Genomic DNA, 144,179 nt, shown 5'->3' with positions numbered 1-144,179 from the left:
TGAAAGTAATCTTTGGGCTAAAATTTCAACTAATCAAAACAGATTTGAATAACTAAAAACTTTTAAAACTGCCTTATTTTTTAAGATAAAATCACAGAATCTTTTTGATCAACTCTAAAAAAAAATTTGTCATCTTCAAAATGTCATGTTTTATTTTTATTTTTCTAAAAGAACAATCACTTTGAAATTCTGCCAGGCATAAAAGAAAAAAAGAAAATAAGCACCTTGTTTTGGAACAATGAGTTTTGTTCATCAAACTCAAGACCACTATGAAATGTATTTCAGACTTGAAGAAAATATACTTTGCGGACCTCTTGTTCAGTTAAGGAGCCACAGAATTTTTTTCTCAGAAAAATTATGCCGTTAAAACCTATAATTAGAAAAGAGTTAAACTATTTGGTAGGGGAAACATTTTTTTTTTTTTGAAAGTCCCATATAGATTCTTTTTGTTTCAGCCTGCAAAACCAGAATTTTGTTAATAGGTGACAAAACCAGGAAAACTTTCCATGTATTCAAGAGTACTAGAAATATTTATAAAATGTTAAAGAACACAGCTTTGTCCTGAAAGTCATCTTCATCTATCTGAATTTTGCTGAAACAGATTTTATTTTTCCTCATTGGCTTATTTGGTGTTTCGACAATAAATGCTTACATATATTTCTGCGTAAATCAGAAAGGAGAGATAGATACGTTACTTATGTTTATAGGAACATACAACTATGCAAGAACAGCTTGATAGCTCAGTAGCACATTGTTACAGACTATCAAAAATGTAATGGAAATGGAGTTTTTCAGATAGTTTTGGGGAAAGAGAGCTGTGGTTCCTAACATACTTTACACCCATATATCAAGAAGAAGAAACATTCATTGATATTGCTGGTATTACATATGGCCCAGTATCTCATAACTCCACTTAAACTAAGCAGCAGGCAGAAGAACAAATGAGACATTTTGTATTTATGAATACCTTTTCATACTCTTAAGAGAAATTGACCAACATATTTCAGGTATCACCCAGGAGTAAAAAAGAAAAAAAAAATTAAAAAAAGGAACACAACACCCCCTGCCAACATGAGTGTCCAAATTCTAACCTGATTTTTTTGCTAGAGTCTTGCCTATTTTGAAAATCCTTTGAAGGAGGCTCTTTTTGTTAACAATATGTATCTAGGCCACAAATTGTTCAAAGCACAATATCATGTAAAAGATTTTCCCAAAATGTTAAGACTACAAAAGATTTCATCGGGTCTGAACAGTACATTCATATATAAAATAAAGATTTTTGTCAGGTAGGGACAAATGCAGTGTCTTCTAGGCATTGCAGGTGAGAATATATTTTGGAAGAGAAATGGTTAGTCACCACTTCCTAAAGAGTGTTTCCTTCCCAAATCTATTATTTTAAGTAATCATTTATACTAAACCACTGTATAAAAGAACAATGGAAGTTACAATAAATACAGCATTAAGGGCACTAACTTCGAATTTCTGATGTAACATCTAAAGCACTTCTGAACAACAGTTGTTTTAGACCCCCTTACAAAATTTAAAAAATTTATTTAACTGCTGTTTGGGTAAACAGTAGATCAACTTACTTACAATTTACTTTTGGATCAAGACTAGGTCTAATGGAGAGTGGTATGAATACTAATTGAATCTCAGCAATTACGATAGCAAAATGGAAATACATTATAACAACCTCAGTAGATTTCTTAACATAGTTTGTGTGATCAAATAATTGTCATGAACAATTTGAAAGTCTTATACAAAGGCCCCAGTGCCTTTTTGAAAAAAAAAAAACAAAAAACACAAACCAAAACCCAAAAACAATCTTATAATGTTTCTTTTGGGAACATTAAAAATGATACGTTGTTATGTATATTCGTCCACCATGTATACTTACCACTTACTTTGACACATACAGGTCAGCCCTGTCCTGACCACTGATAAGCGCATATCGTTTTAAACAAACAGGTGTGAATTACTCTTTTCCAAGAAAATTTCTCAGTATGAATCAAGCAGTTTTGAAAAGAGTTGTTTGTTGTACCTAATTCAGGTGTTTTGTATGTGGATAAGACTACTTAGAACTAAAGCTCAAAATTGCATAACCATGCCTCCAAAAATGTTACATGTGCAGATATTGGTTGTTATAAAAATAATCACACATTTTTAGTTGAGTTTATAAACAGATATAATTATTGCCTATTACAATTCTTCTTGTACTTAGGAAACCTTCTTGCACTTAGGAAACAGTGACAGCAAAGACAGTGCCAAAGAAGACAGGTTACTGATGCTATAACATTCAATATTTCTGTATCTCTGTAATTCATCACATACTTACGCATTTTAGGAATGCAATGATCATACATTTTAACATTAAAAGTCTTGTTCTCTTACCACAGAAGTCACAGAAGCTCATATAAAGAACTCTTAGTACACTGTAAAACTGACTACTACAAAAACATTAATGTTATATTACATACTACCTTATTAAAGGTAGACTTTTCTGTCTTTCAGAATCATTATTTATGGATTATGTCTAATCCCATTAACTTCAACAGACAATACATCAGATCCATACAGATTCACATAAAGATTTATTTCCAGGTTAGTGTTCTTATGTTCTCAAAACACACTGTGACATAAAAAACACATACAGTATATAAAATTCATTCACTAAGAATCTCTAACAAGCCCAAGTACAGATAAGTCATATACTATACTGCAAGGAAAGACTTCAGATACATTTCAGAAATCGTGTTATTTCTTTCTACAGAACATGAAGCATAAAGTGTCCAAAATACCAGATTGTCTTTAGCAATTAAAGAATGCTAAGGAAGTCATCCTGCATCATTTCACTGACATCTCCCAAGTTACAAGCTAAAAAAACCTAAAAAACCCAGCGGAATTCCAGCTCATGTTTATTTGGATAGATATATTTCCAAGGGAAAAAAAAAAGTTTATTATCCATATAAAGCAAATGGAAGTAAATTAAGAATTTCTACTGCAGTGGAGGATATGATGAGTATTGCAGCATTAATCCATCGTTAGTCTTTGAGTCAGAATTTCGTTACTGTTTGATGGTGTTCTCTAAAACTAATAACATGGAAAAGCCTATAAACAAACACAGTAATGAAATAAAATGGGTTTACAAATGGATGATTTAAACATTTCAGTGTTTGGAGAAAGATTAAGAGCTAAACAATTTTCCCTGCTAAAACTAAACAGTAAAACTAATATACTTTGTTTTTTTTAATAACCTCTTTCAACTACAAGTCTTGATGTATGTCAGAAAGATAGATGTTAAATGTAAAGCTAGTCAGTATACTGAACTTTAGAGAACAAACAGCAGAACATTGTGCACTGAGCCGTTTTATTCACAGCCATCATTACTCAGCTTATTCCATTAGCTGAGTTTTCTTATTTGAGGACTAACGTTATTTTTAAGCAACAAAATATACACTGTGGAAGCTCAGATACTTAAGGTCCCACTGGTCATATGCCTACTGGCAATACTGATGAGAGACGCAAGAGTTTTAATAATGAGTTAACTTCCTACATCAGTAGAACTACAAAATTTGCAATATTTGTTATTTGTCTCATCTGGAAAAGAAATATTGGAAAGTTACATATTGTTCCATTACATATTGTTCCAGGTAAATACAGGGAGCTTATCTTTCTGGGAAGGAAAGAAAAGTAAACAAACATTAAGGAACCAAAATCTGAAAAACATTTAAACACCTTTAACTCTCCTGAGCAATATTTTTTTTTTTTTAATTGCTGATTAATAGTGCCAATTAACCATATTTATATTTTTCCCTTAAATAAAATAGAAACCTAGCCAGTCAAGAACTAAAGGAATGCAAGAGCGAATAAACCATTTTCTGTTTTCACTATAATTTTACCAGATGGCTGCAATTTTCTTTCTTCTGTTGTATATGTTGTTGATGCGGGAGCACAAACTGACATGAATATGTCTAGTAGTATAAAATTGGCATAAAATCCTCTCTTACTTCTATGTTTTAGCCATGTTGTATGTCAGCATTGCAAAGACTCATTTTAGAGACTATCCATTTTGGAGAAAGGATGATAGGATTAATATCACAGAAACTGGGCAAACAATTCCCAATGATTAATCTTCTCCCTTCTTTCTTCCATTATTTTAACTTCTTTATCTTCAGTTTAGCAACCTGTGGATCTGCATTAAATTTTTCTGGCTGTTTACTCAGTACTGTTTCTGTTTGAGGATAAGAAAAATTCAGGATGAGTGTTTGCAGAGTTTACTGGATTTTTGATTCTTTTAAGAGGCGTAAGATTAAGAATTTTAAGAAGGCATTTCAGATCGTCAGAGGTGTAATTTCCAAATTTCCAAGTCATTGGTTTGTTTTCAATCAAAATTTATTTTTTTCTAGTTTCAAAAGGCTTTTGTTTCTTAATTCTCTCTGTCCAAGGTCACAAGCAGAGAAAAATTCATATTAGGCATAAAGTTGTCACGCTTTAATATTTTGTTACGCACTGCCTCCCAGCCTGTGAGTTGGAGCTTCCCAGACTAGAGCAAAAACCAGGAATAGGGCATAGTAAGAATTTACTGTTATCTAGATTGCCAGCCACATTTAAGAAAAGCTTTTAAAAAGCCTTAAGTAATTAGACAGTTAAAAAAAAAAAAGTGAAACTAATAGTATCTGCACTAAAAAAATAACCCTCAAATCAAAGATGTCAACATATTTCAGCATCTGATATCTGTAAGTCTTAAATACCGTAGCAATGGCTAGAGTCCATTGACTCAATAGATGGATCTGAGGTTGTAGAAATTAAACTTATGTGGTATATTTTCTTCTACTCCATCCTGGGAGTTGTTGTTAACATTAATTGGAGCTGTGTGCACAGATCACAGTGAGAAGATACCCCTTGCTACAGATAATAAAATGTTCAGACATGAAGGGGAGGAAAAGAAAATCCCTTCCAATAACATTAGGAGCCCCTCACTACAAATTGGAAATTACAGACCAGATGTTTTTAATTGATTTTCCAGACTGGGTGTAAACTCAGAACAGCAGTAGCATTCACACAAGCAAAGATACAGATTATAAAATGTTATCACTGTTTTCTCAAGCAGTGGTCTGAATGCCATCATAGAAAAGAACAAGGAGTCCAATGTTTAGATATAGCCCTTAATTCCAGATAATTCTTTAGGGTTTTCGTTGTTTCTTTTTTTATTTGACAATGGTTTTTGAGGGGGGAGGGAGAAGAGTTTTTTATCACTTTTCTCCACCTTCTTTGCCTTGTTAATGCAGGAGAGAAAGGGATATGCTAGAGCTCTCAGCGCCTGTTGCTTTGCTTTTCTGCACAGCTACATCCTTTCCCTTCCTCTATGTCACACCCTTCACTTTCAATTCCGCCAACATCCTCTAATTTCTTATATCCTCAGTTATTTTTTGATCTGTTTCCTTACAAAAGCAGACAGACATGTGTCGATGAGAAAACAGAATTAATTTAATCTCTGTTTTCTTAGCAACAACAGTGAGTGGGTATAAGGTAAGGATGATAACTTTTGCCTTAAGCTTTCCCTTTTTGTGTTCCAGAGGCCATTATGCATTTACTTTCCTCTCTTTCTTTAAGTACACTGAGAACCAATCCTTCAGAACTCTTTCTTTCCAAAAAGCAAAATCTGCAAATGGGATGACAACAAAACACACCAAAACATGGGCTTTGATTGAGCCAAATGATATAGAGCAACACAAACTGCTTTTCATTGACAGAAACTATTAAAACATCTGGTCCTTCAAAGAATCAAAGTGTATTATTGTATATGTTTGTAATGAAACAGTCTTTCTATCAATACCTGAGAGAAGAAGCAGCACTGTAATTGTCCACAAATAAATGCCTTGTCTCTGAACTCATAATTTCAACTTGCTTCTACCGTGGTCTAATGTCTCCCCCAGAAAGTCATCAGAGGAAAGGAGAAACAATGCTTTTAAACACTTAGAGCTCCCTGACAGCTATGACAGGTATCCTGAAGTGTCTTGGGCTGGTCCCTAACTGCTAATGCCTGTGCTGTATTCATGGGCAATATATGAAGGGCTAGTGTAGCAGAGCTCATATCCTTTGGTAAAGTCCGGGGATAAAACAGAATTACTGTATAAATATTCACACTTCTTCCTACATGGCAGTAACCTGTCATTGCAAATAAAAATGAGTTTAAATTATCTACTACCTTTAGCACACAAATTCATCTTTCTTTTCCAGGCAGACGTGATAAAGACCATCATCAAAGAGACATTATTCTTCTCTATACCAATTATGACTACTACTTAAAAGAATAAGTAAACCACAATCTGTGTAGGAATATGCTAATGTAATGAACAACAGAAAGTGCATGGAGTTCACTCTCCTTGTGAAAATATTATGGACGTCAATGGAATTGTTACTCCAGCTAACCATCAAGACTGAGAGGGTAATTCTTCCTCAGAAATTCAAAGTTACTTTGCAATGATTTTCTGGAAGCATCACCCAGGCTGTAATATTAATTACATGCATTTGATTGTTTAATTAGGGTTAATTACTTGTACCTAAATGTTAGCAATTGTGATATCCTTTTGAATTTTAAAATTACCTGTCCTGTTTTACCACACCATTTAATCACTGTAAGAAGATATAATCCAAATATAAAGCAAGAGAGATCAGAAAGATACTTTATTTAAAAAATGCTACTTTTTTCTATATAGTTTTCTCTCTTCTTTCTTTTTTTTTTTTTTTTTTTAAATGTTACATACTTTATTATAAAGGTCCACTTTAACGGTAAATGGAAGCACCATAATACATGCTACTTATGCCCTCTTTATTTTGGAAAGACATCTTTGTGACATTGACAGTGGGATTGAGAGCACCCTCAGCAAGTTTGCCAATGACTCCAATCTGTCTGATATGGTCACCACGCTGGAGGGAAGGGAGGCCATCCAGAGGTACCTTGACAGGCTGGAGAGGAGGGCTTGTGCAAACCTCATGAAGTTCAACAAGGCCAAGTGCAAGGTCCTGCACCTGGGTTGGGGCAATCCCAAGCACAAACACAGGCTGGGTGATGAGTGGATTGAGAATAGCCCTGGGGAGAAGGACTTGGGGGTCCTGGTTGATGAGAAGCTCAACATGACCTGGCAATGTACATTTGCGGCCCAGAAAGCCAAGCCTGGGCTGTATCAAAAGTGTGACAGGCAGGTCGAGGGAAGTGATTCTGCCCCTCTACTCCATTCTGATGAGACCCTACCTGGAGTACTGCACCCAGCTCTGGGGTCCTCAGCACAGGAAAGACATGGATGTGTTGGAGTGAGTCCAGAGGAGGGCTATGAAGACACAGACATCTGCTGGCAGGACACCTCAGCAGTTCACCTGCCATCCATCAAGTTCCTGGAATGCCTAGAGGACTCCTTCCTCATACAAATGTTAGATGTACCAACCAGGAATGGGGCACTGCTGGACTTGCTGCTCACTAACCAGGAAAACATGCTCTGTAATATCTCTATTAGTCACAGTCTTGGCTGCAGTGATCACAATATTGTGGATTTTGGGATAAAGCTGAGTATGCTGAAGGTTAGTTCCAAGACAAAGGTTTTTGACTTCAGAAGAATAAACTTCAGCTTGCTCAGGGCTCAGTTGGAAGAGATCCTGTGGGAAGCTTCTGTGAAGGATAAAGGAGCTAGTTAGTGCCGGGAGTTTTTCAAGAACACCCTCTTAGATGAAAAAAAAACAGTTCATCCCCTCTAAAGGCAAGGGAAGTAGGTGGAGTAAGAGACCACCTTGGCTTAAATGTGAGCTTCCGGTTCTGCTCAGAACCAAAAGGGCATTGCCAGAGTATGCAGAGATGCAGTTAGGAAAGCAAAAGCTCAGCTTGAACTGAAATTGGACAGAGATGTCAGAAACTTCAAGAAAGGGTTCTTCAGATACGTTAACAAGCAGAAACAGAAGGAGACTGTTGGCCCACTATTAAACAGGAAAGGTTAAGTAGTCACCAAAAATGCTGGTAAGGCAGAAGTCCTCAACACCTTCTTCACCTCTGTCTTTACCAGCGCTGCTGGATCCCAGGCCACAGGAACAAAAATCCAGATTGATGCAGACACAGACCCGCTGTCAGTGAAGGAAGAGCTGGTGTGTCAACCGCTACAGGAGCTTGACCCGTATAAATCGAAGGGCCCGGATGCCATCCACTCAAGGGTGTTAAGAGAGCTGGCTGATGTTGTTGTGAGGCCACTCTCCATAATCTTTGAGAAGTCATGGAGATCGGGAGGTGTGCCTGAAGACTGGAAAAGGCTAATGTCAACCCTATCTACAAGAAGGATTCCAAGGAGGACCGAAGTAATTATAGACCCATTAGCCTCACACCAGTCCCTAGGAAAGTTACGGAGCAAATCCTCCTGGGGACTATCACAAGTAAACTGAAGCATGTGTTTGGGAAAAGCCAACATGGATTCACCAGGGGCAAATCATGCTTAACAAACCTGATTGCTTGCTACGACAAAATAACCCACTTGGTTGATGCAGGGCAAACAGTAGACGTTGTCTACCTGGACTTCTCCAAGACTTTTGACATGGTCCACCACAGCTTCCTCCTTGAAAAACTGACATGTTACTACCTAGACAAGTGGTCCAAGAGGTGGATGGGGAACTGGCTGACAGGCCGTACTTAGAAAGTGACAGTAAATAGTTTGTTCTCAAACTGGCAACCAGTCACAAGTGGGGTCCCCCAGGGATCGGTATTGGGCCCAGTGCCGTTTAATATCTTCGTAAGTGATTTGGATGTTGGGATCAGAGAATCACAGAATCATGGAATGTTAGGGGTTGGAAGGGACTTCAGAAAATCATCTAGTCCAACCCCCCTGCCAGAGCACCCTGAGGAAGTTTGCAGATGACACCAAAATGAGTGGGGTAGTTGACACTCCAGAAGGGAAAGTCATCCTCCAGGAAGACCTGGACAGGCTGGAGGAGTGGGCTAGCAGGAACCTCATGAAGTTTAATGAGGACAAGTGTAAGGTCTTGCAGCTGGGAATACATAACCCAGGAATGAAGCTCAGGCTGAGACCCACCTGTCTGGAGGGCAGCCCTGTGGAAAGGGACCTGGGGGTCTTGGTGAACGACAAGCTCAACATGAGTGAACAGTGTGCTGCAGCAGCAAAAAAAGCCAACAGGATGCTGGGTTGCATTAGCAAGGGCATCACCAGCAGAGATAAAGAAGTCATTATCTCACTTTACTCAGTGCTGTTCAGACCACACCTTGAGTACCGCATTCGGTTTCGGTCCCCACTGTACAAAAAAAGATGTGGACAAGCTGGGAAGGGTCCAGAGAAGGGCCATGAAGAAGATCAGAGGGCTTGAAGACCTGCCATATGAAGAAAGTCTGAGAAAACTGGGTTTGTTCAGCCTTGAGAAAAGAAGGCTTAGGGGAGACCTTATTACCAGGTACCAGTACATAAAGAGTGGCTACCAAGAAAATGAAGACTCCCTTTTACGAGGAGTCATATGGAAAAGACAAGGAGTAATGGATAGAAGTTACACCTGGGGAGATTCTAATTGGACTCCAGAAGAAACTTCTTCACCATGAGGACAATTAGACGTTGGAATAATCTCCCAAGGGAAGCAGTGGATTTCCCTACTTTGGACAGTTTTAAGACTCAGCTTGACAGGGTGCAGAGTCATATCATTTAAACTATATTTTTACCTTGAAAGGCTGGACTAGATGATCCTTGAGGTCCCTTCAACACCAGTATTCTATGAGTCTATGATTCTATGAGTCTATGATTCTATGAAGAAAGTTAGAGGGCTGGAGCATCTCTCCTATGAAGACAGGCTGAGGGAGTTGGGGTTGTTCAGCCTGAAGAAGAGAAGGCTCCAGGGAGACCTTATAGTGACCTTCCAGTACTTAAAGGGGGCCTACAGGAAAGATGGGCAGGGACTCTTTATCAGGGAGTACAGCGATAGGACAAGCAGTAATGATTTCAAACTGAAGGAGGTAGAAGTAGGTTAGATATAAGGAAGAAATTCTTCACTGTGAGGGTGGTGAGGCACTGGAACAGGTCTTTCAGAGAGGTTATGGATGCCCCATCCCTGGAAGTATTCAAGGACAGGTTGGATGGGGCTTCAAGCAACCTGGTCTACTGGAAGGTTTACCTGCCCATGGCAGGGAGGGTTGGAACTAGATGACCTTTAAGGTCCTTTCCAACCCAAACCATTCTGTGATTCCATGGAAGATCATTAATAGAGAAGGTTCAACAGATACAGTATTGTAATTTTAGTGTTATGTTTTGAGAAGAATTTGTCACTGTATTGACCTTTAACATTTATTCCTGTCCTGTTATGCTCTGTTCTAGATAAAGCTGGCCTGCTGCCAACCTCATGAATGCTGGCAGAGACAGAAGAATTTTAAGAATGGAAAATAAGGAGGTCAGGACACCAGCGAGTTACCTTCATTAGTTTTCACACAGTTGAAGAATTTATCACTTTCAAAAAATTTTGAATTTGCACCTCAGCATCCAGGAGAAACCATGAGCAGCATACAGTCTCACATACATACACCTTTGAGTCTGGGAAGCATTGTCTACTCTACTCCAAGGGTATCTGAGCAAACCCAGGTTACATGCTCAGCATCTCCTTGCACTCTATTGACTCTCTGCTGACTACATGGTAACTCAGAGTCCTAAAATAAATACCTGGAAAACCCTTCCTGCTTTGTAATAAAGGAAAATATTTTGGATAAGTATAATTGTCTAAACGGGACTTTTCACAGAGCAAATCTTCCATTCAATTTTGCCTGCACAAGAGAATACCCATTTTTGGACATTATTGGCCAAAATTCATGATGACAATCTTCTGTTTAGACACTCATCTCACTTCTCGTATATCTAGAATTATTTTTCATAAAGGTTTTCTTTCTGTTAAATGACTGTGTGGAGATTCATCTTCTCTCAGCATTGTGTCAAAATAGCTATATGCAAACACAGGGCAGGAATAGCTTACAGTTGATGTTTCCCTCCTCTTCCTATTAAAAATATTATTTTAAAAAAAGCTTTCTCTCCGCAAATAAATAAATAAACAAATAAGCAAACAGAAACCCAAATTAACTAACTCTTGTAAATTAGAAGATATATGCAGCATCAAAATGCAACATTCATAAATTTGACATGCAGAAGAACAGCAAGAACAGAGCAAGCTGATATTATACTTCCTCTGAGTGCTCTCTCAAGCCCCACCAGTTTTCAGCTCAGTATTTTCCGCCTACATGTGTTTCTGTGTCTATTTATACACTCCAGATAGATCTGTCTTCTGAAAGTGTCCAGTTTTCCTTGAAAGCCATGTAAATTCTCTGTATCCACTGCATCCTGTGATAAGGAGTTCTACATGTGGAAGACCTATTGTGTGAGGTAGATTTGGTTTTAAGAAAGTTCTACCTGTTAATTTCATACGATGCTCTTAGATCTTGCACTCAAAGTCAATGTATGGTTTCACACACAATCCCTGTCTACCCTCTCAGGGTCAATAACATTTTTGCAGTGTTATAACATACCTTTAGTAAACCAACTCTTTTTCAAAACTTCCTTATACAGAAGTTTTTCTGTGAATTTGAGCGTCTTTCTCACCCTTTTCTGCACCCCACTCTGTTCTACTGTATCTTCTTAAGAACCAGAAATCTATGCTGTTTTTAAGGTGCAAATCAAATATAGGTTTATACAGAAATATGTTTCACGGTTTGGGTTTTGGTTTTGTTTGTTGGTTCTTTTTTGGTTTGGTGTCAGTGTTTCTTTTTATTTTCTTCCTATTCTTTTCAATTTTACATTCTATGAAGCTAATAAACCATTCTTTGTCTGCATGCAGAGAAACAGACATCATAAACATGTGGAGAAGAGCTTCATTGATCCCCGGCATACATGGCAGACATATTATTCCTCTTTGGTATGGTAAAATACTGAAGAAAAAAGGAAAATTTATAAAGTGTTTAGCACCTTTTTTCCTTTTTAGTCAATCCCGTCTTGTTGAATAAGCATGAAATCATCTCTGGTTTCGTAATACTTTTCACTAAAACTAAACTCTAATCTGCTGTGCTATCGACACAGACACACATACACTGGAAAAGGTCTGTAAACTATTTAAAAATCTATATTAAATGTTATACCTGTGGACTTCTAGAGTGATGAAAGGGCTACTTAAGGTAATGTATATTACCGTATGTTTCATCAGAAAAGTGACGAGCGCACCCTGGAGAGGCCCATGTCAATCTTCGCCATCCAATATTTGATAAAAGCAGCTGGAATCTAAATGTGTATTTTTATAAAGTTGCCATGCATTTCCTGAGCACGGTACATATCAACAAAGGGTAATATTACACAGATTGTCTACACAAATGAACTGGAAACAAAGTTGGTAATGAAAGCTTCCTATTTTTCTTATAAACAGAAAAATCCTAATGTGATAGAGGGAAGATATAACTGACATGAAAGACTGAACGTTTACCTTTGTGTAGAATTGAAGCTAATTCGCAGTACACAAATACTAAAAATGATTCAAAAGCTAACAGAAAATACAGAAAATACACATTGGAACATATACTGAAATGTATATTAATTGAATATATGTATTTACAGCTTAATTTTTCTCTTTCAAATACACAAGGTACCCTGAGATTCTTGTTTTAAAAAAAGAAGCCAAGAAAAAAAAAAGACCAAAGGACAGTGAACAAATTGGGAGACTAAAGGTCTCATTTATCTTATTCTACAATTAAAATAATGTGCAACTGATAAACTGCTTAAATTTTTATTTTTTTAAAGAATGCTACCATCACAGGCCCACATCTTTGTGGTTTCAAATGGGCTAAGTTAACTTTTCCCACTAGAAAGTGTGACTGACTTCTACATGGAGAAGACGCTTTATTTATGTATTTACCCTGGGAAGCTTCAATGTATGTGACTAAAAAGCTTCAGTCATGCATACCTTAAAAAGGCGAATTGTTATGAATTTCTCTTGTTTTGTACCAGCACAACCTACGATCAGTGAGATAATAGAGCTACATAGTGAATTCTAAACACATTCTCTCTCCTTCTTTTATTTTACTTGGCCCTCCTCCCCCATTTTATCAGAATGACAGTCAAATTGTAACATATTTTTTAACAGATTTTATTTCTCTATAAGTTTAAAAATAGATATGTATTTGAAAAGCATTGTCCAAGATACATGCAACACAATGCATCAATAGGCTATTCAAAATATATGTAAAACATGGAAGTAAATTTACATTAATAGGAATAAAAGTGAAGTATTTTTGGACACAAATATACTGAGAGTTTCAATCCCTGTCTAGTACCGAGTAAAATAATAAAATAAAAGTCTTTTCCTTGGTCCTCAAAATCATGACTGAGAAAAAGGAATGGTTGGTTAGTAACAAAGTTAGACCCTTAGTAAATTTTTACTTAAACCTAAAAATACTAAACCTTTATTACTCAATCCATATGATGTTCCACATGTAACTGATCTCTCAAAGCACAAAAATTTTCTGGACTTGTGTGTGTGTAGAACAACTTTGGCAAAGAGAGGCTGCTTTCAAAATATCTTCTTTAACTAAGTTTCTTGTGAGAATATAAAATTCACCGAAGTTCTATGAGAAGAAACTAAGATATTTAAAATGATATTTTTTGTATAATTCTAGAACTTTAAGAAAAAAGCATGATGTTTATAGAACATTAGCATCTATACATTTTTTTAAAAAAGTTTTTGCTATCAATTAATGAGGTTTACACACTGAAAAACCTTCTTCCACTGTTTCCCTAATACGCGATGACCTGATGATCTCAGACATCTTTCCCAACCTAATGATTCTATGATTCGATGATAAAACAGAACGGCTGGTCTGATATCTCGTAATATGTATTCAAGTACAGAAAACAAGTCTACTTTTAAAGTATTAGCTGAGAAAGTTACACAGTCTGTACATACAAAATGGAATCCCTTTTATATGTAGATCCTGTCTAGATTACTTGATCTGAGAAAACCATGTATGCTGAGAAATCTTTATATTGCAGCATATTTTCACATTGCATGTATCATGCTAGATGTTTGAAACTAGTAGCTAATATGATGAAAAAATTGAGCATGACTGTCTCAATATCAAAACAATCCTTAACTCTGTATCAAGCATGTGCTGCATGATATTTGTTTTTTCTTCCATTCTTTCAGAGAAAATTTTTCACCTTGTGTCTCAACTATTTTAATTTTTTACTTTAAAGAAATGCTAAAATACGATTTTCTCATCATATTCTAATATCTTGACTTCAGGAGAAATCATTTGACTCTCATAATATCTAGCAGTAAAGAATGTAGTGAAGTGATACCATTCAGAACATGTTTTTGTAGGATAAAAAGAAGAATGGCTGTATTAGGACAGTGGCTTGCAAGTGAAAAACAGAGCTGGAATTAATCTCCTGGTAGAGTTCTAACAGGCTCATTTATTCTATATTCATTATATTTGAAAACAAGCCCTGACCTAGCAAAATGCGTAAGTCTCCGAAAATCACTGATGATTTCACAAAAAAAAAAAAAAACAAAACACTTACAAAACCCATTTTTAGTCACTTACACAACCCATTTTTAGTCACTTACACTCAGTCCTCACAGAATCACAGAATCCCAGAACACTAGACATTCGAAGAGACCTCTGAAGATCATCTGATCAGCCTCCCCTGCTAAAGCAGGTTCACGTCCAGCAGGTTGCACAGGACTGCATCCAGGAGGGTTTTGAATATCTCCAAAGAAGGAGAATCCACAACCTCTCTGGGCAGCCTGTTCCAGTGCTCTGTCACCCTTAATGTAAAGAAACTTTTCCTCATGTTGAGCTAGAAATTCTTGTGCTCCAGTTTGTGCCCATTGACCCTTGTCCTGTCACTGGACACCGCTGAATAGAGCCTGGCCCCATCCTCTTGACACCCACCCTTTACATATTTATAAGTGTTGATAAGGTCCCCTCTCAGTCTTCTCCAGACTAAAGATCCCCAGGTCTCTCAGCTTTTCCTCGTAGGAGAGATGCTCCAGTTCCCTCATCATCTTAGTAGCCCTCTGCTGGACTCTTTCCAATAGTACCCTGTCCCTCTTGAACTGGGGAGCCCAGAACTGGACACAGTACTCCAGATGTGGCCTCACCGGGGCAGAGTAGAGGAAAATAACCTCCCTCGACCTGCTGGCCACACTCTTTTTAATACATCCCAGGATTTGATTGGTCTTCTTGGCCACAAGGGCACATTGACAGCTTATGGTTGACTTTCTGTCCACCAGCACTCCCAGGTCCTTCTCCACAGAGCTACTCTCCAGCAGATTGACTCCCAGCTTGTACTGGTGCATGGGGCTATTCCTCCCCAAGTTCAGGACCCTACACTTGCCCTTCTTGAACCTCATCATATTCCTCTCTGTCCAGCTCTCCAGCATGTCCAGACCTTGCTGAATGGCAGCACAGCCTTCTGGCATCGCAGCCTCTCCTCCCAGTTTTGTGTCATCAGTAATCTTGCTGAGGGTGCACTCTGTCCCTTCATCCAGGTTATTGATGATTATGTTGAATAAGACTGGACCCAGTACCAAACCCTGGGGAACACTGCTAGTCACAGGCCTCCAACTAGACTCAGCACCACTGATCACAATCCTCTGAGCTCTGTCCTTCAGCCGGTTCTTAATCCACCTCACTATCCACTCATCTATCCCACAATTCTTGAGCTTACCTAAGAGGATGTTGTGGGAGACACTGTCAAAAGCTTTGCTAAAGTCAAGGTAAACAACATCCGCTGTTTTCCCCTCATCTACCCAGCCAGTCATGCCACCATAGAAGGCTACCATGTTGGTCAGACATGACTTCCACTTGGGGAATCCATACAGACTACTCCTGATAATCTTCTTTTCCTCCACCTGTTTAGAGATAACAGCAAGAATGAGCAGTTCCATCACCTTTCCAGGGATGGAGGTGAGGCTGACTGGTCTGTAGCTACCCAGATCCTCCTTCTTGCCCTTTTTGAAGACTGGAGTGACCTTGGCTTTCCTCCGTTCCTCAGGTACTTCTCCTGTCCTCCATGACCTACCAAAGATGATGCAGAGTGGCTTAGCAGTAACATCTGCCAGCTCCCTCAGCTCTCATGGGTGCATCTCATCAAGCCCATGGCCTTGTGAGTGTCCAGGCTGGCTAAGTGATCCCTAACCCAATCCTCCTCGACCAAGGGGCAGTCTTCCTTCCTTCAGATTTCCTTTCCTACCTCCAGGGTCTGGAATTCCTCAGGACCAGCCTTAGCAGTAAAGACTGAGGTGAAAGCAGCATTCAGTAACTGCCTTCTCCATATCCTCCATCACCAGGGCACCTGCCTCCTTTAGCAGGGGCCCACATTTTCCCTGGTCCTCCTTTTGCTAGTGATTTATTCCTCTGCAGATGTTCTGTAGGACAAATGGTCTTTGCCATGCAGAAAAGAAACCTAGTTAAAACATTTAGCTTCTTGTCAAATACTGTGAATGCTTCTATGAAGCAACACCAACTGATCTTGGCATGCTCATTTAGCTCAGGAAGATCACAAAGTGCAAGGTAACATCAGAGAAGTGGACCTAGTCATGAAGAAGAATTACAGTCTTTATCGTCCCAGAGAATATTTTTCATTGACCGTTAAGCCCTCCTCCAGCTTTTAGCCTTGTTTATTTGCTGAATTGGAATCCTAGAAGCTCTGATATTTTTGTTGCAACTATTTTATTTTTACAAAAGGTTTTCCTACCTGAATGCAGTGCTTCACCTGAAGGTATCTCAGCAGTTGAACAAAATTCTTAAGAAATGGAACTCTGCCAAGGAGTGCACTAGAGTGACAGAAGTGCGACTGCAGCATATCTCCATTTTATACTTTACTGTATGCTGAATAATGTTAAAACTGGATAAACAGAATAGCTACAAGTTCTACCAAATAAATATAGCAAAAATTAGTAACGCTTAAAACAGAACTAACATTTATGAAGAAAGTGTTAACATAAACGAATACATATAAGAACATATTGAAATACATATGCTCTTATGGAGAAAGTGCTGAAGACTACATTAAGAAACCTCAGAGGTCTGTTCATGATAACTAAGCAGTTAAAGAATATAGTCAAGATAAGGAAACACTGATCAAGTAGTTATAGGGAAAGAATTTGTATGGATTATCTTTGATCTATTTGTCTGCTCTGAATCGAGATTATTTTGAAGGTCTGACTTGAATTTAGAAAAAAGGAAGAAAAGGTTTGTGTGAAATGTACTCTCCTGTTTTTAGGATTTATTCCTCTCAAAGACCAGCCTGCATTCAGGGTACATTAGTTCTAATTTGAGAGGAAAAGGAAAAAAAAAAAAAAAAAAAAAAAAGAAGGAAAAATAAAAAATAAAAAATATGCCTGAAGGGAGTTAAAAGTATAAAAATTTTTTTTGAGTCATGTGTCTCCTGCTCTTACCACCCTCAGACAATTTACTTTACTTGTATTCTAGAATAAGATATGAAAAAGAAAGTGCATTTCTGATATGTTACTGCATTATTTGCAGCGGAAGTGATCTGAAGATCCTGTAAACTCAGTCAGAGTAAGTGTAGTGGTTAAAATTTGACCAAACTTTATAAAACAAAACTATGCACTCCTTGTCTGCCATTATGTTACCATTCTGCCCCTAGTAATCCTATTAAATTTGTTACATTACATAGTAGAGCAAGTATGCTATTCCTGCCACACACACAAAACACCTAGACTTCACACTTCAAGGTAAACTATGAGTTTATACATACTCATAACAGTGCAAAGGGACAGAAGAGATTTGTTCATAGATTACATCTTGCAGACAAAGACAGACAGAGGTCAATTACATGTTTGCAAATGTACAGTCTCTGATTTAGGTATACTTGCAGGTTTTTCTGCTTTTTTTTCTTAGTGAGAGGCACAGAGGTGAAATATTATAATTAACAATGAATGAAGTGAACACAATCTGATTTTATTCTGGCACTGACCTTGATCTGGTTATTGTATACTATAAAACACATAAGGGATAATCAGTCTGTGATAATCACTATACAGAGAATGAGATAGTGTAATGTCACTCACTACAGAGGGGTTCACATCACAGAAGGCTTATACCTCCTGCAAAATTAGAAGTCTGTCTGACTGCCAAACGCTGTTGCAGGTGCATTGCCTGGCATAGAGATTGCTTTCATAACTCAGCAATGCACAAAGACTGTGATCTTTGTGAAAAACTGTCCACTTGGCCTGACCACAACTGCGTAATGGAAATTTACGCACACCCCGAACTTTAGTAGATACTACATATTATAGGCACAGGAGCAATAGATCTCCATATTGTAAAACATACTATATGCATTACAGAGATTCTGTTAAAGTTCCTTTTTTTTTTTTCCTATTTGCAATTAATTAAATTAAATAACAACTGTGTCATGTAGCATTTATCATTATCTCAACACTAGAATTGTGAATGTTGAGAAAGCTGATTACTAATCTATCCGAAGTATGTCCATACAATAGTATATCATTTGAAGTACAAATAAAAAAAAAAAAAAATCCAAAAAGGTAGAAAAACATAAACTGAAAAGAAAACATAAACATGGCTATTGTCTAATTCCTAATCTCTTGAACAACCTGCTCAAAGATGGACTAAAAATATTACATTTATTATACTACTACTGTTTAAAGTACATGTTATTCAAACAGCTCTACTGATTTCACTTCATGACATTATAAATATTGCTCACACTAGAGTTTGCAAGAACATTTTTTCAGTAACTTCCACATATTCCTTCAGGTCCCACAGTGGCAGACAAACGTTATCTCCCACAGAGTTACATGGTCTCTATTTCTGAATAAATGTTGTTTTTCTTTTACCTGTGCATAAATGTCTAATTCCTTGTTTTCCCACAGGGTTATGTTAACCAAATATGAAACTGGGTCAGCTTAAAATAATTCTGTGTGGTGATGCAGGGGTGGAGATAGTTTGATTCTTTTTTTTTTTACAAAAGCAAGAACAATGTTTCTTATAGATTGCTGGCATTTGTGTGCAGCTCAACTGTTCAAAGGACTTAATCATGTAGTCTTCACTGACTCTGATACTGGCAAATATTTTTAGGCACAATTGTAGGTAGAAAAGGAAATTAAAGTGGGGGCATATATCAGCAGTCATTGCTTGTGACAATGAGCTAAACTGCTGAAGTTCTACAAGAACTGATTATTCCAGTTTGCTCCAATCACCACTGCTAAACTGTTAACCAGTACCCTGCCTATCAGTATTTGCACTTAGTAATTGTAAAGACATAAAATTTATTCTGATATTTCTGACACAAATTTTAGCGATACCACCAATGTCATACTATTGGCAATTGGAACACTGTCCAAACAAGAATCAAAACTGAAAATCTTACAGCTGTTAATCCTCGCCACATAGTAAGAGGACATCAGCCTTATATGATGACATAATATATGTTGCATATATATATATACATTGTATACATTGTATAATATGCATCATACCTCAAATAAACATCAACAACTTTTGATTCTTTTTGACTGTATGAATATTTGTAGTCAACAAATACTGTCTCATTAATTTAGTATTTCTTAGGATAAAACATTAACTAAAGGGAACTTCACTTAATGTAAAGAATTATTATTGGTCATTATGAATTCTACTCTAGTTGTTCTTTTATATATTTCAATAAATGCGTAGAATCAAATAATGGAAAAATTGTTTAGCAATATTTAGATCACTACATGTATTTATATGACTTTTCATGCAGCACCAGAATTAAAAGCCCTTGGAAGGTGAAAATTAAGATCTACTGAAAATGTAAAATGTAATTTCATAGCTGCTAGGAGTTTTGAAAATTAAAAAAAACAAACAAACAAACACATTCTCAGGGCCTTTGACCGTTTTCCCTAATTTAATCCAAACCCTTAATTTTTGATGCTTTCCCTGTTTCAGTCTCAGTAATGTTTGAAATGAAGAACATTCAAAGATGTGTGAAAGTGTCTATATCTTTTTGCTGAGTCCCAGCCGTGTTCAGCCATGAAGTTACAATATCAACAGTATCAAAATAATAAACACACATATGATGGTATCTGCTCACAACTATATTCCATAATAACTGTTTTCATAAAACAATGAAATGAACACCTGATGACTAAAAGGGGGAGGGGAGTGGTGGGGGGAGATAACACACAGTAAGTATTAATAGAAAAAAAACACAAACACACATGTATACACTTTGAACAAATCTTATTTCAAACTGTAGTTAACATACAGTGCCTCTTAATATGGGAAAAAAAAAGATGTGTAAATTTTGGGATTAAATGGAAATCCTAGAACAAAAATTAAGGAGAAGACAAGAGATATGGACTGAAATTTTATTTTTCCTGCACCCAAGGATGAACCTTAAAATAACCAGCTGTCTATAAATGCAAAGAACAATAACAGAGATTAAGAGAAACAAGCAGGCAAAAATCATAGAAATCATTCAAAATGAACAGCTCTTTCTTGGTAAGAGGAAAAAGATGATGAGTTGAAAAATTATAATTATTAAAAATCTTCTTGTGCAATTATGAATTATTTAAAAATTTTAAACCCACCTAGTGAATCAGAAGTGGGCAATTACCTAGAAGATAAAATCTGTAGAGATGTAGCTACTTTTTCCACTGACTTCTATGAAAGTAAATTTGTTGCCCTAAATCTTAGTTTCAACAGCACAAAAAAATGGAAAAATTTAACCAGAATAAATTAATCTATATATTGTAGATGTTACATTAAAAGTCCCCAAAAAAAAGAATTGCTGAAATTGCAATGTCAAGTACTTTGAAAATAATGCTGGATAAGAAATAGCTCTCTGCTGCTCAACAAGCTTTAATGATGAGTTACCGACAGTTTTAGTGAAAACAAAAAAAACCTTAAGGATATTCTAAAATAAACACCTAGGAAAATTCATGAGGATTACAGAGAATGAAATGAAAGCCTCAGACATGCTTAAACTCTAGAATATCTCATCTACTGATCTTGAGATAATTTGGCTACAGGGACTTCCCACGTCTGCTGGGTTCAGGTAACAAATTTAAACCTGACTGACATTTTGGGTTTTCAGTTACTAGCATATTACACGAGGTGTCCTTGCATGCTTGCACACAGCTTCTTACTCTTCAACGCTCAGTCTTCACTGTTTCCCTTTCTGTTTTATAAATGGGGGCTCAACAAAATAGGAATAACAGCCTGCTCCTGAATATCTAGGTTGAAATACACTTGTCTTGACTGGTTGTTCATAAATTAGTTGCTACATAGCAATAAACTTCTATTAAGAAATTTTAGGTTTATTTATATTAAGGATTGCTATTTTTTTATTTGGCAAGAAGTATTACAACACTGTAAGAACATTCTTTGATTAATTTTTTCCCCTAAGCTAATAGTGTTAAGTAAATTACTTACTTTTTATTGTGAACTTGAAAAAACAGTGGTGATTCAAACATGTGACATGGATGACTCTGTCCAGGCTGTTTAAACCTCATGAAGCTTTAGCATAGCTATAAATAACAGAGAGTGTCACACACAGTCTTATCAATATAAGCCAGAACTGCTCAACTGTCTACAAGTTGGTAGATAAAATCTGACCATGCTACAAAAAAAGAAGCCAAACCGAAACAAAACCAGACAACCAAAGTGGGAGAATAGAACACAGGAATAAAAATATTGATAAGCTAAAACAAAAAATGTAGAAAAGATGTGAATGAGACAGAAATACACAAATAACTAATCACAGAGTTATAAAAACCATCTTTTTGAAGTGTAAAAAAACCAATTTTCATCATGAAAGAAAACTCATAATGTACAGAAAAGGTGTCTCAAGAGTTTCCTCCCCCTGAAATGTTCTGCATATTGTCAGACAAAGAAATAAAGATAGGCTTTCTGTAGTAAGAATAACCAGACTACTTATCTTCTAGTATCTTCTTACTTTATACAGTTTTGCTAACTGGGACCCTCTTGAGATAAAAAGAGTCATTAGTTGTATAAATTATACAGTATCTGCTATTTTAGAAGGTGTTACTAAGAGGAAAAGCTCTTGAGAAACTTCTTAACATAATTCTTAAGTTCAACAGAAGTCATAAAAGGTGGTAGAGTGGTAAAATATGTTCAAATAATTCTCACAAAAAGCATCCTTAAGGCTAATCACTTTTTATATGGCTAAGACATTTGTAAGCCATCTGTTAAGTGCAAGAGTAATAGCCTGCTTTTCCAGTTTGTAGCAGCAGTAACTGTAAGAGCCTAAATAGAAAAAACACAAGGAAACCTCACGAAATGCTAAAACTGCATAAAATATAACTGCTTGTAACATAGCAGCGTCCCTTGTGCTGTACCCACCACAGTTTTAGTAGAAAACCTTTCATTCCATCATCTACTGAAGAAAATGGGCAAATGAAATATGAAATCTATAATACCCTCACTTTGACTGTTAAGACATATGCAGCTCATAAGATGAGCCCAGCAGGAACAGCATACCTTAAAATATTTCTGCAGAAATGTTGGGAATAAGAGTAAAGAATCTGAACTAAGTTTAGCAAACACATTATGTTCTTGCTGAAAGAAATAAGAAGTAGTTAAATTGTGATTGACTCCTTCGGGAATGCAAAACTGGTTTGGAGAGCAGTAAGCAAAAATAACCCTTCTACAGATCAATTTCACATTTCCTCTCTTTTAGGCAAAAAAAAAAAAAAAATCAAAACAAACAAGAAAAGATGGGAATTGACTCAGTCTTGGTGTGTACATTTAAATCTCAACAGTCCCTCATTCTTTGGGAGCAGGAAATACAGACTCTTCTAGTGACTCCCAGGGAAAAGATTTAAGTGTCTCTTCCAGTGTTGCATATATATTCATCTTCAGAAAAAGACAAAAGTGATCTGAGGAAGGTACATAATCTACATATAATCACAATTATTATTCCATGACTGCATAGTGGGACTGCCTCACAGCTCTGCTATTGATTAGCCACAATTGGTTAAATTTTGTTGTCTAGGATAGGTATATAAAAGTAATGCCTCCATTCTATATGACAGAAAAATCTGTTCTTCGACTAGGTAGGACACCTGTGATGGTGTAAAGAATAAGCAATGGAAAGCAGAGCAAAGCATTGCTTTATGCTCTTCTGATAGCTGAAATCTTATAGTTCTTTGTATTACAGCTTGCATGATAATACTATTCGCCCTTTTAAAGATCTTGAATTCAGGGATGCACTTACCTGATGGCACAAGAAAAGATCGTAAGCGTTTTCTTTCTGTATTTCTCTAATTATCTGCTTGCATTTCAAGATTTCCTCAGTAAAGTGCTGGTTTTTTCTGCCTCTCTTTCTCCAGCAGAATAATAGAAAAGGAAACTCAGAAATCTGAATCCTGTTAAGTGCCCTAACCTTTATGCAAGTTCTTTTAGAACTGGGCTGTTAAGCATCATTTTCAGGAGCAAAAATATGCACTGTTATCCAAATGAATTAACTCAGCTGTGTTAGTTCTCACTTGGTTGTAGTGCAACCAGATGACAAGGTTTCAAATGTGTTAACTTGTGTCATAAAAAGTGTTGAAGAGATTTTCAGTCCCAAACGAGCTAACAAAACTACTCCTTTTGCCAACATTTTGCCCAAAATATGGACCTTAACAATACAAAATGTCCCAGTATATTAATATTTGTCTGAACAAGGGCTCTATACATGCAGACTAACCTGGGAACATTCTCTGCAAGTGCTCAAAATCTAGTCAGGGGAATTGCTCACAGGTTTCTCATTGTGAAAAGACTGGTGAAAATTATAGAATACACTAATATATGCAAATATCAGGTTGTAAAAGCCTATTTTTGCAAGCTACAGTCCCACTTTTCATTTTTTATAAAACAAATAAGCATATTCCAGAGTTATTTTCTTAAGTGATGAGTGAAATACAAGAGGTAATGTAGGGGACAGTTTAAGCTGTTGGAAATATTATCATAAATTGAAGCCAAAAGTCTTTGTAATCCCTGTGTATGCAAGATCTCATCATCAACAAACGAACACAGAATCAGTATTAAAATATGCTCAGAGAAGGTAACAGGTAAAACCTAACCAGTTATTTTGAAATGTGAAAAAATGACAAATAAATTACTAACCCAGTTTCCTTTGTTTCAGAAAAAAACAGTTCTGACTCTTCTCAAGGGTACAAGTACTTATTGTTCATAACAATGTATTTAGCAGGTTAGTTATTTTATCCTCTATATTTCAGTAATAGCTCAACATTGTTTGCAAAAGAAAAAAAAAAGTTGATGTCAAAGTTGTAAATACACTTTCAGATTTAGTAAAGAAGTTCTTTCTGAAACCAGTAAATAAGGGCTTTCATCTCCAATACTCTTTTCATACTGTTACTCAAGTCATGAGAAAGCCTGAATGCATGATTATATGCATTACTATTCATGGTATCCCCATTCATTAGATAATTTAGAGTCCTAATTTTTCACTATTAAATTTCGAACAATCCATTTGGATAAAGGGCAATAAAGAGAGAGTATATATTTTTTGTGTAAATTGTTAGAAAAGACCCAAAACTAAAGAATGATCACCAGTGGCCAAACTTGGACAAATGAGTCTTTTCTCTTTTTTTTTTTTTTTTTGTGGTACTGGCCATAGAAAGACAAATATATTAATCTAAAACAAAAATAATTGTCTGAGGTATCTTTCAAAGGTAGAAATAGATTATGGTGCTTACATTTCCATTAAAGACAGAATGGGAACAATGTGATGTATTTTAAGTTCTGAACATACATAGCTGACTTAAAGTTGTGAGTTGCAACTGAGGCAAATGCAATTCCTGAGGCTGTATTTCAAAACACAAATCTAAGGAGAATAAAATTAATCTCAATACATGTGTTTAGTTTGCTGTTATTTGCCAGTAAGTGTAGGAAAATTGAAAAGGAAATATGAAAATTGAACAAGGAAATTCACTTACATGAAACACAGTCTACTGTTTGATCTTAAATTCATTGGGAAACAACTATCATATACTTTGAATTGACTGTGTACTGCTCATATATTTTCACATAAACACAAAATAACCTACTTTTTCATAAATATATAATAAAATGCTTCACTTTCAAGCAAAAAAAAAAAAATAAAAAGGTGGTTTAAAAATTGTTTTCCCAATACTGAAGTCCAGTGGAACTGGCTGGCTTCTGTGCCTTCAGACAAGATCACCCCCCTCAGTCTTCAGCTGAAAATTCCTAATTAGACTAATGTATGATATAGGGAGTGATTTTTTTTTACTAATTTTATGAAGCAGTACAAATCAACTATAGAATAAGTAAGAATTAGGCCAACATCTATTTATAGGTAGTTTTCTTTGGGAGTCTGCTTTTTATCCTTTCAGCATCTCCTTCACACCGTTTCAATTTCAGCCAAACAGCTAAAAATCTGTGATTTTTTTTTTTCTTCAAGTTTATATATTTTATTCTTGTGACATTTGCAAGAATTAATTGCTGATGACACCTTTCTCATCTCTTGGCATAACAAAACTATCAAGAAAGAATGTTTCAACTTACAGGTACTATAATATTAGCAAGAACAGGAGAAAACAGACTTGTTTTCATCACTAGTTACTGGAATATACTTTTGTCTATGGCTACATTTTTAAAAAACAGAAAGTAGTTCTTCATTTGACAGCTGGACAGCAATAAAGGTTAACAATTACATTCCAAACATGAATTATCCTACCTCTGTTTACTAATCTCTGTGAAATTTACCTTCATTCTGTTGGCTAAACAACACATTACATTTTGTAAAGAAACTCACAAAGTGGGCTTATATTTCTGTTCCATGAAAATATGTACTCTTTTATTTCACTGTCTTGGTTAAAAAAAAAAAAAAAAAAAAAGAAAGAAAGAAAAAAAAAAATTCTAAAAACTCCAAAATGTTCGTAGAACTTGAGTAGAATTTGATGTGCATATTACTAAGAAAAAAAAAAAAGAAAGAAAGAAAAAAAGAGGGGGAAAATTAAGAGGAAAAAAGCTGTTCTAGAAAGCCTGTTTAAGGATAACATTCAGAAATTTTCTCTAGAGATTATATTTGTTGTAGAAGCAATTTCAGCTGTAAGTGATCGTCCCAGAACTACAGATCAATGCAGAATGCAATCTGCGAATTTTAATGAGGGTCCTATAAAAACATTCTAAATCCGGACTTCTTCAAGGGAGCATGGTATCTTATGCCAAAGCTTTCTCCTGAAGTTGTTCATTCTCAGAGCAAAAGTTCTATTTATCAAAAAATGTAGATGGAAATATTCACATGCTACAAAGGTGATCCTGTGTTCTACGAGCGCTGAGTCATTGATTTGACACGTAGAAGGCCAAAACTGCAAATTTAAAATATAAAGGATAACTAAAACCTGCAAAAGATTGCCTAAAGGCAATCAGGACTTGCATTAACATGAATGCTATGTCTACATTTCAAATGTTCATTTTAAGGTCAAAATAAAGCTGTTTATGTAAATGTAAAAAGTGAAATATTGTAACTGTTCTATATAAACCCTCCAACAGAAATCTTTGTCATTTTTACTGCCTTGGCTCTTACAGGTCTTTAGACCCTAAGGTAGGAAAAACATTTGCGTGGTTTATAACAAGGCAAAAAAAAGAGAAAGCCAATTTTCTCAAGAATAAACACAACAACTGTTGGAAATTATGGTTAATTTTACCGGTCTGGAAGAAAAGAAAAGAAAAGCAAAAAGAAAAAGGAAATTATGAGAATTCAGTGGAGAAATAACACCAGCAAATTAGGCAAAGTAGTCAGCTTCCCATTCCAATAATTATTTGACATTCTCATGATTAACAATTGCATGCTGATGTATGTAATTTCAGAATCTGATGTGAAGCTCATACACTCTTGGAAGACATTCCACAGCAAAGTTTATATGGCTTCAGATATGTGCAATTTCACCATCACTTTAAACACTGAAAACATAAAAAAAAAATTTTTTAAAAAATGGATGAAATAGATTTACTCCTGTGTTTTAGAGCACCGTACCAAATAAGGAGAAGCTTTTACATGTCATTGATAAAAGGTACTGTAAAAAATGCTTAAATTAACAGGACATGTGATACCAGCTATGTAAGATCTTGAACAATATAGCTCCTAATCTCCAGGATTTTGTGAGGTCACTTACTATTATTTCTACATAAAATTCAATACTTATCTTAAGATACTTCAACAATTCAAAACCTTGCATGTCAATGAATAGACCTCTGCAAATTAAAAAATAATTCAGTCTCCAAAAATTTACCCAAATTTGTCAGTGCTATCTCCCTATTTGTCTAGAAAAGAAAACATTAATTTATTCAAGATTTCATTTGCAATAAATTTCTAGAGACATTTTCAGGATGTGTTACTAATTAAGTTTTGTGCTTGGGCATTCAAGGTGTGGTGAAGGTGGATGAGAAGAAACATTTTGCAGAGGCTTTGAAAAAACCTCTCAGACTATATTTTGGTGTCATGTAATTTCTTTTGGACAAGGCTAATGGATTCTCTCATACCAAGTCAGGCATGCCAATATTTCCCTTGGCATATACAGTTTACTGCTGATCAGATTATAGCTTTTAAAGGATCAAAAGCTGTCAGATGGCACAGATGAATATTTCATCAAAAGCAGCTGTTCTGGAAAACCTGATGGAGGTAGAGTGATTCAAAATTTAAAAGATGCACACTGCTCCAACTACCATGCTCTAGTGGTGTAGAATGCAACAAAACCATAAATCAGAAAATATTTCTTTTTCAGGTTTTCACTATTTTGTTTCACCTGGAGTATCAATGAACAAACTTATCATTGCTGAATTCTTTCACCTTGTAGAGCAGCCCTGACACTGCAGGCAGTGAAATTCTATAATCTGTTGCCATAAGAAGTTGTGTATGCAGATAGTACAAGCACGTTTAAAAAGATGGGAAAATCATGTACAAGATGTCTGCAAACAGATCTTAAATGGAATAGGCAGAGATATCCCTTTAGCAACTCTAACAAAATCCTGTGGCTGTTGTGGCATTACAAGGTGGATGGGCTGCAGATATTGATCAGGTGTTATTTGAGGAGCATCTCCTTTTGCCACTGTCAGACATAGAGCTTGTTCAGATACAGAGGTGGGTCAGACATAGTAGAACTTTTACTGAGGTTATTATAAGACAAAATCTGTCCCAAAATATCAAATTGAATATTTTATTGTGATAATATCACTTCCAATACTAAAAGACACAGAGCAGATGGCAAGTAACATCAGGGTCCACTCTTGTACACAGAAAGAAAAAGTATGGGAGGGAGAGCCTAAGGAAGGGAAGAATATGTCAGAGAGCACTTGCAAAAGTGGAGATGTACCTTTCTCTTCTGAGTTGGGGTTGACTGATCCAGCTGATTAGCTCTGTCAACCATGTTACCACCTTGCATATGTTTGTTTTCTTTTCCTTTTCAGTTGTCCTGGCCTTCCTACCTTCTGTCGTGATTAAGCAATCTAACAAACTGGATTTGATCAGCTACATATAAGGAATCAGGAAGTTTTCCTTTTGGACTAAAGAAGTCCTGTGGGTGTCTTACAAGTGACAGTTTCAGCTAGGTAAAGTTATTTCCTTTTTACTAAAGTTTAGTACTGACCTATGGGATTATAAATGGCATTGTTGCAGTTTATGGCTAGAGTTCAATGCAGATGAAAGAATGAGAAGATCAGCTCCCAGAGATATGGACTCCTCTGAACCATTAGCTTCTGTAGAAGATGAGAGCAAAAGGTCTGCAAAAATAACACTTTTTTGTCTTTAACCCTTTCTGGCTCCAATTCACAGAGGAAAAGAAATAGTGAGGGATGAAGGACTAAGCCAAAAGCCTTGTCTGTAAACTGCACACTTTAGAACTGTCACTGGAGCAAGTTCAAAAGCCTGTTGTAAACGAATGCTGATTCTCTTTAGTATTTCCATAAGTGAAATCGCTCCCTCTTTTTGAAAACTGACTTTGGGCTAGACAGCAACATATATAACAAACACTCACATACGTCCAGATCTTACTTGGGATATGAGCTCTAGGCATTGATATTTAACAGAGTGATATTCTCAGTGTTGCAGATCGTTTCCATGTACTCATTTCCACATGCTATTTTTGCTGACCTTCCACTTTTTTTTTTCTTTTTTTAATTTATTACCTTATTTTTTTCTTTTCTTCCTGACTGAATTAGGACAACCACTAAATAGAGGTTTGGGGTTGGTTCTTTTGTTGTTGTTGTTGTTTTTGTGGGTTTTTTCCCCAGATTTTTTTATGCATTGGAAACTATTGCAATAGTTTTGTAAGACTTGTAATTGTAATTTGTAAGACTTTTCACATTTAAGGTTAATGCAACTACTTACACCTAAAGGCACAAAATAATTTTATATATGTCGTAATAATGCCATTTGAATAAAATACATTTTCTGAAAAAAACCTGTTTTATTCTAAATTATACTGCTTAGCTGTTGCCAAAATATCAGAAAATGAAAGGGAACAGATTCTTATTTTTATTTGATGAAATTTGCTAATATAGAAAGAAGCTTTCTTCCTTGCACAAAGTTTTTATGCTCAGAAATAACTAGCAAATATTCATAAAGTCAAAAAAAATCTTCAAAATTTTTAAAATTTTGAGGATCTAATAAAACAACGCTGATTCATTCTACTGAGGTCACATGGGCACAATTGAATCCATTGGTTCAAAACAATGTCATCATTTTTGTCAAATTTAATGAATGACACTATTTGCGGCATGTTATAGGAATTAAATACCATGGCTTAGTTACTGTAAACTGCAGTTTAGTAAAAAGTAGGACACTGAGAAAAAATAGCTTTAAAGGAGGAGTAGAGAGATGAAATTTCTTAAAAAGCATTTTATTTAACATGCACTTACAATAGTTGAAGGGTAAATCTGATGTAATCCCAACTGTATTTTAGACTTCACAAATTGACAAAATTTAGTTTCAGCTACTCATAAGCCATACGTATGCAACAAGCTTTCTTTTTATATTTTTATGGTGCTGTCCTTTCATGACATTGTGCGTTAAAATGACCGCAGTTGTCACAGGAAAACCAAGCTCACTTAAATCTTAAAAAACATGTTCAGCAATAGACGAAAACCACAGCGGCACTTTCAGGAAAATTCAGATAGAAAAATAATGAATTTTTTTTCTCTTAACATGATGAATGGACTAAATCTTTTAATCAAGAATCATGGTGTTTGAATGCTTTGTCCTGTATTTTCATAAGGTGACCATTTTATTCTGTGGTCAAAATAAAAATAGGAAGACTTATTAGATGCTTAAATCCTTTTTGAAATAGAGATTTGTTCTCTACACTTTATTTACAAGCATTTTATCAAGTGTAGCATTAAATGAAGCTATTCCTACATCCTCAGTGAGGAGATTTTCCTACCTCCAATAGATTTTGCCAACAGAAAAATATTGCAAATATTGAGCTTAAATTTTTCATTTGTGGTATTGAATCATGTTACTAGTAATTAAAATTTAAGTAATTGCAAAACTCTCCACACTCCTCTCCTCACTCCTTAATCACCATGCCTTGAAATGCTTGAAAAATGACATCACCTTTCACTCAGTAGTCTTCCAACTAAACCACATTAGTTTCCAATCTTACCAGAAAGTAGTTTAGCACTTCCTCCCCATACTTTGTCACTATATTAATTTCCTCTTCTGTTTTGACATAATTCTATGCTGTTTCAGATTAAAAAAAAATAAAAAAACCCACCCTCTGACAAAATTTGCACAACCTTCTTGTAGGCTGCTCTTTTCCTGTAAGTTACTCTCACAGTGAGACAGAGTTCTTTATGCAGTGTTTGGCACTTCTCTTTTCATTTAATCTGGTTCCCAACTTAGCCTAGTAACATGATTTTAAAAGTGTAACCTGTCTTGAACCATCCACGTATGTTTCTATACTTAGACCTGCTTAAGACAACTTGTAGCTTCTCAGGTATTTTGAAATATATTTTGATAGTCATTAGGTGAACACTTGAAAAAAATACTAAAGAGAAATATACAAAAGGTATCTTTACTCATTCTTACATCACTTTTTTTCTGGCAATTGATACAAATCATACCTTTTGTTAAGTATTTCATGTCAACTTGCCTTAGTCTTTGCTAAAATGACTACACAAAACCTGATAAATGGAGAAAATTAAAAAAAAAAAAAATCTGTGAGGAAAACTGTAATTTTTTTCTTGGCAGAAGGAGAACAAAACCAAATCTAAATCTGCAATTGTCCGATACTGAAAAACAATTATCAGTTCTACAAAATCCACAATGAAAATTCACAACATCCATACTCATAAAGACTTCATTTATTTCAGTATTCTCCATACTGGACCTGCTAATAAGCAAATCCAGAAGGCAACAGAAAGTTGTTATCAAAGTAAGCGATCTACCTCTTTAACAAAAAATTCCAGAGGAGTTTCTTATGCGGTAAAATAAGAGGTTCATAAATAACAGCTAGCAAATACTTGAAGATTTTTGACAGTATTGATGTTCAGGTTGGTTAATAAAGACACTTCTGTAAGTCACAAGGGAGAATTGCAGGAATTAATGGATTAATCTCCCTTCTGTAGCAAAATGTAGATGAAAGACATTAGTCTGATAAAAAAACAAACTCAAACATTCCCCTTCACCTCAAATCACACTAAATCAAATTAATAACACCTTAGATTAAAGTCTCCTTTCAATTAATTAATAAAACACACAAAATAGCTTGCGTACAGAACTGATGTGAAGGCAAGGATCTAAAAGGTGGCTATGTAAAACAATCAAAGTGACCACTTTATGGTTACTTTTTCCTTTTATTTAACTGTAGTTGATTTTGTAATATCTGGTTTTAATCTGGATAATGGGATCATGACTATATTTTTGTAGTTTTCTTCTATCCCTTCTTCACTCCCAACCCAAATACAAGAACTAAGAAACTTTAACGCCTGACTGAAAATACAAGTATGCCAAGTGGAAAAATAAGACTTTAATAATGAACTAGTGTTAGTAAGACAATTCAGAAGACACAGTCTCTAGAAGGCTGTTAAATCTTTCCTCCTCTTCACGTTGCAGTTAGGAAAAGACTTCATGCTTTTCCAAACGCTACTTAGAATTTAGATGATTTCCTATCATCATGGTTAAATACACCACATTTTCTTAAATATTTCCCCTTGCATCTCCTATCCTCATGCTATGCTTAACCATGAGGATAGGAGATGCAGTAAGAAATATTCAAGAAAACAGAAATCTTCCTCATCTAAGAAAAGATATTAAAAACAAAACCATACATTGTCTGATTCTTTCTCTAATATACATCCAGATAATTGTCACCTCAACTCTTGTATTCTTTCATTCTTTAAATCATTATCATTGTAAACTTGCAAGCATTAGCAAACTGCAACACTTTAAAAATTATGAAAGCTGAGTTCACAAAATTACGAGATAAACAGAAAATATGTATATACAGCAAGCAAGTAGAGACGAATTCTCTTGAGTGGAGCTTGTTAAAAGTATCACAAAATGAGATCCCTGGCATAAAAATAGGATGATGGTGATCAAAACTCTCACTACAATTCCTTGAGTCTTGCAAGCCAATAATGCTTACGACCCTTTGCTATCTATCACATTCTTTGCAATTCTATGTGAAGGTTTTTTTTTCATTTTAAATATTTTATCACTTAAGAGATACTGTATCACAAGTGTGAGATGTGATTGAATGTAAACTAAGATTTAAATCAGATTTTGCCTTATGGAACGTACAATTTAATATTTTGAAGCTCACAGGTGTTGATGGTGAAAGACCTGTTACTTAGTAGAGAAGTTTATTTGCCACATACATTTTGCTGAGCCCTAACAACAGTATATTCACTGAATTTCTTTGTATCACTTTTGAGAAATGATGAAACTAGACAGCTACATTTGTAAATTCATATAAACAGCAAGTCTGAAATATCCCTGGGTCTAAGATAAACCTTTTTTTTTAAAAAAACACAAAACTGTATGAGGTCTTAAGGTTGTACAGGCTCAATTGTTCAGTAGCAAATAAGAGTAAACTAGGAATTAACCTGCAAAGAACGTGTCCCTCATGAATGATGTAAGAAGTGAAATGAAAATTTGGTACATGGCAGGAAAATAAATAAATAGGTGGACGTATGTACAATATGATGTGTCAGTTTTAGAAGTTCCCTAGGGAAGTGAGACTGGCAACATTTAAACAGATGAAACAGGAAGCCACAGATAAAGAAAAAATGAATGAAAACTGGAGAAAGAGTGAGTAAGCCTGCAAAGCAACTGCTTTTCACAATACTTCAGTTCTGTATAATAAATATTCTCATAGATGACTACATCAGTGAAGATGACTAGACTGACACTGCAGAATTTCATCTGGTCCTTCAGTCCTCTGTGTTCAGCACACTGTGGTCCCTCATTACCTACCTCACTGCCATAGAAAGAAGTATCCTGTTGGAAAACTCTGCTATGAGGCAAATTTTCCCTTTGCCAGTAAGAATTATTAACAGTACTCTGCTGTTCGGGGGATTTGGTGGCCACAGAATAAGAAGGCACTCTGGGGGAAAGGGATTGAAACTGAGAATGACTAACAAGAGGTAATCAGTAAAAGTGAAAAAAGCACTCTTTGAAGAAACAAAAGTGTGCGAACGAAGTAATTCAGTGAGGAAATTAAAAAAAAATCCTTGAAATTTCTCTTCAATGATCTTTCAAACAGGCTGCCTTGATATTACCAAGTCTAAAGCAGACCTTCTTTCTCTTCTGGGGTGGAAGGAATATTTTAAGTTATTCTTCTGTGGAAATTCTTCTGTAAATTCTCCTCTTGAAGAGGAGTCACGTGGAAAAGATGAGGGGTAATGGGTACAAGTTACTCCTGGGGAGACTCTGATTAGACACAAGAGGAAAATTTTTCACAAGACAAAAAATCAGCCGTTGGAATAATCTCCCCAGGGAAGTGGTGGATTCCTCAACATTGGACACTTTTAACATACAGCTGGACAGGGTGCTGGTCCATCTTACCTTGACTGTGCTATTGCCAAGAAAGGCTCGACCAGCTGGCCCTTGAGGTCCCTTCCAACCTGGTGTTCTGTGATTCCACAATTCTATGATATAAGTGGCATCCTGTACATACAGTGTTAGAGTTATTAAGATAGCCTTTGTCACTGACTCCTCTAGACTTAAGTCAATAGAATTTTTTGTTTTATTTTTGTTTCTAACATCTATTGCCCTACAAATGAATGTCTTCTGGATGCAACATGTTTGACTCCATAGTCATCATCTGTTTTAGCTAATTACATGATCCAAATTACTGACAGTGATTTACTGTACAGACACACAGAACCCAAATGGTTAATGTTCATTATCATATATTAATTTAAGGCTACAGAGGTAGTTCAGAGACTTTCCTTAAGCAAGCTCTGAGCACCACTGGAGAAGACACTTACAAAATAATAATGGCCTTCCATGTATGTAAGGTAAAGATGATCATGGAAGAGGATGAATAATGTTTCCTGGCACCAATAATTCTGCCTCCTGAGAATTTACTTGTAATTATTGTGAAAGTAACTATCTGATTTACAGTCAAACTGTCACAACATTTGCAAATTTCATTTTTATTTCCATTCCTTTCCAACACACCATAGGTATATTTGGACTTATCAGAAGACTTAATCATTCTGTTAGATAACCATTTTTTGATAGTTTTATGCAGCTGCATGTTTATGTGACTGTATTTTTATATAATGTGACAGTAAAAGTATCGAAGGAAAATTTGTAACACACAAACATAAGGTGAAATGACAAGTGCCACAAATTGCCAAACAACCAATTGAGTAATTTCATATTCTGCTAATCATGTTCAGTATTTTATGGTACTATTATAGCTGTGAAGATTTTTTGTTATTAATTTATATTCTTGATGTGATAAATCTTTAATAGCCTTCTAATACACAACAGTGATAAGTATTTGTTTGAACTGAAGCAGCAGATCAAACGCCAGTTTGAACTATCAAACTATATGTTTTCATCATTTTCCCAAATCAATTGTCTTTTTAGCCCTAAACAATAAGTAACACACATACTACACTAAAGCAAAATACTTAAATTTTCTTCAGTGTACAAAAGCCATCTTAGAGATACAGATGGAATATATCCTTTGTTGGCAAAACAACACTGTAGCAAAAGCAATTTTTGTACTGTGAAATAGTAGGTAGACATTCCCTTTAATTTTTTCCCTGCTTCTCACTGATTGAAATATCCCATCAATACTCTCTTTTACCTTCTCTTTGAACATATTCTCTCTGAACACTAGAGAATGAGTGCACTCATGTATGGAAAATCTCAGGTTTAAACCTGCTTACTCTAGGGAAATCCATGCACATCTACTTAAATAGTTTGGGGGAAAAAATACATACCCAAGGGATTTGTTTTCCAGATGAAATTATAAGAGAGTTCTACATTTTTATATGTAAGAAGGACCTATTCAAACAGGCTGGTGACAAAAAGAAATCCTAGATTCTTACAAAACTTAGCATATAACATAATCAGCAGTGCCATTCATTACAAATCATTTAACTGGTTAATAATTTCCAGAAAAAAGTTGAAAGACATTAGGCTTAAAAACACCATTCTAGCCCAAATATGTCTGATGTTGATGTAATAGTTTGATTATAGAAAAACTCTACTTACAATTTCAGTGGAACTTATATAGCATTGCATTCATCATATTAGAAAGGATGTTTGCCATATCAAGGAATCTGTTATTTTGGGGAATGCAGAAAAGGAGCATTAAGTTCCTTGAATATTAATGACTGAGAAAAAAAAAACAGAGAAATAAGCTGCAGTGAAGTAATGCATTGTACAAGTTCTATGTACAAAAACCTGAAGTATTAAAGAGTGTTATGGTTTCATTCAAACATTCATAATTTAGGGCACCATTCTTGCCAGTCAGATAGGATATATATCCAACATTTGTAGCACTACGTTGTCTTCAGCTGTATGTCCTTGTCTTCTTAACCCTATTCTCCCCATGTCTTCCACTCCTGCAGATTGATTCCTTCCCCAAATCCACACCTTTTTTAACAATAAAGCTATGTTTGCCTATTCCTTCATTAGCTGGGTCAAAGAAAAAGGAATAAAGAAGGAAGATGGCTCCCAGCTTGTCCTTACAATTTTTACAGAAGATTTTGCCTTGGTGCTAGGCTTGGTGGCTGGGGTGCACTTTACTCTCCAAGGGTACAGTTATCAGTAGTAAGGAGGTTTCAGATATGTAGCAATTTCACTGACTTCTGATTCATTCCCAAAGGCACAGGAAAAAAAAACAAAGCATGCTGACATTATTATGTCACCTTTAAAGTATGGAAGCAGTGTCGGTGCTCAGTGGAATAGCTATTTTGACATGTTAGCATCAGAAAAAGTCCAAATTTTTGTGGAGGGAAGGTTGATTTAAATTCATTCGGTAACAATTTTGGAAGACAGTGGGGGGAAACTGAATTTCCTCCTTCACTGATGCTATACAACAGACTGCATAATACAAACACAGATGGGAAAATTTGCCAGACTTCCAAGCTTGCTAAGCCAGAAATATAGCCTGGAAACAATTTTCTTGAAAAGGTTACAGAGTTTGGCAAAACTGTGAATAGAGTAAATAAGGAAAGGGAGTCTTGCAAGTTTGGTACAATGGACCTGCAGAGATAATCTGTTTTAAAGTAGAAACAGCTTTGAATGGACAATTCCCCTGTTGTGTCCAGCTAACAGGCAACGAGCAAGTTGTTGAATATCATTATTAATAAAAAGAAAAGTGCTTCAAATCACACACTCCACCCAAGTTGATTCACCTCTTCAACTCCTACACTGTCATTAGAGGGCAGGTAACCTCTGTCACATTTACTCTTTCATGTGTGGTGAAAGGAATAGTGACATTTCTTCACTGGGGGACTCAAGTCACTAGTAGCTGCAAAGTATGGTGATATCTGCTAATGGAATGTAGTATGGCAATACAAAGTGGTGTTATAATGGGAAATGCAATATGATTTTCACACTTAAGAGCACTTTTGTATGTGTACTTTAGACAGACAATTTTGAAAACTGGTCCATTGTATCTACTAGTGAACTGCTGTTTATGATTCCACAAAACTGGCAGAGTAAGTTTAATAAGTCACAAAATGCAGTTATAAAACCAGAGTCAACTGTGTCACAGCTTCTAAATACTTTATTAATTTTCCTGTTCCATTCCAATTTTCTAATAGAGCTAATAGACACAATCACCAATTTTTACAGTCATATAGAATAACTGGTTCTGTGGCAATAAATATTTGCAATGCATTTTTATGAGTCGTCAAATCTGAAGTGTTTTATCTTGCCAACAAAAACTACATTTGTTTGCTCAGTAAATGGGAAAAATAATTTTTAAAAAATTGCTTTAAAAAAAATCAAATTGGTAAAAGTTATGTGTGCAACCCATAGTATAAATATATCAGGAAAAGGACTAACACAAATGTAAAAAAATGCTTTTCCAAAGGAGTTACCCTAAAAATGGTTTTTGCCTAAATAAAATGATCATCACTGTGCAATTTGGATGCAAGGGCATCTTCATCATTAACTTAAAAATTAAGATGTAATTAAAAGTTCAGGTGTTTTTTTCATACAGTGCCTTCTATTCAGAGGGTAGGAGGAAATAGTTACCAATTTTTTCTTGTCATAGCAATATAGCCACCTGAAATCCCTCTACAGGTGAGCACAGTAATAACAAACAATTTTCAGCTGAGTTTATGGTATGCCTACACATTACCTGAGCTAATATATACTTAATAGCTGTGGACACTTACTGTGTTTCACACTTATCACCAACTTAGACTGTTTATAGCTGAAGATGTAATTTTGCTCAACAAATTTTATTTCCCAGATGGTTCAGCCTAGCTTGGTGAATCAACTCTTCTTCTCAAAACATTACACAGTTAAATTTCTGGGATGCAGTGCATTGCATGTTGCTGGATCCATTTCATGCATGTTTCTTTGAAGATTCAGATTCTTTCTGAGGCAGTATTAGATTCACTGCCCTAATCTGTCCCTGAGTACATTGAAGTAAGTAGAAAAGCTGTGATAAAACACTCTTGGCATATCCTTAAGTCACAAATAATTTCTTCTGTGGACAAAAGGTATTTATGTTCATTCATGACTACTTAGGTTTGTAGAAGGATTACTCAATAATTTCCTAATTAATTTACTTGACACAATAAAAAAGACATATAAGAAACCTTTATACCCTTAATTGTGCCTTCTTGTTCAACAGGAAACAAAAGATAAGAACTTCCAAATAATACAGATTAAAAATTTACATCAAAAATCTGTGTCGAATTTCCAATTGCCATCTCAACTCACAAATAAAACAAAAGCCAGCCAAGAACTAGAAACAAAAATAAAGAAAAAAAACCCAAAAAAACCCAACAACAATAAAACAAACAGTCCACTGGCATGGAGTTAACAGGTTAACAAGACAACATGCCAAAAGGAAAATGTCACACAAATCTTCTCTCGTGATTTTCATGGTAAATTTTTGGGATATTTTACTGTTAAACCTGTTTTCCCCCTCCTTTGGGACACACACTTCTGCATCACTTTATTCTTAAGTTTTGGTTCTAGCTCTTTCATTGCTTCAATCAGACAATTGAGAAATTACTTAATCTTTAAACCATTTATTTTTCTATCAAGTGGTTTTACTATTCCCTGCATTATGGTATTTATCTAAAACCTTTTAAGATTGTACCCAAATTATTATAGACATTTTCATGAAAATGATAGCAACTATTCCAAATACAGTAATGGAAGACTACAGTTCATGTCTTTGAATATTTTAAGCTACATTTTTCCTTCACTTGTTGGTAAATAATGAATAAAGAAGAATTTTATGAAATTCTAAGCTGAAGTTTTGGAGAGTTGAATTTTCTATAAGATATTGAATGTGGGCACTACCCCACCTAGTTTCATCCTCAGAGTCAGTGTAATCGTGATGTAGCTTCCCAGACTTTAAGCTCACTTCAGCCTAAGTATCTTCTACAAAAATGTTATCCAGCTTTGAGGCCTCACCTTGACTGCTTGACTGTTACAATAAATTTTGCAGTCTAACACCATATAAAACAATTTATCAAAAACTATACAATATTCCTATTAAAAGTGAGTATTTCACAGGTCTCCACATTCTGGTATGGCTTGTATTGATTTAGTGTGTAAAATTAATCTCTGATTAAAAAACCCAAGGTATACAAATATATCTGTACGTGGGGCAAAAAATATATTGTGTTTTCCCTACCAATGGGGTTTTGGCTCCAGTGCTTTGCCTGCTGCATAACGGTCTTTTTAGCATAGTAGTCAAGAGCCACTTATAATCTAGGAACCACTTTCTAGCACATAATTAAAGTCCAGATCAGTAAAAAAATAATGTTTGACATGGTGCTTAGGGACATGGTTTAGTGGTGGACTTGGTAGTGTTAGGTTAACTGTTGGACTCAATGATCTTACAAGTCTTTTCCAACCTAAATGATTCTACAATCCTATGTTTCTAGCAGCCAGCGCCATCCTATTGCATTTCTAGTATATGGATTATTTCTGGAAATATCCTATCGAAGGTTGAGAAGGGTTTGTATTTAATATTTTTTTTTTTACTTTTCGGTAAAGTATGTTCATTTTCTTAAGAAATATGTTTTCCTTATCCAAAACCTCCTCCTTTCATTAAGGATAAAAGTTCCAAGCATCTAGCTTTGTGTACTAGCAGAATCTGGAAAATTAACTGTATTCTTCTTCCCGATGTCTCAGGTCCATAAAGGCTTTCTGGTTTAGAATCAGAAAATGAAATCTGGAGCACCAAGAAGAATCATTTACACTGCATAGGACTTTTTGTGTAAAAAGAGATAAGACACACTGAAAAGGCCAGACTTATTAACTAAATGAGCTGGAATGCACAGTTCATTTCCACAGGAGAGTCAGCAGCTTCCAGTGAAAAATCAAACCCACTAGTGTATATGAAGGCAAAGCAGGGCTACATAACACCATCAGAACCTATAAAAATTCCACATTTGGAGTAAATTTTGTTCCCACCTACAGTATTATGAAAAATAACTGCACTTATAACCCAGCCTTCAAAGCAACATTGGAACCTGTGTTAAAGTTCCAAGCACAATAGCAAGAAATAAAGAGTTTAACTTCTCAATTTTCAGTAAAATTCTAAATCAAAAACTGTTTTTCAAAAAGTCATCAAATTCTTATGAATACGATACCATGAGAGTGAAATCTTAATTTAAAAATGGTTGAAGAGAAAAGCAATGCAAAGCTGAGTGAAGTCCCCATCATTAATTTAATACACTGCACCTAATTCCGCCTTTAAAATAATATCTCCTTTAAAATAAAATATGATACCAATGGTTTGAATATCTCCTCACTTGGTCTTAGATTAAAGATACTGACCAGCACCAGGTGACTGTCCACTTAGAATACATCAACAAAAGCATGACTCAAATAGAGAATAAAAATTAGTCTGTTCAGCTCATTTGGAAGACAAAAAAGAATACATATTCCTCTAAGTACAGTAAGCAAACTTGAGAATAGAAAAGAAATTTTAGAGGAATTCCATTGATAAATTATACTATTATGAACTGCCCTGCTAGTAACAGCCATTTAAATCCAGACATAATTGTCAAAATTGGGCATTGTACATGAAAGGAAACTATTTGGAAAGCAGATGTTAGGTTAAAAAAATCAGGTTTTTTCCCTTAAGTTTGGTGATCATCACACAAAAGCTGTCAGATCTTTGGAATTACAAACCGGCTCAAAATTCACTTGCCTAGGTATTCAGAGTGAACAAATTGGTAAGCATGTTCTACGAGAATAGTTATAGTGCTTTTTTGGAGGTTATAAATCTCTCCTCATTAGATTTCAGAGCATTGGGGTACTTTAAAGAATATGCGTGTGGACTATTCATTAGTTTCAACTTTTGGTTATTTTCTTCAGAATGCAACTCTTTCAAGCCACATCTGTTTCTAGTACTTCTCTTTGTTGGAGTCTTGGTCTTTTAGTGAAGGGCAAACATGACAACCCACTTTGAAAGAACTAGATATATTTACAGTCTTTTCTAGCCCTCCTACTAAGATAGTGAAATATCTACTTACAAGTTTAAAATAGACCTGAAAAAGACATTCTGGAATACAGCAGAACGAGTTCAGGTGTATTGATATCCTGAAATACATGCAAGCAAAAATAAATAGCAGCCAGCCATAATTCCACTGAAGAATACAGAATTGAAAAAGATGCTATGCTTTCAGGTAACTTTTTCCATACTTTGTACATCCAAGCTGACAAAGCCCTGGAACGATTCAGTGTGAGTAGTGTTCATAACTTCTGAACATGAACTATATTCTAGAAACTTAAATTCTAAATCCATTTTCTTGATAAAAAAAAAAAAAAAAAAAAGCTGTTGGTTAGTTTAATCACACTTGCATTGCTGTGTTCTGAACATCACTGAGGAATAAGAGTTATTACAGCACTCAATGGACATACTAGAATTCCATTTCCTTGCTATCTAATTAAATTAAAAGCACTTTTAAAATTAATATCAGAGTATGTAGATTTTACAGAACTGAGAAATAATGTTGTTAGATCAGAAGTGCTGGTCTCAGGGAAAAAAAATACAAAAACCCAAAACCAACCAAAAAAAACCTCTTCTAAGCTTCTGAAATCTGGTATAAACACAACACACATTCATAGAGAACTGCCATTGATGAACTTCACTGAACAGAATGGTCTTGGAAAATTAAGAATACTGATGACAGTGGAGTCTAAACAAATTTCAGAGAGAACTTGCCCAGAACTTGGAACAGTTTGTCCTCTAGAGAGGATTTTAACTAGAGAGGATTCATAGGACTACCAGCTATCTGTTTATGAGCAAATAGCCCTGATAAGAAGGTCTTCAAACCCATGTTTCTACCCTAAGAGGGCTGAAAGTAAACAAATGAGCCAGGAACTGCAACAGAAAGAAACCTAAGTGAGCTGGAAGGAACACCTATGTTTTCTGTTAGCAAATCACACATATAGGCTAGATTACCCCATTTAAAGATATTTTTTTTTACAGTGAACTTGTAACATTTTCAGTTTGCAACGCCACATTTCAAAGACTGGTGAGTCACACTAGTCACATTGTATCACATTAATGCTTGAGACCAAGAAAAAAACAACCCCAAAACTGTTACTTTATAATAAAACATCATGTATTACTGAAAGTACAGCTGAAACATATACTATATAATTTTCATTATACGACAGTAATAATTGAAGCATGTTTGCTAGTCATGATGTCTGTTGGTCACTTATGTGCTATGTATTTCATAGTTGTGAACGGAAAGATGCCTTAGCAAAGGCAAAAAGCACTTTTCACATCAGAATTTGACACTCAGGTAATTTCTCCACACCTTAAATTACTGCTGAAAATACTCGTCCCTATTTATGAAGTGATCATTAACACCTACATGAACACAGAAGATTTTTTTCATAACCATAAACATTATTGTCAAAATTCCTATAGGAATGAATGTTTTTGGCTGGCTGGTCACTGCAAATGGTAGTACAATTAAAAAAGATGTCATCAGTCCAACTTAATTGCTGAAGTCTCTCCTCTTCAATCTACTATTTTCCTGGAATCAATATACCTTAATGAGTCTCTCATTATTCTTTGATGGTTTTTTAATTTTCTTGTACAACTCCTTAGAAAGCATGTTGCCTTACCCTGATAACACATATGACTTGTGAAGCTAGATTCTTGAGCAATTAAGCATTTTAGCATTTAGTGTCCTACATTTCTGAAATTATGCTATTTCTAACTTCAAGCTGGAGGGGAATGTAACAAATTTCCACCCTGAAGAACACAAAAATACATATCATTAAAATATGAGCCATGAAATAATACTAAAAGAAAGCCACAATCTTAATATTTGCTTACTAACTGACTCCAGATTACCTCTGTACCCTCATTTCCTACACATACAATCAATTGTATCTCATTTGTGCTATCCCATTCAGATAAGAACAGGAAACTTTTTCTGAATCCACGGTACAAAATTACCATAATTCCTGCACTTTGTGCCCCAAAGACCACCTTCTGGAATATTCTATACACAGTTCAGAGAAATCTAAAGGGAACATGACAAACAGAAGAGATTGTTTCCCTGAGAGATTCAATGGATCTATTTAGTTGTAATTTAGTCCAGAATTCATGAGGGATTAATTAAATTATAGACCACAGGGGTAACAGGCTCTTTGTTGCATTACAGATTAAGTTTATTTTTTAAATGCTGCATTGTGCACTCTTGGTACATTCAGTTGCAAAAATCCATCCTCCGAATGTATAACAAAATATGTTTCACTTGGAGCAACTCAGTGTCTTAAATGAGTTTCTTGACATAACAGTGGTTCAGCTTTTCAGATGGAGTGGGGTATATATCCTCTTATGACAGCACTAAAAGGTTGTTCCATCTCTTCCCCAGTCAGAATTGCATTCATCAGGGGTCTAAAAATACAGGAATTATCTGAAATGTGGTATGTGCATGTATGCTTCTATTAGGCCAAAATCTGCAGTTTGTGTGCGCGTGGATTGGGTCAGTTTCAGAAAAGGCAGGAGATTACCCACAGAAAGTGAAAGAAGTTTGTACTATGATTTATCTTGTCCTATGGCATTTTTTAAGGATCGGGGAAAGGGAGTGGAGAGAAGTCATCCAAGAATACTAGTGATACAAAATTGCAACAATTAAGGAGACTCACAAAATTATTCAATATTGTATAGTGATGGAGTGAAAAAACGCTAAATTAAATTCGCTGTCAGTACACACCAAAAGAAGTATACCGGAGAAGACAACACAAGTGTACATCCACAGTCATGGATTTTATGCGGTATATAATCACACAGGGATGATTTGAGAAGGAGTTTTGAAAGTGTGCTCAGAGTTCAGAGATGGCTGACCAAATGGAAGACAATTTTATAGTATTCTGTACCTTGAATACTGTGCACAGTTCTGGTACTCCCCATTATTGAACACAATACAGCAGAACAAAAAGGTGGCAATCGTAATCAGAGGTACAAAACAACATCTGAGAAAGCAGAGATTCTTTGTCATAGTCTTAATACAAAATTCCCTTAGAGATTTCTGCTATTATTCATCTTAGAAAACAGAAAACAGAAGGGTGATGTGACAAAATGCAATTAACTTATGAGTAGCAAGAAGAGGTAAAAAAGGAATAATTATTGACTCTTGTTTGTTACTCAAGAATAGAAGGTGCTCAACAAAGTTATGAAGCAGTACAGCAGCATAGCAACAAACAGAAGGAAGTACTTTTTTCATACTACATGTAATGCAATGGTGGACTTTTTTGCCTTAGGATGCTGAAAAGTTATAAAAGAATTCAGGTAAGGATTAAATAGGTATAGGCGCCACAACAGCAATTAAATACGATGCTCTAGATGAAACTGACAGTTTATGAAGTCCTCACATTTGTAATACCTGGAACAGTGTGCCATTTTATACTTGTCTCATTTCTTGTGCTTTTTCACCTGAGCATCTTTTATTTGCAACAGTAATTGAGACCTGTTGAGGATTCATCATTTTCATGTTCACTACTATTTGGCCCTACAAAGAACAAAGGGATTTGAAATAGGAAGATGATCGAATCTGATTTAAGCCTTAGACAAATCTGTCTGCTCATATAACCTAGAAAATGTAAAAGAGGACTTATTAATCTAAGCAAAATGAGGATTTTAGGCCTTCTACACTATGTTAAGTTTCCTGGAAAAATAATTCATACTGTCAGATGTTTCAAACATCCTAACAGAGACAACTCCTGCTGTGCTCCAGTCATCTGGAAATGGAACAGAATTAATTACTCTTTCACTGTATTTTTGCAAGATTTTATACTCTTCATAAGCTTCCTTAAGACAGTCTAATTTTTTTAAAAAAATGTTAAAAGTAAACAGCTGAGTAGCAGGAAGAAATGGCATTGGAACTCAGACTACTTACAGGTGCCTTCCTATATCTTGGGGTTTTGTGATTTAAATTATCTTCCATTTCTTCCTTGCAGTGAAAAAGGAAAAATGCTGTCCAAGATGCACCACACTGAGGACAAAAAATACATAATGGCTCTATGCCTTGTAATTTTTTTTTGCTTGCAGCTATTGTTCTATTTCCTGCCGACACTGCATTTTAAATGCTCTAATGATACAATTGTTCTTGAAAACTGCAGAGAAACAGACACCACAAACAGCTAATTGGTGCCTCTGATGAAGCTAGCAACATATTTGAACTTTTTTCTTGTTCTTGTTAAAAAGTGAGTGAGAGGGATTTGTTGCTAGTAGGTCGTATGAAATACTTAGGAGCTGGCAAGATTTAATTAATGTCTGTAATATACCTGTCACTCATCAAGTATCCTGCGTAGTTATTGCACCATAGTTACTGTTATGTATCACCCAATTTTGTACATCCTGAGGGCAAATGAGTTTAGGGTTTCTGCACAATTTTTGTCACATTTACTTGCAGGTTCGTTGCCATTCAAAATGTATCACAACAAAATATAACTCCATTATCAAAGTCCTTTTCCTCTCTGACAGTTTTGTATTTTTCTGGCTGCTTGGTTTCTCATGAAAATGGGTATATAATCACCTTCTGCAGCTGTGCAGCCTGTTTGTTTCTTGCCATCTTTCCAAGGTTTCTTTAATAAATGTAATGAAAATAATTCCATTTGCGTTATCACTGTGGTGCTCTCATCCCAGTCATCTATTTGCACTAGATTTATACATAACTAAACCCCTAAGTTTTCTACTTTCCCTTCTCTTATGAGCTTTACTAAAACTAAATGCTTGTAGTCACCTAATACTGAGCTCTTACTTCCAGCTAAGAGTCTGTAGAATCAAATCTTTTTTTCCCATGGTTTTATTATGTATCACTTCTCCAAGGTTTAGCCAATCCTTCCTCTCATCTCATCTGTACTCGTCCATTCTCCCTACCCCTCATAATTTTCCCATGCACAAAACAAGAGGAGGATTTCCTAGTTCTGTGTCCACTCTCTTAGTGCTACAGACCCCTTCAAAATAATGTTCTGATTTTTGAACCAAGAACTAGCATTTTTGACACCCTAGTTAAAAAGTTAGTGGTATAACAGAAAAGATTAAATTTCCATTAGGAGATTACAAAGAAATGAAGCTGTGAAAATACCACATTGCTATCTTGATGTAGCCTTTTATCATATAAAGCATAAGAGCATATACAATATCTACAGACAACCTTAAAAAGTTTGATTCCAGAGAGATAATTTTTTTTATTATCTAATCCATTTCAATAAATTACTTCAAAATCCTACTACATCTTTTCACTAAAACCGCACAGTTTTGAATCACAGGTAATTTAGTTAACTGTACATGTCATTAAGAATGCATGATAACATTGCTTTAAGTAAGTATCTGAAGGTATGATTAAAAACAAAGCATGAAAGCAAGGATTTCTTTTTCAAAATACTTTAAAAATAACCTAACAGAGTATGTTATTGTGTATCTTGATGTCAAAATATCCACTTAACACAGCATGGTTCTATTTAGAGTCTTTAAATTTTATCAAATGAGGCCAGAATTCTTTTGCCTTAGTATTAGAACTTTTGTAGAGTGAACAGGAACGCACCTTAGGGAAGAAAGATGTTAGACACAATGTCTGCTTCTTCGATGGTCACCCTGACCTACTGGGAAAAAAGTAGTCTTCCACGTATTTATTTTGTTACTTTTTTAATGGACTTAATAAAGAACAAATATTCTGTCCTACAGAGATATTTAATGGTCTCTCACTTCAAGAAATGTACCTGTTACCTCCTTGGGACAAAGAAGATTCAGAAAGATAAAAGACAAAAAATAGCATTAAATGGGAATAATGGAAAGTGACAACTTTTTGAAGGCAGGTAGATAGAAAGGGCTGTACATATGAAAGGCACACACAGGGGGTGAAGTTAGGGTGACATTCCCCCGTTATGAAGCTGCCTAAAGAGGTCATAACATTGCTTTATCACTTAAGAATGGCTGCTTTACCTAGTTTGAAAATTTGTGCATTCAAATACGTTTTGATTTTTCCATCACAAGCAAAGCATGACACAAGGATCTGTCTTTTTTTCAGAGGCTTTATGCAAATCTTTCACATTATAGCAAGTGGAAGTGCAAGAAAAGTGTGTGTGAGAAAGCTCAACTCTAAATTTGACATGTTAAAAGAAAATTACAGATTTTCATTACTCAACTTTTCTGTCATGGTATGCATTTTTAAGGAATAATTATTTGTGAGTTTCAGGTAGGAAACATTATTTCTACTTTCAAAGAGCAAGTGAAATCTCCTTCCTACAATATGTAAATAAAATTTCCTGCACAGAATCACAGTAAAAAAGGAACAGATATTAACATCAAGGTATTAGGAAAAACAATACAGCCACAAGCATATCAGAATTCATATTTTGGTCCTGTCATTTCAGATTCTTCAGAGGAGTTTTGATCTAGGATGTGTGTGATGAAATTAATGATTTATTTTAAGAAGGGAGATCATAATGCTAGAAAGAGTACTTGATGTTAACAACAGATGTTCCCATTTCAATAATGCTAATTATTGCATCAAAACCAAATCCTTAGTAAAATAAACGTAGCCATGTCTCAAATAAATGTATATATAGCTGCTTACATACACACACATTTATACAGATATATATGGATGTATATATATGTACATAAATAGAAATAATTCACAAGAGGATAACCTACATAGCTGCTAAAGAAATTAAAAATAATCTGTCTTATAAACACCTTGAATTGTTAGTAGTGTTAAAACTCCTGCCATGCAAATTTACAAAAAAATAGGTGTTTTAGACAGCTAGATAATCTGATGCTAACAGCAATAGGGTAGGTAACCTTCGCCCTGAGTACCTAGCTTTTAATCTACAGAAGATACACAAAATTCTCATTTTTAATACAGGTAAAAAATAGGCCAGCACAGCAAGATCTTTCCGACTATCATAATTGTCTTTTGTATTAAAATCTCATGCAGCCCACTAGAACACTACAACAGCGTTCATTACACAGAGGCAAATGAAGATAGCTTCCTATATCTCACTGAACATCATATATATTTTCATCCTTCTGTTAAAACCTGTATTCCATTGGACTGCTACTAAGTTCATACAATATCTTGCACAGAAAGTTGAAATTTTACATTACCTGTAAAGCCAAACCTGACTTTGTAATACAAACAGACATTTATTTTGCCAAAAGACTGAAATAGTGACATATGCAACATCTGTCACTATGAAAATACTTCAGTGTTTGAATTATACTTTTATGATGTTTCAATGTGAAATTTCAAACATGGATTGTTGACTTCAACAAAGTGAAGACATAAGCACTCGATTGCCAAATCGAGGAGTTTTGGTGCCAGCATGGTCTGCAGCAGACCACTCTAGTGTGATGCACAGGTGGGTTCCCAAACTGGGGGAACCTTAGGGGGAGTGGAGAGACCTGCCAGGAGCCCACAGCTCCACAGACAGGACCTGAGCAGAGCCAGGAGCACCGGTGGCCAAGCCCCCGCATCTATAAAAGAAGCCCTTAGGGAGCACTAGTGACCAGGAGAGCTGTGAACAGGGTGGGTAAACAGGGCATGGAGCATCAGTCAGGGTTTGGTGTGGCAGTTTGCATGGCAGTTGGTGTGGGAGGGTGCACAGGGAGGGCACGCAGATAGGGCGCTGAAGCTCTGCCAGATCACCTGGGCTCACCCAGACTCACCCACCCAGCAGAAAGCCATACCCTCTCTGAGCTCTGCACCCACCACGACCAACGCAGCTTTGCAGCCAGAGCCCAGTAAGAACATGCTGCCACCCCAACATCCAGCTGCAGGCCATGCCCTGCTCTCATGAGTACAGGCAGCAGCAGCGAGGACCCCTGCGGAAGGTACGCCCAGGGAGAGGAACTCCCCTGCTTAGCAACAGAGCTTTGGGAGGAGATGAGTAGGTTGAGGAGTATCAGGGAGTGCGAGACGGAGACATACCACTGGAATCACACCCACCTTCCCTGAGACAGGCTCGACAGGCAGCCAGGATGCATGGCACGGAGGATCCCTCATCTTCTCCCTGGCTGGCAGAACACAGTGACTCAAGGGACAGGGGGCAACGGCGACAAGTTCTTGCCCAGTGCATCAGGGGCTTCTCCGCTGTGGCCATGTCACCTTCCCAGATGCCCTGGCATAACAGGTATGAGGCTCTGCAAGTGGAATCAAACAATGGCAAGGACAATGTTTCATCGAGCTTGGAGTTGTCACCAAGATTAAGTTGGCCTACGCTCTGTGTCAAAACCGCTTCCATAAGATAAAAAGATGGGTCATTGTCACAGAAGACTTCTGAAGGGAGCAGAAGGCCCAATATGCACACCAGACCCACTTCTTAGGGAAGCCTGCTGCCTCCCTGGAGCCTGGGCTACAGGTGTGAAGAGAAAGCTTCCTACCATTCGTTATTGATTTTTCAGGTAGGCAGCAATTATGTTGCAACAAGAAGTCTGAGGGCAATCAAGAGAGACTTCAAGGCCTTGGGATGACTGGTTAAGGGATCAGAAGCACAAGTAGTGTTCTCCTCTATCATTCCAGTTGCAGCAAATGATGAGGGAAGAAACAGGAAGAGCCAGCAGATCAATACCTTGCTCCAAGCCTGGTGTTACAAGCAGGATTTTGGGGTTTTTGATCATGGGTCAGTTTACATGACACCATACCTGCTGGCAACAGATGTGGTACGCTATTACAAGAACAAGGGATAAATCTCACCATCGCTAGCCCTTGTTCTTGTGGGAGACTTCAACTTACCAGATGTCTGCTGAAAATTGGACATAGCAAAAGAGAAACAGTCCAGGAGGTTCCTGGACTATGTGGAAGAAAACTTCCTGACATTAGGGAACGTGTACCCACTGGACCTGTTTTTTGTGAACAGAAAAGAACTTGTGGGTGATGTGATGGCTGGAGGCTGTCTTAGACATAATGATCAGTTTTCAGTTCTCAGAGGAGTAAGGAGGGGGGTCAGCAGAACAGCTGCCTTGGAACTCCAGAGGCCAGACTTTGGCCTGTTTAGGAGCCTGGTTGACAAGTGCCTTGGGAGGCAGTCCTGAAGGGCAAAGGAGTCCAAGAAGGCTGGATATTCTTCATGAGGGAAATCTTAAAGGCGCAGGAGTAAGCCATCCCCATGTACCAAAAGACGAGCTGGCAGGGAAGAAGACTGGCCTGACTGAACAGAGAGCTTTGGCTGGAACTTGGGGGAAAAAAAAGAGATTATGACCTTTGAAAGAAGGGGCAGGAAACTCAGGAGGACTACAAGGATGTCATGAGGTTATGCAAGGAGAAAATGAGAAGGGACAAAGCCCAGTAAAAACTAAATCTGGCTACTGCTGTAAAATACAATAAAAAAGGTTTCTGAAAATATGTTCACAATAAAAGGATTGCTAAGGACAATCTCTATACTTTATTGAATGTGGGGGGAAACATACTGACAAAGGATGAGAAAAAGGCTGACATACTTAATGTCAAGTAACAAGAGACAAGACAAGAGGAAATGGACTCAACTTGTGCCAGGGGAAGTTTAGATCAGATATTAGGAAAAATGGGTTCATTGAAAGGGTTGTCAAGAATTGGAACAGGCTGCCCAGGGAAGTGGTGATGTCACCATCCCTGGAGGTATTTAAAAAACATGTAAATGTGGTGCTTACTGTCATGGTTTAGTGGTGGACTTGGCAGTGTTAGGTTGATGGTGGCACTTGATCTTAAGGGTCTTTTCCAACCTAAAGGATTCTAGGATTCTAGGATTCTATGACTAACCATTTCAATGGTCACAAAACACTAATATGAAGAGAGTCATCACTGCATATTTATTATATATTATTATTGTATTGTATTGCATTATGTTTCATTGCATTGTACAATATGATATGATAGGATGATATTATATTTATTATACTGTTGGACAGATAAATGCTGCCATAATTACCTATCCAGTCACTGTAAAACCAGTTTCCACACTATCTTCTGAAAATCTGCTTGGGAAACAACCAGTGCCATAGAACTACCAGCTACCAGTACATCATTCTCCATATATTAAAAAAAAAAAAAAAAAAAGGATAGCATTGAGGAAATTAGCATATTCAGCAGTTAACTACTGTCTATGTATTACCAGTTTCTTTGATGGGTTTAGTAGAAGATCTTAGGAAAGAAAGCTATTAAAAGCTAACATGCAAACCATCCTAAATATTTTTTAGGCTATAAATACAGAAACAGATTAATTTAGATATTTTATATAAATCTTTATGTTTTTTATCCATGTATATTTTATGAATGTTATACATATATGAAATTACGAGATAATCATGCTTGCTTACAATGATTAAACTGAAATGTCAAAGCTTGGACTGAAGAAAGTAGTAATTTTTTACTGTATGTCTGATACTAGTGTAAAATATATGGTATATAGAAAATGTAGACATTGTAAATTGTGGTCAGATCAATTCACTCATTCATTTTTGGAGATTAAAAACTTTGAGAAATTTGAAATTTCATGCCTATGTTTTGTTTTTATAACTTTTCATCTCCAGCACTTTCAGACTTTTGCAGGGCTAAAATCCAAGCAGTTCCAGTGGATATCAGCCTCGATTTTTAGTATGTATTTTAACTCGTTATGTACACTTCTGTCGTAATACAATACATATTTTCTTCTTTGCATGTGTGTTTTTTGGTGGGGTTTTTTGTGGGGTTTTTTGTATAATATGCTGTCTTTTGGCCATTGGTCAACACAAATGCATGGGATATGGATCACACAATAGATTTTGTGTTACATGTTCAGAAAATGGCTTTCTCAATCACACTTTTCCTAAGAAAAACAAGTAAAAAACCCCCACCAGTATGTCTTCTGTAAAATAAAAGGAGTAGTATAGAAAAAAAGAATAATCAGACCCTGTGACCAGTCTCAGAACACTGCTCTAAGCTGCTCTAATGGATAGCTCAGTTGGCTGATCAAAACTGTTACTATGTGCGGTGGTAGCTGATATCATGTCTTGATTCCAAGAAAGGGTGGAAAAATTAACACATATATCAAATTATAGAGCACTGAGAGGAAAATATCTTCGAAACCAAATATGTTCTCTAAGCAACAATTTCCATGCAAAATACAGTTTAAAATTAAATTAGAAACACTTGGTGTCCATTTTGAGTATACATAAGTAACCCTTCTCTCTCTTCCCAAGCAAATACCTCTTCTAAGTGAGGAGGACTGTTCTGGTGACTTTTGCTTCATTAGACAGCTCCTCCAAAAGGCCTTCCATAGTATGTATGCAAGAGTCTACACTAGTAGGTAATAATGAATAGTGGTCAGAATATCAGGAAGACATTTAAAATTCCTTGAAAATAAAATTTATGCTATCACATGTAATAAAATAGTGGTATGAATACAAGTGTGGGTCACTCTTATTTGCCTTCTACTCCTTTCTTGTCTCAAATAAGCTATTAAACACTTTCGAAATTGCTTTCTCTTTTTAACCGAATGCTACACCAAATGCTAATGGGGAAAAAGGATACATGAACCTGAATGCTGGAAAACTATTTAGAAGTTCTACAGTCATCAAGGCCTTTTTTCAGAAAATAAACCAAGAAAATAAAACCAGCAACCAAACAAAAATACAAAAGAGCGAAAGCTAAGTATCAGCTCGAGCATAAGTTGGAAAAAAAAATAATCAGAGAGCCCCCATTGATTTGTCACAGCAGGTTGGACTATTAGACTCATGTAACTACCTTAGTCGCAGACACAAACATCCACATACAGAAACACCAGTGCTGATATGCAGGAAAAAAGCCAGAGGTCCAGAGGAAAGAAAGGACTCTCACCTTCCACTGGAGAAATGATAGTGCAATATCCAAGTTCTTGGTATCAGTCTACCACTGCTAGTATCAATAAAGGATGACATAAACAAGAGCGGTAAATTAATGACACAACAGATCCTAGAAGTAAGTTTCAAATCCAGCTTTACGCAGTCTGTAGAAAAATGTATGAAGGAAGTAAATGGCAGAACTTAGCTGAAATCGAAGTGCATAATGTTGTGTAAGCAATGACAAATTGGTTCAGCTAAGCAAAAATTCTGCTGATACAAATGAGTTAGAGAAAATGAGTACATTATATCTACCTTATATTTCCGCTGTAGAAAAGCAGAAGACACCACAGAATTGAACACAGACTAACAGCACCTTGTTTCCTTAAATTCACTCTTTATCAAGACTATTAACTATTGCACTATGCTTACCTTTTGAATGGATGAAATTGCTCTTTATGACCATTTTTTTTCATGCTTTACTGTTTGCAAATTTTAACATTACAGAAGTTTACAAAACTTCTTAGAGAATAGATTTTGCCTGTGAAATGCTGTGCTCGCTTGAGATACTACATAAACAAAGGTATAATGATCTACAACACAGAGTAAATTCTTGTACCTTTAATTTACTATAGAGGACTGGTATTACTTTCTTGCTCTGAGACAATGAAACTATAATAGCTTTATTACAAGATAGTGCCTAATGACACAGTAAGCGTCTTATATGAATTTAGAAAATATCTTAAGCAGATTTTTTTTCTCTCTTCCCCCTCTCTAAGAAGTAGTTTCATAAAGTTTCATATCTCGGGCGTTTTTTGTCTTCATTGTGACTACGTTTTCCTGTAAAAAGACTCTTCAGAGAAAAAAAAGAAGCAGTATTTGTCCATACTTTTACTTACATATCTTGGAGTGTTTTTTTGGGGTAAAATCAATTACTCCAAATACATTCATAATAAAACATGCTTTTTTGTTTTATGGCCAGCTTATCGATGGAATTCTATTGCATAGCCTTAAAAAGGGAGCTATGATGAAATACATATGGTCATATGACTGAGCAGGCAGGTAAAAGGAGGGTGAATTCTCTCCATAGCACCTTTGAAATATTTATCAGAAAATATCAGAAAATTACACGAAAATCTGTATGCATGTCAGAAATTAATACAAATTAGAAATTATCAAAAACATTTAGGGAATAATTTTCTGTCAAATAATACTGTCAAAGTTAATATTTTTATAGGAATGTATTCAGAGTAATTACCTTTTTTCCTTAAGTATGATGATCCAAAATATTTCATTGATGTGTCTTTTTTTCACTTAATTGTTTTATCAAATATGACAAAAATTGTTTTACCTACTATTAAATGAATAGCATAATAAAATACAGAAATGCAACAGCTAATAAGTGATGGAAGATTTTGTGTACTCTAAACATATAACAGTATTTCTATCCATTAAGTTCATGTTCAGAAACACCCTGGTGCCAAATTCTTACTCAGTCCACTCTATCATGTATTTTTACAGCATTCTCATTTGAACAGTCTTCATTCTGCAGCAAAACAATCCTGAAAAAAGACCTTGTTCCATAAAAGCCAGGAATAATTCTGAAATTTCAGGGTTGCTTTGGGTAGAATAGAGGATGACAAAATACACAAACAAAAAAAAAGCAAAAATAAGACAGAAAAATGCAGCAACTAGAGAACTTAGAAGATCATTTAAAAAAAGTGGAGACAAGACCTAAAAATAATCCTTTGAAAAATGCCTGCTAAAAACATGATACTTTAAAACAATCAGTTAAAAAAATGTGTAGAGGAGAACCACATGAATTTGTAATACAATAATTTAAATACAATAATTGTATTTAAATATAAATAAAATCCAGGATTAAAATGCAAAGAAACCCACAGTAAGTAAATTTTGTATGCAGAGATGTCATACAAATTACTTTGAAAAGCAAAGGATGAAAACCTACAGATAAACTCTGTCTGATCTTTCACCTGTCAGAGGACATCTCAGGTCACCCACTGATGGATGTAAATATAGCCATTTACAAACTTTTCAAATATTTCATTTAATACACAATAGAAAGTCAGAATTTCTGGAGAGGACATAGGACCTAATCTATGGGTTTGAACTCACCAGTGTGCTATCTAAACGACACCATTAAAGCAAAAAAAATCATTCTAGAATATTTCAGTTCTCTGAAGAGATGAAATTAATGCAATTCAAGCAATTTAAAAAATAATTAAAAAAGACAAATATAATTAGTCCCAAAGATCAAAGAATTTTTTTCACCTAGAAATGCTGAGATTGATTTGGATTTTGTTTTCCAGAGAAGTACACAATTATAAGCATTTTGTCTCCAAAATTATTCCATATAGTTTTCACACAATAAAAGACAATGGCAGACACACTACTCTCAAGGACCACTGATGTACAGGCTTTGGTACTTTTTCTTCTAAAATCAGTATGAGTTTTTTATCAGCTGAGTTATATTAGAATTACACTGTTGGAGGTTCTTTTAGACTTATCTCCACCATGAAAAAGAAATTAATTGTGAAAGTTTTGACACCAGGGTTTTACATTTTTTTTTCATTCTTTTTTTAACAATTATTTATTACGGCATCTGCACCTTCCACATGTACTTTCAGAGAATTTAGAGGTTTCAGAAGGAAAGTGGTCTTCAGAGATGCTTCAATCAGTCCTACAGATTTCGTTATGATCATTTCACTGCAAAGGACAAAGACATCCTTTAATATGCATGGCACTTGCAACTCTGTTGAAGCCTTATTTTTACCATTATTTTTTCTTCCAAAAGGCTAACACTTCATTGCAGTGAATTAAATCGCTTCTGCTAATAAGAGTTTCTTGCTGAGTCCAGAGAGATGATGCCAATATCTACCCTGATTTGACTGGTGGAGCTAAATTAACTTTCATTATAAACAATTTCTGACAGATAATTTCATCGTTTTTATGTGAACATTTCATGGACACTGCATTTGGAATTTTTACACCTGTATATGAATAGCTTACACCATTAACCAGGGAATATAGCACCATGTGATTTGCATGAGTAACCAAAACAGTGTGAATATTAATGACTAGTTCATGCACTTTTAATACTTTGAGTTTTATGCGCTTGATGTTTGATCTTCTCATATAAAATTCGACAGGCAAGGAAGCTCATCACCTATGTGATCCAAAGGTAAGTGAATAACACATTTTGAATTAATAATTTTAAAGTAGGTCCATGTGAACTATGTTGTGGACCTCAAAGACCTTGTAATATATTAAAAGTATTATCGAGTAAATTAATGTGAAGTGTTTATTAAGTCTTCTTTTATCCATTCCAGACTATTTCTCTTTTGCTATGAGCATCTGGACACAATGAAGGCAAGACACTGCGTGAGTTAACAGCTAGTATACATAGTTCTTTGCTGACAAACATGCAAAATAAATGTTATAGCAGGTTTTGTGTCCTCTAGTTATGTATGCCTCTCCCATTCCAAAACAAACAAAAAACCCCACAACCTCAGTTGGTCTAGCTTATGTAGGGTGCCAATCCGCCAGCTCAAGAGACCGCTTGCTTTTTTACCTGGTCACACATGTCGCAGCAAAACTAGAACTTCTTTAATTTTCAGAAGTTACTTTCTCATTTTGATGGTTTACCAAACTCCACTTCACTGCCTTTGCTGCCATTAAGTTCACCTTTCCTATGCTGGTATATTGTATAGTACTGACTACAGACAAAATAATAAGGACTTCAACCTGTACAGTATATATGTATGGACTACCAAAATTTGAGCTTCTGTAAATTTGTTCTAATTTTTTGACCTACATTTCTACAATACCATTCAAGTTCAAATTTAATTGTAGTCTCAAGATAAAAATATTTATAATTAATATAATTATTTGTTGCTATTAATTAGCAATTAGAAGGTATAGAAAAAAGGTAGAAGGAATAGCAACTGTAGTTAGGTATTGACAATTTGAATACCAGCTTAACTATGAATTTTACTAGAGCTTAAATGCAAAAGAATTAAATAAAAGTAAATTACAATTTGCAGAAACTACTTAGATATGTGTCTGAGAACATGAAATAGAGATGAAGTTTATAATCATATAAAGCGGCCAATCAAATACCTTAAATTTACATGCTTACACAGAATGTTTGCAACTAGATAATCTTTTACATAAATTGCATGTAACCATATAAAACAGTACCTCTTATCTCTCATAACCTTAGAAAACTTGAAACTGAAAAATTGTCTGGTTTTCTGTTTTATTAACAAAGTTATTTTTAAAATCTTGGTGTCAAAAGAAAATACTATCTTTCATCCTAGCTGGTGTCAAACAAATCTCAAAAATCTGTTTTATAATTTAAAATAACTGGGTATATTGTATTGAAGTCAGTTTTATACAGTAATTAAATGTCTTTAACATAAATTAACTTATAACTTATTTGCATAAATTGTGCTGTTAAGTTATTTCAATGTACACAAGGGACACACTGTTATTACAACAAAAACTTAGTGTGCTCTATACACAGAGTTAAGGCTTATAACATTAACACTGCTATCATGCCAAATACTGTAATATAGATGAGATTATTTCAGTTGAGGGCAGCTCTACAAATTGTGTCAAGTCATAAGTGTAATATAACTGTGACGTGGTAATAGCAGTTCAGAGAATGAGTATCAAAATGGAAGCCCTGATTTCTTTCTCCAAATTCTCCCTTTATATTTAAAACATGTGAGAAATATTTCACATTTTTTCCTAGAATTAAGTTCTTAATTTTGCCTCAAAATTGGATTTCCATTCATTTTATTATGTCTACATGCTCAAAAGAATCAGCACTATCAGCACTGGCATTGTTCTGTCACCTTCAAGGCTAAATCATAGAGTAAGTGCTGTTAAAAAAAATAAACCACTGTCTCAATTTTCTGACTGAAAAGGCACATAATTCTTGGCTTAAAAATATGAATTTTTCAATGTGCCACTTGGAATAACTGAGTATATTTTAAAATACTAGAAGCTTTCAGCTTACTAATGGCATCAGTAGAAATAAAGATAAACTTTGGTTGATTTCAATTAAATTGATTTTGTTCAGTAGCAAAATACTGATTTGGTTACAGAGTTTTTAACAGTCATTCAGAAGTTTGTTCTATTGCTCTTGGAACAAATAAGTATTTCTTATAAACTTCACACTGTAAATTTTTTTCCTTTCTACATTTCACAGAATCATCAAATCGCAGAATGGTTGAGGTTCTCTGGAGAGAGAGACCTCTTCAGGACCTCTGGAGATCACGTAGTCCAACCCCCCCTGCTAAAGTAGGTTCATCTACAGCAGGTTGCACAGGACTGCATCCAGGAGGGTTTTCAGTATCTCTAGGGAAGGAGACTCCAAAACCTCCCTGGGCAGCCTGTTGCAGTGCTCTGTCATCCTTACTGTAAGAAGTTTTTCCTAACATTGAGGTAGAACTTCCTGTGCTCCAGTTTGTGCCTGTTGCCCCTTATCCTGTCACTGGGCACCATTGAAAAGAGCCTGACCCCATCCTCTTGACAACTGCCCTTCAGATATTTATAAGTGTTAATAAGGTCCCCTCTCAGTCTTCTCCAGGCTAAAGAGTTCCAGGTCTCTCAGCCTTTCCCCATAAAAGATATGCTCCATTCCCCTGATCATCTTAGTAGCCCTCTGCTGGACTCTTTCCAGTAGTTCCCTGTCCCTCTTGAAGTGGTGAGCCCAGAACTCGACACAGCACTCCAGATGTGGCCTCACCGGGGCAGAGTACAGGAAGAGAATAACCTCCCTCGACCTGCGGGCCACACTTTTCTTAATTTACCCCAGGACACCATTGGCCTTCTTGGCCACAAGAGCACATTGACAGCTTATGGTTAACTTTCTGTCCATCAGCACTCCCAGGTCTTCTCCACAGAGCTGATTTCCAGCAGGTCGACTCCCAGCTTGTACTGGTGCATGGGGCTATTCCTCCCCAAGTTCAGGACCCTACACTTGCCCTTTTTGAACCTCATCACACTCCTCTCCGTCCAGCTCTGTCCAGACCTTGCTGAATGGCAGCACAGCCTTCTGGCATTGCAGCCTCTCCTCCCAGTTTTGTGTCATCAGTAATCTTGCTGAGGGTGCACGCTATCTCTTCATCCAGGTTGTTGATGAATATGTCGAATAGACTGGACCCAGTACCAAACCCTGGAGAGCACTGCTAGTCACAGGCCTCCAACTAGACTCAGCACCACTGATCACAATCCTCTGAGCTCTGTCCTTCAGCCAGTTCTCAATCCCCCTCATGTCCACTCATCTATCCCACACTTCTTGAGCTTACCTAAGAGGATGTTGTGGGAGACACTGTCAAAAGCTTTGCTAAAGTCAAGGTGGACAACATCCACTGCTTTCCCCTCATCCACCCAGCCAGTCATGCCATCATAGAAGGCTATCAGGTTGATCAGGCATGACTTCCCCTTGGTGAATCCATACAGACTACTCCTGATGATCTTATTTTCCTCCACCTGTTTAGAGATAACAGCCAGAATGAGCAGTTCCATCATCTTTCCAGGGATGGAGGTGAGACTGACTGGTCTCAGATCCACTGGTACTTGGATCATCCTTCTTGCCCTTTTTGAAGACTGGAGTAACCTTGGCTTTCCTCCAGTCCTCAGGCACCTCTCCTGTCCTCCATGACCTGTCAAAATGTAACGGATCTGTATGGCAAGGTTTTGGTAGCAGAGGATGGTTACAGGGGTGGCTTCTGTATGAAGTTGCTAGAAATTTCCCCTATGTCAGATACAGCCAATGCCAGCCGGCTTTAAGATGGACCCGCTGCTGGCCAAGGCCGAGCCAATCAGCGACAGCATTTTTCGCCTCTGTGATAACGTATTTAAGAGATTGAAAAAAGTTGTTGCGCAGCAGTAATTGCAGTGAGTGAGAAGAGTAAGAATATGTGAGAGAAACATTCTGCAGACACCAAGGTCAGTGAAGAAGGTGGGGGAGGAGATGCTCCAGGTGCCGGAGCAGCGATTTCCTTGCAGCCTGTGGTGAAGACCATGGTGAAGCAGGTTGTGCCCCTGCAGTCCATGGGCGGTGGAGCAGATGACTGCCTACACCCCGTGGAGGGCTCCCATGCTGGAGTAGGTGGATACCTGAAGGAAGCTGTGAACTCGTGGGAAGCCTGCACCGGAGCAGGCTCCCGACAGGACCTGTGGCCCGTGGAGAGAGAGAAGCCCACGCTGGAGCAGGTTTGCTGCTAAAGACCCCGTGAGGTGGGCTCACCCTGGAGCAGTCGGTACCTGAAGGATTGCACTCCATGAAGGAGACCCATGCTGGAGCAGTTCATGAAGAACTGAACCCGTGGGAAGACTCACGCTGGAGAAGTCATGAAGGACTTTCTCCCATGAGGGGGACCCCACATTGGAGCAGGGGAAACGTGTGAGGAGTCCTCCCCCTGAGGAGGAAGGAGCGGCAGAAAACAACAGTGTGATGAACTGACCCTAACTCCCATTCCCTGTTTTTACCCCTATGCTGCTGGAGGGTAGGAGGGAGAAAATCGGGATCAAAGTTAAGCCCGGGAAAGGAGGGAGGGGTGGGGGGAAGGTGTTTTAAGATTTGGTTTTATTTCTCATTACTCTTCTCTGAGTTAATTGGCAATAAACTACATTTTTCCTTTAATCGAGTCTGTTTTGCCCCTGACGGTAAATGCTGAGTGATCTCCCTGTCCTTATCTCAACCCCACAAGCCTGTTGTTATTTTTTTTCTCTCCTCTCTCCTGTCCAGTTAAGGAGGGGGAGTGATAGAGTGGCTTTGGTTGGCACCTGGCATTTTGGCCATGGTCATCCCACCACAGTCTTTTTGGCGCCCAATGTGGGGCCCGAAGAATATGAGATAAGGATAATAAATGGGAGAAGTGACGGGCAAAACATGGAAGTAACAATGTTAGAAAGCAAAATGATTATGGAAAATTTGTGTTGTAATTGTGGTGAAGGGTCAAGGGGTGGATTGTATGTGAATTGTCCACCTTCGTTTGGTGATGTGATAAAGTTAATTTAATTTTGGTGTGGGGAATTTTTTTCTTGTTGAAGTTTCTGTGATAAATGTAGATTTTAATGGTAATTCTTAAATACGTGATTCACAGAGGTGAGGGGTGGAATGTAACGGATCTGCATGAGAAAGGAAAAAAAGTAATTCAAATTCTTTTGAAGGCTGGCTTTGCCATAAAGAAAAACAAAGTTAAGGGACCTGCACAGGAGATTCAGTTCTTAGGAATAAAATGGCAGGATGGATGCCGTCATGTGCCTATGGAGGTGGTCAACAAGATAGCAACTATGTCTCCACCAGCTAACAAAAAGGAAACGCAAGCTTTCCTAGGCCTTGTGGGGTTCTGGAGAATGCATATTCCAGATTATAGTCAGCTTGTGAGTCCTCTCTATCGAGTGACATGGAAGAAGAACTGTTTTGAGTGGGGCTCTGAGCAACAACAAGCCTTTGAGCATATCAAACAGGAAATAGCTCGTGCGGTAGCTATTGGGCCTGCCCGGACAGGACCAACTGTGCAAAATGTACTCTATACTGCAGCTGGGGAGCATGGTCTCACCTGAAGCCTCTGGCAGAAAACATCAGGAGAAACCCAAGGTCAGCCATTAGGGTTTTGGAGCCGAGGATATCGAGGATCAGAAGCCCACTACACCCCGACTGAAAAAGAATACTAGCAGCATATGAGAGGGACATTTGTTTCTCGTTTGTCGTCCAGAGCAACCACTACGCGTACCGGAGCACTACTTCCCCAAAAGTGGTTGGACATCGCCTGCTGATGGGAAGTAGAGAATAAGATCTTTTGGTTTTCTTTTGCTTCCGCGCGTGGCTTTTGCTTCATTAAACTGTCTTTATCTGACCCAGGAGCCTGGTTTATAATCTCTCCCCTGTCCAGCTGAGGGGGTGAGAGTGATAGAGTGGCTTTGGTGGGTACCTGCCAGCTGGCCAGGACCAAACCACCACACAAAGATGATGGAGAGCTGCTTAGCAGCAGCATCTGCCAGCTCCCTCAGTATTCGCGGGTGCATCCCATCAGGGCCCATGGATTTTTGAGTGTTCAGACCGGCTAAGTGATCCCTAACCCAATCCTCCTCAACCAAGGGGCAGTCTTTCTTTCTCCAGACTTCCTCTCCTCCTTCCAAGGTCTGGGATTACTGAGGACCAGCTTTAGCAGTAAAGACTAAGGCAAAGAAGGCATTCAGTAACTCTGTCTTTTCCATGTCCTCTGTCACCATGGCACCCACCTTGTTCAGTAGGGGGCCCACATTTTCCCAGGTCTTCCTTTTGTTACCGATGTATTTGAAGAATCCTTTCTTAACGCCTTTGACGTCCCTAGCCAGACTTAATTCCAAACAGGCCTTAGCCTTCCTCGCTGCATTCCTGCATACTCTGACAATATTCCTATATTCCTTCCAAGTGGCCTTATTTCCAAAACAAGATGTCCTAGGTTACAGTGTAAAATGTGCCAAAAGGAAAAAAAAAAAAAAGTATTCTATTACCATCTTCAGGAGCTGTTGAGACCAGGTGGGGCGGTGCTCCCTGCCTCCCCCCTCTGGACTATCTCCTGTTAATGGGCACAACAATGCCTTATGGCCTGACCCATCGATAACTCGCTCCTGGGCTATCTCCTGTTAATGGCCCATCAAGGAACTGCCTCACGACTCTCCATCCCATTGTGAGATGCTCCGCCTGGGGGGAAGGAGCCAAGCAGTCCATGCTAAATAAAAACTGAGATCTCGAACTCCCTAGCAGCCTTCTTCCACTGGATTCCCAGAGGAGTTTTTCCCCCACTGGAGTTCCAGAGGACAAGAGCTACCTACCTACCACTGGACTTTCGGAGGAAGACCAGACTCTTTTACCTGATTGCTGCTTCTACAGAACTACATCCATCGCTTCAGGAGGACTGCAGCCAGCATCTTATCGGACTGCTACTGACACCCTAACAGGGTGTCAGGTTGTATTTCTGACTCTGTCAGTGTAAACCAGTGGGTTGTTTGTTTTTTCCCTGCCTTGTGTTATATACATATATATATTAGTAAAGAACTGTTATTCCTATTCCCCATATCTTTGCCTGAAGGCCCGTTAATTTCAAAATTATAATAATTTGGAGGGAAGGGGGTTGCACTTTCCATTTCAAGGGAGGCTCCCGCCTTCCTCCACAGACACCTGTCTTTCAAACCAAGACAGATGTTCAATATAAAAAAAGAACTGCTTAGATCACATCTGCTTATTCTCAGTCAGTATCCCTTGACATGTTCTACCCTTCCAGATTCTTACCTGTCTTTGTATACCCATACAAATTTCTCTTTCAAGGTGGCTTTACTTTACACTTCCCAACTGTACTTCACATTATTATAATAAGATTAGGTTTGGATATCTCAGAGGATAGTAGACATCGGTTGGAAATTTTCTTTACCCTTGCATTTGTGTTCATGGGATTAGAAAGTCTATTACAAACTTTGTGAATGAACAGACTGTCAGTCATAATTATACGCTATTAACCTATGTGAAAATCAAATGTCTGACTCATTAAAAAAAATAATGATCTATTTTGCGAAAAGGTTTGCAGTACAGTTCTTGTAGGTCTAGGCCAGCAGTATCATCAACTCTGAAATAATAATGTCATTTCTACTCATCCTAATGTTGCTAAAATCTTGAATTAGGTTTATTAGATTAAAAAAGCCCATCCTTTTGAAATTATTACTGCAACAGGGGTAGTAACAACAAAAACTTTGTTCATGAGTGTGAGAACAGATGGAATAAGATTATTATGGCATAGTAGGCTTGCAGAAATGTGCTTGAGATAAATTTGCTAACAGAGCACACAAAAACTTTTATTTTTAACCATTATGACAAAAACTACAAGATGAATATAGCAGAAAAAATCATATAAATTGTTGTTATCTAATTAGTGTGTAGTGTCTTAGAATCAGAAAACAATTTTTCAAAGGAAGAAATTATATCTTCACATTACAATCATCAAAAGTATCCAGTGCATCCCTGCTGACTGGGACCATCCTGGTAGTCCTCTACCAAGAGGGAGTCCAGCTGCAAAGTTCTTCTTCTCCCACTGCTCATTAACATTTTCTTCTGCATTAGCCTATGGACAGATATGATGTCTACATTATCGAGGATGTGCAGTAGAGAGAGAGAACAAATTTTCCAAATTAATCAAATAATACTTCTGTTCGGTGAACACTTCATAATGTCACCTATTAAAAATTAAAACCTTGTCCCCACATTTTGCAGATTTTCTCAGTTAACATTGTGCATAGCCATGGTCATCTGTTGTGCCTGTTCCGAGAACCTAAAATGTCTTTTTAGCAGGTGATAGAAAATCAAAGTTTTTCTTGGGCTTCTGGGTGGATTATATGAATGACCTAGCAGTATGTTTTATATTCCTAGCATTTTATCCTTACCACACACAAAAATAAAAGATTAAATAAAAAAATCCAATTGCACAACATAATGCTTATTTATATTGTTCAGTTAACATGAGCTATACAAGATACAGCTTTTTGTGCTGAATGCATATCTAACAGATAAACACAAACCAAACCAAAACCAAACCAAAACACAAAAAAAAATCAGTTAAAGAGGAAATTATTTTTTCCACTGTTCATTCTACTTATTCTTTCTAAGTTTTGTTTAATCCTGTAACTCCTACAATTACATAATCACATAGGTCTACTGAATCTACTGTAACTCACTCTAGAGGTATCATGTAACATGAAAAAGTATAGAAAAATAAATTGCAAATTATCAGGCCACTGCTGAATACAAAAAAAAGGGGCAGTGTTAATGTATGAACGGCAGATATTGATGATTGTCCTCAACGATCCAAACAACCTATGTCCAGGTACAGAAAAATGCTTATTGAACTCAAGATATGAAAGCCTTGGATATCTCACTTCATTTCATTCAAACATTTCAAATAACTATTCAATTCTAACTTTTTTATCTATGTTTATTTAATATTAGGCCAGATACCTGAATGATTTGAAGACAAAATTCTTAAGTGTGCTTCATCTTTAGTCTATTTCACTTACAATCCTGTGTATCTGCTCTTCTAGGAAATTCAGTTGCTTCACATCTCAGCCTATAGATAAACATTCTAGCATCTTCCTTAATCAGCCTGAAAGAGTCGTTTCTTCACTCCAGTTTAGAAAATATGTGATTATCTACAAGTAATAACATTAATACTGTAGTATAATTAATCAATGATTGTTAAAATTAAGTCTCAACCATACATTGGTATGAAAGGTTTACAAAGATGAATTAAGCAGCTGGCAGAACTGTACAATGTTGTTTATCTGAAATATGATCAAGTCTGTACAAATCTTGCTTTACAAATTCAAAGATAGTTTGAACAATTTTCTTTTCATCCTCCTTTCTGCTTGCACGTTTTTTTCCTGTTTGTATTACAGATATGCTTCAAAAGATTTACTTCGACTTTGGATATAATTCTGAGGAGGCTACCTCAAGCTATACAAGTGGAAACTTTACCCATTGTGACCTGTTACTACTCTTTGCCTATTCAGAAACATGTCTGGGTGATGATGGTTCCCCATGTCTTTATATCAATTTTTTTAGTAATTTTTCTTTTCAGGATTGAACATAAACTCAATCCAAAACAATATGAAAGAATATTTTTCTTAGTAGTTGGAAATCAGCAGTGGTAGCAACCCATTATCTCTGAAGTCATATGTAATTACGATGTTCCTTTCACCAGCAAAAGGACAGTTTGGTTATTTGATGCAATGTTAAGAAAAATCTGATGTATGACAGTTAAAATAATGCCCTGTAAGTAATCTCTGTTTTGAAGACAAAATGTTCATATTAAGTTTGACTTAATATGTTTGCTCAGTGGTTGTGTGCAGGCTGGCCAAAACTGTCCTATACAATATCACTTACACACACAGTTATTTGCTATGCAAAAACTTGTATGAAGGAAAAATACGGTTCTAAAATTTAGTTATTCTTTAAGCCTTTCTAGTTTGCCATGTAAGAATATGATGTATTTGCTCTGATCTCTGTTTACCATTTTCATCCTCTGCAAATCTACGTATCAATAGTGTCTTCCTTTTTCTCACTGTTAGAAAAATTGTTTCAGAGTTCTCACAGAAGCAGCAAAATAGAAGGCCAGAAGTTTCTACAGTTCATCACATTCACTTCTTAAGATAATATACAAATATAGTCATTATGATCACATAGACTATATTACTATCTGAGAAATACGGACAAAAAATGAAGTAATACATAGAAAGCTTTTTTTTTTTTTTTTTTTCCCATTAATGTATGAATTTAATGAATTCTTGAGCAAAAACAAAGAATTTATAAAGCCTAACTTAGTTTTAAGGAAGCTTTTTAAGGATGTTGAAATGGCATCAATGTAAAAGGCAGATTATGGGCTATTAAAAAAAAAAGTAAATAATGTAAATTATATCATTATTAGTGGGCAGATAGCACTGTTACTGAGCACTACTTAAATACAGTCTTCCTAAGAGTGATTTTGTGATCTCTAGGTATCAGTGTATCTCTACCAGAAGATTTTAAACCCCATGATTATTTCAGATATGTCTATCCTTTACACATAGGTATGACCATATAAATATGGTAAACCCAGGCCAGATAAACATTAGACTTAATTTGAAATTCTAATAATATGGCAAGATGAAAAATTATGCTACAGAAATGTATAGATTTTGGACCTTTCATCAGCTTTAAAATCCTTAATTAAATTAGTTAATTTCTTCTGCTTAAAAGGATTAAATAACCAGGGGGTATAACCAAATAATAAAGCTCAACAGGGTTTGTTATCATAAACTTAAAGTAAGCTTAATGTTATGATGTACTGCACCTGTTATAGGAAAACATGTATTTCTATACATTTTAGAGAAACATGAAACTGAGCATTTTAGAACTCTTAATAGGTGTTTCACATAAGCTGTTCAGTTGACAAGAATACAGATACTATATTTTCAAAATTTGGTAGCATGCTAGAATACCTACTCCACTGATAGCTTGTTAGGATTAGTAGGATAGTATCTTAAATATACAATGTCATGCAAATAAGTATGTTAACAACGGTTGGTATATTACAGCAACTGACAAAATCAACTTCCTTGGAAAAAACCCAACCAAACAAAATGAAACAAAACACTTCTGTAAAGCCCAGAAACTTCACCTTCTCAAGGACATCCAGCAACCTATAAAGCAATCTAAAGCATTGCACTCTGCAGATTTCACAGTTCTCTTCATTCTCTGCTTTTTGAAGATTAAAAATCTTTATGTCTTGTGCAGCACAGGGAACACTGACTATGCATAAAACAGATTTAATTAAAAAATAGCTGGTTTTGGTGTCCATGCAAATCTGAAACTTCATCTCATTCACTGCTTTTCTCATAATTTAATTGTCAGAAATACTCAATATCTTTTAATGGTATGGACTAGTTTTGCCCTTACCATTTCTCCAGTATGAAGGTCATACCGAATCCTGGCTCTCCCTTTACTAGCAAAGACTTCAAAATTCCCCTGGTGCGTCTGTTCTCTCAACACGCTCTACCCTTAGCAGTTAACATCATCATATAGAATACTCAGCAATAGAACTCTCAGAAACATAGTGCAATAATTAATCAGTCAAGTATCACAGACAAATTTTCCTTTGACTACCTCACCTGGTTTAGCAGGCCTTCATACCAGAGAAACTAGCTGTAGCTACAACTGTAGCTATGTATAGCTGTAGCTACAGACTGTTCAGTGGACAAGGAATTGGATGAATGGTTGCATCCAGAGAGTACTGTCAATGGCTCAATGTCTGGATGGAGATCAGTAACAAGTGGTGTCCCTCAGGAGTATGTATTTGCTCCGGTACTGTTTAATGACTTCATCAATGACATAGACAGTGGGATTGAGTGCACTCTCAGCAGATTTGCAGACAACATGAAGCTGAGTGGTGCAGTTGACACACTTGACAGATGGAATGGCATTCAGAGAGACCTGGACAAGTTTGAGAAGTGGACCCATGTGAACTTCATGAGGTTCAACAAGGCCAAGTGCAAAGTTCTTCTTCTGTGTTGCGGGAACCCTCAGCATCAATACAGGCTGGGGGACGAAGGGATTGAGAGCAGCCCTGCTGAAAAGGACTTGGGGGTACTGGTGGACATAAAGCTCGACATGAACCAGCAATGTGTGCTCACAGCCCAGAAAGCCAACTGTATCCTGGACTCATTCAAAAGAAGTGTGGCCAGCAGGTCGAGGGAGGTGATTCTCTCCCTCTACTCCACTCTCCTGAGACCCCACCTGGAGTACTGTGTCCAGCTCTGGAGCCCTCAGTACAAGAAAGACATGGACCTATTGGAGTGGGTCCAAAGGAGGGCCACAAAGATGACCACAGGGATGGAGTATCTCCTCTACGAGGAAAGGCTGAGAGAGTTGGGGTTGTTCAGCCTGGAGAAGTCTCTGGGGAAACCTTATTGCAGCCTTTCAGTACTTAAAGGGGGCCTGTGAGAAAGATGAGTACAGACTTTTTAGTAGGGCCTGCCTGTTGCAATAGGACAAAGGGCAATGGTTCTAAACTAAAAGAGGGTAGATTCAGACTAGATAGAAGGATTTCTGCAAAAAAATTTTGCAATGAATGTGGTGAAACGCTGGGACGGGCTGCCCAGATAGGTGATAGATGCCCCATTCCTGCATACGGGCTCTTGAGCAACCTCATGTAGCTAAAGATGTCCCTGCTCACTGCAGGGGGTTTGGACTAGATGACTTTTAAAGGTCACTTCCAACCCAAACTATTCTATGATTCTATGATAATGCAACATCCTTTTGAAGCTCTACAGTGGCATCTCAACTTGTACGTATTTTTATGGAGCTTGTATTAAGCTGACATCTATTCTTCTGAAGACAGTAGGAATTTATAAGTTTTCCACGACTTGTAGGAAGAAAGTGAACTCAAAGACTATATACGTATTACACTCCCTTTTTTGTCAAATATTCTGCTTGAATAATCAAATACTCCTCCTTCTCCACGGTGTAGAAGGAACTCTTCACAAGTTGCCTGTGGCCAAGCCAGAAGAGCAAATAATAGGACAGTACAGAACCCAGCCCAAAAGGACAAAGTTAGCTCTTTTTATTTCTTTTTAAAGGGAACCTAGGAATTTTAGGCCTGAAAGGGTGATTTGGATATACAGATACTAAATCCAATAATTAGTAAGCAGATTTAGTAGTAGTAGTTCAGGGATAATAATGAGACATACAAGAATAAATAGCATCAGATTTATCACTTTCTTGATAGGCTATCTGGCCTATTGTATAACTATAAATAATTAAATAAGTCTGTGATTCAGATGATACAGTTTGACTTCAGCAAGGCTTTATGAATTGTCCCATATGGCAAATACTTTAATAACAGATAAATTAATTCCTTATGAAGAAAAGTGAAAAACAAGCTAAAAATAAAAATCCTACGTTCTGTTTTTTAACTTTAGTTAAAATATGCAGAAAGCACTGAGCTCAGAGATTTGAGTACAGGCTCCAAATTCAGTATGACCTTAATATACTCTAATATACTGGGGGAAAGGTTGTAATCCCACCAAAACAAGTGTAAAGACAAGAATACAAAGTACCTCATTTAGCAAGAAGAAATCATAAGCAAAATGGAAGATCAACAATTACATAGCAGATCTACAAAATCCTTTTGTTATACGGATCCCAGTCTGAATGCCTCACTGTTCCAAAACGTGAAATTACTTTCTGACAGTGTCCTCTAGCAAGTGTCTTCTATGTGAAAAGTAGACAATAGCTATTCAATGTAATTCTGCATTGGAAAAAAATCATATGAGATTTTTCTTTACCATTTTTTAAGAAAAAGTTTTTAAGTAAAAACAGAGCAGGGCTGAAAGCAAGGCAATGCAAAATTTCATTGAGGGATTATGTATAGGCTTACCTAATTTACAAAGTTCTGAATGAATAAACTAATTTAATGAACTTTTGATTTATAAAGACAGCGACATTTAGTTCAATCTATTTATATAAGAACTGTTTGTGTGCAAGATGTGAAAAACCCAGCAATCCCATCCACTGTGGAAAAATTTCTCTGAAATATTTTCCCTGTGCATAATTGCAGTTAGAGCCACTAGAATTCTATTTAGCAAATCACTAAGCCTAATTCAGTCATTGAAATACCATAAACTTTGCCTATCCTAAGAAAGGGCAAATATCTCTTCTCAAGTGCTATGGTTCCGAAAATAGAAGTGTATTATGAATAATGATGAAAATTAGTATTCTCAATTATGTTTCAGAAGTAAAGTGAGAACCTCTAGAAATCGATTCTATCCAAAACAGTTTAGAGACACTGGAAGATACTACTCCACCCTGACAGAATTTATTTGCAATTGCATTCTGTGCTAGTTCTGAGACAGAACAAGAAAAAAAAAAAGTATGCAGGTATTATGCGTGTAAATATATTAATAGCCACAAAAATCTTCTCCTATTCCTGATGTCATAAAGCATAAGTTAGAAAACTATGTCTATAGCATACCCAAATTTTACAGGATAGTATGCAATATTGCAATATGGTATGCTGCAAAATAACATCTCGTTAAGTGAAAATGAAATCTCTAACTCATTGCTAGGTGGAGGAATACAAAATTCCAATTTATGAACTAACATCTTCTCCTTGCAATTGTAGCCTTAACTACCAGTAATGCTACTAGAAAGCTACACAGAAGTTGCAAAGAAATAATTTCTTCCTTATACTTCTGACAATAGAATTTCTACTGTATTGGTTACACCAGAGTAAATGTAAAACTGAATAAGAACATGGAGTTTTAAGTTCTCACTTTCTCATATGGATGATTAAATCTCAGAGCTGTTTTCAAAACAATTATTAGAAATGGTATGAATTGTTAGGCTTGCTTTCTGCTGCTGTACCATAAGCAATATGGGCTTGGTATGTCTGAATTTCAGACTACCCTTATCTTCTATAGGTACTCACTTTAAAGAGTCGTAAGCAGTGCAAGCAGCGTAGCCTCAGAAGTTTGTTCTTGGAGGAGACAATGAAGTCCATAAAGAAATTCTTTTATGAAAAGACAGTCTGACAAATAGTATATACAACTCAGAATTTCATCAAATAGCCCTATGCATGTAATACATTAAGGAAATTGATGTAGTTACAACACAGAGGTGAACATTGCTGTTCAGCCTAAAACACTAGTATTTAAGACTAGTTTAAAAGTTCCACTTAGCAGGCAAATCTCAAATGAAGGAAATCAGTGTCACTTGTTTGTCAGAGGTAATGAGAAGTAATAAAGCAAGATTTTTGAATTCCTGCCAACTTAACCCTCAAAAAAAAAAAAAAAAAATCGTCTGCATTTTAATCACTGCAGACACAGTGTTAAAACAGCTGAGTAAAAAGGAGGTCATTACTCTGGTTTCAGTGAACACCGTAAATAAAATGTTTCCACTGAAGATTCACAAAGAACTACATTAATATGGTAACTTTCTTCTTTGTCTTTGTCTTTAGCTCCTTAGAGTGCAAGAGAAAATAGCAACTGTCTTGGGTGTATCACCTTTGAATGTCAGGAAAGGATACATAGCAGAGCTCAATTAACCATATCAGGGCTGCAAATAAACTGAGCCTAACAATTACATTGGTGTAAAACAGAATCAGAAACCGTCTTTCTCAGCTATGCTAACTTGAAACATAGTGTTGCTGAGAAAAGAACAATCCTTTCTCATTCAAAGCCTCTCTACCTCTGGATCTGCTTCAGTGCAGAGATCTTATTTTCCTTCATGGTCTACAAACAAGTTGTTTTTTTCTGGTACTTCATGAATACAGTTAGTGAACTTATCTGGGTGTTCATTTCCATAATACTTTAAAGCTTTCATTCTTTTCAAATATTTTCACTTCCTTGCCTTCTCCCCAAGGCACTTATAGTTTACCTGAAAAGAGTGTTTCCATGGAATTTAAAAAACTTAAAAAAAAATCTAACTGAAATTAAAAAACCATAATTTTAAATTAAAATTAAGTTTTTGATCATATAAGTACTTATTATGAATAAATAAACCATTTTATTATACAAAAATGTCTTATACAGAAATGCATTGAAGAAATTTCTTCGGTCAGGTCAAACCGATAGGAATCACAGAATCACAGAACGGTAGATGTTGGAAGGGACTTCTGGAGAATATGTAGTCCAGTCCCCCTGCTAAAGCAGGTTCACCTAGAATAGGTTGCACAGGACTGCATCCAGGCGGGTTTTCAATATCTCCAGAGAAGGAGAGTCCACAGCCTCTCTGGGCAGCCTGTTCCAGTGCTCTGTCATCCTTAATGTAAAGAAGTTTTTCCTCATGTTGAGCTAGAATTTCCCGTGCTCCAGCTTGTGCCCATTGCCCCTTGTCCTGTCACTGGGCACCACTGAAAAGAGCCTGGCCCCATCCTCTTGACACCCACTCTTTAGATACTTTAAAATGTTGACAAGGTCCCCTCTCAGTCTTCTCCAGACTAAAGATCTCCAGGTCTCTCAGCCCTTCCTTGTAGGAGAGATGTTCCAGTCCCCTCATCATCTTAGTAGCCCTCTGCTGGACTCTCTCCAGTAGTTCCCTGTCCCTCTTGAATTGGGGGGCCCAGAACTGGACACAATAGTTCTATAATGAAGAAAATAATGATTCAGTAGGGTTTGATAAACACAAAAATGCTGAAAATCTCCCATTAAGTTGGAGGTGACACATCATTTCCCCTTTCTTTGGTATCACAATTGGTACAAAGACTACCTTAAATCTAAACCGCATCTCATGGCAACAGTACATTTTACATGTACCTTGCAGTGTACTTCAGGAGAAAATCAAACAGGTGATCTTTTGCTGTACATATTAAGCACATTAAATCTTAAAATAGAAAAGAGTAGATCATAAACTAAGCTGAACATAAGCTACATAATTTCTGAAATAAGTTTTCAGTTCTCAAACTGAAAGAGGTTAGATTTAGCTTAGATATGAGGAAGAAATTCTTTGCCCTGAGGGCAGTGAGACACTGGAACAGGTTGCCCAGAGAAGCTGTGGCTGCCCCCTCCCTGGAAGTGTTCAAGGCCAGGTTGGATGGGGCGTTGAGCAACCTGGTCTGGTGGAAGGTGTCTGTGCCCATGGCAGGGGAGGTTGGAACTAGATGATTTTAAGGTCCCTTCCAACCCAAACCATTCTATGATTTAATGATTTTTGAAGGCTTACATTCATGAATAGGAATTATTTTGTAACCAACACTGCAGACAACAATTTCTACCAATTTGGTTTTGATCAAGCTTCTGTCAAATAAGTTCTTTAACATTTTGCTTTTGTATACAAACATTTTTCTGAATATCAGAAAACTAAATTGATTTTTTAATTAAGTATATTTTTCAACAGAGCCGTTTGCACAGTAGTCATCGATGTAATGTTTATGATCTTCTGCCTGAGGGGACACATATTTTATGTAGCCAATAAAGAAGTCCTCTTAGTAGCTTCTTCAAAACTAGTGATTATATATGACCCTTTCAAAAAGGACTAAATATATATATATATTATAAAAAATATTATATATCTATATATATTAAAAAAAAAAAAACCCAAACCCACACTTCTTTTGTCACTGCCAGGAGCAGAAACAGCCTGCTAAAGCTGGGATGCATATTGTTTACTAATTGTCAGTATCATTACATTTAAATGTAATAATTATGTTTTCGTACGTAAGTTATAAATAATTTTTAAGCATTAAAATGCTCGTCCAACACCACTTTTTAAAGAAATTTATAATCTCACTTGTACAACTCAGACTGCTAAAGAGCTTTTAGAAAGAGCTTCCTTTGTCTGTTCTTTAGCTCTTGTGACATGAATAGAAGCTTATTCAGCAAAAACTCAGTTACCTGAGGTTGTGATCTAAGATTAAATTCTTAGAATGTTAGTTAGTGAAGTTAATTAGATTCAGAAGGATAACTGTTATCAATCACCTCGTAATACAGCATATAAATACATTTTGCTTATTCATAACCCCTGATGTCATGTTTGATTCCTTTTATTCTTTAAAATAAAATAATAATAAAATAAAATAAAATAATATAAATTCAATTCTGCACTAATTTTAAATTCAGAGAGTGTCGTGGTTGATGTCTGGCAGGGGTTTGGTAGCAGGGTAGGGGGCTACAGAGATGACTCCTGTAAGAGGCTTCGAGAAGCTCCCCCAGCTCCGATTTCGGACCCGCCTCTCGCCAAGGCGAGACCAATGGCGCCTCTTCGAATAACTGTTTAAGAGTTAGAGAAGGGGTTGATTGTGTCTCTTTGTTCTGTTTGTGTTGGTGACCGAAGGGGGATGGGAGAGAGCCAGCCCTGCGGACCCCCGGATCAGTGAGGCAGGAGAGGGGGAGCTGTGCCGGAGCAGAGGTTCCCCTGCGGCCCGCGGGGGGGTGGCGGCTGAGCCCCTGCAGCCCCTGGAGCCCAGCGGTGGCCCAGAGGTCGCCCTGCAGCCCGCGGAGGGCCCCGGGCCGGAGGGGCAGGGACCGGGCCCGGAGCAGCCGCGACTCCGCCCGCGCTGGAGCCGCCCGTCGGTGGGAGGGCGGCAGCCCCGGGAGGGACCCGCCCCGGGGGGTTCTGGGGAGCTGCGGCCCCGCGAGAAGGACTCCCGTTGGGGCGGTGGGTGGAGGGCTGTCTGCCGGGAGAGGGACCCCGCGGTGGGGCAGGGGAGGGCTGCGAGGGCCCCTCTGCCTGAGGGGGAAGGAGCCGCGGGGACACCTTGTGCTGACGGGCTGTGACCCCCATTCCCTGCCCCTGCGCTGCTGGGGGGGGAGAGGGAGCAGAGCTGAGCCCGGGAGGACTGGGGGGGTGGGGGTGGGGGTGGGGGTGGGGGTGGGGGTGGGGGGGGTGGTTTTAAGACCTGGTTGTATCTCGCATTCTCCTTGATAGTGGTGGTTGTTTTGTATTAAATGTATGTTGTTATCCCCAAGTGAGTGTGTCTGTTCCCGGTGACCATAAAAGGTGAGTGAGCCCTCCCTATCCTTTGTTTCGACCCTCAAGCCTTTTTGGTTGCGTTTTCTCCTCCCCATCCCTCAGGGAACGGGGCAGGGGTGAGAGAGCCGGCTGCATGGTGCTTTTGGAGCCAGCTGGGTGGGCTCAAACCACTTACATTTAAGTTGAAATTTTATACTCAGTTCAGTGTACACCAGTATAATTTACTAAACCGTTTAAGGAATTTCTTATACAAATTATGTAAGACATACATGGAAATGAAAGAACTTCAATAACATTTGCATAATTCTTGTTTGTTCTGTTGTCAACAGGAAAAAAGAACCTTTCTGGAAAGCTTTAAGAAATCACATGACTAAACCAGAACCAACTCTTGAGGTTCTCAGTTTTTAATTAGTTTAAAAGTTACTGCACTTGCACCATGTTCTCTTTCTACTGCACACATTTAGCTTATCTCTATTCTTTCATCTCACTGGTTCAGAATAATAACAGAATAAAGAAGCTGTGCCACACTTAATACTGTCTTCTTCACCCTTCACAACTCAATGCCAAAGACCAGATGCCAATGTTTCATGTACTTTATACTAGTTCAGTCTGTGGGGCACTTAAACTGTTTTTCTTAATATTGACATAGTAAAATCCAACATGATCCTTTGTGCCATTCCTTGAAAACCAGCACCACACAAACAGCAGACAATACAGAAGTTTTCCATAATAAATTTTCCAATTTACTTATATCTCAGGGCAAAGTTCTGTTTAACCAGTGTGAAACACAGATATATTTCAAACATTCCTCACAAGAGGTTATACCTGTCAAGGTCATGCCTTTACAATGACTTCAAACAGATGCCATTTATAGCAAATCTACTTCTCTACACATACATTCTTTTATGTACACTAGCATTAAGGAAAAAAAAAAAGGGAAAAAATAGGAGACAAAGAAATGCAGTTACAGAAATACAGTCCTGCCTTTCTACAGATTATGTTTTTTGAAATACACCCTGACATATGTACAACAAAACATTATTCTAATATTCTAAGAAATTATATGATGACATCTCAAAAGGTCAGATGAAGGACGTATTGAGCAAACATGAGGTTTTATTGTTTAAGTCATACAACACTGGGACACATTTGCATTTATAATTGTGTACTGTCTGAGAAACACCAGTTATACTAACAATTAACAAGTACTGTGTAGCTGAACATAATCATTGAAATCTAGACTAGGTTCTTAAGGAATGAAAAGATTTTTGAGGAAAATATACAGCCTATGGTTAACGGTTTGAGTTTGTTCCTCCTATGAGTGGCATTCCTCAAATGCTGGTGTTGGGACCAGTGCTGTTTAACATCTTTGTTGGCGACGTAGACAGTGTGATTGAGTACACCCTCAGCACATTTGTCAACAACACCAAGCTGTGTGGTGTGTTCAACACGCTGGAGGGAAGGGAGGCCATCCAGAGGGACCTGGACAGGCTTGAGCGGTGGGCCTGTGCAAACCTCATGAAGTTCAACAAGGCCAAGTGCAAAGTCCTGCACCTGGGTCAGCGCAATCCCAAGCACAAATACAGGCTGGGTGAGAAGTGGATGGAGAGCAGCCCTGGGGAGAAGGACTTGGGGGTGCTGGCAGAGGAAAGACTGAAGATGAGCCAGCAATGTGCGCTCGCAGACCAGAAAGCCAGTCACATCGTGGGCTGCATCAAGAGAAGTGTGGCCAGCAGAATGAGGGAGGGGATTCTCCCTGTCTACTCTGCCCTGCTAAGACCCCAAATACAGTGCTACATTCAGCTCTGGGGCCCCCAGCACATGGGCCTGCTCAAGGGGGGTCCAGAGGAGGGCCACAAAAATGATCAGGGGGCTGGAGCACCTTTCCTGTGAGGACAGGCTGAGAGAACTGCAGTTGTTCAGCCTGGAGAAGAGAAGGGTCCAGGGAGACCTTCCAGCAGCCTCCCAGTACATAAAGGGGGCCTACAGGAAAGATGGGCAGGGACTCTTGATCAGGGAGTGCAGTGACAGGACGAGAGGTAACCGTTTCAAACTGAAAGAGGATAGATTTAGATTAGCTATTAGGAAGAAATTCTTTCCTGTGAGGGTGGTGAGACACTGGAACAGGTTGCCCAGAGAAGCTGTGGCTGCCCCCTCCTTGAAAGTGTTCAAGGCCCGGTTGGATGGGGCTTTGAACAACGTGGTCTAGTGTCTCTGCCCATGGCAAGGGGGTGGTGGAACTAGATGATCTTTAAGGTCCTTCCCAACCCAAACCATTGTTTGATTCTATAACTAACAGTTTCTATGGGAAGTAACTTGTGAGTTAACTCTGCCTATTAATGTAGCACATTAAGTACCATGAGGGTGATCTCATAAAACTGGCCCTTTTCCCCACATTTGTCATATACCTGTTAATTCAAACCCCATTCTTCAAAGTCAAATCCAAATACCATGAGCATTTCTGGCAGCCATTCACTTAGAAGACAAGAGTAAACAATTCGAAAAGTAAAAGAGTAGTTAATTTCTTATAAATATCTTGAATACTAATTATTATGACTTAATTTCCTGCACAATATAAGCCTGTCAGCTAATTTTCCGTTTTAACAGTTTTCCTGTTAAATTTGGGTAGGTGTGTTTAGCAGAGGAACCCACCTGAGATCTCTGACGAAAATAGGAAAAAAAATTGACCTAATTTGATAACCATAAAATAAACATTAATTCTTCTCATATCCTTTCCTGCAGTATGATATGGAAATATAAATTAACATACTTTAGAAATACTTGGTGATACTTATTTATGAGCATAGCTCTTGCATCATTGCCATTTACTTGCTTGTCAGTGATGAAAGAAAAATTATTGTGTCCTGGACAATTATAGGTTTAGGACAGAATAATTAAAACATTTTAAAATTTGTAACCAAAATAGCACGTCATGAGTTCTCTTTTTCAGCATTGAGAATAAATATTTTTCCCGGTGCTCTTACAAGCATAATTGTTACTGTTGTCTCAGCAAATATTCTTATGTCTTCTTCAATAGAGTTTATTTTTTACCATATTTGTGAGACTTAGCCTCAATTCCTCACACTGTTTTGCTAATAATGATACATTGAATCAAGTTAATTCACTGTATTTTAAATTGTTTGAGCGAAAACTTATAGGACCTTTTGCAGAACTATATTTTTCTTCTCCCAAAGAAAACTTCACACGTATTTTGAATAAGTAGTCAATGAAAGATATGATTGGTATTTAAAAATATTACTGCATTTTGACTACTGGATGAATTTGTTAAAAGAAAGGTGAGTTTAACTCTAATATACTGTCATAGCCCAAGAGAGTGTTTCTACATTTCTTGGGATTGTACCTTAGGACTGTTGATTTTTGGCTGATTTTATTTTTCTCCAGTTTTAGACTCTGCTATATACTGAAAGTCAGGTAGGAATAACAAACAGGGACAAGCAATAATAACAATAGAAATGTTACACATTAAGCTTTCCCCTCTTAAGCATGTCAATAGGAATATCATCTTAGCCTACGGTGTGAGAGAATCTGTTAAATATAACTGATTATTTTGGAGCAGATCACCCTGAGTGCTGTTACGAGTCATTTACAGAACAACCAGGTGATCAGGCCCAGTCAGCATGGGTTTATGAAAACCAAGTCCTGCTCAATGAACCTGATCTTCTATAACAAGATGATCTGCCTAATGGATGAGGGAAAGGCTGTGGGTATTGTTTACCTCTATCTCCAGAAAGCCTTCGACACTGTTTCCCATGGAATTCTAGTGAAGAAACTGGCTGCTCATGGCTTGGATGAGCATACACTCTGCAGGGTAAAACACTGGCTGGACGGCTGAGCCCAGAGAGTGGTGATCAATGGAGTTAAATCCAACTGGTCGCCAGTCACAAGTGGTGTTCCTCAAGGGTCAGTACTAGGGCCACTTCTGTTTAACATATTTAGCAACGATCTAAACGAAGGGATAGAATGCACCCTTAGTAAGTTTGCAGACAACACGAAGTTAGGTGGGAGTGTTCGTCTGCTTGAGGGTAGGGAGGACAGGCTGGATCGATGGGCCGAGGCCAACTGTATAAGCTTCAACAAGGCCAAGTGCCACGTCCTGCACTTGGGCCACAACAATCCCATGCAGCTCTACAGGCTTGGGGAGGAGCAGCTGGAAAGCTGCCAGGCAGAATAGGACCTGGGGGTGCTGATTGACAAGTGGCCGAACATGAGCCAGCAATGTGCCCAGGTGACAAAAAAAGCCAGTGGCATGCTGGCTTATGTTAGAAATGATGTGGCCAACAGGAGTAGGGAGGTGATTGTTCCCCTGTACTCGCCATTGGTGAGGCCACACCTCGAGTACTGTGTTCAGTTTTGGGCACCTCAATACAAGAAAGACATTGAGGTGCTGGAGAGAGCACAGAGAAGGGCAACAAAAATGGGGAAGGTCCTAGAGAATAAGTCCTGTGAACAGTGTCTAAGGGAACCTGTGCTATTTAGTCTTAAGAAAAGGAGGCTGCAGGGAGACCTTAATTGCTCTCTAAAACTACCTGAAAGGACGTAGTAGAGAGATAGGTGCTGGTCTCTTCTCACGGGTAATTAACGATAGAACAAGAGGGAATGGACTGAAGCTGACCCAGGGTAAGTTTAGACTAGATATTAGGAAAAAAATTTTCACTGAAAGGATTGTCAGACGTTGGAATAGGCTGCCCAGGGAGGTGGTTGAGTCACCATCCCTTAATGTGTTTAAAGGTCATTTAGCTGTGGTGCTTGTTGATATGGTTTAGGGGTGTACTTGGTAGAGTAGGTTGATGTTTGGACTTAATGGTCTCTCAGGTCTTTTCCAACCTGAATGTTTCTATGCTTCTATGATTATTCGTTTTTCTCAGATGGCACAAAGCTTTATCTCATTTTCCTCTACACTATGCTGAAGGCCTCCTTCTAATCAATTACATTAAAAACAAAAGCAAAAAGATGTTTTCAAAGGAAGATGAAAATAAGGCCTAATTTATAGGTCTTATCAAAAGAAGTAGAAACTCATCATCAGTAAATGGAGAGTATGGTCCATATTTATAAACACAAAGAATAATTTCATTTATCATAAAAGAGATATTGAAAACTTTCCTTGAAGACCTTGATCCGATGCTTTTAATCTACTGCAGATGCGTTCTCTCACACACTTTAACAAGGCTCTGCCTGCAAACAGGACATGCATTGAGATGAATAGCTGCAACGCTGTTCAATCTGTCTTTGTATCCTAGAAACCCCTGGAGACAGCACTGCACTCTGTAAAGGGCAAAAAGTAATTGCAGTGCAAGTCCACTCAAATAAACTTTTGGAGACAAGAATCTAATCTTTTTTATGACCTAGACAATGATGGTGTGTGTAGCAACTAGAAAAAAGAAGGCTGTATGTTAAGCATAGACTGTTTTCTCTTGAATATAAATTCCGAGTAAGTAGGAAACAATGTTCAGGTCCATCTTTAACTTAAAGGGTAAAAGCTTATTTTTTGCTTCTCCATTCCTTTATTGTTTCTTTGTTTAAAGTATATTAAAAGAATGACATGCCTACAGTATTTTTTTACAGAATATTTTAGAAATAATTGTTCTTCCTCCATCTTAGGCATGTGATAAACAGACATCTCTTACTGTTAGAAAGTATGCATATTTCAGCTGTTGGGATAGGGGTGAGGAAGAAAGGAGATATATTTACTTCAGTTTTAATTTAAAAGAATTCTAAAGCATACCCTTTGAACATAATAAGAAAATAGTCTGGTTTTATATGGAAGGTGTGAAAGTTCAGAGTTTAAAATAAAATTGTATTTCAGTGAGATTTGTCAGAGTTCCATTCAACACAGAGAATCTGTAGCTAGATTCAATATCAGTAGATGCATACATGGTTTGTCAAAACTGTATTATTAGGCCACTCCAGCATACAGGGGAGTGAAGCTGAAATTTGACGAGTGAAATGCCATTTTACTAAGAGATTAGTATGACAAATAGAAGTGGCAGACAGGAGCCATTTCGTTGGCTTCTGATTTGATGCATATGTATGTCTCCCTTTTCTTTAAGGAATTTAGATTAAAAAAACACATTGTTTTCCTTAATGAACATGTGTTTTTTCCTGAAATGAAAGCATTCATGTCAGCCTGCTTCATACAAGAGAAAATTTTGTTTTACTATGGCATATGGAAATTCTATGACTATTATTTTTCTCCACATCTGCTAAAAAATATATGAAACGCATAGCAATGCACCACTTTCCTATATACCTCTCCATTGGGGTAGATACGCCTTTCTATATTTAAGGGTAAATATTGACCAGTTAAATTTATTCATCTTCTCATCACCAACTGATTTTCAAAGAAGCATTTATCTATCATCTGAGAAGGGATTCCATGCCTCCTTGGAGAAAATCTAAGAGTAAAATCTCTGTTATCATCTTACACTTCCCAAAAATCATATGACAACACACATTGAACTGCAAAGTCACTGAGAGAAAAGAGCATTTAAGAAATTATTTTTATCCTTCAGGGCAGATAACACACAGTTTTTTCTGTATAGTATCTGTCTTGATAATTGAAATAAATTGACACTGTATGTTACATTTCAGTGTAATTCATTCCATCAAACAAAGTAGATTTGGCTCAAAATGTTCGTCTCCAGAGTGCCTAAAGGGGATAGTTACAACTTTTCTGCCAAACCAATTTACGCAGTGCTCAAATATTAATAATTTTCAAATGACAGCATATGCTTATAAACTCTAAATTAAAACACTGTTATGTATTACTTCTAAAGAGCTTTATCAAGCAATTGATTTTGACTGACTGCATTTTCTTGTCTTTTTTTTTTTTTTCTGTTTCCTTGATTATCCTCTTATTAAGTTTCCTGCAGATGTGCATTGTGCCAAAAGGGTGAACAGCAATTACAGTAAAGTTTTCTATAAACATCATTTTATAAGCTGGCAGAGAAATATTTTTGATGTGATAAACAAATCCATACCGTTACAAATAGTTTTGAAGAGCTGTTCTCATTTGGACCACCTTACATAGCATTGCTAAGAAAAAAAAAAAAAAAAAAGGTGTGGTTTTGGAAATCAAATTCAAATTATTAACTACTGAAAAAAAGAATTTGAGTAACAGTATATGGAAACCCTCGAGATGTGTCATGTGACTGCTTATTTATAGACTAACAGGAGTCTTACACATACTTTCAACAAAACTCTATATAGTGCTCAGTATTACGAACTTGTACTTGGAAGAGGTGCAAAGTTCATGTCCCCTGAGGTTATGGGTGCTCATAAAAATAACCAAGAATGCTTTCCTCACCTCTGCTTCATCCATTAATAATTTTACAAATCCAACCACTTCCTATCAGCTTTCTGTCTATTTTTTTCTGAAACATTAAGAAAAAGGTCATGCAGTGTTCCCTTATTCACTGTCAATATCTCTTGCAACAGAGGCTATAGAAGGCATGGCAGAAACAAAATATTTTTTCATAAACCATTGTTGAATACTGGGAAGAGAGGCCAAGTCCTTTTCCATGAAAATTTAATGCCATATTATTATGGCAACAGAAATTCAGGTGATAAACATACTACCTTTTTAAAAAAAGATGTAATTTTAGGCATTCTGGAATTCAGTAGTTGATGATATTGCTTTTTTGATGCCAATATTGTAAAAAAGAGCACTAGAAGGCTTTTCATTTAATATGCAACAGTTCTGGTGTCAGTGTGGTTTGAGCTAATTTCCTTCTTGATCTTTTTCCATGGGAAGAGGAATTTGTTTTCATTCCTTTAAGCATTTCAGGTGCAATTTTAACTGCAGATACAAGATAAACAGGTATATGATTGCATTTAAAGAATATGAAATACTTCAGGTCACACACTCGCCTGTCTCCTGTAAGAAGGTATGTTGTTTGTAGAGAAGGCTATTGTTGGTTCTATTATGTGACCATAAAATGCTAACTTTTTCATACAGTTAAGAGCCTGTGGTATTAAAAGCCTTTGATAACTTACAGTTGGCTTCTGGAAAACAACAAGGAAAAAAGTCTGACCTATTCATATCACTGTACCAGGATGTCTTTTTTCATTTGATCTCTTAAGAAAAGGATTCTCTGTTTCAGACTCCACAAACAGAAAGGTGGGACATTACTCATAAAACTTGCTGTTTAAGAGTATCCAAGATGTCCCCAAATAAATGTCAGCTATGTGCATGCTAGTCACATGACAGCATTTTATCACATTCAGATGAATTTCTGTGACAGAAGAGGTTTCCTGGTGAAACTAATTCTCTGATAATGAGTTTCATTTTTAAAAGATTTAGAGGCCAAAAAAAATGTTCTGCAAGCCCAAGCATTTAAAAATCTGGTTTCTATTTAAACCATGGTGCATTAGCTCTGAATCTTTAATCTCTCCATCTAGTCCATCAGCTCTTTCTCACCAACGTGTTGTAACTAAAGAGGAAAGTTTTTTGGAGTATTCTCTGTTTATGACAGTCTCAGTAAGTTGCTGAGATTGAGCGATGGAACTATGGCATCACACGTGCTCACTATTACAGCTATTAACAAGTGTACCAAAACCGGTATGAAAGCCATAAAAGAGTAGCAGACTGGGAAACATGAGTGTGGAATCTCCCATGTAAATAAAGTGAAAGTGTTTTCTATATAGGACCTATGCTGAGTAGTGAATTTATGTGAAGGCATTTTGCTTTGTTCTGGTTTTTGTAAAGAACTAGGACCTTTACTTACCATACTAAACTGGAAGATTTTTTAGGTGCCTTTTTTTCTCAGTATTAATCTTTGACCAGATACCATTGTTTCTTATATAAATGTTGCAGATTGTAGCACAGGATTATTGAACAAATGGAAATACACAAAGAGAATAATTTCTCATCTGGCAGGCAGAGACTGAATGAATTCAGCTTAGTATTTTGAGTATACATACTAAATCTTTTGTAAAACTTATAGTCTCTCTCTACACCACACACAGTTTCCTTTAAAAAAATTCATGAAAAAAGAAAAAGATAGCTAGAGACATTAAATGTCCTAATTATTGGAAAATGTTCTCATTTTACTAAATAAATAATTCTACAGAATGTAGAATATTAGAAAGTCATAGAACAGTTTGTAAATATAAAAATGTACAGTTGTGCTAATTAATACCCAGAAACTCTACTGTGTTACAGCTTGTGAATAGATAAGTTGTCATAGCTCACACCCATCTCATGAGGAGGCTTTGCCTCCCACTCTCAACCTCATCTGGCACCTCACAGTAACATAGAATGCCAGTTTTTACAGTTGTTTGTCTTCTTCTGTGGTTCATTGGCATCACTAAAATGAGTCAAATATTTTTCAGGTGTGCACAGAATTTCTCAGCTTCTTTCCTGGTCCCCAAGAAATCCCAGACAAGTGCTCTGCAGCCCATCATAGTTTCTCAGCGCTATGCTGTGCTTTGACTCCTTCACTCTGACTTATACTTTTCTCCCTAGGGTTCTCAGCAGCAATCTCTTCAAGAAAACTCCAAATAAACCAAATGTAATTGACGACTGCATACCCAAACATTCCAGTCCCTCTTAAACTACACTTGGGGAATGTTAGGTAGAAAAATCACTTCCCTGGGCACAGTACAAGGTGAGTGACAGCCTACGGACTTTTCCATCTTCTCTTTTTCCAGCACAGGACTTGAGCCAGAACTTTCCAAACTCTGAGGAGAGAAACCTGGATTCTCCCCCAGGCTGACATGATAATTACAGTCATTCAATAAACATCAAGTGTATTCAGGAATTCAGATTCTGCTCCATGGTCCCTGCTTAGGTCTCTCTCTGACATCATAAATCCCATGCATCTGATCAAAAGATTTTTTTCAAAACTGCCACTGTGAAACACATTGCATACAATGAACCAGATCTTCAAAAAGGTCAAGCATGCATTGGCAGAACTTTGAGTGATATCCTTGTACTGCAGTCAAGCTACCTAAGCTTGCATGTTCTGCTAGTGGTATGTATTCTCATTAACTTCAGAGGAACTATGAACTAGTGAAAAAGGCTAAGATCCAGAGTCAATGCTAACAAAATTACTTTTTGTTTTAAATAACTAAAGCTCCCAAACTCATCACATTTTTTAAGTAATGTCCTAAGTAATTTTTTTTTCAAAGCCAAAAAACCAGCTTTATTTCTAATAACAGTATTTCATGAAAATATTTTCAGCTAAACTCCAGTTCCTCATAAATCCACAACAAACTAAAGTGTATTTGGTCATTTTTTTTAACACAGTTGTGATGACATGTAAGAAATGGAACAGTAGCTAATAAAGTGTTTGTTATTGTATTCACTTTTTTCCAAAAACACAAATTAATTTAATGATGTTTATGATATGAAAGTCAATATTCTGATATTGAGGCAGAATTAAAAATTATTGAAGATAAATATAAATGGAATCTTCTACTATTCCCTCATGAATACAAGAAATAAAACAAAATATGAGTGATTTAGATTGAAAAGGTAATGAGATACCACAGTCTAGCAAAAATCAACATTCTCAGAGGGCTGAAAAAACATTCAGAAAAACTTTGACTAATTAATTTCATATTAACGGGATCATTTACAATATCTGTAACAGTTAGATGCTGATCACTAAAAATGTTTTAATGAGATCAACATGTTTAGAAGTTTCAGTACTCTCTGTGGCATAAAAGCTATTTTTGAAAAGTTGTGCATGACAAAATACCATGAGCAATTTTTTGATTCAAAATAAAATAGTGTGTATATTAAATTATGCCAAATATGGCTGACATGCTGAGAGTATTTGTCACCAAAAAGGCTAAATAAAAAGTGGAATTTTATAAATCAAATATTCTTCTTTTTAAGATAATAATTATCTGAAAGTTATAATAAAAATATGATATTATTGCTCTTTATTTCAGTAAATAACTGTCCTGGGTTACAGTGTAAAATGTGCCAAAAGGAAAAAAAAAATATTCTATTACCATCTTCAGGAGCTGTTGAGACCAGGTGGGGCGGTGCTCCCTGCCTCCCCCCTCTGGACTATCTCCTGTTACTGGGCACAACAAGGCCTTATCGCCTGACCCATCGATAACTCGCTTCTGGGCTATCTCCTGTTAATGGCCCATCAAGGAACTGCCTCACGACTCCCCATCCCATTGTGAGATGCTCCGCCCGGGGAGGGGGGGGAAGGAGCCAAGCAGTCCATGCCAAATAAAAACGGAGATTTTGAACACCCTAGCAGCCTTTCTTCCACTGGATTCCCAGAGGAGCTTTTCCCCCCACTGGAGTTCCAGAGGACAGGAGCTACCTACCTACCACTGGACCTTCGGAGGAAGACCAGACTCTTTTACCTGATCGCTGCTTCCACAGAACTACATCCATCACTTCAGGAGGACTGCAGCCAGCATCTTATCGGACTGCTACTGCCACCCTAACAGGGTGTCAGGTTGTATTCCTGACTCTGTCAGTGTAAACCAGTGGGTTGTTTGTTTTTCCCTGCCTTGTGTTATATATATATATATTAGTAAAGAACTGTTATTCCTATTCCCCATATCTTTGCCTGAAGGCCCGTTAATTTCAAAATTATAATAATTTGGAGGGAAGGGGGTTGCACTTTCCATTTCAAGGGAGGCTTCTGCCTTCCTCCACAGACACCTGTCTTTACAAACCAAGACAATAACAGAATGCCAGAGAGTGGTTTTCTTCTTGGGTACCAGCAGGTGTAAATTTACACTTCATACATAGTTCATAAACCAAACAAACAAGGGTAAGAGGGTTACACAAGCCCCGAGTGCTTAGTGAGTTTTGTTCTTTTACAAATCATAGAGGGTAATGTACAAGATAAAAAAAACACTACTCGACTTAGCTGTGGCTCTAATTGTTAAATATCATTAAATTTCTTTTGAGAGAGTGCAGAGATTTTGAAAGTACTATAGTATAACATACTTCATCTTTATTTCCAATGCTAAAATTAAGTATAAACTGCACTTAACTTGATTATTCTGGGATCCCCAAAACAATATTGATCAGTCTAGTTATGACCAGTCATTCCATAACTCCTATCTTTTTCAACATTTTAATCATGAGACGTGTGGCTAAGACTGGAATCCACTTTTTCTTCTTGAAAATAAGTGGTCTCACTGGATCATTTTTACTTTGCTTGACATAAGTTTTAGTTAACACAGCTAAGTAAGTTATGGTGGATTTGAAATCAGGCAAAATAGAAGTAATGTATAGCAGACTCTCTAGCAGATATTATGTGAGACTGTTGGCACAGTCAAAATCTCATTTTTCATCTGTAACTTGAGGAAAACGTTAGTTTTCTAAAATTACAGATCAGTAGGATTGCAACCCTGGACTTCAAGAAAGCTAAATTTAGCAACTTCAAAAACCTACTTGGAGGAATCCCGTGGGCTAGGGTTCTAGAAGGTAGGGGGGGCCAAGAGAGCTGGTTGCTATTCAAGCACCACTTCCTCCAAGCTCCAAACCGATGCATCCCTATGAGGAAGAAATCAAGCAAAGGAGGCTGAAGGCCAGCTTGGATGAGCAAGGAACTTCTAGAAAAACTCAAGGGGAAGAAGGAAGTTTACATGTGGAAAAAGGGAATGGTCACTTGGAATATAGGAATATTCCCAGAGTGTTCAGGGATGCAACAGGGAAGGATAAGGACCATTTGGAATTAAGTCTGGCTAGGGACATCAAAGACAGTGAGAAGGACTGCTTCAAATATATCAGTAGCAAAAGGAAGACCAGGGAAAATGTGGCCTCCTGAATGAGGCAGGTGCCCTGGTAACAGAGGACATGGAAAAGGCAGAGTTACTGGATGCCTTCTTTGCCTCAGTCTTTACTGCTAAGGCTGGTCCTCAGGAATCCCAGGTAGGATCCTAGGATCCCAGAATCCCTGGAGGTAGGAGAGGAAGTCTGGAGGAAGGAAGACTGTGCCTTGGTCGAGGAGGGTTGGATTAGGTATCTCTTAACCAGACTGGACTGGAGGAGCTGGCAGATGCTACTGCTAAGCTGCTCTCCATCATCGTTGACAGATCATGGAGGACAGAAGAAGGGCCTGAGGACTGGAGGAAAGCCAAGGTTACTCCAGTCTTCAAAAAGGGCAAGAAGGATGATCCAGGTAACTACAGATGAGTCAGTCTTACCTTCATCCCTGGGAAGATGATGGAACTGCTCATTCTGGCTGTTATCTCTAAATAGGTGGAGGAAAATAAGATCATCAGGAGTAGTCCATATGGATTCACCAAGGGGAAGTCATGCCTGACCAACCTGATAGCCTTCTATGATGGCATGACTGGCTGGGTAGATGAGGGGAAAGCAGTGGATGTTGTCCGCCTTGACTTTAGCAAAGCTTTTGACAGTGTCTCCCACAACATCCTCTTAGGTAAGCTCAAGAAGTGTGGGATAGATGAGTGGACATGAGGGGGATTGAGAACTGGCTGAAGGACAGAGCTCAGAGGATTGTGATCAGTGGTGCTGAGTCTAGTTGGAGGCATAGAGGAACAGAAAAAGTCTTTAATTCAGCATAAAGAAAATAACAGACTGAAGTCTTGCTAAATGAAAACTATGCCTTGTTACAATTACTTTCTTCACCACCTAGACTTGTATCTGTAGTGGTTTTTCAATATTGGATTTGAAAGCTGTTGCTCGTTAGCATAAGCTAACTAAAAAAGACTTTCTAATTTATCTTCAATTCTTGTGTTTAGCATCTTGACACCTCTGTGACAATAGTTCTTTCCACAATGAAGGCTGTGTACTATCCCTACCAAACAGTCCATATAGCGCTTATTGATGTTTAGACTGGATGAACGGTTGTTTTGTCTCCCTTTGGTCTATATTCTGTTCATTCTTAACTCTTCTATTAATAGGTCATTTACTACCTTCTTTTCCCCTTGCTGAAATTGTTCAACAGATGCCAGATTTCTCAGAAACACCAGCCAGGCATTTCAAACTGTCTTCACTATCACACTATAATACTATCATACTGTAAGATAATAATCATTAACATATCTAATATGCCTGAGTAGTATCATTTCTTAATAATTTCAAATATACCAGAAAACTCTATTGCCTGTGGAACAGAAAATATTTCTCTGAAGAACTTCTTCAGTGAGTCAATCACTGTTTCTCTTCATATTCAGCACATAGTCTCATTTCATTTCTTCTTCCAGTACTTGAAGGGGGCCTACAGGAATGATGGGAGGGACTCTTGATCAGGGAACATAGTGGTAGGATGAGGTGTAATGGTTTCAAAGTGAAAGAGGGGAGATTTAGATTAGACAGTACGAAGAAATTGTTTACTGTCAGGGTGGTGAGAAAATGGAACAGGTTGCCCAGAGAAGCTGTGGCTGCCCCCTCCCTGGCAGTGTTCAAGGCCGGGTTGGATGGGGCGTTGAGCAACCTGGTCTGGTGGAAGGTGTCTGTGCCCGTGGCAGGGGGGGTTGAAACTAGATGATTTTTGAGGTCCCTTCCCAACCCCAACCATTCTATGATTTAATGATTATATGATTATTGGATAGATATTGCTGAAATTAAACTTTTAGAAAGGTGAACCCAAAAATTTGAACTAAGTAAACAAGATCTAACAACTGCTACCATGTCACATTTAGCTATCATGTTACACTAAGATGAATTTCATTTCCGTCTCATTCCATGATTACAACTGTTATTTACTTCATGGAGCATAGAGACCGAATGAATATGTTGGTGAAGGAAGTGAAAACTTGCTGTCATACTGCTAAAAATAAGTAATAATTAAAGGACATGAGTTCAACTACAAATAGTCTGCAAAAGAACTATAAAATAGATATAACAGAAAAAAATAAAACAGTAGAATTTTTTTGTTTGTTTGTTTCTGGCTAATGAAGTCTCTAACTTGTGCCTAACTGCTACAGTTAAGAGCAAATATATTAGGAAATTATAACCTAAAATTTAGCTTCTGTTTCCTTTTTTTAAATAGCCAAATGCTTCCATCTTCATCTCTCACACAGTGACATGTTCCCAAATGGACTTTCCAAGTTAGAAGTGAGAGCTATATCTTACAACTGGACACATTTTTTCGTTAAGAACTTTCTTGTCACCCTTACTTCGCAATAATGCAGATCTGTTGACTTTCAGGACGTGATGAAAAGTTTGTATTTAGAAACGATGCAGAGGAAAAAGATATTGCCTAAGCGGTGGTGGTTTGTGGGAAGTGTGATTGTTGTTGTTGCACTTGCCCTACATAGTTTTAAGTTACTCTTTTTTGTTGGGTTTAATAGGCTATTTTTTTCCTTATTTAAACAGATTTTAATCATAGGCGAAGAAATGCTCAAAAATAATCAGAATGTAACTATCGCATTTGTTTATAAACTTAATATATGTTCCACGAATACAATGATTTTTCCAGTCATTAGGAAACTTGCAATGAAAATCAGAAAAGTATTTTGGGAATCATGAACACGTGTAAACTTAAAGTAGAAAAGACTCAAGGTATTTGTTCTGTTTTTCAGAGAACAATCAATATCTTATCATAAACAAAGCCTCATTAAAATACTTCAAATATAGAAAGAACTATTGCTTCAAAATTACTTGTGTTTTCCATTAACAAAAATAAGACAACCTCATGAAGTTGGACAAGGAGACCCACAGTCATTCACCTCGGGAGGAACAACCCCAGGAACCAATACATTCTTAGGTTCACCCCGCTGGAAAACAACTTCACAGAAAATGATCTAGGCTTCCTGGTGGACACAAAGTTGCATATGAGCCAGCAATGTCCCCTTTCCACAAAGAATGCCAATGGGATCTTAGGATGCATTAGGCAAAGTAATGTCAGCAAGCTGAGGGACTTGATCGTTCCTCTCTACTCAGCACTGGTGAGGCCAGTGGAGTTCTGTGTCCAGTTCTGGGCTTCCCAATAAAAGAGAGAGATGAAGTTACTGAAGCAAGTCCAGTGAAGAGCCACTAAGATGATGAAGAGACTGGAGTTTCTGTCTTATGAGGAAAGGCTGAGACAGCTGGGACTGTTTAGCCTGGAGAACAGAGGGTGATCTTATCAATGTATATAAACACCTGAAGGGAAGGTATAGAGAAAACAGAGCCAGGCTGTTTCCATAGTGACCAGTGACAGGACAATGGGCACAAACTGAAACACAGGAAAGTCTCTCTGAACATCAGAAAACACTTCATAACAGTAAGCATGACTGATCACTAGCATAGGTTGCCCAGAGATGTAGTAGTCTCTATCCTTGGAGATATTCAAAAGCTGTGTGGACACAGTCCTGGGCAATCATCTACAGGTGACCCTGCTGGAGCTAGGGTGTTGGACCAGAAGACCTTGGAGGTCTCTTCCAACCTCAACCAGTCTGTGATTCTGTGATTCTGTGAAAGAGACAAAAGCCCCTTCTGTTTTCCCTGATTTGAATTGCTGTCATATGGATTTTCATATTCTCTGGACAGAGATTTTAAGATGACATCAGTAAAGTTTTCAATCAATTTTTGAAAATTATAGTCCTGTTTTACAGTGAATTTTAATTTAAATCATTAGAAAATCATATGTGAAAGCCAGGTCTCAAATCCCGTAGTGTTGCTATGGGAGAAAGCAAACCTATTTCCCGAATAATGCAAAGGTTCTTGGAGCCCAGTGCTAACAGTATAATATGGACAAACCCTCAGTTTCTGAATCACAGTCAGGCTTCTTGCCAGTTGAAATTCTCAAATATATATGAGAAAGGGAGCATGGGGAGGGAAGGACAGAGAGAAAGAAAGACAGAGAGACAGACAAGAAAGGATTAGCTATTAGTATTAACACATGACAGTAAATAGAGTATATTAGACTATAAAGAATGACATTTGGGCTACTTCTTGAATGGTGCTGGGGTGTGATGAGGTACGATCAAGGTGGCTTGAACGATAATGAATTTGCCAGGGATATTTTTTTATGCATTTATCTGCTCTACTTCAATGAATAAGCTTTTTTATTTAACAGTCATTATTATTTTCAATATTATTCCTTAGAAATTAAAATAATTTTCTACTAAAAATTAATAAATTATTGAGACTTAAATTCATTCATACTTATAAATAAACTAAACTAAACCCCTCATCACTGAATGGTTTATTTTTAAAGAAAAAAAAAAATAAGGAAAAAAGATCTAGTACTGCTTGAAGTGGAGATCTGTTTTTGTAAACATACTTGACAGTTCCTTGTATCATGAGCTGCCTCAAATGATTAACCCCTTTGAGAAACAAAGTATGAATTAAACACTGCACATATCAATGTTGTACAATGACAATCAGTGCTACAGAAAGACAAAGACATTTCAACTTGGCCTTTTCTGCATTGCAAAAATGATGTTTTTAGCATGGCAATTTGATATAAATATTATGATCAGGTCTTTCAGGATATGAAATAGATATGTCATTATCATGTAACAGTATTTTTAGAACTAATAGACAAACTTCTTTATTCAAATATATAGCAAATGCACCCAAACCCAATACTAAAGTATTAATATCCCTGAAATCAGTAAAAAGAAAATTCTGTTAGCATTTTCTTTTGAAACACTAGTAATGACTTCTGCTTCTTGAATAACTTTAAGCATACATTTAGCCTGTTGTATATTGAATGTTGCAGTTTTTCATTTTGTTTTTAAAAGCTCAGTGAATGTTATATTGTCCTGGCTGAATATAACTGCTATTATTTTAATAACTTCTTTTATATTGTCGACAAAGTATAATTTATTAGTTGTACTGTCTGTGCAGTGCTTTCGCTGTTAATGCATTTAAGAAAAAAGATCACACTCTTTTAAATGGCCTATATTAGTTCATATGGCTGCAGTTGCTTCTATGCTCAATATCAAAACATAAGCAAAAGCTCAGTAAGAGAAAAGAAAAAAGAACAGTGGCTGACAGAATAAAGCATGCATTTTTAAAACTAGATTTTTAAGATATCATTCTTGCACAGTTGCTGTCAATCTTAATGTTAAAAGAATCTATCATTTGAATTAACAGGCACGGCATCACTCATTCATCAGAAAAATCTAATAAGAACACAGTACCATGCTCCTAAAAGAAATATCACAAAAAGCTGAGAATAACAGCTATAAATGCAGCTTACATTCATTTAATCCTAATTATAACAGCACTTTCCACTCTTTGCTATTTGAATATTCAGAGCTACTATCAATTTGCCAGGAGCAGTTTTCATTTTCCACATAACTTCAGGACTCAATTAAATTATTCCAGATACATTTTTTAGAGTTTTAAAACATTTACACTCTGAATATATAATTTTACTTATTCATGGGGTTTAAGACATTCATTAATGACACCTTCTAAAGGCGAAAAGGAGAGCTGATTAAGTAATAGGGTTGTTTTTCACTCAAATTATGAGACAAAGTAGAATACGATGCATTACTTAATTTATACAGCTTTTATTATACAATATGTGAGTAGAGCATAATAATGGTATGCTTGCTAGCTTTCAAGTCTTTTACCAGCTGAAGCATTCTAACTAGTAACACAGACTCTCATTCAGAAGAAGATAGTGTATAATTAGTTCTTTCATCTTCAGAACACTCTATAATCATTAAATAATTAATACCTACAATATACATCAGAAAACCTCTGCTGTACTGTAGGTCCAATGTGTTCACTCAATGCAAAAACCATTCCCAGGTTTAGTGATTTATAACAAAAGTCTTGTACTTACCTCCCATATCAACACACATTTCACATTTCATGAAAGATAAATCACCCAATCACAGCAAGGCTACAGCTAGCCCGCACCTCTAGGTGCCCAGTCCCACCCTAGTGCAAAGAAGGGTCAGACAGAAAAGACTGACCAGATGGGTTTGGATAACTCCAGTGACAGATACTTCTCAACCTCTGTGGGCAAGTTATTCCAGCTTTTGATCACCATTACTGTATAAAAATTTTTAAAAAGGCGGGTTTCCTCATATCTAGGCAGAATTTCTTGTGTTTCCCTTTGTGCCCATTGCCTCTAGCCTCGTTACTGGGCCACACTTCAAGTGCCTGGCTCCATCTTCTGTACCATACCCTATCAGATATTCAAACACATAGATAAGAGCCCTCCTGAGACTTCCATTCTCCAAGCTAAACACTTACAGGTCTTTCAGACTCTACCCATATGTCAGATGCACCAGTCCCTTGATTATCATTGTGGTCCTTCGCTGTAATTGCTTCAGGATGTCTATGTCTCTCATCTACTGGGGAGCCCAGCAGCCCAGATGTGTCGCATCAGTGCTGAGGAGAAGGATCACCTGTTACAGCCTGTAGGTGATGCTCTGCCTAATGCAGCCCAGGAAGCTGTTGGCTGCCTTTGCCACAAGGAAATACTGCTGGCTCATGGTTAACTTGGTGTCCACAAGGACCCCCAGGGCCACTTCTGCAGAGCTCCTTTCCTGTTCCTCATCCCCCAGCCTGTGCTGGTGCGTGGTGTTATTTAAGAAGGAATTGGCACTTTCTTTTCTTGAACATCATTAGGTTGTTGTCAGTCTGTTTCTCCAGTTCACCAAGGTTCCTCTGAATGGCAATATACACGTATGGTATATCAGCCTCTTCTCTCGGTTTGGTCTGTACTGCAACCTTACTGAGGGTGCACTCTGTCCTACTGCCCTTGTCGATAATGAAGATGATAAACAGCATTGGACCCACTACTGACCCCTGGGGTGCAACAGTAGTGACTGTCCTCCAACTGGACTTCGTGCTACTGATCAAAACCCTCTGGGCCTGGCCATTCAGCCAGTTTTCAATCCAACTCACTGTCAATTTGTCAAGCCACAAAAGGTTCACGGGTCTATGGGGCCTGATATTATTTATTCCTGAGTACTGAAGGAACTAGCAGATGTTATGACAGGACCACTTTCAATCATCTATCAAAAGCCTTGGGAGTTTGGGCAGGTCCCTGCTGACAGGAAGCTGGACAACTTTGTTCCAGTCTAAATAAAGGGTGTGAGGGAAGACCCAGGAAACTACAGACCTGTTAGTCTAACCTCAGTTCCTGGAAAAATTATGGAGAAGATCACACCGAGTACTACTGAAAGACATTTAAAGAATAATGAAGTCATCGGGCACAGTCAACACAGGCTCACAAAGGGAAAGTCCTGTTCAACTAATTTTATATTCTTCTGTGATAAGGAGGTCACCTGCACAGTAGATGAAATGAAGGTCGTGAATGTAATTTTTCTGGATTTTAGTAAGGCTTTTGATACTGTCCCTCACAGCATCCTTCTGGACAAGTTGTCCAGCTGTGGGATGAGCTGGTTCACAGTGCGCTGAGTGAAGAACTGGCTGAAGGGCAGGGCTCAAAGGGTTGTTGTGAATGGGGCTACATCTGGATGGCAACCAGTCACTAGCAGTGTTCCTCCACGTTCAATTCTAGGGCCAGTTCTGTTCAATATTTTTACCAAGCATCTGGATGCAGAAGTTGAATACATCATTAGCAAGTTTGCTGAGGATACCAAACTGGAAGGTGCTGTTGACTCCCCTGAGGGACTTTGCAGAGGGGTCTAAACAGATTGGAACACTGTGCAATCATCAACGGCATGAAATTTAACAAGAATAAAAGCTGGACTGTGCACCTGGGACACAGTAACACTGGACATGACTATAAAGTGGGAGAGGAGTGTCGGGAGAGCAGCCCTGCAGAAAGGAGTCTGGAGGTGCTGGTTGACAGCAGGCTCAGTAGGAGTCAGCAGTGTGCCCTGACAGCCCGGCCGGCAAACCGCATCCTGGGGTGCATCAAACGCAGCGTAACCAGTGGGTCAACAGAGGGGATTATCCTGTTGTATTTAGCGTTGGTGTGGCCTCATCGTGAGTACTGAGGGCAGCTCTGGACCCCACAATTTAAGAAGGATGTGAAGGTCCTTGAATGCAACCAGAGAAGGGCAACAAAGCTGGTGAAAGGGCTGGAAGGAATGTCCTGTGAGAAATGGCTAAGGACTTTGAGTTTGTCTAGTTTGGAGAAAAGGAGGCTGAGGTGCAACGTCATTGCTCTCTACAGCTTCCTGAGGAGGGGAGGTGGAGAGGTAGGTACTGATCTGTTCTCCCTGGGATCCTGTCATAGGACATGTGGGAATTGTTCTAAGCTGCATCAGGGGAGGAGCAGACTTGACATTAGGAAACATTTCTTTACTGAGAGGGTGGTCAAACACTGGCACAGGCTTGCTAGAGAGGTGGTCAATGCCCCAAGCCTCTCAGTGTTTAAGACGCATTTGGACAGTACACTTAACAACGTGCTTTAACATTTAGTCAGTCCTGAATTGGTCAGGTAGTTGGACTAGGTGATGGTTGTAGGTGCCTTCCAATCAAAATATAATATAATATAATATTCTAGTCTAGTCTAGTTTAGTCTAGCCCATACTTCACCAGCTTATTTATGAGGATGTGGTAGGAGATGGTGTCAAAACTGTTGCTAACATCGAGATAAATATCCACTGTTCTCTCCTCATCCACTGAGCCAGTCAGCTTATCATAGCAGGTTATCAGATTGATCAGACATGTCTTACTCTTCATAAATCAGTGATGACTACTCCTGTCCTCAGTGTGTTTGGAAATTATTTCCAGGAGGATTTACTCCACAGCCTTCCCAGGGATTGGGGTGAGGCTAACTGGTCTGTAGTTCCCCAGATCTTCCTGCCTTCCCTTCTTGACAGCAGCAGTGGTATTTCCTTTCTTCCAGTCATCAGGAACCCCCTGTAACATCAAGGCCTTTCAAAGATAACTGAGTGGCTTCGCAACGTCATCATCCAGCTCCCTCAGTGCTCATAAATGCATCGTGTCAGGTCCCAGTGACGTGTATGTCCAGTTTATATAAATGTTCCCTAACCTGATCCTCCTCAACCAATGGTAAGTCTTCCTTCTTTCAGATTTTCCCACTGGTCTCAGGCACCTGGGGTTGCTGAAAACAGGTCTTACTAGTGAAGACCGACGTGAAGAAGGCATTCAGTACCTCAGCTTTTTCTAGGACCATTACCACCAGGTCCTACCCCTATTCTTCCTTTTGCTGCTGCTGAACCTGGATATACACCTGCATGTTCCTATTGTATCGATTGTAATGTAGACCGACTAAGAGACATACTCTAGCTGACAGAGAAAATCAGAATTTTTCCGTTCTAGTGATTGTAAAGCTGTTCTTGGAGCTCATTAGTCAACACTGCTGTTTCTCTGAATAAAATCTTAATTTAGTATGTATAATCAATGAAAAAAAGGCATTAGCAAAAAAGTGGTTTTTGTGTCCTTAATAACAGCAAAGCCTGTTCAAATGAAGTGACAACCATCAAAGAGAACAAAATCAATGCAAATGAAATTATTTCTGTGACTCAAAAATATTTTTTTTCTTATCTTTTCACCTTTTAAAGCAGATGTAACCAGATTCACAGACTGAAATGAAAACAGATACTGTTTTCAAAGTAATTTCCTTTTTCCATGCACTTTTGTCCTTTTAGTCTTGCTTAGACTGGAAATCAAAATGTTGAATGTTGTAAGAAAGATTCTTAGTAAGTACATTTTGTGTGCTACATCTATTTGCCAAAATAGAAACCAGCCACTGTGGATAGTGATCTTTTAAAGCAGAAAGGGAAAAGGTCACTTTAGGCTTTATTCTCTAGGGTGCTATGTGGCTAAGTATATGCTTTAAAGCTTTGTTGTATAAGTGACACTATCCTCAGCACCTTGCAGAGTTGATCCTTAGCAAAGCAATAAAAATGATTTACTGATGCCGTCATTTCAAAGTATTTAAGCCAAGACTACATTTTTGAGGACCAAAACTCCTTGTAGCTAGGATTCATTCAATTACAGGAATTCATTGCAAAACCCTTTGAGTACTTAATTTTCATTTTCAGATTATGCTTGAGAATCTTGGTAGCTCAGTGAAGAACAGGGTCCAGGAGCCCCAGTTATTATTATAACATCTCCACCTACAACTATCTGGGTCTTTTTTGCCAAAAAGCTGTACTTGCCATAGGTCTGAATTTTGCATTCCGAAAAACATCATGTTTTCTCCATTAAAAGTCTTGGTGATTATATTCCATTTAAGTAGTTTTGCCATGCATTTCTTTCTGAAATACTGATATTTATTTATTTATTAATTTATATAGACCTATATTACTTCTGACCAAAGGATACTCATATCACAGACTAAAATACAACTTAATAGCAGCATATTCACAGCTGAAGGGCTAGATTTCAAATATAAAATTTTACATTGCATATGACAACAATTAACACTTTCCCATTAGTATCTTTTATGGATAGAAAATACAAAGTAGCTCTACAACTAATTAAATATCATAATAGTTGATTATCTCTAATTAATAATAACGAGGAATGAATGATATCTCTAGAGCCTTGGATGCTTTTCTATGATTGTTACAATTGACTTTTAATTGTTCCATGTAAAAATTAATTTCCTGTCCTCATGATTATCTTCTTTGAAATACTTATGAATAGGATCCAGCTAACAGCTATTTTGACTAATTTCCCTGAAGATGGTCTGAAATTTTTCGTATCACTACAGTTGTCTTTGAAGAACTTTTCCTTGCTTTTAATAAAAACTGTCATTCATAGATTTGCTTTCCGACATATTTAATATCCATTTACCATGTTTTCAAGTAATACAGAAAGTATATAGGTAGTTTCTTCTAATCTATGTAGGCTACAAAGATTGTTAATGCACTTTTAACAAAATGACTGTGATATCCACATTCTGTCTAAAGGGCTGAACAGAATGAAGTCAAACCAGTTATGATGTGGCTGTCTCAGACGCATTACGAAAGTTTGAAAGATGCTGTAATTTATGTCAACTGGTATAGCCTCTCAGTAGTTGTGTCTTCTGCCATACAAACACTCTGGCCACGTTTTATTGCACTTTGCTTCAGCATCTTGTTTCACGGGGCTTCTTAGGGAGGAGGTAAAGGGGACAATTCTTTTCACTTTCTGTTGCCAGGTATTTTGTTCTTCTCCTTAATAACCACTCAGCCCTAGGTAGGACATCAGAAAAACAGTAGCAAGAAAAAGCTGCTATATGTATTGGTCATACATTGTCGCAGCAGGGCTGAGGAATAGACAATCTGCCTTTAATTCTATCAAAAAAATCAAACCCCAAACAAACAAAAAAATGAGCAACCTAAAACTAAGTTAGTTATAAAGACTTTCAAGTAGATTGCACCAGATCCATAACAGCGGAGGAGAGAGATACTGAGGGAAAACATCTCTATACACCCTTTTTCAGCCATTGCAAGTGTTACCTGCAATGCTACTCGAATTTAGGACACATTTCAGTTTCATCAAGATTACAGCTCAGTGTGAAATGCTAACAGTTACATTATTTTTATAACTTTTGTACCGACAAATCAACCCATACATCTTGTACATAACTCAGCCATTTGGGGCATATTCTGAGCTGATACAAGTCATAGATGTAACAAAATACGTTTTCTTGAATTTGAAAGACAGTTTCTCTTTGTTTCAGCGTTTTCTTTCATTGACCTTCAAAGGAAGCAAATGAAGGAGACAATTCCTCTTATTAACTGATGCTGCCTGAATTTTAATTGTTTTACTCACATACCAGTGAGAATAAATGCCACTTGATAAACCTGTTCTTATATTTGTAATTTGGAACACTGTTTAATACTTTTTGTTTTTTACAATGCGAAGTAAATATTTATTGAAAATTAGAAAATGTTTATCAAAAATTAAAATATTTGATTTATTGTTGTTAAAATAAGTAAGGCTTACTAAACCAATATTGGAGATATTTTTCTCAGGTTACTTCCACGGGAACTCCATAAGAATTAGAGTAAGACAAAGAAGTTGGTTATGGGGTTTATTTTGTTTTCTTTTTTTTTTTTTTTTCACATAAATTAAAAGATTTCTGTAAGTGCATATTACAAAGTATGAATATGTATTTATACTCAGACATCCACTTAACAAGATAAGAAGAAAAACAAAACCCAAACTAATTATAGTATCTTACATTTTAAAGATATTTAAAATGCACTGCCCATTTAATAGCATGTAGTGAGTATTTAAGTCCATTCTTTTACTTTCGTTTACTTCAGTCTTTTATCTGTTTTGTGTTTCAAATATGCAGCAAGCATGAATGTAAAAAAGATTACTTTTTGTTCCAGAAATATAGATTATACAGACATAGTTAAAAAATCTAGCCAAATTGGTAGTGTCATAAGCTTTGGCTGTAACACGGTTCCTGTTTTGAGAGTGGTACAATACCTTGAGCAAAAATCTGCTTATTCATTTATTGCAGAACCAAGAGAAATAGAGTTTTATTTGAAAAGAGTGGACTAGAAATAGAGAAACTGTTAAGCAACTAAGAAAAGGCAATGCAAAAATATTCTAAAAGGTTAACACCACTTTAGAAATTGGCTGTGCTGGTTACTTTGGTTTTGTCACTGCTTCAGCGGTGCAGTAAGGAAGGGCAAACAGTACTTAATTTTTAATTCAGAAATCAGTTAGCTAGTGATCTTACTCTGAGCTTCAAACTTTCACAGTATGAGGTACACCTGATAGATCATAATTGCACAAGCCTAAGAAAAAATACAAATATTTTGTGTTATCCTTTACTACCAGAGAAGTCCCTGTGAGCAGTTTTCTGTGGGAATAAAAAGTAAGACTGGGGGCTTTGGGGACTTTGCGCATGATAACCAGATTTGTTTGTGACCATTTTTGCAATAGACACAATCTGCATGTAAACCAGTTGCCCTTTTGGCTGGAGCAGGGGCTGGAAGTATTATAGTGTCAATTCCATAAGCTACTGGACTTTTCTCTGCAAGTTATATGTCTAAACAGTCTTTTTCAGATATACATGAATTTATTCTGCTTGAATTCAGTGACTGCAGGGCAGAAGTTACTTCCCTTCCAGAAGCAGTGTGACTTACTAGGATAGGACAGTCAGAATAAAACACTTTGCTGAGAGACTGGGCTTATTTACATTAACAGAGTACAATGCTAAAATGATCAACTTTTGCATCCATGAAATCTCTACATTTCTCAGGTCGTGAACTGTTTAGTCACAGGATACTCAGGCCCACTTATCTAAATTACTTTAATACAGACTGCTTCACAATATTGAATAAATTAATTTTGATACACTTCTATGAGATAGACCAATGCCATGTGATATGACCAAAGTTATCTACTGTGGTGCAGTATACTCAAGCTCACTGTGTCTAAGTCAGCTTTTGAACTAGAAGCAGTGAGCTGCCTCAGTGCAACTCTAAGATTGATTGAATTAGTCATGGCTATTACTTCTCAAATGCAGCTATACTGCATTTGGGACCCAGGCATATATTCCTATATGGTTTTGTACTGAGTCACATAGACATTAAAAGCCAATCAGACCTTGACAGAACTCTTTTATTTGTGTTCTATTAGCACTATGAAGCTGCCCCAAGACAGACATCTAAGAAAAGAAGTTAAGCATAGAAACATTCAGTGTTGTCACAACTAATCTCTAGGTACTCTTGGGAGGATAAAATGAAACTAAAGCCGTATACCTACATTAAGCATTTGTAAGTGGCATTGATAGTGGCACCCTTCAGTATGAACAAGAAAAAAATACCAGATTCCTAAATAAAATTAATAACAAAATGGAAGTACCTAACTTAATTGCTCCTTAGGTACATAAGCATACAGCAGGAGTTATGAAGCTGATGGAAAAGGGAAAAGATAACGAACACTGAACTCCCAAACTCAGATTTCTTTGCCCAAGAAGTAAAAGTTATGACTTTTTACTGTTCATTTTAGAGTTTCTCTTCACTGAGTTAGACCAAAAGGTGTCACTGAGAAAGCCTGAATATCAGTACTATAACTAAATGAATTAACTTCTTTTTTGTTCTCTCATTTTCTGAAAGCTGACTCCAAAAACTTAAGCCACAAGCTGAGTATTTTATTCTTCATTCTGCCTCCAGTTGGATACACGCACTTTGCACTTTGTCTGTTTTCTGCTTGTAGAAAAACTCTTGTTCTGGCTTTATTGCTTACTAGTCAGCTCAATCAATCTCAGTGACAACATGAGAAACAAAAATAAAATCATAAAAGAGAGAAGCAAGTGCATTGCTTTGGTTTTCTCTCCTGAGAGAGTCCATATGCCTCAATTTGGAACTCCAACTTTGTAATTTCATCCATATTATATGTTTTCTGTAGTCATAAGAATTAATACCTGTTTTTCAGCTTATGCATTGAAGTAGTTATATCAATATACCAATGAATACACTGTTTCGTCCACTTTTGGTATGTATGGCCAATCTGTGGCCTAAAATTAAGTATTGCTACTATATACAAAAAAAAGTTAACTTCATTTTATGTGTTGAACATTTCAGAGTCAGGGGTGATACAATGTATTTCACTTATTCATAGGTCATAATTACTGATAGCTAAATTTCATAAAATATAAAGTGATAGACCTAATTACTAATATCATTATTTCATACAGACATTGCTATATTATTCCAGCTTCCAAACATGTAGAGACCTAACAAATTCAAACCTAACAAATTCAAACCTAACAAATTCAAGTAAGATTTTCCTAATTTCGTTAAATCCCTGTCCTTAGAATAATGCAAACAAAAAACTACATAACATTGTTTGCTTGTCATGTTAACCATGAAAGCACAGGCTCTTACTTGTTAAAGGTAGAGAGGTAAATGCACATGAATACAACACCAGCACCATGGAAGCAGGTTCCTTTCCCTAAACCTTTGCCAAAATCAATCACAGATACACGATAAATTGGACAGCTCGAGCAAATAGGTCTCAGTGTTCACTAAGTGTAAAAAACTTCCAGACTATGGATGATCTCTGTGTCTGATGAGGAGAGTCAATTGTATGCTGTATCTTACATTTTTATTGTCTCCTCAGGTATTTTATAAAGCACCCTAAATAAATGTAAGTATTCTGCCTTACACTGAAATGCTAAGTTGCAGGCAACTGAAGTTAAAAAAAAACTGTAATAGTCTAAGACTGCAAGAAATACATAAGAGTAAATCAAATTATATCCACCACATTTACATTCATATACTATTCTTTTTTTTAATCTTTGCGTTTACTTTTTCATACATTTGAAGTGAGAGCCGGAGAATCCAAAATCTCTCATTTTCTAACTATAAGATGCCTTTTTAATTAACATTTTTCATGAGCATTTTTTTTATTTTTTATTTTTAAAAGAGAGATTATTCTTATACTTAGTTTGCATTCTTTAATCTGTATCCATATAACGTACAGAATGCAACATGGTCTGTTATTCAAGAAAACATTACTATAGGCAAAATTTACTTGGCTATACAATACATGTAACTCGATTAATGATATTTTTAACAGAAAATTTACTAAAACTGCATAATCACCTGAAAAAGACATATTTTATTTCTTTTTTATAACAGAACCATAAAGGATGGGCTTGACAAAACATACACAAGACTATACTGACTGAACTGTGTTCACGGATAGATAGAAAGTGATTTTCATCACCTGGAGAGTTTTAAATTTTGAAACTTCTGTTCCCTTTTAGTAGAAGGGGAAAACAAAACTTTGATAAGTTTTGATATCCAAAACTTTTAAAATGAATAAATTATGTGGAGTCATCTTTCTCAATTTATTTTTTATTATTTTTAAAGGTAGGAATTCACATAAATAACTTCATAAAAAGTGCTGAGAGGCACACATGTATTTTTAAAGAAAATAATGAATTGAAATAGATAAAAGCTTCAGGAGAAAGTACACCTAAATCCATAGGCTACATTATAATATTTCGGCCCTTTAACTATTAGCAGCATAGTTTAGTGAAATGCCACTGAAATTGATTTTGAAATCACATCAAGCAATTTGACATCAAAACCACACAAAACCCACTTACTGTTTCAGCAGTAATATCATATGGACCAGAGAAATTTTCAACACCAGATTTATTTAATTATAATAAATCTTACAGACCAGAAACAATCTGTTTCAGGAGGCAGAGACAGTGCTGAAAGACATACAGATGTGCTGTACAGCTCTTAGAGAGCATTTTAAGCACTGATAAACACCAGTTTTCAGAAATTACTCACAACAGGCTAATCCAGCAAAACTTCAAGTAATTTAAAATATACAGTACCCTAACTAATAATAAAACAGGGTCAAATCTTGATGACAAGTTTGCCATTTCTCTCTTATGTGACTTTTATATACTGCAGCAGAACATCTTTAAAAGCTTCATGATATTTCAAAGATTCCTAAAATAGATGCAACAGCTAAACTGTGAGCATCACTATAACATTTTATGCAAGATTACTATGCATGTGTGAATATACTACATAACTCAAAAAAAAACCCCTTTAGTGTTAAAGCTTGAATATGGTATGAATTTGCTCATGTATCATATAAAAATAACTATTTAATGCTGTTGAATGTAATAATTAAGAAGGAGATTACTGAATTTAAAACACTTTATAACTTGAATATTCTGTAATATATTCTCATTCTTACTCAAGATGTATCTGAAAAGAGATGCTATCTGAACTTGTAATTCCCAGATTGATTAGGATGGCATTTTTCTTCAAAGTAACTAGGAAAAAATGGAGCAGTTTCTGTGTCTACAAACCTGTATAATTAATAACTTCATTTGTTGTATTATCTCTAATAATGCTATTTTCTATTTCTACTAGTCTTCTATACGGTAAAACCCAACAGACTTACTAAATAAAGCACATACAAAAAGTTCAGAAATATCAGTGGACTTCAGTTATTTGCATATCTTGTCAAGACAGAATTTAGATCATTATTAGATTACTCTTTGTCACTGAAATGGAATTAATCAAAATCAATTATAACTTTTATTTTCTGTATGTACAACAGTAGATGTATTACACTTTTAACATAACTGTCGTTGATTACAGCATACAAAAACAAATCTGTTGTTGACTTTCACCAAATGATTGATTATTATCAGCATTCTCAGTAACTCATTCACGGCAACATTAGCAAGAAAATGCAAAAAAACACAGTGCAGATCCAGAGGAACAAATCAATTCATAAAATTCCCTTCCATCAGTAAGTGGAGCTAATTGCTAGGAAATTACAAGTTTAACTTCTTGTGTAAATCAAAGATCTCCGAGTGTAATTGTGAGGCCTGGAGAGGCTCCTGCAACCTAGTGCAAGTCTCTGCCCTCCCTGCAGAAGAGGGTAACTCTCTCTCCGAATTGCCTGTTTATTCGCCTCCTGGCGCCTTCCCTGCATCAGTCAAAATCAATACGGATGAAGGTCCACACTGATGCTGTCAAAACTAACCCTTCTCATTTTTTATTAAGGTGGATCATCAGATTTTCTGCACTATTGGACATTAATAATTAATTAATTTCATGGTTGAGTTTCTGACACTGTCCAGGAAGAAACAGTTTGGGAGAAGACAAATATAGTAGCTGATAATGATAGTTCTTAGTTGTTATGTCTTAAGGCCTCAGATGACTTTTTACTTAACTCCTTCACCCCCTCCAAAAAGCAGCAGTTTACAGCAATTGTGAGTATTGCCATAGTCCATGAAAACATCTAATCACACCTTAGTCTGTGCTAACTTGTCAGTCTTTCAGCAATCAGTCCCATGGATTAATCATAACCTGTTTTAAAAACAATATATCACTTAACCATTTTGCATGTCCTCTTTCAAGTCTTCTAGCGTGAAAAAGCCTGAAGATTAAGTTCTGATTTAGCCTCTTTTTACTGTTCATTCGTTTCTATACTTACACCTTTTACTTCTCTCTGAGACAGCTCAGTCTTCTAAACCTTTCTAAAGTTCTGTTAATTTCTTGTCAACCCGAACATCCAATTATTGCTACTTTTGATCTCTCATTACCAGAAAATAACACGAATGTTTCAGCCCATTCACCCATCGATATCTCAACAGGAAAAGTAATCTGATTCTGCCTTCCACATTTTCTCAATAGCAAAATTCTTTACTAAAGCACTGAAATTTCAATTTTAATTCAAAGCTCATGCCTAGAAAATCCATTATTAAGCTTAGTTTTCTTAATTACATTTGCTTATTCTGTTGCTTTAATCCAAATTCACAAGGAGTGTACAACTGAGAAATAAATTTTATGCTTCATCTCATAAATATGCCAATGTCTACTTCAGTCACACTTTACAAAATATCTTTTGAACAACCCATCCCTTCCTCTATACTTTCCTCTATGATTATCGATACCGTCACTGAAGCAGGTTTAAAAGAAGAAATTTTGTCTCTTTCACGACAAAAATTATGCAACCTTCATAGCAGCACAATTATTGCAGCATCTTTACCTATTTACAACCATAATCTGTAGTTATATTTTCTTTATCAGCAAGCATTCTTATTGATTCAGCAGCAGGTTTTGGTGAGGAAAAACCTACAGGATTCAAACCCTAAATCAGAATTTGTATGTGACAAGGAAATGGGAAATATATTTAACAGATGTGTGCTTTATAAATCCTGCATTAATATATACAGGAATCTTCTTAGTAAGAGCTTGAGACCACAATGAATCAACCATGACAGTTTTAATTATCAGTTGTTATTTTCATTTATATCCTTATCAATCAAATATTCATGAAACAGCAAATGGTGTTAAGTGCTCAAGAGGACTGAGAGTGAAAAGAATTCTCAAAGGACATCAAACCATTTCTCCTTCAGAAAGTGGTTATGATAGAATTTAATGTAATTTGGTAGTATTAAACTATAAATAAAATCACACCGGAGAAAATTTGGGAAACTTTGAGATGTAACAAGAATTTATGGCACATATTTGAAGGAAATTTTCTATTATTGAGGGAGAATTTTTGCATTCGGCTTTTTAAATATGAACTGTTTGTGACCCCACTTAAGGAAGATTTCACAAGAGATACTATCCTTGTCAGGATGAATTTGATTCAAATGACAGTTGGTGTACACTGCAGTGACTTTAGCTTCTTTGTTGAAAGAAGCTAGCTTTGGAGATTTACAGCCAAAGATTGAATCTAGCAGTTCACCATAAACTCAATTTATCATCAGACATTACCTTATCAGATAGTTCCACACAGTACAAAAAATACATGGAAGGTTTCATTAATTCTTTGGTCTATGTGGCTCGATTCTAACGATATATGGCTTCAACATGAACATTTCACCATGGACTGACTTTATTACCTACAGTTCATGTGAACATAAGCCTATAACTCATACAAAAGACAGAAACAGCATTATAAAGCAGTTTTAACTGTGAAGGTTCTTGCCTAATACAGGAACTACTCTCCTGTCTCATTAATTTAAAAGCAACTTTGCATTATAATAAAAAATGACAAAGTATTACATATGATTCAAAAATTTTCACAGTTTATTGAATTAGCTAAGCTGCTAAGCAATCATAGGACCAGAAATCTCTTCATATTTGAACAGACTAAAGAGGAGACATCTATAGTCTGAGGATGGCCCTTGAGTTTGCATAAGCCCATAAGTAAAAATCCAGACCAGGCTTTGAAGCTCTCTCAGTATTCTAAGTCTCTGTGATTTGTTTCAGTTTCACACATTGCTCCTAACAAATTGGTCAAGCTCCTTCTATTGTACACAGCAAACACAGAACTTACAGAAGCTGCAAAGATCTGTGGATCTGGCATCCCATCTGATAGTACTGTAAGGTACTTTAACAGGTCAAGTCCCGATGAGTCAACACTCAGATTTCAGAACACAGAACTGGTCTTGAAAATAACTCATTTAGCTATTTATTTATTCTATAAAAACTGAGTAATGTGGTTTTTTCTAGAATATTTACAGACTGTTTTGTTAAAATACATATGAAATTTCCTTTTCTTAGTGTTATAAATTTATCTGTTAATTTTAGAAGGTTTTTTGTGTCCATAACCAGTAAATGTTGGAGATTCTCAGAAGTCTATTATGCTACTGTATATATTTAGGTTTTTACTGTCTCCAATTTCCAATGAAAACTTGGTGGCAGGAACTGAGTATTCAAGAATCTTTCATGAACAGCAGTAACATCTCCTGGGTGTTCTGAAGCAAGAATCCGTGCTAGGTGTTTTTCATTTAGTTGGTTTTGTCTTGCTTTAATATTCTCTAATAGAGTTGTAGCGGCTGTAAAATGGAAATAAGGATGTTATTCCCAAAAACTAAGAAAGGGGTTTCTTAGTTTAGCTGTGTTTAAAGATTAAAGAACAAGCACACCCACAAACCTGTGCAAAGCTTATGATACAAAGTGATACAAACTAACTAAAACTCAAATAAATATTCAGGCAGAAATAATGCTGTGTTTTAATTATTTAAAACAAGCACACAAAAAACTAAGAGACTTTTTATTTTTATTTCAAAATCTTAAACTCCAGTACTGAACTGAAAAAATCAAAATTCAGAATTGGATTATTCATGCATAGCATTCTTATTTAAACAATTTCAAACTGTAAAGAAGTTTCTGCTTTGTTCTATAAAGATGCATCAAGCCCAAAATATTACAGTAATTTTGTTAATTTGTAACTTTGTGAGAAACTATGTTCCATCAGAAAAATTCTGATCAGTATCACCTACTTAAAGAAATTTAAGTCAAGTAGGACTAGGATATAATAAAACCTGCATTTCATAAATTATGTACAAGATAAGAGAGAGATTATGCTATTTTCTGGAAAACAAACAGAGACTTACTATAAAACCAGAAGGGCTGATAAATTGCTGATATGTAAAATAGCTCCAATTTTTAAAGAAACCTCAGGTAATTAGGCATTAAAACTTCACTGATCTTCAATGAAATTTGGGTTCTTCTGTAAAAATCCCACCCCAAACTCTCTGGTGATTAAGCACCTGTTTCAACCCGTATTTTTCAATACAAAAAAAAGTTTGATTACCCTCATATTTTCTGTAGATGTTCACAAAAATTACAAATCTCATCTGTTTTCTGCTAGGAAAGAGTATAAGTGAAGACTATTACTCCAGTTATAAACTTTTACTGAACTAGGTGATAGCACTATGTTTCCAAATTTTGAAAGGATCTCAACAGTGAAGCCCACCATGCAAGTCTATTCACCCAAATGGAAAGATCATATATGTTGAGGTTTTTTTCTCCAGATACTATAGAAACTTTTTCCTATGATCAAAATATCAATATTGCAGCAAATCACTCTGTTTCCAAAATGTATATTTATCCTCTGCTAAACTGAGACCATATGGCTTTTCATCGGTTATAATTGTCAGTGGGCAATGGAAGTCACAAATACTGCACACCAACAAAAGCTATTATTTGAACTCACCATTTCATTCAGTAGTAAAAATACATTTGACACGTAATTTTCACGTTAAGTGCACCTATTACGTCTGTGTTAGTACACTCAGAATTAGAGCCCTATAACCATGTAAAGTCTTTCACAAAACAGATAAATGACGTGCCTGCATTGAAGGGTTTTTAAAAGGAAGAAGAGTGAAATAAATATAGTGACAATTTAAATGAAAGCTGATACTTATAATGAACAATGTTTTGCAAAATATGGTGTGTCTGAATCACACTAGAGATGTTTAGTAATTTTCTCTTTTCTAAGAATGAAAGCATGAAAATGAAAGGGCATTTTTCAGATTACTTTAATCTTGAGCAACATATGAATTAAGTTTTTTTTCTCTTTTCCCTCACTTCTGCAGGCCTCAGCATCAGAAAACAACTGTCTACCACTGTACTGCTTTTTGACTGTTCAGATAAGTGCAGTGTGCAGAAGCTACCTCCATATGAATATTACAGCATGCTTATTTCAAGAAATCCTTTTGCATCAGTTGCTAAAACACTGATCATTATAGTAGTCTATTATTTGTTATGAAATCAGTTGGTTAAAAGCAGAAGCACCATGATTACTAACAACAAGAATCTGATTTATAGATTTATCAATTATTTGCTGTCCTCTCTCCATTGATTATGACTGCCTAAATAATACATTTTCAGAGCTTCATATAATCTTCCTGCTCTAAAACTACAAATACAAATATTCAAATGTACAGCACTGAGACTGTAAAACTCTATGTAAGGCAATAAGTAAGATATTGAGAGTAGTTATAGGAACCAAAGCAAGTGCTGGTTCTTTCCTCCTACTACCAGAGGAAAGTAGCTCTCCATTTCACATCCTTTATGTTGTTTTTAGGACACGAGTCATAGCAAAGCAAGGAAAATATTAGTTTTCCCAAATTGGCAATTAAATGATAATGATGGATGGTCTTGCAGCTGAAGGGGTACATTGGGATTCATGAATCATGAGTTGAATTCATGTTTATATCACATTTTAACTTGATAGGAAAATTAAACCTATTTGTAAAAAAAAAAATCATCCTATTTGAAGTATTTAGGTTGTTATTTCTTCAGTCACTGACAGTTACTGAATTGGAATCCTCGTCTTTCCTCTCACATAAAATAATAATGAAAATAGTAATTTTGTTGTAGTTCATAGGCTTATAAGCTCAAAATAAGGATGGTTGGTTAAAATACCCTAATACTTGTTACTACTTTCTCTCATATACTGCAGTATGCACTGACCATGACAGCAATATTAAAGCATTATGCAAATCTAAGTGTATAAACAAACACCCTAATTAAATATCAGCCCTACAATAGATAAACCAAGCATTCCCAGGCTCCTTACATATACTTTATAAAAAAGCATGGATATTCTTCCCACAATATTATTATAAAGAGGAAATATAAATCAGTCATGTGAGAACTACAGATAGTTACTCTTCAGAATAAGCTTAGTCTCTTTGCACAATACACTTTTCTGTTGGCCTCATGAAACGTCTGAGCTCTAGTTACTGTTATCTTCAGACAATACTGTCAGACTTCAAGATCCTTCAAAGAAATTTCCCTTCCTTCTTTACATGAACTAGTGTTGTATGATTTTTTTTTAATTTTTTTTTTTTCTTTCAGCCCTCTCTAGGCTGCAAATTGCTCACCTCTAGGTTACATTCAAATGCTTCCATCATCAAGTGAAAAGAGAAGCATGAAGCTTTTTTCTGCTCCTTGTCTCTTAAGTCAAGGAAAGGTGAGTATCACAATCTCTTCCTTATCTGCTTCCTCCACACAGGCAAGAGAAACCAGGGGCAAAGTTAGTTAGATTTTAGTCATGAGTTTGAAAGTGCAGAAGGGGAGACTAGAGAGGGAAAGCAGCTTATCTGCCCCTGCTTCTCTTGAAGCACGAAAAGGAGAATATCCCTCATGGTGCCTTTCACTTTCAGCAATAAGGAAAAGTGAAAGGGAGGAGATTTACACATTTATCAGGTACCATCTCACCGTATATCATGTGAATTGGAAACATTGTATAAGCTTCTCTAGTTATGGGTGACTACCAGAACAATTTACAAAGTGCAACTTGTATTAGAATAATTAATTCCTCTTTGCACATGTGCAGGTTCTTCTGGAGTCCTATTTGGTTTTGTGCTCTTAAGTCTTACCTCACTGATTTTTACACAATTTATGATGTGAGGATGTTTACTAGGCTTTAGTTAATATAAATCTCAAAAAGATTTAACTTTGTGTCAGTGATGTAGAGCAGTACAACACCACATTTTTTTCAGATTTCAGGATCTAGTTAATTCATCCATAATGTCACTTCCTCTGGTGGGACCATTATCTTTTTAAGAGTGGTCAGCTGCTTTAAAATTGTATCATCAATGAAGAAGTGTTCCCAGGAAAATTTGATTGGTTCAATAAGATTTATTTGCAGCAGATGAAGACAACTTTTGAAACCATAAAGCCCCACATACATCACTGATGATTTCAGAGGGCAAGCATACAGGGATGCCATCAGCAACAGAGGAAACACTTTTCTTAAACTAGTATATCTAATTTCAAGCACTGACAAGACTATTTTCTTCCAAAGCCAGATGAGTGCATAAGAAGCAAAGGGCAGAATACATACAAGCCTGTAATACTGTCTAAAGTCTGCAGCTACTGTATTTTTCTTTCACAAGAAGCCCATAAATTTCCAAAGCTGTCTACAGTAATAGCTGACTTACACTTTAAAGATGCAACGGATGTCTCAAACTTTGGATGACAGACCATTTACAAAAATTGCTCTTAGTGATATTATACAACTACTCTGGAAACTTAGAGGCATTTGTCTGGAAAAGCCAATCCATTTCTGATGATTTTTGACACTCTAATATGTACAAGGTTTTTTTTAAAAAATAAAAGAAATAAAGAAATCAGGTGAAAAATAAAGGTTTCAATGTTCCATTTAAGCAAGGAAACCAGGACCATATAATCCCAGATAGTTTTTCAACTTCACAGGAGGCCTAAAATGTTAAAGTTGCTTGTTTAGGCATCCAGTTTGAACAGTTACATTAGCTCAGAACAATGTTCTAATGAAAATACAAGCTTCTTGGTAATGCCCAAAACTTAAGAAAATCTTTAAATTCTCAGCTTACTTCTCAATTTGAAGCTTCCACAGTACTAGGCAGGAAAGTGTACACTTGCCAAAAGCATTCTTCTTGCTATTGAATTAAACCAACACTTCTGCAACCAGTTTATGAATTAAACACACTCACATGTAAAGGAGGTTCAAGTAGGTTTCAATTCTTTATATGATCTTCATTCTCATAATAGGACCTTTGGAAAAGGATCGATTGTTTGTTTCATCTGCAATGAATGGAACTTAGTGTTGCCATTCCCAACGCAAGTAATCAAATATTTTGGCCTTTTAAAATACATAGATACTTCATATTTCTGTCCCTTTAAGCTTATATTTCTCATAATTGGATTTCTGACAAGGAAAAAAATTGTAAAAGCACAAATTCTTGGGAGTCAGCATTATCTCTGTGGAAATTAAATAGGTAATTCCAACTAATGGTGGAAACTTTCTCAGTTCTATGAACCATAGTGACAACATAATTCAAATAGTCACTGTTGTAGTTCCAATGGGTTGTAACAAACCTTGGCATGTCAATCTAATTTTCCTACTTACAATAGAAAATGCAAATTAACTAAATTTCTTCCCCCAACGAAAACATTCAAGTTTCCAGAGGAAAGCTGTTTTTTGAAAAAAAGAAAATTGTTAAGAAGGAAGATTTCATAAGAGGTATTATATGACTGTTACATTGTCAACAATTTATAGGAAGACATATTTATGACATTACTGGTTTTGGTTGGGATAGGGTTAATTTTCTCCATAGTATCTTGTATGAGACTATGTTTGGGATTTGTGCTGAAAATAGTGTTAATAACAGAGACTTGCAATCATGATGTGGTGGAATTCAGGGTCTTGCATGGTAGGAACAGAATACCAAGCAGGATTGCAACCCTGGACTTCAGCAGGGCCAACTTTGGCCTTTTCAAGCAATCGCTAGGGGAAATCCCATGGGACAGGGTACTAGATGGTAAAGGGGCCCAAGAGAGTTGGTTTATATTCAAGGACCACTTTTTCCAAGCTCTAGATCGGACCATCCCAGTGGGTAGGAAATCAAGAAAGGGAGCCAGGAGACCTGCGAGGTTCAACAGGGAACTAATGGGCAAACTCAAGGGGAAGAAGAGAGTCTATAGATCTTGGAAGCAGGGGATGGCCACGTGGGAGGACTATAAGACTGTTGTCAGAGGATGCAGGGAGGCAACTAGGAAAGCTAAGGCCTCCTTGGAGTTAAGCCTTGCAAAGGAGGTCAAGGACAGCAGAAAGGGCTTCTTCAAATACATTGCAGACTAAACTAACACGAGAGGCAATGTAGGCCCACTGTTGAATGAGGCGGGTGCTCTGGTGACAGAGGATACACAGAAGGCGGAGTTACTGAATGCCTTCTTTGCCTCTGTCTGTACTACTGGAGACTGTTCTCAGGAGTTCCAGACCACTGAGGCCCCAGAATAAGCCAGGATAAAGGAGGAGTTTGACTTGGTTGATGAGGACTGGGTTAGGGATCAGTTAAGCAATCTGGACATACATAAATCCATGGGCCCTGATGGGATGCACCCACAGGTGCTGAGGGAGCTGGTGGAAGTCATTGCTAGACCATTCTCCATCATCTTTGGTAAGTCGTGGGGAACAGGAGAGGTGCCTGAGGAATGGAGGAAAGCAAATGCTACTCCAGTCTTCAGAAAAGGCAAGAAGGAGGATCTGAGTAACTACAGACCAGTCAGCCTCACTTCCATCCCTGGAAAGGTGATGGAACTATTTATCCTTGGTGCTGTCCCTGGGCATATCAAGGATAAGACAGTCATTGGGAGCAGTCAACATGGTTTTACCAAGGGGAAGTCATGTTTGACCAACCTGATATCCTTTTATGAAGACCTAACCAGGTGGATAGATGATGGAAATGCAGTGGATGTGGTTTATCTTGATTTCAGTAAAGCATTTGACACCGTCTCCCACAGCATCCTCGCAGCTAAACTGAGGAAGTGTGGTCTGGACGATCTGGTAGCGAGGTGGATTGTAATTGGTTGAAGGAAAGAAGTCAGAGATTTGTGGTCAATGGGACAGTCGAGTTGGAGGCCTGTATCTAGTGAAGTCCCTCAGGGGTCAGTACTGGAACCAGTACTATTCAATATATTCATCAGTGACCTGGACGAGGGAACAGAGTGCACTGTCAGCAAGTTTGCTGATGACACAAGGGGGAGGAGTGTCTGACACACCAGAAGACTGTGCTACCATTCAGAGAGGCCTGGACAGGCTGGAGAGCTGGGTGGGGAGAAATTTAACCACATACAACAAGGACAAGTGTCTTGCATCTGGGAAGGAACAACCCCATGTACCAGTACAGGTTGGGGACTGAGCTGTTAAAGAGTAGAGTAGGGGAAAGGGACCTGGAGGTCCTGGTGGACAACAGGAAGACTATGACCCAGCAAGGTGCCCTCGTGGCCAAGAAGGCCAATACACAATAGGGTGTATTAGAAGGGGTGTGCTCAGTAGATAGTTCTCCTCCCCCTCGACTCTGCCCTGATGAGATTGCATCTGGCATAGTGTGTCCTATTCTGGGCCACTCAGCAGAAGAAGGACAGGGAACTACTTGAAAGAGTCCAGCACAGAGCCACAAAGATGATTAAGGGGGTGGAGCATCTCCCTTATGATGAAAGGCTGAGGGAGCTGGGTCTCTTTAGCTTGGAGAAGAGGAGACTGAGGGGTGACCCCATTAATGTTTATAAATACATCAACGGTGAGTGTCAGGAGGATGCAGCCAGGTTCTTCTCGGTGATGTCCAATGACAGGACAAGGGGCAAAGGGTGCAAGCTGGAACATAGGAGGTTCCACAATAAAAAAAAAAGGAAAAACTTTTTCACTGTAAGGGTGACAGAGCCCTGGAACAGGCTGCCCAGATGGGTTGTGGAGTCTCCTTCTCTGGAGACATTCAAAACCCTCCTGGACTCGTTCCTGTGTGATCTACTGTAGGTGGTCCTGCTCTGGCAGGGGGGTTGGACTAGAAGATCTTTCAAGGTCCTTTCCAGCCCCTAACATTCTGTGATCCTGTGAGATGTTTTAGTTACTGCTGAGTGGTACTTACACAGCATCAAGGCTTTTTCTGCTTCTTATGCTGCCCAACCAGCAAGTAGGTTGCAGATGCACAAGAAATTGGGAGGGGACAGAGTTGGGACAGCTGACCTCAACTGACCAAGGGGATGTCCCATACCATATGATGTCATGTTCACAATAAAACTGAGGAGGAGTGCGGCAGGGCATTCACTGCTCAGGGACTGGCTGGGTATGGGTCAGTTGATGGTGAGAAATTATTTTCATTTGCATCACTTGTCTTTCCTGAGTTTTATTTTTCTCTCTGTTGTGTTGTTGTTCTTTTTTCTCTTTTCCTTGAAATAAAAAAAAAAATATTTTTAATTATTAAATTGTTATCTCAAGACACAAGTTCATTTCTCACTTTTACCTTTCCAATTCTTATCCCATCCCAATGGGGGCAGGGCTGGAGTGAGCGAGCAGCTGTGTGGTGCTTAGTTGCCAAATGCGGTTAAAACACAACAGTGATCAAATTCAAAAGTGGGAAGCACTAATGTTTCAAACCTGTAGAAATGAAAGAACGTTAGTGTGTTCTAGCATTTGATGAAGTAATATATGAAACTTAACAAACATATTTTCCAGTCTACAGAGTACAAAGCTCTCCAGGTTCCAGATAACAATAAGTATGTACACCCAGTACATGCTGAAAGTTTATCAATGGAAGTAATTAACAAACATTCCTACGCTTGTATCTTCTAAAACGAATGTGATAACAAGGGATAAAACTGTCACAGTTTTGCCAGACCATTCAGAAAGAGATTTATGACCTATTGAGAGACTCACAGAATTGAAAACTCCTGCAGAGGTTTTAAATAGATACTTTTAATTATTTTAATGCATTTTATACTTCTTATTAATTGTATCTTCAAGATAAGATTGAGAAAGAAGCGTTTGGTTTATCTTCAAGAGAGCCTTAGCACTATTATGTTATTTTAAAGAAATAGCTTGCAACCAGGATGGCATGAAGAGTATGTTTTGTTGTTGCAAGAGAATTCTTGTATGTTTGATCATGAAACTGTGGAATTAGTGGGAGGTGACAGATAATAATTTCAATTGATATTGTCATATGGATGCCCAAGAGAAAAGAAATGTCAATAAATTATTGTGGGACATTTAATACTAATTTACTTCTTAAATAGTAAAAGTAAGTACAACTTCAATACAATTTATTAACAGGAATGAGCTCCTTCTATGACTAAAATTGTTCACATGAAAGAATCTCGAGTTAATAGCTGTTTAAAATAATTTCCATTAAGACTGTAACCAAAACCTGAACTAAATGTTTAATTAACTACAGAAGCAGTCAATTAAAATATGAAATGAAAGAAAGAGTTACCCTCTCCCATAACTGTGATCCTGTTTCTATAGGCTACATGATGGAGTTAATGATTTTAATCTGCTCTTGCTCTAGCCATGACATTTATAAAGTATGTTTGAGATCACATGTAATACATATTAACTAGTAATATTCACAGTTATTGTTTGATATCTTAGTTATCCAATTTAATTTAAAACCATAATTGTTTATCTTTATGGACTTATTTTGCATGGTTTATCGTTCATGGTACAGAAATAAGTTTTGCTAAGCATGAGCACAATTTATTTGTAATTGTGTTTGTTGCAATTTATTCTCTGATCTCAGAAATTGTGTTTCAAAAAAAAACCCCAAAAAACCCAACAACCAATAACCCTGGATTTCTTGCCAGGATACGCTGTTATAGTAAAACAAACAAACAAAAAACTCAACAAAAAAACTTTCTGAGAAGTGTCTTTTTAGAAATGAAGTTTTTTGTTCGTATAACTGGACTTCTTAAAAAAAAAAAAAAAAAGCCATGTATGTGTCTGTCTCTTAGCCAGAAGCAAAAGAACAAAAGAAATAGTTTAGTCATAATCAGTTCCTGTTTTTCACATGCAAAGATGGCAAAGAAATCTAGGAAAATGGAGGTCTTTTTAGATTAAATCATAGCATTGGAACAGCATGTCTAATAGAAATCTGTGAGAAGACCTGTTATTCATAGGCTTATTATTGGGAAAGGACTGTAAGTACATATCATTAATGTTCAGCAATGTGCTCTAACTCCTCTATTAAACACTGGACTTAAAATTTTTAAGTCCTTCAGTGTTATAATTGCCTTTCAGTACTTAAATCTTTAAGGATCAAATACTACTCTCGATCTTTAATTCATAAATCCTTGGTGGACTAGCTCTGTTTTGTCTCTCAGACGGTTTCTTTCATATGCCCAACATAGAATCATAGAATCATTAAGGTTGGAAAAGACCTCTAGGATCATCAAGTCCAACTATCAACCCAACACCACCATGCCCACTGAAACATGTCCCAAAGTGCCACATCTATGCATTTTTGAACACCTCCAGGGATGGTGACCACCATTTCCCTAGGCGCCTCATCCAATGCTTGACCACTCTTTCAGTGAAGACATTTTTCCTAATATCCAATCTAAACCTCCGCTGGTACAACTTGAGGCCATTTCCTTTTGTCCTATCACTTGCTACTTGGGAGAAGAGACCAACCCCCAATTCACTACAACCTCCTTTCAGGTAATTGTAGGTAGCGAAAAGGTCTCCCCTCAGCCTCGTCCTCTCCACAGATTAAACAACACCAGTTCCCTCAGCCTGCTTATAAGACCTGTTCTCCAGACCCTTCATCAGCCTTGTTGTCCTTCTCTGGACATGCTCCAGCACCTCAGTGCCTTTCTTGTAGTGAGAGGCCCAAAACTGCACACAGTGTTCGAGGTGCGGCCTCATCAGTGCCCAGTGCAGGGCCATGATCACCTCCCTGCTCCTGCTGGCCACACTATTGCTGATACAGGTCAGGATGCTGTTGGCCTTCTCAGCCACCTGGGCACACTGCTGGCTCGTGTTCAGCTGACCAACACTCCCAGGTCTTTTCCTGCTGGGCGGCTTTCCAGCCACTCATCCCCAAGCCTGTAGGTAACTTCAGTAAGGGTGGCAAAAATCCCAGGAGCCAGCGTTTCACTGACCAAGAATTAACAACAGGGCAATTTCTTAGCACTATAAAGTCTCAGCAGCTCACTTCACTTCCCCATAAAGCATAGCCTAGGATAAGTCCATGAAGCTCTTAGTTCAAAAACGATTCTTCCGTATTTTCCAAAAAGCCAAGCATTTGCTGAAACATCATTTTTTTTGGATGTATCACTTCTGATAATAGTCAGAGGTCAAAGGAAATATAACTACAAATATAAATAATGTTAACACAAACAGGTCTTAGCTGCTGGATTGGTGAAGACACTATAAATGTTAAAAAGAAATCACAGGCATTTGCAGTAGAATGTTCTAAATAGTGACTCATTAACGGTCTTCAACTACAGTTTTGTGGGAATATGATATAATCTGTTCTCCTTGCTCACACAGAATGACAACAAATGACCTAAATTCATTATTTTATTTTGCTTATTTATTTTTAATACACAATCCCTAAATAATGGAACATAGGAGTTCTATCTTCCTGTCAGCAGCATGGTTGAAGGACAGAATTTTTAAGAGAAAACCAAGCTATTTTAAACTGGAGTCTAAAAAGCATTGGTTTTCACAGGAGACACAGACGGGCTCCTCACATAACACCAGGAAAATAACAGTGGATCATAGTGCAGTATAACTGCTTTCATGTAGTTGTAGTTCTGTGTGAATATTCTATATGTAAATTATAATAATACTTAGTATTGATGCTATTACTACGGCTATGAATCAAATTTTAAGGTAGTGCAAAAGTCTTATATGAAATAAAAGATTGCAAGCACATGTACTACATATACTTTAATGCATTCTTGAATAATTAAGTCAGTCTTCCATTAGTTTAACTACACTTTTACACCTTCCTGTTTAGAAAGCTAGTTTAATGACTTTTTCCACACTTTGAGCTGTGAAGTGTGTTCATATTAAGATACTGTAATGAGAAATAAAAAATAAATCTGAAGATTTATCTGTCTTTCAGGGAGAAGAAAGGATGAGTTGCCAGGTTTAACCTCTAAAAGGAAAACAAAACAAAAATCCACAGAGCAAGCAATTGCAGCTTTGCATAAATCATACTTGGCATAAGAGTAATGGAATCATTATAAATTGTGCAATTCCATGATGAAAAAAAGATCAAAGAAATATTGTATAAATCAGTCTTCAAGCAGCTATATTTAAAATAATTAATGAAGTATGTTCTTTTTTGTGTACATGTTAATAAGACTGTTAGTACAAAATGATACAGCCCGATAAAGTGATATCCTGATGCGTGTGAAGATGAATTTTTAATTGTTATCAGAAATCAAATTTACCTCTGGGTGTAAAATGAACATCTATGGAGAGAAGCTACTATCATGAAACATCATGTCAGATATTCATCTAGAGAAAAAATTTTTTATGACATAAATGACAGCTACAAATGTATCCTCAACAGACTGAAAAAAACAAAACAAAACAAAACAAAAACAAAAGACGCAAGTCCAGTTTTACTAAAAGTGGCAGTTTTGAATGCCCTATTGAAGTTGCATGTGATAAAATGAGGACAACAAAAGACAGGTTCTGTAAAGGAAATGCATGCCTCACTAATTTAATAGACTTCTCTTAAAGGCTCAATATACACGTAGATAAGAGAGAGATCCAGTCAATACAGCTTGTTTGGGTTTCCAAGAATTATTCAACAGGATCTTTAACTAAGAAGTCTTGGAGAAAGTTGTCACATAAAAAGATGGAAGGCCCTTACATAAATAAACAACCAGTTAAGGAACAGGAGACACAATACAAGAACAAATGATCATTTTTTACTTTGCCATTGATGATTGTGTTGGTACTGTTCTGTTTAATAGTTTCACAAAAGACACACAAAAATGTGTGAATTACCCAGTGATGACATTTAATGATTGTATTCAAGTATACTGAGTACTATATTTAAGACATGAGTTGCACAAGAGCCTTATGTGGCTGCATGATAAAAAAAAAAAATCAAGAAATTAAATTCAACATACATAAATGTAAAATGGCACACATGGAGAAAAAAAATACATTTGTACAAACAATGCATTAACTACTGCCACCCAGAAATTTTCTGTGGAAATATCATCTCATTAGTTATCAAGAATATAGATTGAACAGTAAGAATTACTAAGGAAGGAAGACTGAATAAAATACGCAACTGAACTAGCATTCAATTTTCATCACAGCCTTCTCAAAGGGAATACAATTGGCCTTGGAAATATAAAGAGGATGGTGACAAAGATACATGATGAAGTGAAATGCCTTCTGTACAAGAAACAAATAAGCAGAACAGGACTTGAAAAGTGAGACTGCCTAGCAGATTAAAAGTTAATAAGATTGACAATTAAGAGGGAAAATGTTTTCTGTCTAGAATAAGAAGGCTTCATATAAAATGACCCATTAGATGAGGAAAATTAGCTGCAAATAGTGAAAAGGTCAGGATATTCTTAAGAAGTGCCAGCAGAAGCCTGGATTTTTCTCACAGTCTTTCTCAGGTAGCAATACTGTATACTGGCTTCACTGATTTTACTGAAAGCAAGGTGCTAGCCTGATCATACCAAAACCTCACAGTCTTCAGTGGAAAGGGAGTAATACTCTAAGGGAAAACAAAACAGGATAAATTTAATTATTGTGGAACTACTAAAGAAATTAAGGGAGGAAGTATAAAAGAGTGAAGAAACAAGAGCTTGCGTCTGAGGTCTTTTATTTGGTTGACAAGATATGAAATGTGAATCCTGTCCTTTTTCTAGGTCCAGGAAACAATTATTTTTCAGGACATTTTTAATTTCCAAGAATGCACAAAACAACAAAATCACCTTTCTTTTGGTTTTGTCAGTGAAGCAAATCCATCTTATCTGCACCATTCTGCAGAACCTGAGTTCATGTCTGTTTCATGTATTTATTGTATGTGAGGGGCGAATGGCTGCTTCAGGGACAGAACCACCCAATCAAGCAGTACGCACTGTCTTCCAAGATGAACACCAGGACCTCAGCTGAAAAAAACAGTAATCGTTCAAAAAATAATAGGAAAGCTGGAAACTTGAAACTCTTCAAGCTATTTTAAAATAACAGAAATCCCAGTAAGCTTACAAAAAGTTATTTCATTTTCATAGAAGAACAAGAAAAAAAATCTCATTATTTAACTGCTCTTATTTTTCAGAAAACACTCTAGAAACAACGTTCCTGTTACCTTTTACAGCAGACTTTCCCAACTGAGGAAAAACAATTAGCCAATCTGGTCATTGACATTTTTCTTCATTTCTTTCATGACACTTCTATTTTTGTTATTCCTTTTTGTTTAGTGTTTTTAATATTTAGAAGAATGAACAAATGTAGTACGTATTAGTATTATCTGAGTGAATATATACAGGACACTTCTCGGATAACTACTTGGGTAGCTCCATCTCTACTATACGGCACTGCTGTAGATCTTCATCAGTGGTCTCATCTCTCTCAGAGAAACCTTTCACTAGCTCCATTATATTTTGCCAAATGCCTTTACATTCAACAGCTCTGTATTTTCTGATGAAAAAAACCCCTACCTCACTAAAAAATTTTCCAGGTTCTACTTGTAAAGAACACAAGCACAACTGCAATGACCATCTACTGTGCAGTCAGAGAAAAAACTAATTCTGTCTTCAAATAGGGTTTAACAAGTACGCGGAAAATACAGCAGGGGGTGCATTCTTTGAATAACAAATGAAAAACATATCAAACAACTGCTCATTAAGCAAGTACTGCCAATTTAATGAATCAAATGAGGCAGGAACTTACAGGAAAAATACCCGCAGCATATAATTAGAAAATAAAATGATGACATAGTGCACACAAACAAGAAGACCAAATTAAAATATTGCAGGGACTCCCATGTTTCATTTGTTTGTTTAAATTTTCTGAATTGGCAGCTTAATCTTTCAATCCTAACAGTATTGTCTAAAGATAGACTGGCTTGTTCTTTTCAGCACACTATAATCTTCGCACCATTTTCTATTAACCAGCATTTACAAACTAGCTCAAGTACACTAGAGAAAAATATAGAGAAAAGCACATTACTACTACACTACTACTTACATTACACACTACTGCAACTACTCCACTCAGTAGCTTCATTAACCAAGAATTTCTTGCATTAATGGGAGCTCTAACCGTTAACCGACTGAACCTGTGGGTGCGAACTGAAATCAGTTATGCACTGCCATGCTGCATGCTGTAGATCATCTGAGAGACCTATACTGGTCTCAGAGCTATGGCATAGATCTGTGGGAGACCCATGTCTTCCTGGTGTGGCAGCACATTCTTAGGTCCTCTACAACAACCTATTTACTTATGTTTAAACAATAAAATCCAACTCTGCCTGTACAAAGCTAAACCCATGTATCCTTCTTCCTGCTTAAATTAACAATCAGGAATGCATTGTGTTAGTTGGTATACACCATAAACACCTGCTGTTTAAGTCTGTTGATGTGCTGTCTTTCTTTATGGAAAACTCACAATCATTAGTCCCTCCTTCCTACTTCTGTGTACTTCTTCACATTGCCGTCTGGCCTTTCAAAGGTGAGATATGTAGCAAGCACTGTTCTGGAAAGGGACAACACTTACTGTTTGCTGAATAACCTAACATTCTCATAAAACCTGATAAAATCACCACAGGCAAAGAAAAACAAACCAACTGTCAAGTGGAAATAAACTGCATTTATTTTTGATTTTGAAAATTTAATTTTCAGCTAAAGACGTTGCCTACAGTTCATTTTCTACAAAACATGTAGAGTGACTGAAAATGCCCTCTTAGGTTACTTGCTTCTCTTCAATTAACAGCTAACAGCTCAACAGGTGTAAGTAGAACCAAGCATTTAAGAAAAGGGCTGGCAGCATATCCATCTGGTTTTACATTTGGATCTACCACTAATTTAAAATTCCTAAATGAAATTAAATAATTTATAAACTGGTGTCTCTAGGGAGAGGAAAAAAAAAAAAAACCAAAAAAACCCCAAAAACAAACGAACAAACAAAAATAAATAGAACAAAACCGTAAGAACAATAATACGTCTAACATTTACTTTGACATCTGTGAATCAAAGTTGTCATTAATATCAGTGCAATATTCAAGACAATCTATTTCTATACTTTTCTAGATAACACCTATTTTGGTATTTACTAGAGATATTACCATTATAGAGACAATCCAGTCCAAACTCAGTATAAACCAGGTCTACAAAAGTGGGACAAGTTTTCCATGAAAAGCCACAATTCTACGTTTATATTCTTTCAGGAAACTTGACTCACACCTGTGTCATGAAAGAATTCTGAAACTCCTGTAATGTAACCTCCTGGAGAAGAAGACAGTCTCTTCAGAAGATCTTCACTATGTAGCCTTAAGAAATTTCCCAAACTGTCATTTAAGCTTTTGGTGTTTTGTGCCACAGCTACTTGGACTGTCACATTATTAGTTCAGTGCCTGTATTCTTTGAATCAGCAAGCAGGCAGTCTTCATCCCCTGATACAATATAATCCTCTTCCTCTAGTGCCTGCAGGATGTCATCTGCAATATTTGGGTTTGGTTTTATTGCTATAGCATGCACTACTCTCTGCTTTCTCTTTTACACATCTGTTCTCAATCCCTCAGGAATGCTGAATACTTCTAGTCTGACACCGAACTGACAGTTTTTCCATACTCCTCTGCAAACCAGCCATGCTTCCAAACAGAGGAAGTACACGAATGCAGACAGCAGAGAGGCTTTGAACCTAAGGCAATGCTCAGGACAGAAATTGGACTCCTCCCCTATAACTGAGTCACTGCAATTTCCCAGGATGAGCCAAACAGACTGCCAACTATTTCTTTGAAAGATTGCTAGCTCAGCGTCACTAAATATATCTGGATTATGTAGCTCTCTGATGTTTAAATATTGGATTACAACCTTGGTGATCAGAAACCTTTAATATTGCAATAAACTTTTTTGGTTAAGCAAATGCAAGTTTATTTGATCTTGTGATTGCATTCTACAGTGGTTTTCCAACCATATATGGTTTCAAGGATAAAAATTTGCACATTTACAGTGAGAAATTTGATTTTTAATCCAGGGCAGGTTCATTAAGATTACTCAAGGTAGAAACATGTAGGGACCAGCATGATCCTTATCAGATGTCATACACAGTTTAGAGTCATCTGAAGTCAAAATTATGGAGTATTATTTTTCCTTGATTGTGAATGAGCACAAAGTCTTGAGTTTATACAATTACTCGCTATGCCTGAAAAGGTACAGTATGAACCATCTACCAAGCTTTCAAGTCAGGCCGTTTTCTAATATTGATTTCTGTCATATGGATGATACAGTTAGTCTGAAGTAGTAAAGCGTTCATTTTGGTCCTCGGGCAAAGAGGAGTTACTAATTCATGCAGTTCTTCTGACAGGTGAAAAATCTGAGTTTTTATGTTATAGAAGTCCTCATTGTCTCTACAGGCAACCTAGAACAGAACTGGACATTGAATGGCTATTGAGGGTATTTCAGTTTTGAAAGTGTAAATGCCCAAGATTTAACTAATTTTTATTTTTACTGCATAATATCCCTTCTTAAAGGTTGACAAGGCAATTACTTAGACAGCTCTGTTTGGGTTACCCCAAATAGTACCACATTGTTCATAAAAAGTCTTAAAGCGTATCATAGTCTACTGTCATGACATAGCATCCAACAGAAATGACTGGCTCCATTGTTTGTCCTTTTAACACAAAAACAGTGAAAAACACCTGTACTGTGTTAGGATTAAAGGTCATAGAAACTATATTTTAACAAGTTAATGAATTTCTGAATTTTTCTATCCAGCCTACGTGTGAGTATATTATAAAAAGGGGAAACCAAACTTGCTTCAGGTGCAAATGACTAGCTCATTTAGCCTTTCTCAACTGTCTTTACCCACCTCCCCTTTCAGCTTACACCACTTTTCTAGCTGCGGGCAGTTTAGATCACAGACACTTCACAGTCACATGATTTTAAGTTTCCCTGTGATGACTGTAGGTTTTAGACACTAAGCCCACCTAGGCATACTCTATTTTAGTCTGAACATTTCTTAGCTCGGCATAAATTTGTATACCAGATGCCGCCTTATAATTAACATATTGGGATTTGGGAGCTGTAGATTTTTCTGGTTACAAACTTTCCATCAAACCGACATCTGTGATTTATGCTTCCAACTTGCTTTCAATACATTTACATAATCTGTTCGATATAAGGAGAGATCATAAACTCTCCTTACATATTTATAAATAGATTCTACAGAGAGAGTTAAAACCAAATCAAGGAACAGTTTAAGTTTCTCTTTTACACTGTTAGTTATTTTAAAAACCCTATAATCAAACCTTCACAGAACAAAAGTAAATTTTAGAATCAAAGAATCATAGAATAATTTAGCTTGGAAAAGACCATTAAGATCATCGAGTCCAACCATAAACCTAGTACTGCCAAGTCCACCGCTAAACCATGTCACATAAGCACCACATCTACACAGCTTTTAAAAACCTCCAGAGATGGTGATTCAACCAGTTCCCTGGGCCTGGTCCGATGTTTGACAACCCTTTCAGTGAAGACATTTTTCCTAATATCCAATCTAAACCTCCCCTGGCACAACTTGAGGCCATTTCCTCTTGTCCTATCATTTGCTACTTGGGAGAAGATTCCGACCCCGATCTCACTACAACCTCCTTTCAGGTAATTGTAGGTAGCAATAAGGTCTCCCCTCAGCCTCGTCCTCTCCAGACTAAACAACCCCAGTTCCTTCAGCCACTGGTCATAAGACCTGTTCTCCAGACCCTTCATCAGCCTTGTTGTCCTTCTCTGGACATGCTCCAGCACCTCAATGCCTTTCTTGTAGTGAGAGGCCCAAAACCGCACACAGTGTTCGAGGTGCGGCCTCACCAGTGCCCAGTACAGGGCCACGATCACCTCCCTGCTCCTGCTGGCCACACTATTGCTGATACAGGCCAGGATGCTGTTGGCCTTCTCAGCCACCTGGGCACATTGCTGGCTCGTGTTCAGCTGACCAACACTCCCAGGTCTTTTCCTGCTGGGCAGCTTTCCAGCCACTCTTACCTGAGCCTGTAGCGTTAAATTGCGTTGTTGTGATCCAAGTGCAGCACCCAGGACTTGGCCTTGTTGAACCTCACACAATCGGCCTCAGCCCATCAATCAAGCCTGTCCAGATCTCTCTGCAGAGCCTTCCTACCCTCGAGCAGATCAACACTCCCACCCGATTTAGTGTCATCAGCAAACTTACTGAGGGAGCACTAACCCCCTCGTCCAGACCTTTGATAAAGGTACTAAACAGAACTGGCCCAAATGCTGAGTTGTGGGGAAAATTTTATTTCTTCCCAAGGCAGAAGGTGAAAAAAAATTATTATTTGCTCAGGAAATATGGTACACGAAAAAGGAGGTTCAGAAACTGAAATTTATAACCTTTCTCTGACACTTGAACATTGTTTTGTATTTTGGATTTCCCTGTTTTGGTTAGCATTTCAGGAAATAGGCTCTGTTTCAAGAAGACTGGTTAACCAGAGAACACCTGTGTGTGGGTCTGCAAGTATGAACTTCATACTGACCTCAGTGCTGTAGTTCTTTCCTCTGGCCCACAAAACTGCTGTTAGCATATGGGCAGTTTCAGTGTCTTCTCTCTGGAGGACACATGTAACTCTCCGTCTCTGTCCAAAAACACCTGCCAGGGCCATCCAGTAAATCATCATATCGAGGGGAAAGGTTGTTTCGTGCTCTGAAGGATCTCAGGAAGTAGAGCAAAGCAGCAATTGCTCAGGAAGGTAATATAGCCTGAAGCTCTTTCTCTCCTGGTAAATGCAGGAACAGCAGTAGACTTGCTGCCCTTGTGCTCCACATGGAACTCCTTTCTTCCTATGCTCCTTGAATCACTGCTAATTAATCAACACTCCAATTTCTGCCAGACTCTGCTGATTAAACAGCCACAACACATTTGTGCGAGTACTTTAAAGTATATATTATGATATTAAGGTTCATTCTATGGGGTGAACATTGACATAAGAACTGAATCCTCACTGACTGCTAAGGAGGTATCTTCACATCTTAACTCTGTACTACTTGCAATATCTTAGAAATTTTCTGCCAGATGTGTTAGGAAAGATTCAAATATTAGGAGAACATTACCATATTCAAGGGGATTGCAGACTATTAAAAATTAAAATTGTCAAACGCAATAAGAGAAAATTTGAAGTATTACAATGAAAAGTGTGCGTACATGGCTATCAAATATTAATGGAAATTAATACTTTCACAAGCGTAAGCATGTTGTCTTTAATTAAAATAAGGTAATTAATTTTAAAAAACACAAAGAAAAAAGAGTATTGAAGATGCTTTTATATTCTGCTCAAAGCCAAATAATTCAATAAAAAAGACAGACATAAACTGAATCTGTTACATGAGATAAAAATATAAACAACACTGGTTTTCAGTCTGAAAACCACTGTAAAATTGCCCTCCAATATTTCTTTTCAAAATATATCTTGATTAAAGTTTCCCAGCTGCCTGATAGAATTCTTTACTCTGAGCATTATTGATTAACATAAAAAAAAAGCCCCGCATAACCACAGGTTATTCTTAATGTTTCTGGTAAGCTGTCAGCAAATTAAAAAAACAAGGCAAAAGAAAACCCATAATAAATCTTTTTCTAATGTCTTTGTAATTTCATATCTAGTAGTTTCATCAGGAAAATAAATCACAGAGTATGTACAGATAGATTAATAGATATATACAATATACATTAAAAGATGTATATGTATTTGCCTCACTCAAACATGTACCTAGTTTCTGACTAGACGTGGAAAGTGGAAAGATGCAGAGGTCAATATTTATTTACATCTGTAATAGCAAATTACTGTCGTAATGTAATGACAGGTGAATTGCAAAACAGATTGATACTTCTGGATAACCTTAATTCACAGGGACTATTCTGACTAATACCATAAAGAAAAATAATATTAAGATGAAGACGAGTCACTTCTAATATATAGATTAGATACCACTTTCTACAGCTAAAATCCAATACCTTTAAGAAAGACTGATTGCACAGATATTAATATATATCAATATTTTATTGAAAGTTAAAGGCAGTATCTTGATACAATTTCCTTAGAAAAATCTTGTGGCTTACTGCTTATAGTCACCACCATGAATAGAACCACTTAGAAAATCGGTTACAGAGTCATAGCATGATGTTCACTTGGAGAACTGAAATTCAGAAGACATACAAATGGAGAGAGACACAAGCCTCTTTGGGAGTTGTGTTGCCACGGGAAGGCTACCGACACCCCCTGGAACCTTCTGTCCATGAGAAAGCCAGAGTAAGGCAGGGGTTGAGATTTAAACATTGAGATATAAACTCATGGAGAAAGGACAGAGGACACAGATATAAAATGCTCTGTAATCCTAACCCTGCTGTGCTTGCTATCTTTAAGCTCCAACACCTTCCGTCTGTGCCAATTATGATTACCTAGCACTTCAACAGATTTTTTTCCCTCTAACTGATGTAAAATAGAAGTCTGAGAAGTTAGCAGCAGTTTGATCAGACACCTTTTTGAGTTTGTCCTCAAATGCTCACAATCCATATTGTCTGCTGACTCATGCACAGTTTTTCTTGACTTAGCACTATCTAGTGAAGTCTCTGGGCAAAATGACAGCTAGTTTAAGAACACTGGAATTCAGTGTAACTGTTCTTAGACTTTTAGATTTTTTTTTGGCCTTGGGAGTATTAGTTTTACAGTTGTGGACTCGATGGTCTTAAGAGTCTTTTCCAACCTAAACCGTTCTATGATTCTATTCTATGATTATATGATTTTACATTACAATCAACATAGATTGAAAATATACTAAGAATCATCAAGCAATACAGGCCAGCTAGTACCTTAGCTCAGTATTTCTGGGATTATACAGACTTGTGTAGACAATTCTACTCCCTAGAATTCTATAAGACCAAGATTGTGAAGAAGACTCAGCTTAGGAACAGTCAGCTTTCCTTATTCAGGGGTTTTCTTGGGTAGAAAGGTGGTGACATTACACATTTCAGATATTTGATCTTCAGCTTCAACATTCTTTATTTGTATTTTATCTGTCTCCAGGAACTCTGCAGGATTCCTGTCCATGTTTTTTATATATATTGCTTTGGTTTCAGTTGTATGGGATTAAAAGCTGTGTGGTCAAAAACCCTCTTGAAAACTCAATACAATTAAAGTGAACCAGCTACCTCTGATTTTGAAAGTGCTAAATGTGTTTGGGGAAATATCTTCACAAATGTGTGTCAAAGCTGTTTGCCCACTTTCAGATGTCGCCAGTTTCCACATTTCTATACCATACCGCCTGCAGACCTGGAAAAGCCGCCCACGCTGAAATCCATGCGTGTAAAGCTCAAGCTGTAGACATGGAAATTTTGCCTTGCTCTGGTTTTCAGAACCTAATATTGCTCAGAGACCTCCAGAGATCGTTAATGAAAGCAGCATGGCTTGCTGTTACAACCACCAGTAAAAAAGGATATACTTCAGATTATTCACCTCCAATTTACAGTTAAAAAAATTCAGGAAGGATTAGCTCCGAGTTTCCTGCAGAAGAAACACAATTATGTGATCCGTGAATTAAGAAGGCTTATTATTTTTTCATGGGAGGGCACTGTAATCCAGGGAGAAAAAGAAGGATAAAAGCATTTATGTTATTTTTTTCTCTCATCTAAGTTTGATATCATTCACCATTTTCTTTTTTTTTTTTTTTAAATCAGTTTTGACAAAGTGATGACTTGTTTGCAGGTAAATGTGCCTGAGACTAAAACCTTAAATATCTAACAAACCCTAAAAATCCATCTATGACTCAAGCACTACAGTGCACATACACACACAAACACACTAACTGGTGCTTGCAAACATGGATCCTACACAGCTCAGTGTCCCTCACCACAGTTGTCAATTCACACTTTAAAGAATGGAAATGGAAACTTGAGTAAATAAAGGCTGAATGACTCTCGGACTTCAAGAAAAATGATCACTCCAAAGTAAAACCTCTGATGGTATAGAAAAAAATGGTTGTGTGGTTGGGTGCAATCACATATACTTTGCAGGGGCTACACAAGTAGTATTAATGACTATCAGGTGTTTGTAGATGTCACCAAGAATATTTTTGTAATTTTGTTTGATTTTTGTAGTATAATGAAGAAAGACATCATTAGCTATGAATATATGAATACGTAAAGGGCTTATAAGAAAGATGGAGGGAGACTTTTTACCAGGCCCTGTAATGACAGGACAAGGGGCAAAGGTTTTATACTGAAAGAGGGTATATTTAGATTGGACATAAGGAAGAAATTCTTTATGATGAGGATGGTGAGACATTGGAAGAGGTTGCCTAGAGAAATTGTGGATGCCCTGTCACTGGAAGTGTTTGACGTCAGGCTGAATGGGGCTTCGGGGAACCTGATCTAGTGAAAAATGTCCCTGCCCATGACAGTGGGGGTGGACTAGATAATCTTTAAAAGTCCCTTCCAACCCAAACCATTCTATGATTCTATGATAATACATCCATATGCAGCTATAGAACATTTAGAATGACACAAAATAAATTTGAACTTGTGTAGGTATATAAGGTTGATTGATTACTTAAGAACACAGGAATATTCCATGCAATAAATCTGCATAATATGTTTTGCTTGTGTAAAGGCCTGAGTACATGATGACCAAACTGATAGAGAGCTGCCTTATATATGGAAAAAGAAAATACACACACAATGTACCTTCTGAGAGCAGCACTTAATAATGTTTGGATGCAGTGGCTTGCAATCGTGTTTTCAGCTTTCATAGAATTTACTACTTCGGTAAAATTATTTTAGTCTGTAAAACTAAATGTCAACACAGAAAAATTTCTTGGAGAAAAATGTGGAAACTGGGAAGACGAAAATTAGCTCAGCCAGAACAGTGTTATTCAGACATTCAATCAACTGAGATATATCCTATTGGGCCATTCAGTTTCTACAGTGATGTAACCCTTTCAAGTAGTAAAATATATTAAAAGATAACAAAAAAGTATATTTTACATACAGTTGTGATCGCATATGTGAGTGTTTGGTAGAGAATGAAATGAGTGAAATATAAGTAGTTCTTATATCTGAAACAGCTATTTACAAGAGGGAAGAAATGAATCACTTGTAAAAATCTGGTTTTGCTTTTAAGTTCTCTGAAAAAGCAAGTTCATTAGCCTAGTGACCATATGTCACATGGTGAAATCAACTTAAGTGACTGTTTCCTTATATGTTCCTCTGGTTTGTGGACTGACACCAAATCAAGGTATGATTAGGAAACCAGTGTGATTCCCTCTGTTAATTGGTTGTGAATAGACACATATGTTTTATTAAATCACATAGGATTAGCACAGATTTTTTCTAGTACTCTGAACGTAAGCAGAACATTTCCCCTGTAATTAAGCAAGTGATTTTCCCAGCAGTTTGCAGAACAAATACAGTCAACTAACAGTTTCTTACATGAATGTCTGAAAGTAGTTGAAAAGTCACATTTTTCAGATTCTTAAAATTACCCTTTTACATTAGGACATGCTTTTTTGGGGTATGCATAGAAGATTTTAGACTTCCATGCTCAAAAAGCAGTATTTGAATTAAATAGTTAGATACAAACTCACAAGAAATTTAAATATATATGAGCCTGCTCAGAATTTTTAACTTTATCAAAGGCATTTGGAATTCTGTTCTTGCTTAGACTCTGATACCATGGCTGGCTCTTTATTCCTTCTTCTCTCTTTGTGTACTAGGCCTCATTGCGTGTAGAAAAAGCAATACCTGCAATCATGGGATGCTTCTTTAATTGGTTCTTCTAAAACAAAAAATAAATCTGTAACAGACTATTCTTGACTAGATACTGTAAGCGGGTTTGTTTGTTTCTTTGTTTGTTTTCTCTGAGGGAGAAAAGAAACAAAAACTGTGAAACAATGTCCTTTCGAACACCCGATATAAGCATGACACTCCAGATTGTGCTCTAAAGTGGAATATGCATCCTGCCCTTCTGTTAGCAATATGCAATTAATTGATATGAAAATCCAAATTAGATCTGAGTTGCTAAACTTTTTGAATTGTCTGCACTGGCTTTGTTTCTTTTACCTTTGAAGGTGTTGAAGTTAGTGTTTCATGTATATTCTGAAATATTTTCCCTCAACCATTCATTCATGATGAATCTTGCTGATAATCAGCACAAAACAGGATGATGTTTTCTTCCACACAAGTGCAGCATGTAAGAAAAAAAAAAAAATTAAAAAATTCAAACTTCCTTCCACTCCAACTGAAATGTGAACTTTTTGTTTGAAGGTCCAAAACACAATGCGCAGTCCCAAGGAACAATGCAGCCTGGACAGTCACCAGTTAGCAACAGTTCTGCAGACACCAGAGGACACCAAGTTGGCCATGAGGCAGCAGTGTCCCCTGAACACCAATGAAGCCTCCCATGTCCAGGGCTACACAGGCAGAGTACAATCAGAAGGTCCAGACAGAGATCCTGCCCCACTGTCTGGGAGTCATGAGACGCGCTTGAAGGCTATACCCAAACTGGAGCTCTCCTGTATGGGACACACAGTGATGTACTAGTGCGAGTGCAACAGAGGCCACAAAGGCGGTTGGGATCTCGAGCACTGATTGTCCAAAGAGAGGCTATGGAAGCTGGGTCTGTTCTCCCCTGGCTTTGGGGGATCTTATTGGCATCTACAGATACCAAATAGAAAATAAAATATGGAGGCAGACTCAGTCATTCACAGTTACAGGATGACAGGCAACAAATACAAGTTGAAATAAAAAAATTCTGTTTAAAGTTACATAGTTTTTGCACTGTGAAAGTGCAAAATGATGGTGAAGCACTGGGACAGGCTCCCCAGAGAGGTTTTGAGAACTCCATTCCTGGAGATACTCAAAACTTTACTAAATTCATGAGCAACGCAGGCTAATTGAGTTACTTTGGCCTAGATGACTTCCAGAAGTCATTGCCAACTTAAATTATTCTACGATTTTATTATATGTATTGTCTATGTAAATATTTTTCAGCATTAAGGGTACAGTTCTTATGTTACTTACTGTACAAGCTATTATAAGAAAACACATTGAAAACTGCCAAATGATAAACCAGGAGAAGTCTGGTCCTTTGGTACTACCTCGGTACTAGTGAAACATCCTGTGGACAATTTTCCTCCCTACTAAAATAAAAGAGTTAGTTGTGGCACCTACATAGTCAAATATATGATGGAAGAGATTCAATTTTTTATGTTTTTAACTGTGAAAAGTGCAAAGTTTTCAAAGCATGCATATTATTATTATTATTATTATTATTATTATTATTATTATTGTCATTAATTATTATTATTACTAATATTATTATATTCAGGAATATAGTGGATTATACTTCTTGAGTCAAAAAGATCAATGTAACCATAGAAACACTGATTTACTGTTCAATCAGTACAAAAATAGGTGTTATGATAGATGTGTTAGGACGATCAAGGATCAAGGAGATCAAGACTGTCCCTACATCATGTGTGGTTGCATAGTCTTTTGATGTAAACCATGCTACGAAGAGTATAGGTAACTGAAAACTGCAAAATAAAATACTGTGTATTACATTTGCAACCTTTTATTAGAGGTCATGTTCAAGTACACCTGTTGACCCTCTCTATATATAATTATTTTTATTGTTTGCATTGTATCTTACATTTAGCCATAACTGGAAAATATTTATTTATATACAGATATAATGCAGAATTTATACTACATTGAAGCGAATTAAATAGTTCAATGACAGTCCTGATTAAGCATGAATGAATGATGCAATCCAATTAAATTTTTTCTTAACAAGTATTTGCAAAGTGGATGATATGAGTACAGAGTTTTCGGGTTTTTTCATTTTTATGCACAGTAATGAAAACATAAAAGCTTTTTTTAGAATCAATGAGGAAATAGTGTAAATTTTAGACTGGTATTAACACTTTCCATAGCATTGACAGAGACTACCAGCTACAGAAAAGCAACTAGGAGTTCTATCATATTCAGAAAAAACATCCAGCAATGTCAATTGGGTTCAAATTAAAGAGGACAACAGGTGATATCATAATCTAATTTTCCATTGTACTGTGCACTTTTACACCTGCTATATAGACCAAGAATGATTGTCTGCCCAATCAAAATGGTAATATTTTATATCTGGTTTGCATGAAGATGAAAAGATTGCAGAGAACAAAAGAGGTACAGAAGAGGCTTTGGGGACAATTTAAAAGCTGTATGATGTAGGCCAAGACAGCCCAGTTAAATAGAATGAGGGCAACGGTTGTAAAGGAAAAATACATAATAAAAAAGTAACTTGTTGAAATGCCATACATCCATATTGCAGCAGTTTATGCAGACAGAAATTAAATCTATACTTTGAAAATATTTTTAATGCTTTGTGTCCATAAATTACATCACATCATGAACAACAAGTCTACAATCTCCTTTTTTTAGTAAATATCCCCTCCTAGTGAGAAGCACTGCCTGTACAGATCATGAACAATTAAAGAAATATAATGTAGTTTATCAAAATCTCTCTGTAAGGTGAAAAGACAGGAAAAAAATTGTGTTACTTAATTTAATATAGCTATAAATAGTCCTATTAGTATTATATATGATATATAAACTTGTGTTCTTCACTACATGAGGCGTTACAACCAAACAACTGTATCACCTCTCATGGATCATGCTGTAATTGCTACTTTACCACTGCACACTAACAATTGGATTTACTTTGTTAACACCTGCCTTTTCTGCTAGGATTCTCCAGAAAGCATGCATGTTTCCTGCTTGCTACGATATATTAGGTATCAATGACAAATCAGCTGTCCAAGCAGCGCTTGAGCCTCTTAGCTCAGCAACTCTGTGACTGTTGCCACTTCAATGCTTCTTTTTCTCAGTCATGCACTGCAGTCATAATGAAGTCATCCATCGTTCTGACAACAAAGACAACCTTAACCCTTTGATACAAGTGTTGACTACAGAATCTTTAAATCCAGGAAAGGTAGAATTATAAGAAAAATATTTAATGCTACAAAAGATATGGGTTTTGTCAGGTAGACAGAATTTGCATGCATGCACAAGCACCCCCTATACATACACACTTGCATATCTACTATAATTTGTTTGTAGAGAGCATCTGATAACACTACATAATAAAGCTTTTTGGTTTTTTAAGCATAAGTCAGGGATGGCTGCACTGTTGAAAAGAGGTGAAACTTTTACTGCAGAAGGTCATCAGAGAAGTGCTCCAGCAAGACCTTTCAGTCATGCTTCTAAGTACACTCTGTGTATGGCCAAGAGAAAAGGAAGGTAAAATGTTAGCATTTAAAATGGACAAAACCTCTCTGTTTTTCCACCCGAGAGATGCCTTAGTTCCTCCAAGTACAATAACTTAGGGTTCAGATGATCATGAAAATAAGTATATATACTTTTTTTCATTACCACACACATTCTATGAGAAGACAGCAAGGTGACCAAAGTCAGGTCACATTTTGCCTATGAAATACTATTATAACAAACTTTCTTTGGGGCAAGTAAGTGTACATGGATATAGTGGAAATATCTTTCATAATTTTTTATTATTAACCAGAAAGTAGATGAAAAAGCAGTTGTAAAATGTGTTAACTTGAGTAAGCTAGTGATAGAGCTGGACAACAGAAAACAATCCAAGAACTTTTGTTTTGTTTTGTTCTGTTTTTTTTTTTGTCTGAAGATTAAATGAGATTCTAATGTGTATTTATGTTACAGAAGTGATAAGAATGATGTCTCATTTTACTGGGTATCATAGAAGCATGTCATGAGATTGAGTCTTTCCCCACTATTGCCACAATCCTACAATGCAAACAGATTCAAGCGGTATTTTATTTCAGTGCAAGGCAGAGAGTTTGCATATCTGAGTTTAAGCACCTTATATCACATTACACAAAATTTTTTCTGAAATTTTGCAGCTGAATCAAGGTATTCTGATTTCCCATCCCATGCTTCAGCTACACGACCGTTGTTTTCCTTGTCTAGCTAGATGCCAACATCTTCCTAAATTGACGGCAAAACAAACTGTTTGGGTTTACGTTTATGTCACCTTCCCTGAATCTAAATAAACAGCATTCACTCTGAGTATCATGACCCCTCCTTTTTTATGTAGTAGGTGTTCTTGGAGAATTCTACCACAGCTTTTAATTTCATTTCATTTTACCTCAGTCTCCCTAGGGAGAGACAAGTAGTACTGTTCATCTCAATTTCTTGAAGCCAGAAATTCCCTTATTCCCATGTTCTTTGTACCTGGTGTCACAGTTTAAGCTCAGCTGGCAACTAAGCACCACGTGGCTGGTCAGTACAAACTGCCCCCAGTGAGAATCAGAAGAAAAAGTTAAAACCCCACGGGTTGAGATAGGAGCAGTTTAATAGGAGAATACAAAGTGAGAAGAAATAATAATAATAACAATAATGTTAATAACAGACAATATGAAGCACGTGATGCACAATGCAATTGCTTGTCACCCAGAAGCTGATGCCCAGCCCAATCCCTCCTCCATCTGGCCAGCTCCCCCAGTTTATATACTGAGCATGACAGCCATATATTATTGTTTGGGTCAGCTGTCCTGGCTGTGTCCCCTCCCAGCTTCTTGTGAAAATTAACTCTATCCGAACCAAACCCAGTATGCCTGTGAAGAGACAAATCCTTTTTTTTTACAATTTCTTTAATAATTAAAATATTTAAGTATCATTTATTTCTAGTAGATAGTAAATATTGTTTATTACTAACAAATGTTGTACCCATCTAGGTATGTTTTTCAATTTAATTAAACCAAAAAGGATGATTCACATCATGGTAACCACCATAAAGTGTATTCATTGCTTTTATCTACACTTGAAATAAAAAACTTCATCAAAATTCTGTGCTTGGAAAAGAGGAACACACTTCAGTCTACAATGTTTTCATGGCAGATTAAAATTCTTGGGTATGCTCCCTGAAGATTTTTGTTAAGCAAGACCTTTAATGTGCTCAACAAAAGTTCAGGTTTTGTAACAGCTCTTCATTAAGGCTGAGTTCAAAGCAGCCAGCCTTTTGCCTTATTACCAGAAAATGCTGGTCAGGGAGCATTGAGCTTAACACTGTGTTATCAAAATCAGTCAGGATTAAGCCCTGGGATATCCCTATAATTATTTTACCTACAATAAACCTAGTTTAATTGGAGAAATAGTCTGTCAGACTTCCAATTTTTATAATATGGCTACTCAAGTAACAGGAAAAGATAATCCCATTCTCCATTTTCTCCCCATTTTCCTTTGACATTGACAAGTTTGTAGCTTCTGAACTGATCAATAAAAAATGGATGTTTCCAGGTGTCCATTGCATTCTCGTGTGATTCGCTGCTTCCTCAGTGATGTGAGAATCTGGTATTATTCAAAATAAATTAAATATACTTTTTTTATGTGAAAGTGCTGAGTGTCAGAAAACACTATCAGCAAAATGAGGAATAATCATTTGGGGAAACTCCTTCAAGATTTTGACATAACAGGGCGGAAATGTAGGGCATATTGAGCTGATTTTAAAAAATCAGAGCTTATGGATAAGAAATCACAAGAACTTTCTAGATTTGGGATACACCTATATCTCTTCTGTTTGTTTTAAACTGTAGATGTCATGCCTCACTTATTTGGCTTTCCATTAATTAACATTTTTCAAAGGAAAGATCTACTTCAAGAATAAGAAAGTCAGTGTGTATTTTCTTAATAATCAAAGAAACTTCTGAGCCTTATGACAAGAAGAAAAAATACTGTGACTACAACAGTGAATTTTGTGGGAATTAATACTTCTGTTCTAAACTGACAAGTCTTAACATTAGGGAGATATAGTAAAAATCTCCTACCCCTTATCAGTAGCAAACTTTTATTTTCTCACTGTAATAAAATTACATGAATTATAACAATAGTGCAGATTAAAGAAATGAAGACGTGTTAATATAATCAAAACTTATCTCTAGGGGCTACTGTCATTACCCATTAAAAAGTAACTGACAAGTTCTTCTTAATTTGCTATTAATCTTCCACATTTCCCTCACAATTTAATACAGGAACATTTTATTTAATTAGTATGCTCATTAGAATTGTTTGTCATAGTGGTTTGTTTAGTTGACACAAGTTGTCTAACACTGACTGTACAGATGGCAGAGTACCAGAGTCTAGTCTCAGAGGAACTATTTGACCACTGCAGTAAAAGAGCAATAAACAAAATAACAACCTTGCAGCCCACTCCAGTTTATGTAGGCAGTCAGCCTTTTATCGCTGTAAAACCTTGAAATGGATGTATGAGTGCTGCTCCTATAAACAAAGAGTTGTTTACAGCTTTGGGATGGCAGATACTAGTACTGGCCTAGAAGCTTCAGCAGCCTGAATGTCAGAAACTGACTAATGTGGAGAAACATACTGTGGCTGATTTTATAGAGAATATGTTTTATAAACCTCAAAGGACAATTTATCATAAATTCATCCACTCTGCTGCAGGTTGCTGCTTTAATGTTGAATACTGGATTTGAGTCTACACATCAGCTCAAGCAAAGAAGGAAGGGGAATCAAAGGATATATACTAGTTTCCCTTCACTTCATCATGATAATTCTTTAATTTCTTCGTTTAAAATCTGTTTTAGATGCCTATTTTCCTATTTGTACAAAGAAAATATCCTGTGATTTATGGGTAGTTTATTAGAAAAAGTCAAACATAGTTGCTGCTATATCCTGTTTCAATTCTTCTTATTTATTTATATGCTGTTGTTCAAACTGGATGTATGCTGCTTAATTATAATAAAAAACATGTTTTATGCTACTAATAGGCAGACAAAAATACATCTGTACTCCCATATTGAAAAAAAAAAGTATTTCAAGAGCAGAGAAAGGAAAGGGACTCTTCACACACGGATTTTTTTTATTGCTTTGTTAAATATCAATGTCAGTGGCCAATAAGTAGTCATTGTTTTCCTCCATCACCTGACTATAATGAGATTGGAGGTAACTATTACATTTATCAGTGTATTTCCTTTACCTTTTCTCTTTGCGTAATATGTAACACGTAATTCAGATCAGCAATGTAAAATCAGATACTGAGCATTGCAAGGAAATTTTACATTTAATTTTTGTGACTAAAACCTTGTTTCTTTCAATTATACGATTTTATACTAACATAACTCCACAAAGTTACACAAAATTTATACTGATGGAAAACATGAGATACAAACAAAGATCTAACACTAATGTCACTTACGTCTTGCTTCCAAAGTAATATTTTCAAAAGCAGTTAAGGCAAGATTCAAATCTGCAAAACATTTCTTTCCTTACTATACTGATACTCTAAACCTTGACTCTTGTGGAAAGTCACTCCAGTTCTTTTGTTTGTTTGTTTTTTGGATTTTTTTGTGAAGACGTCTGTTAAAGCATTTACACAAGTTGCACAATTTCAATAGCATAACTTCCTTCACATTATATATTTTGCTAGAAACATTACATAGCTCTTTTTACTCTTCCAAATTTGTATCAGAGGGATTATTTGAGCATCGCTTCCAAAGGAATTTGAATTTTCAGTGAGAGTTTAGGCTGGTAAACCATGTGTAGGCCCACTGTATCCACATGCTTGCCCAGCACTTCTCAAGCTTTTACCTATTTCTGAATCTTTGCCTCTTTGAATCTGAAACTTTGGCTTTCCCAAATAAGGGAAAATTATGCTCTCATAATCAGTAAGGTTTTGGAAACAGTTCTAAACAAAATTGGATTGACCAAATCATATGTTTCTTATAATGGAATATAAGATTAACTTTTACAAAATGACCACACGGGGCTTTTTCACCACATTAGGCATAAAGAGACATTTGTGAAGGGATACACTTTCAGATAACTTTTGTACTGGTTTGATACCTTACTCCTGCAAAGAAAGTAGAACTTAAAATGTCATCGAGGCTTAACAGGAGCTTTTGAGACAGAATAATTCTTGAATGAAAACTTTAGAGAGATATTGAATTATTTTTCTCTGATTGCCCAGGAAGAATAGAAAACAGATAGTCAGTCTCCCTAAATTTAATGCTGACAGTATACCTGATGAGATGAAACACAGTATAAAATGCATAACAGCATACGATTATTAAATACTTAAAAGCTAAGTGGAAAAAAAGACCCTTTAATGTGATTTTAACGTACATCAAAATTATAAGTTGTATGATATAATAATAAAAATATTTTAATGCATATTCTATTTTCTCATTAGAAGGTGCATTTCATGGTCAAAAAGAAAAGCTCCAAAATGGGAAAAGTAAGAAACATAAAATGAGCCCCCAAATAATGTAAATTTTCATTCAAAATACCAGCCAAGCATAAAGCTGAAATGGCATTTTAATAAAAAAGGTATTTTGAGAAAAAATATATTTTTTGGAGTAAGTGATATGTATCCAAGGGTAATGTTAATTTGATATTTAAATTATGAGTGAGTCTGTATCTTACTTACTAGACATATACACACTTACTGACAGTAACCCCGAGAAATACGTTGTTTGTCAAACTCTGTATTTCATTATCTTTAGAGAACCACACCATAAATCAGTTTAGGGCTCTTTTCCATTTAAGAAAAAGGAATACATTCCCTTGATCTTATCCCCTATACTTTATTTTTAATTAAGAATCAATTTTTTGAGGTGTTTTGTTTTTTCTTTCATTCTAAGTAAACATAACTAATGGGAAAATTTGAATTTTGAAGCCCAGAATAGGTTGGGATTTTTTAATAACAAGACATTCAACACCAGTACAAGATCTCTTATTTTCTGCTTGGACAGTGTTCACTTCAGCATCAGTAAACAATCTTCAAAGTCAACACACCAGTAGTGCTCAAAGTGCTGGTTTGAACTTGTCAGCTGAAGGCTAAAATAGGAACAAGAATCAGTCCCACCGGCAAAAGGAACACAGATGGACTGGCAAAAAATACTACTAACAAGACACCACCTTCATTTAATGCCAAGTAATGCACACACATGAGACAACGCCTGAACGAACATAAACCGGAGGTACTGCATGGGAATAACGGCATTTCTACATTCCTTGAAGCCACCTTATTTTGAAAACCTATTACCATGCTCTGTGCCATCCCAGGAAGGAAACCTAGAACTCATCTGTTCTTGCTTTCATTAGTCAACCACTTAACATACCTAAAATTGTTGGAAAAAGAAAACTGGTAATGTTTTTTTCTGACTTCAAGGGCAAAGGCACACATACCACCTGAAAAGAGTTCTTCAGCTTGAGACATACATGGAAGTGGCAGGTTCTCTCAGTCGCTTTATTATGGTGTGCAGCTTCTCATTGTTAAAGAAAAAATGTTCATGAAAATTAGAAAATGCAAATAGTGATGCACCCTGTCCAGATATATTTCTGCTGACCAGATACATCATACAATGGGTAATGACTCAAAAGCTAGATTTTTGCAATTCAATGGAAGGAGAAGTTATCCTGTCTGTGACTGACAGTCTGGCCTGGCACCAGCTGCATATCTCTGAGCATATGGGGGGGTGGAGGACTTAGAAAAAAATAAAAGGAGTAGTTTGCAAGAAGGCTTTCTTGGAAGCATGTGATTACTCAGCAGTAGCATGGAAATACAGGATACGGAAACAACTTCCCTTGTAGGAGTCTAGTTCTGTGCTGCAAAAGTAAACACTAATATCTGCCAATAAAGCAATAAGAACAAAGAAACTGACAACCCTCTGCTACTCGTATACCCCAGGGCACTACCCTGTCAGATAAAAATATTGTCCTGTCTTCCATAAGTGATGTGTATGTAACCATAAAGCACGTACTGGGCCCACATTTTCTGTCCCTCAAGACGTGTTCACATAATCCAGGACTTTGACAGATAAATACTACATGTTTATCCCAATTAATTTCTTATTCATCCCACCAAGTATCATGTGAACTTGACGTGGCAGTTTACTGAAAAATGGTCTGCATTACACAAGGATTTTCTTCACCTCATATTTTGTTTTCGTCAAAAACGATTACTGGGTCCAATAACATCAGAGTATGGACATCAATACTAACAGCTTGTGAAGTACAACTATCCACTTTCCACTGCCATCATCCTGAACATGACAAGGAGCTAGTTTTTATCAGCTGAACAGCTGAAGAAAAATGACTGGACACTCTGATGGGAAACTGAAAGCCAAGTGAAAAAAACAGAGCTTGGAGAAATTAAGGTTTGGATGTACCCTGCAGCATGTTACCCAACTTAAGAGGGAACAACAACCAAGGGCTTAGCCAGGTTTTGAAGTTAGAGGTCAGAAGACTATCTCTACATATTTAGCTAGTGTAGTCATTATACCTTCACCTACTCTGTTGCCTGACCCCCGTGCTCATCACCAGCACACTCATTACAACTGGAGAGCAAGTTCTTGTATTCTGAGTACAAGCATGAAACCCAAATTCCAGAATTTTCAAAAGTGACAGGCTCTTAGGCAACGCTTTCAAGATTATTTAGATTTATAGACCATTTTCACAGGAAGAATTCATGGCCTTTAAGACACTTTAAGATGCATGGTTATATATTGTTGGCTATATTATGTTGGCTATTATCCCTTCAGCCAGCCTCCTCAGATGTAACAATGTTCCATCCCTCTTTTTTTTCTCCACTTTTGTTTTCCTGGATATGATAGACAGATTTAATCCTGATTTATTGGAATTTTTCCATCTTTAATTCACTATTTCTTCTTCTTTAAGGAAATCAATTTGTATGGTTTTAACTCAGCTCACGGATTCCTTTTCATCCACAAACCAGACTAAGAACCTTGCCAATGTCATGCTTGACCTCAAGTCCATCATTTTTCCTCTATATTTCCATTCTCAGATCTTTTAATTTCTCAGAAAGTCCCCACTACATTTTTTCTGAGTCAAGTTGTCATGAATTTCCCGTTCATTCTTTTTTCTCTTTCTTGGCAACTGCCAGATTCTCTCTTTTCCTTGCTCCATTAGTTTCTGTTAAGCATAATAACAAGGAAAAAAACAAAACAAAACAAAACCCCACAAACATAAATACATTTATATTTGTATTAAACCAGTTAAAAAGAACAGTTAATTCACTAGCTGCAAGCAGAATCATAGAATGGTTTGAGTTGGAAGGGACCTTAAAGACCATCTAGTTCCAACCCCCTGCCATGGGCAGGGACACCTCCCACTAGACCAGATTGCTTAAAGGCCCATCCAACGTGACTCTGAACAGAATTAGCTTTCTATTCTTTAAAAACCTAGATTTAAGCCTAGTGACTTCATTTACTTTGTTTGCAACTGAAATGAAATAAGTTAGCTGGGTAGTCTCCCACCAGCATTTAGCAGATCCTTTCTCACATCACAAAAACACTACACAATTTGGCACTGTTCTGAATGATTGGCAGCTTCTACTCAGGAGAGGCTAAGGAATGAAATGCCAAGGAAAGAAATGCCAAGAGTTTTGCAGGTCAGTTCTTCAGCAGAACTATATGGGAAAGTTTGTTTCAGTCTTTGGAAATTCTATAAGTTCCTTATATTCATGAAAAATGAAGTGCAACCAAATCAAAAAAGCTAAAAGAAAAAAAAAAAAAAAAAAAAGGAAAGAAA

The sequence above is a fragment of the Leptosomus discolor genome, chromosome Z (assembly GCF_034619465.1).
Source record: "Leptosomus discolor isolate bLepDis1 chromosome Z, bLepDis1.hap2, whole genome shotgun sequence".
NCBI classification, from domain to species: domain Eukaryota; kingdom Metazoa; phylum Chordata; class Aves; order Leptosomiformes; family Leptosomidae; genus Leptosomus; species Leptosomus discolor.
This window is presented reverse-complemented; position numbering follows the sequence as displayed.